At 35.8% G+C, this 122,201-nt stretch overlaps 4 protein-coding genes across 10 annotated transcripts in view; 2 read left to right on the top strand and 2 right to left on the bottom strand.

Annotated features, from left to right (window-relative positions):
- Window positions 1-7,097, bottom strand: part of srsf4 (serine and arginine rich splicing factor 4) — a 10,893-nt gene extending 3,796 nt beyond the window's left edge. The window contains exons 1-5 of the mRNA XM_062029547.1: window positions 6,891-7,097; window positions 4,668-4,861; window positions 1,786-1,895; window positions 365-579; window positions 221-298 (exon numbers count right to left, since the gene is read on the bottom strand). Coding sequence (XP_061885531.1) covers window positions 221-298; window positions 365-579; window positions 1,786-1,895; window positions 4,668-4,861; window positions 6,891-6,997 — 704 coding nt within the window. The 5' untranslated portion in view covers window positions 6,998-7,097. The remainder of the gene's footprint in view (window positions 1-220; window positions 299-364; window positions 580-1,785; window positions 1,896-4,667; window positions 4,862-6,890) is intronic.
- A 4,566-nt stretch (window positions 7,098-11,663) lies between these two features.
- xkr8.3 (XK related 8, tandem duplicate 3) lies at window positions 11,664-25,932 on the top strand. Its single transcript, XM_062028841.1, has 3 exons — window positions 11,664-12,298; window positions 15,850-16,037; window positions 24,431-25,932. The coding sequence occupies exons 1-3, from the start codon at window positions 11,973-11,975 to the stop codon at window positions 25,147-25,149; spliced, it is 1,233 nt and encodes a 410-aa protein (XP_061884825.1). The 5' UTR covers window positions 11,664-11,972; the 3' UTR covers window positions 25,150-25,932.
- A 20,258-nt stretch (window positions 25,933-46,190) lies between these two features.
- On the top strand, window positions 46,191-60,447 carry LOC133635994 (XK-related protein 8-like). The gene is made up of 3 exons (XM_062029548.1): window positions 46,191-46,554; window positions 53,421-53,611; window positions 57,586-60,447. Exons 1-3 carry the CDS (start codon window positions 46,259-46,261, stop codon window positions 58,296-58,298), a joined length of 1,200 nt encoding a protein of 399 aa, XP_061885532.1. The 5' UTR covers window positions 46,191-46,258; the 3' UTR covers window positions 58,299-60,447.
- Window positions 60,448-74,761: 14,314 nt separating this feature from the next.
- eya3 (EYA transcriptional coactivator and phosphatase 3) lies at window positions 74,762-120,660 on the bottom strand. 7 transcript variants are annotated; one of them, XM_062029551.1, is made up of 19 exons: window positions 120,468-120,659; window positions 117,447-117,546; window positions 111,475-111,524; window positions 111,278-111,372; window positions 104,095-104,175; window positions 102,571-102,619; window positions 102,390-102,499; window positions 102,041-102,178; window positions 101,814-101,899; window positions 94,497-94,674; window positions 94,250-94,419; window positions 94,094-94,177; window positions 93,934-94,023; window positions 90,640-90,698; window positions 90,379-90,539; window positions 86,623-86,737; window positions 81,694-81,815; window positions 77,632-77,732; window positions 74,762-75,253 (listed from the first exon to the last, which is right to left on the bottom strand). In XM_062029551.1, the coding sequence occupies exons 2-19, from the start codon at window positions 117,492-117,494 to the stop codon at window positions 75,173-75,175; spliced, it is 1,818 nt and encodes a 605-aa protein (XP_061885535.1). In that variant the 5' UTR covers window positions 117,495-117,546; window positions 120,468-120,659; the 3' UTR covers window positions 74,762-75,172. The 7 variants fall into 7 exon arrangements, with proteins under 7 accessions (XP_061885535.1, XP_061885534.1, XP_061885537.1 ...); XM_062029550.1 differs by having other exon boundaries at window positions 117,447-117,571; XM_062029553.1 differs by having other exon boundaries at window positions 117,447-117,593.
- Window positions 120,661-122,201: the final 1,541 nt, after the last annotated feature.

A 122,201-nucleotide genomic window follows, 5' to 3' on the forward strand; every position in this document is an offset into this window, starting at 1 on the left:
TGGCTTAGTTTATGAAACCCTCAAATGGAAAATGTCAGAAAATGTGGGTTTTCAAAAACCAAGCCTGTGATCATAAAAATGATTAAGGCTTGACATATCTCACGCTGCATGTCATGAGTTGATATCACATAGTTTCACATTTGAAGTTAAATTGCTAAATTGAATGAAGTTTTGCACGATATTCTAAATTTTGGAGTTGACACTGCCAGTTGATTCTCACCTGGAACGGGAGCGACTGCGGCTGCTGCTTTCGCTGCGGCTTCTGCTCTTGCGAGACCTGCGGCTCCTGGAGCGGGACCTGACGGGACAAAGCGGCGTAAATTAATCCAATCCAAAAAAAACCCCGCCTCAAACGCGTTCATACCTGGAACGGCTTCGGCTGCGCGAGTAGGAGCGCCGGCGTTTGGCGCCCGGGCGGTCTTCGATGAGGCGTATCTTTCTGCCGTTGACCTCGGTGCCATCCAGCTTCTCCAGAGCCCTCTTCATGTCCGAGTACAGCCTGAACTCAATCACCCCCTCGTTCTTCCTTCCCTTGTGCGTGTCTGCGTACGTCACCTCGCCCGCTTGCCTCATGTAATCCTGCAGAAAAGCATGCTTAGATGTTGGCAGTTTGCCACGAGAAACAAGAGAAACACCCTCGTGTGGTGTTCGGGTCTGTGGGACCCGTTTTCATTTGGTACTAAAAGAAAAATTATACAATTAATAAATTTTTCTAAACTGAGACTCACTGACTTCGGCTCATTTTCTGTGAAGAAAATATATCAGAATACATATTTAATGACCACACACCATACACCCCCCCTACACATTTCTATTACATATAAGATGTCCGGCTCCACTGGACCCTGGGCTAAAAGGAGTGTGGAAATTGATGTTCTATGTAAAAAACAAACACAAAAACACACACACAAAAAAACAAAAACACAAAAAACTAACAAACACACACAAAAAAACAAACAAAAACACGTACACACAAAAAAACCCACAAAAAACCAAAACAAAAAAAAACCACACACAAAAAAAACAAAAAAACACACACACCCAAAAAACTAACAAAAACACACACCCAAAAAACTAACAAAAACACATGCACACACAAAAAAAACACACACACAAAAAAAAACACACACACACACACACACAAAAAAAAAGACAAAAAACAAAAACACACACCCAAAAAAACTAACAAAAACACATACACACACAAAAAACAAAAACACACCAAAAAAACCCCCACAAAAAACACAAAAACAAACACACGCAAAAAACAAACACACGCAAAACACACACACACACACGCAAAAAACAAACACAAAAAAAAAACACAGCAGGCCTAGACAGGAGGAGGACAGGGTGTAGGTACACAGAACATCAGAGGGTCCAAAGTGCAAGAACATGAGAGCAGACAGTGTTGACAAACAATGTTGCAACCTTGTGTGGGAAGCGCAGGTGTAGAAACACAAAAGAAGAATCCCTGTGGGATGCAGAAACTGGCAGAGAAATTTTCCGTGCAGCGTTCATATTGTTGTTACTCAGCCAGCGTTTGTGGGTCTGATGGACCCCTTGCATTTTGTGGCTTTTAATGCCTCACAATCAAACACTTTTATGTTAAAATACTGAACAGATGTTTACCTTATCCCAATAAACATCTGTTCAGTATTTTAACATAAAAGTGTTTGATTGTGAGGCATTAAAAGCCACAAAATGCAACGGGTCCATCAGACCCACAAACGCTGGCTGAGTAACAACAACATGAACATTACACACGGGTTAAGGGAAACCTACCTTTAAGTCTTGCCAGCTGCAGCGACTGGACAGGTTCTCAACAATAAGCCGATAGTCTGTCCTGATAGGTGGACCGTACCTGTCCTTCCCATAGCGTCCTCCATAGCCACCTTGCAAGGTAATAGAGAGCATACCAAATAAGGACCAGGCACAGACTGGGATGCTGACATCATTCTGAACTACTCTATAAAAATGGCTTATAAATATTTAAAAAATATATATATATATAAATGTATTCATTAAAACTGTCTGCTAACCTATATCTTTACATTAAAATTCAACTATTTAGACTTAAAAAAAAAAAGGATATTTAAAAATGTTATGAGCAAACAAGCTACAACAAATGACTGTTCATTTACAATACATGTTTTTTTTAGGCTGAACCCACATCTGTTCCTAACCCCCATGGCATCCTCACCACCCGGCCTGGGCCTAATGGCAATAGCGGTCTTCATTCACAATGGCTCCCTTTTTTGGTCTGCCCAGGGGCCCAGAATGGTCAAACCACACTCTTGGAAAGGGGGGACACCATGGCCAGCAATAGGGCGGGCATCAGCAAAGGACGCTTTCAATTAAAACATTGAGGTTCTTTGTTAAATCTTTACCTTTAAAATTGACAATCATTTTTAATAGAAATTAAAAAAAATGAATGGAATTACACACATTTATCATTTAGAAATGAATTACAGTGCTCAAACAAAATGATGTTTTCCTTTTTAAACCATTTTACAAATTCATGGTTTACTGCAAGGAAGTCATTGGTGGCTTGTGGGCACTCACGATATACAAGGCTGAAATCATAGTTGTGCGATAGAGACTATATTTGATATCATTTCTATAAATTTGGCCACCGATACAGATTTTAATACTATTGTTGACAGCAACAAGCAAACTTATTTTTATCATCACCAAGTCCTTTTTTGTTTGTTTACACACTTACAAAATATGTCCCTGAAAACAGGACTTTCAAGGCAAAAAGATGTAAATCGGAGCCAATGGTAGTCTCTTCTTTTTAGTTATTATGCACAATTAACTTTTGTTCAAAATAATGTCATGTAATAAGGGACAAAAAAATACTTTATTTTTGACACCGTCAACCTGTCGACAGGTGTGATCAAAAATGTAATTAGTCAATTATCTTCCAACCGAAAGTAAACTATCAACAGTAAAGGATACTGGTAGTGGACATGGCACAAGGTTAGCACATACCGTATTTTTTGGATTATAAATCGCACCGGCCGAAAATGCATAATAAAGAAGGGAAAAAACAAGTTGCACTAGAGTATAAGTCGCATTTTTGGGGGAAATTTAGTTGATCAAATCCAACACCAAGAAGAGACATTTGAAAAGCAATTTTAAATAAATAAAGAATAGTGAAAAACAGGCTGAATAAGTGCACGTTATATGACGCAAAGTAATTTATATTCATCTCCTTGGCAACTACCTGGGCGTAATTTCACACATAAGTCGCTCCTAAATACAAATCGCACCCCCGGCCAAACTATGAAAAAAAAAAGCGATTTATAATCCGAAAAATACGGTGCTGACAAATTAGGAGCCTTTTTAACCCATTTTTAAATGGTTCTATTGTCATTTTTGTGACAAATATATTTTATTGCAGGATACTACAATATATGTGTCGCTGAACACAAGGCATAAAAAAGCATGACTGTGAGCTTTGTGCTTAGTATTTTATGTATTTATTTTTTATCTATTTATCTTAGTACCAATTTTCTCATGTTCTTTATGTGTCACTATGAATTTTCTTGCAATTTCGTTGTACAATGACAAAGATATATTCTATTCTATACAGTACAGGCCAAAAGTTTGGACACACCACATTTCAATGCGTTTTTTTTTTAATTTCATGACTATTTACATTGTAGATTGTCACATCAAAACTATGAATGAACACATGTGGAGTTATGTACTTAACAAAAAAAAGGTGAAATAACTGAAAACATGTTTTGTATTCTAGTTTCTTCACAATAGCCACCCTTTGCTCTGATTACTGCTTTGCACACTCTGGGCATTCTCTCTGTGAGCTTCAAGAGGTAGTCACCTGAAATGGTTTTCACTTCACAGTTTTGATGCCTTCAGTGACAATCTACAATGTAAATAGTCATGAAAATAAAGAAAACGCATTGAAATGAGAAGGTGCGTCCAAACTTTTGGCCTGTACTGTATATTGCAATTAGGAGTGCACAAAAAAAAAATCGATTCACAATTCTTAATTTTCATGAATGATTAAAAAACAAACTTTTTTTATAAATAAGGATCAGTTTTTAAAATGACATTTTGCAACAAGAAGCAGCTTTTCCAAACTGTTTTGAAAAGGTTTCATTATAATCTTCATACAAAATATAGTAACACACTGCAAGAATCGTGTTGAATCGAGATTTGATTCCGAATCAAATCGTCACCCCAATTATCGGATGGAATAGTTAGGTGCCCAAAGAATCACACTCCTAATTGCAATGTAGATTTTAGGCCATATTGCCCTTTAGCTTAAAATATTGACCAATTGTCACTGATTGGATACATTTACAAGACAAAAACCTTGATGTTCTGTAATGCCTGCTTTCAGAAACCCTAAGGGCCATCAGAAAACTGCATGTCTGACACCTAAACTGTTGAACGCAGATTAGAGAATTTGCTTTTACAGGATTCCTTCGCTTTAATAAAAACAAAAAAGGGACAGAGTTTTATATTAATTAGCCTACATCGAACTACATTATTATATCAAGCACGTAGCAGTGGTTACAATACAAATTGAATGCACATAAGCCACCAAGGACAAAAATTTAGCGATCAATATTCACCTAAAAAAATAAATAATAAAATATTGATGTGAACAGAAAAAGGTACGTTTGGGAACTTACTCCTTCCTCCGCCGCCGCCGCCACCCCCACCACCGCCGCCGCCTCCCCCACCACCACCACCACTGTATCCGCCATCACGGCGGGGACCTTTGGTGTGCTCCACAATGACTCGCTCCCCGCACAGCTCTTTGCCGTTCAGGTCGTACACGGCATCGTCCGCGTCGCGCGGGTCATCAAATTCAACGAACCCATACCTAGATGAGAAGAGGGAAAACATGTTCAGAATTGTTTAATATATAAATAACTACAAGAGGCAATTCCTGAAGGAATTGCATGTGAATGCGCCAATGCTGCAGTTGAAGTGAAATACTGACATAATTTAGTATGAATGTAAGAATAGTTTGAATGTTGAAGAGCTGACACTGAACTAAAATGCTAATGGAATGTAGAATCTGTTTGAATATTGGAACGGTTTAAATGTTGAAGAGTTTGAATTTCCAGGAAAACCGGAATTTGGCTTGGTACTTGGGAAAGTGTTAGTTTGAATGTCCAGGATGAGTGGAATGTGTTAAAGGTGGAATGGTTTGAGGAGTGTGGTAATTGTGGAAGTTTGACAAAATAGCCAATTCATTTTGAATGGGGAAAATGCAAAAAAAAAAAAAAAAAGGAATTATGGGAAATCCGGGAGATTTTTTTTTTAGAAGTGTTGAAGTAGAGCACACAATTCCTTAACAGGCTGAATATTTTGAAGTTGGAACAGTTTGAATCAGATGAAAAATGTGGGAATTGCGGAACTTTGAAGAATGTCCCATTGATTTCAGGGAAAAGCTGGATTTTTTTGTTGAAAATGCTAATAAAAAAACTTGAATGGTGTGAATGAGTTGAAATGGTTGGTGTTCAAATCTTTCAAATTGCATTTGTCCTGATTAAAAGGAATGTTTTGACGGTGGAACGGTTGAAATGCGCTGAAAAATGTGGAAGGAGTAGTCGCCGGAAAAAAAGGGTGGAAATAGGGCTTTGGAAAACCAGGAATTCTAGAAAATCCTGGAATTTTTTTTGAACTTGGAAAAGGGGAAGTTTGAATTTCCAGAATGGTGGAATGTGTTAATGGTGGAATGGTTTGAATAGGTTGAAAAATGTGGAAATTTAAGTTTGAAAAATGGCCTAATTCATTTTGAATGGGAAAAATGTCCTGGAAAAGCTGGAATTCTGGGAATTGTGGAACTTTCAAGAATATCCCATTGATTTCAATGGGAATTTCGGGAAAAGTGGATTTTTTTAATAGAAAATTGTTAAAAAAAAACTTGAATGGTCTGAGTGAGTTGAAATGGTTATTTACATTTTTTCAAATCGGTCGAGAAATGGTATTACGGCATTCCTGGAAAACCGGGATTTTTTCCAGTTAAAAAACTTTGTTTTTTGTCCTGATTAAAAGGAATATTTTGACGGTGGAACGGTTGAAATGCATTGAAAAATGTGGAAGGAGTAGTCGCCGGAAAAAAGGGTGGAAATAGGGCTTTGGAAAACCAGGAATTCTGGAAAATCCTGCAATTTTTTTTAACTTGGAAAAAGGGGAAGTTTGAATTTTCAGAATGGTGGAATATATTGAAGGTGGAATGGTTTGAAAAATGTGAAAATGGTGGAAGTTTGAAAAATGGCCAATTCATTTTGAATGGGAAGAATGTCCCGGAAAAGCTGGAATTCTGGGAAATGTGGGGAATTTTTGGAACTTGTCAATGGAAAGCCCGCGATTCCTTTGAAGTTGGAACGGTTTGAATCGGGTGAAAAATGTGGAAAGTAGAGCGCGCCAAAATCTGGAGAAGAAGAATAATAACAATACGAACTTCGAATCATCCACACAATAAGAATAATAATAAACAGATGAATTTAGGTGTAGAAAACCATGTGTGAATGCTTCACATAATTATCTAATACATAACAATGACAATTATAAACGATATAAAAATAAGTTATATAATTTATTGTCAATCACGTACGAGCACGCCGTGACATTGCCACGTCTGGCGTGAGCGAGCCTGGTTTGTGGCTAACTGGCCAAAATAGAACGTTAGTGACAACTTTTCGCATGTAGAAGCATAAAATACAATGTATAAAAAACATTCCTCGACAAATAAGCCGGTGAAGTGAATATATATTACAAGAAGAAGTGAGAGGGTTAGACGAGGCCTACAAGGCCGCGGACAACAAAGTTAGCATCAGGCTAACTCGACATTAGCATCGGCGTGGGGGGGGGGGCATCGACAAAAACCGCTGAAACGTTACCCGTTTTTTAAATCGACTTCGAGTATCTTCCCGTAGCTCTTGAAGAACCGCTCCACGTCCTTTTCCCGGGCCCGGTAGCTCAGCCTTCCGATGTAAACTCTCGACATTTTGTGGAGGAAAAAGCAGCAGATTGAAGAAGAGAAGAGCGCTGCTAGCGAGCAGCTTTATCCGCACAAAGGGGCTACACCGAGAAGGGCGGGGCTTATTTTCTTCTTCTACTACTCAATTGGCGTTGGCATCAGTACGTTAGTTGCACTACCGCTACCCTCTGACTGGATGTCCGATCAACGTACTTTAAAAGAACTCAAAACTCTGTTAGTACAAATCGTTACTCAAATCGTTAATCATTATTTTATTGACTAGAAATCTGAATTAGGTTTGAATTAAAATACATATTGAACACAAACACTCTTTTAGCGGTGGATTTGACTCGGTTAACACCGCTTTTCACCATAACGACTAAAAATGGATTTGCATTTGAATGGAAATAAATATTTTTGAACACAAACGCCCTTTTGGTGGCGGGTCGGTCTATGTTCGGGGAATTTACATTTCGTTTCATAAATTCAAAGTAAAAAAGCATTTTATTTAAAAAAAATATATATATATATATTTTTTGTTTCGAAGAACAATAACTGAATCCAAAAAACGGTTTGATTTTCATTTTATATATTTAATATAACAATTATTTAAATCCTTTGTAAACAGAAACGGAAAAAACTGAGCAAAACAGATGTTTTTTTTCCATCTGTAAGTTTTTCATATCCTGCCACCGGAAATTTAGGATTTCAAAGTAAAAGCAGGGATACTACAGTATCCATGTGCCTGGCTACATAAATTAGTTTAACATGGCACAACGAGGTCTGTATACGCACATATCTCACGAAAGTGGAGGCAATATAAAGGATGTGATCACACACTATATAGTGCAAAAGTATTTTTTTTCTAAAATTCCAGTCTTTTTGATTGATTGATTGACACTTTTATTAGTAGATTAGGGGTCCACTTAAAGGCCTACTGAAATGAATTTTTTTTATTTAAACGGGGATAGCAGATCTATTCTATGTGTCATACTTGATCATTTCGCGATATTGCCATATTTTTGCTGAAAGGATTTAGTATAGAACAACGACGATAAAGATTGCAACTTTTGGTATCTGATAAAAAAAAGGCTTGCACCTACCGGAAGTAGCGTGACGTAGTCAGTTGAACATATACGCAAAGTTCCCTATTGTTTACAATGATGGCCGCATGAAGTGAGAGAGATTCGGACCGAGAAAGCGACAATTTCCCCATTAATTTGAGCGAGGATGAAAGATTTGTGGATGAGTAAAGTGCAAGTGAAGGACTAGTGGGGAGTTGAAGCTATTCAGATAGGGAAGATGCTGTGAGAGCCGGGGGTGACCTGATATTCAGCTGGGAATGACTACAACAGTAAATAAACACAAGACATATATATACTCTATTAGCCACAACACAACCAGGCTTATATTTAATATGCCACAAATTAATCCTGCATAAAAACACCTGCGTGTTTGTTATGCTAGCTCCTAGCTCCTCTGCTAGCTCCTAGCTCCATAGAACACGCCAATACAATTCAAACACCTGATCAACACACACAATCACTCAGCCCAAAAGACCGTTTACCTAACCCAAGGTTCATAAAGCTTATATATTTTTAAAAAGTTACGTACGTGACGCGCACATACGGTCAAGTTATCGAATGTTTAGCAGCCAAGGCTGCATACTCACGGTACCTGATATTCAGCTGGGAATGACTACAACAGTAAATAAACACAAGACATATATATACTCTATTAGCCACAACACAACCAGGCTTATATTTAATATGCCACAAATTAATCCTGCATAATAACACCTGCGTGTTTGTTATGCTAGCTCCTAGCTCCTCTGCTAGCTCCTAGCTCCATAGAACACGCCAATACAATTCAAACACCCGATCAACACACACAATCACTCAGCCCAAAAGACCGTTCACCTAACCCAAGGTTCATAAAGCTTATATATTTTTAAAAAGTTACGTACGTGACGCGCACTTACGGTACGGTACGTGTTATGCTAGCTCCTAGCTCCTCTGCTAGCTCCTAGCTCCATAGAACACGCCAATACAATTCAAACACATGATCAACACACACAATCACTCAGCCCAAAAGACCGTTCACCTAACCCAAGGTTCATAAAGCTTATATATTTTAAAAAAGTTACGTACATACGCAAAAAAAAGCCAAAGCTGCATACTCACAGTAGCACGTCTGCGTCTTTGTCATCCAAATCAAAGTAATCCTGGTAAGAGTCTGTGTTGTCCCAGTTCTCTACAGGCGTCTGTGTATCCAAATCAAAAGTCCTCCTGGTTAGAGTCTCTGTTATCCGAGTTCTTCCATCTTGACTGCATCTTTCGGGAATGTAAACAAAGAAGCGCCGGCTGTGTACTGTTGTGGCTGACTACGTTCGAAAAATACGTCCATTTCGCACCGACAACTTTCTTCTTTGCTTGCTTGGCTTCCTTCTCCATAATGCAATGAACATGATTGAAACAGATTCACGAACACAGATGTCCAGAATACTGTGGAATTATGAAATGAAAACAGAGCTTTTTCGTACCGGCTTCAATGTGGAAGGCATACCCGTGTTCGTCGGGCTACGTCACGCGCATACGTCATCCTCAGAGGCGTTTCGAACCGGAAGTTTAGCGGCAAATTTAAAATGTCACTTTATAAGTTAACCCGGCCGTATTGGCATGTGTTATAATGTTAAGATTTCATCATTGATATATAAACTATCAGACTGCGTGGTCGGTAGTAGTGGGTTTCAGTAGGCCTTTAAATCAATTCAACTGTAGTCCGCTCTCTTGTTTTTCAGTTTCTGTTTATTTGTGCGTAGATATATATATATATATATATATATATATATATATATATATATATATATATATATATATATATATATATATATATATATATATATATATATATATATATATATAGACGGCAGTTCATGTCTAAAAAATTGTTTAATTTACTTTTACTACTCCAAATACATTTTAGCCAGAGTCACAACAGGCACATGGGTACCGTAGTAATTATTCTCGCTTTTACTTTGAAAATAAACTTCTGGTTTTTGTAGCTGGAACAAATATAATTTTTTGTTTTGTTTTTCCGTTTCTGTTTACTAGGGATTTTTTATTTGTGTTATATTAAACATATATATAATGAAAATCAAACAGTTATTGTTCTTCGAGACCAAATAAGAAGAATAACGGTCCGTTCTGTTCCAATTCTTAAATGAAAATCAAAAAAGACATTTCGGACAATTTTTTCTATTTTCATTTCTGAAAGAAAAGTTGGACAACTATTTAATGATACTTTTTTTAAACGGCAATATGACGCCTGCTGAACAAAGGTGTTACCGTTGTGCTAAAAACATACTAAACGCAAAGGAAAAGCTAAAATACTGCTTCCGGTTCAATTTGTCATTACAGATAAACACCTGTTTTTGCATTTTGGATGAAAATTGTTTCGATTTTTGTAAAATCCATAAAAAGAAAAAAGCACAAAATCCAATTTTATGGCAATATTTTAATGAAAATCAATTATGTTTGTTTTAAAATCTGCATATATAACAAAAATCGAAAAACGGCCCTAATTTGATTTTTTGATTTGCGTTTCAGAATTGGAAATAGAATGAATGGAAGGTACACGGACCGTGTATGTTTAGGACATTTACATTTCGTTTCATAAATTGAAAGTAAAAAACGACAGTCTAAAAACAAAAAGTATTTTATTTTTAAAAACAAACAAAGAAAATTCAAAACAAAACGTTTTTTGGGTGTCAAAGAACAATAGCAGACTTTAAAAAACGTTTTGATTTTATTTTTTTACAAACAGAAACGGAAAACAGACCAAATCGATTTTTTTCCCATATAAAGGTTTTTCATATTCTGACACTGGAAGTTTTGAATTTCAAAGTAAAAGCAAAAATGGCTACGGAAATTCTTTAAACATGGCACAAAAAGGAGTGTACACGCACATATCTCACGAAAGCGGAGGCAAAATAAAACAGATTTTATCACGCACTAAATAGTACAACAGTATTTTTTCTAAAATTCCAGTCCGCCTTCCTGTTTTTCAGTTTCTGTTTATTTGTGCGTATAGATGTATATAGGGCAATTGTCGTCGTGCCATGTCTAAACAAATTGTAATTTACTTGTACGACTCCAAATACATTTTAGCCAGAGTCACATGGGTACCGTAGTATTTATTCCCGCTTTTACTTTGAAAATAAAACTTCCGGTGTTATCTGTGTAACGGTGTAACACAAATATCATTTTTGGTCTGTTTTTCCGTTTCTGTTTACCGGGGATTTACATTAAAAATTATATAATGAACATCAAACCATTATAATAATAATAATAATATATTTTATTTGTAAAAAAAAACACTTTCCATTGAGCAAACAACCTCAAAGTGCTACAGTGTATTAAAAAATAAAAATAAAAAGATAATAAAAATAAATAGAAATAAAAACTAGAACAAGCACGCATATATCTAAAAAAAAAAAAAAGGGCATTTTTATTATATTATTATTGCTCTTCGACAGCAAATAAGAAGAATAACGCTTTTTATTGTATTTCTGACATTTTAAAATTAAATTCAAATAAATAAATAAACATTTTCCCTTTAATTTCCACTGCTGGAAAGGAAATTAAAAGGGCAAAACATACACGGACCTTGGCGAATGTGGCGGCTGGTGGTCACGTGACCCTCAATGGGCGGGGCTAACATGAACCCGAACGGCATTTAGGCTTACCAACTACAAGACGGTTGTTTGAAACTTTTACGCCAACAATTTGACTTAATAATGCCATGCCGCCGAACAATTTGACTTAATAATGCCGCCGCGGCGGAAACAGCGGCCGTCGTCCACCTGTAGCACGTAACCAAACTTCCTCCATGGGGGCGAAGAAGCGGCAAGTAACGGTACGCTGTCGTTAGCAAACAAAGGTGTTAGCCGGCTAACTCGGGTGAAGTCGGACTAACTCGGGCGAAGTCGGGCAAAGTCGCAATGGAGCGCGGGGCTTTTTCCAAATACTCCTGGATCGACTTCGCCTTCTCCGTGGTCGGGGTGTGTACTTTCCTGCTGGACTGGGGCTCCGACCTGTGGGTGGCCGCGGAGTTTTACTGCCACGGAGACTTCTTGTGGTTCGGGGCGCTGGTCGCCCTCATGGTGCTGTCGTCCTGCGTGGTCCAAATGTTCAGCTGGTTCTGGTTGAAGTACGACCGACAACTGCCGGGGTTCCGGAGTGACACCGGAGCGGAAGCGGTGCTGTTTGTGGACAAAGTGAAGCTCTCCTGCCTGTTACATGTGCTGCAGCTGGGCTTCCTGTGCAGGTAAACACGTCTCCCGTGGAAGTGTACTGTCGTGGTCAAAAGTTGACATACACTTGTAATAATAATAATAATACATTTTATTTGGAAAAAACACTTTACATTGAGTAAACAACCTCAAAGTGCTACAGTGTATTAAAAAAATAAAATAAGACATAAAAAGATAATTAAAAAAAATAAAAACTAGAACAGCCAAATAGCTAAAACTAGTATGCATATATCTAAAAAAGCCTTTTTTAAAAGCATCCACAGTCTGTGGTGCCCTCAAGTGGTCAGGGAGAGCGTTCCACAGACTGGGAGCGGCGGAGCAGAAAGCCCGGTCTCCCATTAGATTTCAAGTTTCAAGTTTAGTTTATTCACAATACCATATAACAATTACAATAGTAGTGAATATCATCATTTAAAGATGTTGGTACGTGAAAGGGTCCCCCAAATAAGCTAGAAGAAGCTTTTGACAGGGGGTCCAGAGGACAGTATATACATGGGACGATGAAACATGGTAGCAAGCACAACAACAAAAAACAACAACAACACTATATGATAAACACAAGATAATAGTACTAAAGCAAGCATACACATACATACATACATTCATTGTATGACCACAGAACTTTCCTCCAGAAGGTCTTATCTTAGTCCATGTGATGTCAGATGAAACAAAAAATTGAGCTGTTTGGCCACAATACCCAGCAATATGTTTGGAGGAGAAAAGATGAGGCCTTTAATCCCAGGAACACCATGCCTACCGTCAAGCATGGTGGTGGTAGTATTATGCTCTGGGCCTGTTTTGCTGCCAATGGAACTGGTGCTTTACAGAGAGTAAATGGGACAATGAAGAAGGAGGATTACCTCCAAATTCTTCAGGACAAGCTAAAATCATCAGCCCGGAGGTTGGGTCTTGGGCGCAGTTGGGTGTTCCAACAGGACAATGACCCCAAACACACGTCAAAAGTGGTAAAGGAATGGCTAAATCAGGCTAGAATGAAGGTTTTAGAATGGCCTTCCCAAAGACCTGATTTAAACGTGTGGACAATGCTGAAGAAACAAGTCCATGTCGGGAAAATTAACACATGGAGCTGAACTGCACCAATTTTGTCAAGAGGAGTGGTCAAAAATTCAAGCAGAATCTTGTGGATGGCTACCAAAAGTGCCTTATTGCAGTGAAACTTGCCACGTGTAAACAAATATTAACATTGCTGTATGTATACTGTTGACCCAGCACATTTGCTCACATTATCAGTAGACACATAATAAATTCATAAAAGAAGCAAACTTCATGAATGTTTTTTGTGACCAACAAGTGTGTGCTCCAATCACTCTATCACAAAATAATAAGAGTTGTAGAAATAATTGGAAACTCAAGACAGCCATGACGTGATGTTCTTTACAAGTGTATGTCAACACAACCGCATATTTCCCCATAAAGCACTGCTGCCATTGTTTTTCTGCCTGCAACATTGTTGTGACGCCATCACGCTTGCACACTGTAATGATGATTTTACTGCAGTGGAAACATGTGGTGTCCAACATGAGTGTATAATTACATTTGACGAGTGTCAGGACCATAAATGTCAAGGCCGAGCTGTGGAGGAGACACCCAATGTGTGTGTACAGCATCCTTTCACATTCCATATGCCTGCTCACCTTGATTCAGGTGTTTGGTGACGCAATCCACGCTGCTGTCACGCTTGTCCAGAGTTTTTCATATGTTCAGATATTTTAGCAGGGCTCGAACTTAACCACAGCAACTGCGGCAAAAGCCGCGACCGCCCTCGTCATTTCCCGTAATGCCCTACAAATCGACCAACATCGACGGCAAGAACATGCCGTGACCAGCCTTGACTTTTTACTTGTTAATGGACGAGGGATGTAGCGGTAAACGGTATAATGATAATTCGCAATAAAATTCCAGACGGTTAGTAATACCGTCTAATTTTTAATTACCGAAAAAAACTCCATTTATTAATGCATTTTAGGCAACACGAAGTCAGGCGCATGCACACTTGCGGTGTTTGGTTTGATAATCATGGCGGACGAACTACACAGACTTTGCTCTGGAGATTTCCCCCTCGCAGTAAACGGAGCCAAGCTCTTGGTTTAACGACTTTTCCCCTCGCTTCCCGCCGTGCGTTTAAGAGCGCAATGCTGTGTTTAGATGGAGACAGGTGTGGACAATATTGTCCCCACACTAAAAGTATACAGCAAAAGAGAAAACTATTTGATGTTATATACACTAGCTTTGCTATTGACATGCTACTGATTAGCATTAGTTAACCAGTAACAGTTTGAGAAGCACTGTTGTAGCCGAAGTGTGTCCTAAATAGTGTTGTCCCGGTACCAAAATTATTTTGATACTTTTCTAAATAAAGGGGACCACAAAAAATGGCATTATTGGCTTTATTTTAACAAAAAATCTTGGGGTACATTAACATATGTTTATTATTGCAATTTTGTCCTTAAATAAAATAGTGAACATACTAGACAACTTGTCTTTTAGTAGTAAGTAAACAAAAAAAGGCTCCTAATTAGTCTGCTGACATATGCAGTAACATATTGTGTCATTTTCCATTCCATTATTTCGTCAACATTATTAAGGACAAGTGGTAGAAAATGAATTATTAATCTACTTGTTCATTTACTGTTAATATCTGGTTATTTTCTCTTTTAAAATGTTCTATCTACACTTCTGTTAAAATGTAATAATCACTTATTCTTCGGTTGTTTGGATACTTTACATTAGTTTTGGATGATACCACAAATGTAGGTATCAATCCGATACCAAGTAGTTACAGGATCATACATTGGTCATATTCAAAGTCCTCATGTGTCCAGGGACGTATTTCCTGAGTTTATAAACATAAAATGAATTTTTTCAAAACGAAAGAAGCTGTTGTTATGCCTAAAAATATCAACGTAATCATAGTAGTATCGACTAGATATGCTCTTTGTGGATGTTAGGGGTAGAAACACCCATGGGGTTTGTTTACATTGTGACGCCGGTGAGCTATTATATCCTCCTACGGTGTGTAGTGAAGCATGTTTAGCTATTCCTCGTCCTGCAGTGATAATGATACTTGTAAGAAACTCACTTTATTTGTCGCCATGGAGGCGAGGATTAGTGATTTAGAAGTAGCTAAAACACTGCAGCTACCTATCTAGCTAGCCATGTCTTAAAGCACCTCTTCCTGAGGGCGTTTGAGTGTTATAACTTCACCTTTGTCGTCAGTTTTTAGGCCAAAATGCGTCCAATCTCCCTTTTCTATCTACACACTGTGTCTGCTTGTAAGTACTCTGTGATTGTGAGCTGCCGAACATGCTCCTCTGCTCGTAAAACCAGCAATGACACGACGTGACGACGACGGGGGCGCGGACCGGTACTTTTCAGAGGCGGTATAGTACCGAACACGATTCATTAGTATCCCAGTACTATACTAATACCGGTATACCGTACAACCCTAGTCCAAACCCTTTCCGCCACAACTTTGGTAAGCACGCCTGTCGTTTTTTGGCGCATAAACGCAGCTTTCTAATCACAATCCTTCTCCAACACGCAGGCACATCTCGGCCATCAGGCAAGGCTTCCGGGTGTGGTGGCGCAAAGAGGAAGGCTCGGAGTACGCCGTCTACCTGACCCACGACCTCAGCATGCTGCGCCTGATCGAGACCTTCTGCGAGAGCGCTCCGCAGCTGATGCTGATGATCTACGTGGTGCTGCGCAACAACAAGGCCAGGACCGTCCAGTGTGAGTTGCCATCTTTCACTTTTCTACCGAGGAACAGAAAAGGGGATCTTTTCTAAACTGTTGGTAGTAATAGTCGGTGAATTGGTTGAAAATGTATGAATAGGTGTCTAAACTAGTGTTCCAGCCGATACCAATACCAATCACATGTATTAACTATGCATTTTTCAGTGTATTTGTGGTGCGTTCTATTGACAATTTACCACTTTATTTAGTTCCTTATTTTCTTTTATGTTCTATAAGTGTCTGAAGTCAATAGAATACAATAACGAAAGTAAAAACGACTTTCTATTACGTGTTAAAATTATTAGTTTTTTGTCCTCAAAGTCCTCCTGTGTCCAGGGAATTATCCCTGGGTTTGTAAACGTGAACAAAAACAAGAAAATTTTTTTAAGACAAATAAAAATATCAACGTTATCACTTGGGTATTGATCATATATTGATACTTCCCTTGGTATCGACACCACCAATTTACAGACTGCGACAATGCTGACACACCAACAATTGTATTATCCTCTCTTTAGACTCTTATTTTGTTAATTTCCTGTTAATAACTGCTTACTTTCTGCTATAACGCGCACCACCAATTTACGGATCGATCCGCACTCCTCTTTTGTGTCGTGTACTGACTGCGACAATGCTGACACAGCAACAGTTGGTGTATTATCCTCTCTCTAGACTCTTATTTTGTTAATTTCCTGTTAACGGCTTACTTTCTGCTATAACACGCACCACCAATTTACGGATCGATCCGCACTCCTCTTTTGTGTCGTGTAATGACTGTGACAATGCTGACACACCAACAGTTGGTGTATTATCCTCTCTCTAGACTCTTATTTTGTTAATTTCCTGTTAACGGCTTACTTTCTGCTATAACACGCACCACCAATTTACGGATCGATCCGCACTCCTCTTTTGTGTCGTGTAATGACTGCGACAATGCTGACACACCAACAGTTGGTGTATTATCCTCTCTCTAGACTCTTATTTTGTTAATTTCCTGTTAACGGCTTACTTTCTGCTATAACACGCACCACCAATTTACGGATCGATCCGCACTCCTCTTTTGTGTCGTGTAATGACTGCGACAATGCTGACACACCAACAGTTGGTGTATTATCCTCTCTCTAGACTCTTATTTTGTTAATTTCCTGTTAACGGCTTACTTTCTGCTATAACGAGCACCACCAATTTACGGATCGATCCGCACTCCTCTTTTGTGTCGTGTACTGACTGCGACAATGCTGATACACCAACAGTTGGTGTATTATCCTCTCTTTAGACTCTTATTTTGTTAATTTCATGTTAATAACTGCTTACTTTCTGCTGTAACGAGCACCACCAATTTACGGATCGATCCGCACTCCTCTTTTGTGTCGTGTACTGACTGCGACAAGTCTGACACTCCAACAGTTGGTGTATTATCCTCTCTTTAGACTCTTATTTTCTTAATTTCCTGTTAATAACGGCTTACTTTCTGCTATAACGCGCACCACCAATTTATGGATGGATCCGCACTCCTCTTTTGTGTCGTGTACTGACTGCGACAATGCTGACACACCAACAGTTGGTGTATTATCCTCTCTTTAGACTCTTATTTTGTTAATTTCCTGTTAATAACTGCTTACTTTCTGTTAAAACGCGCACCACCAATTTACGGATCGATCCGCACTCCTCTTTTGTGTCGTGTACTGACTGCGACAATGCTGATACTCCAACAGTTGGTGTATTATCCTCTCTTTAGACTCTTATTTTGTTAATTTCCTGTTAATAACTGCTTACTTTCTGCTATAATGCGCACCACCAATTTATGGATCGATCTGCACTCCTCTTTTGTGTTGTGTACTGACTGCGACAATGCTGATACACCAACAGTTGGTGTATTATCCTCTCTTTAGACTCTTATTTTGTTAATTTCCTGTTAATAACTGCTTACTTTCTGCTATAACGCGCACCACCAATTTATGGATCGATCCGCACTCCTCTTTTGTGTCGTGTACTGACTGCGACAATGCTGACACACCAACAGTTGGTGTATTATCCTCTCTTTAGACTCTTATTTTGTTAATTTCCTGTTAATAACAGCTTACTTTCTGCTATAACGCGCACCACCAATTTATGGATGGATCCGCACTCCTCTTTTGTGTCGTGTACTGACTGCGACAATGCTGACGGACCAACAGTTGGTGTATTATCCTCTCTTTAGACTCTTATTTTGTTAATTAATTAAATATTTCCTTTTAATAACTGCTTACTTTCTGCTATAACGCGCACCACCAATTTATGGATCGATCCGCACTCCTCTTTTGTGTCGTGTACTGACTGCAACAATGCTGACACACCAACAGTTGGTGTATTATCCTCTCTTTAGACTCTTATTTTGTTAATTTCCTGTTAATAACTGCTTACTTTCTGCTATAACGCGTACCACCAATTTATGGATCGATCTGCACTCCTCTTTTATGTCGTGTACTGACTGCGACAATGCTGACACACCAACAGTTGGTGTATTATCCTCTCTTTAGACTCTTATTTTGTTAATTTCCTGTTAATAACTGCTTACTTTCTGCTATAACGTGCACCATCAATTTATGGATCGATCCGCACTCCTCTTTTGTGTCGTGTACTGACTGCGACAATGCTGGCACACCAACAGTTGGTGTATTATCCTCTCTTTAGACTCTTATTTTGTTAATTTCCTGTTAATGACTGCTTACTTTCTGCTATAACGTGCACCATCAATTTACGGATCGATCCGCACTCCTCTTTTGTGTCGTGTACTGACTGCGACAATGCTGACACACCAACAGTTGGTGTATTATCCTCTCTTTAGACTCTTATTTTGTTAATTTCCTGTTAATAACGGCTTACTTTCTGCTACAACGCGCACCACCAATTTATGGATGGATCCGCACTCCTCTTTTGTGTCGTGTACTGACTGCGACAATGCTGACACACCAACAGTTGGTGTATTATCCTCCCTTTAGACTCTTATTTTGTTAATTTCCTGTTAATAACTGCTTACTTTCTGCTATAACGCGCACCACCAATTTATGGATGGATCCGCACTCCTCTTTTGTGTCGTGTACTGACTGCCACAATGCTGACACACCAACAGTTGGTGTATTATCCTCTCTTTCGACTCTTATTTTGTTAAATTTCCTGTTAATAACTGCTTACTTTCTGCTATAACGCGCACCACCAATTTATGGATCGATCTGCACTCCTCTTTTGTGTCGTGTACTGACTGCGACAATGCTGACACACCAACAGTTGGTGTATTATCCTCTCTTTTTAGACTCTTATTTTGTTAATTTCCTGTTAATTAAAGCTTACTTTCTGCTATAACGTGCACCACCAATTTATGGATCGATCCGCACTCCTCTTTTGTGTCGTGTACTGACTGCGACAATGCTGACACACCAACAGTTGGTGTATTATCCTCCCTTTAGACTCTTATTTTGTTAATTTCCTGTTAATAACTGCTTACTTTCTGCTATAACGCGCACCACCAATTTATGGATCGATCTGCACTCCTCTTTTGTGTCGTGTACTGACTGCAACAATGCTGACACACCAACAGTTGGTGTATTATCCTCTCTTTAGACTCTTATTTTGTTAATTTCCTGTTAATAATGGCTTACTTTCTGCTACAACGCGCACCACCAATTTATGGATGGATCCGCACTCCTCTTTTGTGTCGTGTACTGACTGCGACAATGCTGACACACCAACAGTTGGTGTATTATCCTCCCTTTAGACTCTTATTTTGTTAATTTCCGGTTAATAACTGCTTACTTTCTGCTATAACGCGCACCACCAATTTACGGATCGATCCGCACTCCTCTTATGTCGTGTACTGACTGCGACAATGCTGACATACCAACAGTCGGTGTATTATCCTCTCTTTAGACTCTTATTTTGTCAATTTCCTGTTAATAACTGCTTACTTTCTGCTATAACGCACACCACCAATTTACGGATCGATCCGCACTCCTCTTGTGTCGTGTACTGACTGCGACAATGCTGACACACCAACAGTTGGTGTATTATCCTCTCTTTAGACTCTTATTTTGTCAATTTCCTGTTAATAACTGCTTACTTTCTGCTATAACGCACACCACCAATTTACGGATCGATCCGCACTCCTCTTATGTCGTGTACTGACTGCGACAATGCTGACATACCAACAGTCGGTGTATTATCCTCTCTTTAGACTCTTATTTTGTCAATTTCCTGTTAATAACTGCTTACTTTCTGCTATAACGCGCACCATCAATTTGCGGATCGATCCGCACTCCTCTTTTGTGTCGTGTGCTGACTGCGACAATGCTGACACACCAACAATTGGTGTATTATCCTCTCTTTAGACTCTTATTTTGTTAATTTCCTGCTTACTTTCTGCTATAACGCGGTTCCATCGACACTTCTTAAACTTTACCAAGCACCTATTTGTGCTTTTGTACCTCTTTGCGTACTGCAAAGCGAGGCTGCCGCCATGTTCTGGTGTTTCCATGACGACACATAAAGAAGTTGGGATGTTTTAACCCACATTTATCGTCAATAACATTGAATCAGGTCGTGGTTTAGATGGATTTGGTATCCATGTTTTTAAGAAGGAAATGAGCCAGGACAAAAAAAAGTAACACTTGATAAACCATCACCCGGAAAATACATTTGATGCCAACGAGGCCAAGCGTCAATTAGTGAGGTAATTACATTGTTAAGCGTTAAATTGTCAGCTAACTTTTCATCACATCAGCATTTTTCACAGTCATATAAGATGTCCACTACAGAGGACACGGTTTCTCCGAAGTTTGAAGTTGAAAGACACAGACGAGAACATTATTGTTAGACACTGGATGTTTATATTGTCACTTTATTAACTGGAAGTGTATTTTAAAATAAATATATGTATATTTAATAAATGTTTGTAGTAGGGTTGTCCCGATACCAATATTTTAGTAGCAGTACCAAAATGTATTTTGATACTTTTCTGTACTTTTCTAAATAAAGGGGACCACAAAAAAAATGGCATTATTGGCTTTATTTTAACAAAAAATCTTCGGGTACATTAAACATATGTTTATTATTGCAAGTTTGTCCTTAAATAAAACAGTGAACATACTAGACAACTTGTCTTTTAGTAGTAAGTAAACAAACAAAGACTCCTAATTAGTCTGCTGACTAAACATAGTGTGTCATTTATCATTCTATTATTTTGTCAACATTATAAGGGACAAACTGTAAAAATTTATTATTAATCCACTTGTTCATTTACTGTTAATATCTGCTTATTTTCTGTTTTAACATGTTGTATCTACACTTCTGTTAAAATGTAATAATCACTTATTCTTCTCTTGTTTGGATACTTTACATTAGTTTTGGATGATACCACAAATATAGGTATCGGTCCGATACCAAGTAGTTACAGGATCACACGTTGCTCATATTCAAAGTCCTCATGTGTCCACGCATTTACTGAGTTTATAAACATAATATGAATTTTTAAAAAAAGGAAAAAAGATTTTGTGATGGTAAAGAATATCAATGTAATCATAGTAGTATCGGCTAAATACACTATTGTACTTGGTGTCATTACAATGGATGTCAGGTGTAGATCCACCCATGGCATTTGTTTACATTGTGACGCCGGTGAGCTATTATATCCTCCTACGGTGTGTAGTGAAGCATGTTTAGCTGTTCCTCGTCCTGCAGTGATAATGATACTTGTAAGAAACTCACTTTACCTCTTCCTGAGGGCGTTTCAGTGTTATAACTTCATTTTTATCGTCAGTTTTTAAGCCAAAATGCGTCCGTTCTCCCTTTTCTGTCTACACACTGTGTCTGCTTGTAAGTAGAGATGTCCGATAATATCGGCCTGCCGATATTATCGGCCGATATATGCGTTAAAATGTAATATCGGAAATTATCGGTATCAGGTTTTTTTATTATCTGTATCGGTTTTTATTTTTTTTATTAAATCAACATAAAAAACACAAGATACACTTACAATTAGTGCACCAACCCAAAAAACTTCCCTCCCCCATTTACACTCATTCACACAAAAGGGTTGTTTCTTTCTGTTATTAATATTCTGGTTCCTACATTATATATCAATATATATCAATACAGTCTGCAAGGGATACAGTCCGTAAGCACACATGATTGTGCGTGCTGCTGGTCCACTAATAGTACTAACCTTTAACAGTTAATTTTACTAATTTTCATTCATTACTAGTTTCTATGTAACTGTTTTTATATTGTTGTACTTTCTTTTTTATTCAAGAAAATGTTTTTAATTTATTTATCTTATTTTATTTTATAATTTTTTAAAAAAAAGTACCTTATCTTCACCATACCTGGTTGTCCAAATTAGACATAATAATGTGTTAATTCCACGACTGCATATATCGGTTGATATCGGTATCGGTTGATATCGGTATCGGTTGATATCGGTATCGGTAATATAAGAGTTGGACAATATCGGATATCGGCAAAAAGCCATTATCGGACATCCCTACTTGTAAGTACTCTGTGATTGTGCACTGCCGAACATGCTCCTCTGCTTGTAAAACCAGCAATGTAACCACATGACGTCATGCCCGGGAACCAGTACTTTCCAAACAGAGTATAGTACCGTTTTTGATTCATTAGTACCGCGATACTATACTAGTACCGGTATACCGTACAACCCTAGTTGGTAGTAATAAATATGATTAGAATATTATGTTTGTGTTCAATTACAGTAAATGTGTCAATCCTAAACATTAATTTTACACACTACAACTTTTTTTTTTGGGACATATAACTAGAGATGTCCAATAATATCGGTCTGCCGATATTATCGGCCGATAAATGCGTTAAAATGTAATATCGGAAATTATCGGTATCGTTTTTTTAATTATCAGTATCATTTTTATTTTTATTTTATTTTTTTATTAAATCCACATAAAAAACACAAGATACATTTACAATTAGTGCACCAACCCAAAAAACCTCCCTCCCCCATTTACACTCATTCACACAAAAGGGTTGTTTCTTTCTGTTATTAATATTCTGGTTCCTACATTATATATCAATATATATCAATACAGTCTGCAAGGGATACAGTCCGTAAGCACACATGATTGTGCGTGCTGCTGCTCCACTAATAATACTAACCTTTAACAGTTAATTTTACAAATTTTCATTAATTACTAGTTTCTATGTAACTGTTTTTATATTGTTTTACTTTCTTTTTTATTCAAGAAAATGTTTTTAATTTATTTATCTTATTTTATTTGATTCATTTTTTTAAAAAGTACCTTATCTTCACCATACCTGGTTGTCCAAATTAGGCATAATAATGTGTTAATTCCACGACTGTATATATCGGTTGATATCGGTATCGGTTGATATCGGTATCGGTAATTAAAGAGTTGGACAATATCGGCATATCGGATATCGGCAAAAAGCCATTATCGGACATCCCTACATATAACACAATAATATTAATACCGTGATAACATCTTACCGTGATATTTTGATACCGTTACATAAGATACTAAGTTTATTTGCCGTAATGGAGGTGATTTATGATTAGCGAATGGGAGCGGCTCCACACTGTGTATGGAGCGAAGGACTACAAGTAAATAGTGTCAACCCGAGGGGATTAAAAGGCACTTTTTCATGAAAAATGGCCGACACTGATTGATCGGCACATCCCTAGTGTGAATATTAGTTTGTATCTCTGTTGTCCTGTGTTTTTTTTATTAATTATTTTATTTTATTTTTTTAAATTTTGATTTCTATTTACTGTTTTAATTGGTTTTACCCTTTAAAATCGTTTTTAATCATATTTATTTTTATATTCTTTCTATATTGGTTTTATATTTATTAATTGTTTGTTTTTATTTATTCAGTCATTGGTGGGGCTAAGGATATTTGAATATTGTTTTTAATATTGTTGTCCAGCACTTTGGAAACATTTTTGTTGTTTAAATGTGCTATATAAATAAAGTGTATTGGATTGGATTGTATCGCTTCTATAGGACCAGTAATTGTGCTCCGGCGCTCCCAGTCTGTGGAACGCTCTCCCCGACCACCTGAGGGCACCACAGACTGTGAATGCTTTTAAAAAAGGCTTAAAAACCCTTATTTTTAAAAAAAAAAAGCCTTTTTTTTTTTTTTTTTAGATATATGCATACTAGTTCTAGTTATTTGGCTGTTGTAGTTTTTATTTTTATTAATTTTTTTAATACACTGTAGCACTTTGAGGTTGTTTACTCAATGTAAAGTGCTTTTTACAAAAAAAATCTATTATTATTGTGGAAGTGGACATAGTCAGCAAACAGGAAGCAGTAACCTTCCTCGTGCTCGCCACACTGATGATGCAACACCTTGTGTTATTGCAGTCGTGAGCATCGCGGCGTCGACCACGTCCATGGCCTGGATGGTGGTGGACTACCACCGCTCCCTGCGCTCCTTCCTGCCGGACAAGGCCAAGCAGGGCTGGGGCTCCTCCCTGGTCTACTTCCTGTGGAACCTCCTCCTCATTTCCCCGCGCGTGGCCGCCCTCGCCCTCTTCGCCTCCGTCCTGCCGGCCGGCTGCGCCGCCGCCCACTTCCTGCTCGTCTGGTCCGGCTTCGTCCTCTGGGTCTGGCGGCAGGGGACGGACTTCATGGACAGCGCCGGCGGCGAGTGGCTGTACCGGGCCACGGTGGGGCTGGTCTGGTACTTCAGCTGGTTCAACGTGGCCGAGGGTCGGACCCGCGGGAGGAGCGTCATCTACCACGGCTTCATGGTGGCGGACGGCGGGATCCTGCTGGCCACCTGGTGGTGCTACAGGGACCATGTGACGTCACAGCCCTACGCCCTGGCGCTGCTTCTCACGCTACCTCTCACCTACTGGCTAGGACTGCTCTTTAAGTGCATCTATTACTGCTGCTTCCACCCCACGCTCTGGAGGCCCCCCGGCAGGCTGCCCGACGACTTGCCCGACGACTTGCCCGATGCACATGTGTCCTTTCGAGACTTTCCCATCCAGGACGGCACCTTGTCCTCCCAGCTGCTCAACAAGAGGATGCAACACAACGCCGCACTCTTTTACTCAGTCCGTAGAGACACCAGATAACTGTTCTTTTAGTCCACCGTTATTCCTGTTGGTGTTACATCACTCAGTCCGTAGTGACACCAGAGAACTGTTCTTTTAGTCCACCATTATTCCTGTTGGTGTTACAACATTACGCAGTCCGTAGAGACACCAGATAACTGTTCTTTTAGGCCACCATTAATGTTACATTACTAAGTCCGTAGAGACATCAGATTACTGTTCTTTTGGGCAACCGTTATTCCTTGCTCAGTCCGTAGAGACACCAGCTAACTGTTCTTTTAGGCAACCATTTTTCCTGTTGGGGGTGCTGGAGCCTATCCCAGCTGCATTCGGGCGGAACCCCAAAAGGGGCAAGCGGTAGAAAATGGATGGATATTCCTGTTGGTGTTACAACAGTACTCAGTCCGTAGAGCAGGGGTCACCAACGCGGTGCCCGCGGGCACCAGGTAGCCCGTAAGGACCAGATGAGTAGCCCGCTGGCTTGTTCTTAAAAATAGCTCAAATAGCAGCACTCACCAGTGAGCTGCCTCTATTTTTTTAATTGTATTTATTTACTAGCAAGCTGGTCTCGCTTTGCCCGACATTTTTAATTCTAAGAGAGACAAAACTCAAATAGAATTTGAAAATCCAAGAAAATATTTTAAAGACTTGGTCTTCACTTGTTTAAATAAATTCATTAATTTTTTTACTTTGCTTCTTATAACTTTCAGAAAGACAATTTTAGAGAAAAAATACAACCTTAAAAATGATTTTAGGATTTTTAAACACATATACCTTTTCACCTTTTAAATTCCTTCCTCTTCTTTCCTGGCAATTTAAATCGATGTTCAAGTGAATTAATTTTTTTTATTGTAAAGAATAATAAATACATTTTAGTTTAATTCTTTATTTTAGCTTCTGTTTTTTCGACGAAGAATATTTGTGAAATATTTCTTCAAACTTATTATGATTAAAATTCAAAAAAATTATTCTGGCAAATCTAGAAAATCTGTAGAATCAAATTTAAATCTTATTTCAAAGTCTTTTGAATTTCTTTTAAAATTTTTGTTCTGGAAACTCTAGAAGAAATAATAATTTGTTATATATTCTAACAAAGTGTAGATTGGATTTTAACCTATTTAAAACATGTCTTCAAAATTCTAAAATGAATCTTAATCAGGAAAAATTACTAATGATGTTCAATAAACTATTTTTTTAATTTTTTCAAAAAGATTCGAATTAGCTAGTTTTTCTCTTCTTTTTTCGGTAGAATTTTGAATTTTAAAGAGTCGAAATTGAAGATAAACTATGTTTCAAAATTTAATTGTCATTTGTTTCGTGTTTTCTCCTCTTTTAAACCGTTCAATTAAGTGTAAATATCATTAATTATTAATAATAACATAGAGTTAAAGGTAAATTGAGCAAATTGGCTATTTCTGGCAATTTATTTAAGTGTGTATCAAACTGGTAGCCCTTCGCATTAATCAGTACCCAAGAAGTAGCTCTTGCTTTCAAAAAGGTTGGTGACCCCTGATGTAGAGACACCAACTAACTGTTCTTTTAGGCCACCATTATTCCTGTTGGTGTTTCAACTTTACTCAGTCCGTAGAGACACCAGATAATAGTTCTCTTAGGCAACCGTTATTCCTGTTGGTGTTACATTACTCAGTCCGTAGACACCAAATAACTGTTCTTTTAGGCAACCGTTATTCCTGTTGGTGTTGTAACACTCAGTCCGTAGAGACACCAGGTAACTGTGCTGTTAGGCAACCGTTATTCCTGTTGGTGTTACAACATTAGGTACACCTGTGCAATCTAATCATATCCACTCATACAGTGTCTTCAGATAATTAAGTGTTGGCTCAAAGTAGGCCAGGGGTCTCAAACTCAGGCTAGGGATGCGCAATATCGACGATAAAAACTAAACATTAGTTTTTAATACTATCGTTATTTGGTGATAATGCATGTTGATCACAGGTGTCAAACTCATTTTATTTGGCCCTGGAAAGCCTGGAAATAATATGTATCAATGAAGTACTGTACATTTTCTTACTAAATGTATTATTTCTTTCTATTTTAGAAGAAAAAAAAATATTTACTCCATAATCGCAAATGATGTTAACTTAAATATTGTCTAATTATGCAAAAGTGTATTGTCAAACATTCAAACCATTTTTTAAATAAAAATAAATACTACTAATAATGATTTCAAAGCAAGTTATCCATCAAATTGTGCAATGTAAAAGTAGCAATAGATTTAATGGTAAAATTGTGAAATTTACTGTGGTTTTTACAGCATTTTTCTCTAAATGGAAAAAAAACAGTACTTTTTTTACTGTAATAAACTGTGGTGTCGTTTTGGCATTTACAGTAATACACCGAAAAAATCTACAGTTGTTGATTTGCGGGGAAAAAACAAACAAACTGGCAGATCAGGTGCCCAAATTTTACTGTAAAATTGCAGTTTTTTTTAAAATTTACAGTAAAAAAAAACAACCTAAATTTTACAGTAAAATTCTAGCAAATGAGCTGCCTTTTTATAAACCATAAAAACAGCAGTACTGTTTTTCCATTTACAGTAATATACACCACATTTTGAGGTGAAATTATTGCAACTTACCATATTTTTTTTACATTTTAGTTTAAAAAAAAATCTACTAATAAAATGCATACAAAAATTGAGTAATAATTGTATTCACTGTTAAAAGCGGCCCTCTGGGGCCAAACATAACTGTGATTTGGCCCTCAGTGAAAACCACTTTGACACCTCTGATGTAGATAATACATTCTAACTCGGCGACGAGTGAACGAAAGTGTCCTCAATGCAACGTAGCATTCTTGCCAGCGGCTAACGTCCCCCCGCAGTGTAAAGCCACTTTGAAGTCAGCAATCCTCGCCTCCACGACGGCAAATAAGCTACCGTATTTTCCGGGCTATAGAGCGCACCGGTATTTAAGTTGCACCCACCAAATAAACTAAATAAATTGTTTTACTTATATTAGCCTTTATGCTAAACCGGACTATGAGGCGGCACAAAATATTTTTTTAATGTTTATTTACATACCTTAATTGCTTCCAAACGGTGTCTGTCGCACGGCAGTAAAACGGCTGATCAGACAAAACAGAAGTCATTGCCGTGGACTCACTAGCTGTGAAAGCTAGCTCTCCAATCAGCTAAACAGACTTAACAACTCCTTGGTGACATTTGAGTGAATTTACAAAACGGAAACAATACAAAAAGAATGCCAATGTAGATTAATAATGCTAACACTGACACTTGTAAAGGTGTTAGCTTTTTACATTATGATAACATGTACAAATATGCATCAAAACACTCCTGCAGACATCACACATGGGACGGTTTAGTAAGTATGAATTGTTTTAGTTATATTGTAAAACTTACAAACGCCGCTTAGAGTGATGAATGAAGGATCCTTCTGAGCGAAAACGCCATGGACGGTTACGCTTCCAGTTCCAGGCACGAAACAGGAAGTACAGTGAGCGAACTCGTCCAAAAGATGGCGCCACAGCACAAACAATAACACACCTTTTCAGTGACTCTGTCGGTGTTATATGAGAACTATTTGTTGAATACACAACATTTTGGCTGAAAAACCCATAAAGTCGCTGCGCCGTTTTATAAGACCGCAGGGATCGAAGCGTGGGGGGGAAAAAATAGCTTGTAGTCTGGAACGTACGATGTGTTTCTTAAAAGTATCATCCAGGGAGGACGAGGAATATCTCACCGTAGCACCATATGCTAACCACAAGCTAGAGCTTTTGAATGTAAACAAAGGCGGGCGGATTGATACAAATAATGACAGCAACGATACCGAGTATAGTATCATTATTTGGTTAGATCGATATTTTGTGGCCCTCTACTTCCTATTTTAGTGTAATTGAGACCCGCACACCACAACACTCATTAGGGGCCCACATAGGCTTTTTGTACAAATTTGAAGCTTTTTTTTTCTTTTGTTAAAATCCGTAAGTTACAGAATTTGAGGTGGTAAAAGTTCAGATAAAATCCATTTTGCTGTCAAAAGTGGACAAATAAGGTTGTGGGAATCAAACCAGGAATGTGTAAAATGCACACTTCTGGTAGCAAACCGGAATAATAAATCCATATGTGGCAGCGTCGCATAGCACATAACTATGGTGCGTTCAAGGACCCTTGGATGAAGTTTGAAACTGAACTAGTTTTTTTTAAAGACATGGGGAAGCTGAACCCCCAGTGGATGCAGTAATAATTATCATATTTTTGATTTATAAATTAAATTAAATTAATTTATAAATCATTATTTGTAATTATCATAATGTACTATTATGATAATTATCCTATCATGAATTTTTTCCCATGAAGACAATGCAAAAAAAAAAAATATTTTTTTTTTACATATTTTAAAAAGCTCGTTTGAACTAAATTAAGTCAATATTTTTTTTAGTGCACATAAACATAATGAGAGTGTGTGGATTTGAGGCGGTGACTTTAATAAATAAATAAAAAATGTGTTCAGGACCCTGCAGTCATGACAACCTCAAATTCCACTACAAAGACTGAATGGAGTAACAGTGCGGAAAAACAAACACACAAAGAGCAACTTACTGTAAGCAAGCAGATTTTTTTTTTTTTTTTACGTTTAATTTGACATTTTTCTGATGGCGGAAGTAGTCAACACGTGGAGTCACGTGGTTTAAATGAGCTTCTGAAGTCAAGTGAGTTTGAGACCCCTCAAGTAGGTCAACTCTTTGTCGTTTACAAAGCCATGCAGTAGCGCACATTTTGGGATAATTAATCTACCAAATGACCTCATCTCTGGGTTTACATAGCGACGTACCATACAGGCCAAAAGTTTGGACACACCTTCTCCTCATTCAATGCGTTTTCTTTATTTTCATTACTATTTACATTGTAGATTGTCACATCAAAACTATGAATGAACACATGTGGAGTTATGTACTTATTTTCTTTCTATATTTTATTATTTTATGTCCCGTAAACAACAACAACTTCTTTCTTTTTATTATTTTATGTCAGGTAAATAATTTGTTTCATTTTATTATTTTATATCATGTAAACAATTTGTTTCATTTTATTATTTTATGTCAGGTAAACAACAACTTATTTCTTTTTATTATTTTATGTCCTGTAAACAAACAATTTGTTTCATTTTATTATTTTATGTCAGATAATCAACAATTTGTTTCATTTTATTATTTTATGTCAGGTAAACAACAATTTGTTTCTTTTTATTATTTTATGTCAGGTAAACAACAATTTGTTTCATTTTATTATTTTATGTCAGGTAAACAATTTGTTTCATTTTATTATTTTATGTCAGGTAAACAACAACTTGTTTCTTTTTATTATTTTGTCAGGTAAACAACAACAATTTGTGTCATTTTATTATTTTATGTCAGGTAAACAACAATTTGTTTCTTTTTATTATTTTATGTCAGGTAAACAACAATTTGTTTCATTTTATTATTTTATGTCAGGTAAACAACAATTTCTGTCATTTTATTATTTTATGTCCTGTAAACAAACAATTTGTTTCATTTTATTATTTTATGTCAGGTAAACAACAATTTGTTTCATTTTATTATTTTATGTCAGGTAAACAACAATTTGTTTCTTTTTATTATTTTATGTCAGGTAAACAACAATTTGTTTCATTTTATTATTTTATGTCAGGTAAACAACAATTTGTTTAATTTTATTATTTTATGTCAGGTAAACAACAATTTGTTTCTTTTTATTATTTTATGTCAGGTAAACAACAATTTGTTTCATTTTATTATTTTATGTCAGGTAAACAACAATTTCTGTCATTTTATTATTTTATGTCCTGTAAACAAACAATTTGTTTCATTTTATTATTTTATGTCAGGTAATCAACAATTTGTTTCATTTTATTATTTTATGTCAGGTAAACAACAATTTGTTTCTTTTTATTATTTTATGTCAGGTAAACAACAATTTGTTTCATTTTATTATTTTATGTCAGGTAAACAATTTGTTTCATTTTATTATTTTATGTCAGGTAAACAACAACTTGTTTCTTTTTATTATTTTGTCAGGTAAACAACAACAATTTGTGTCATTTTATTATTTTATGTCAGGTAAACAACAATTTGTTTCTTTTTATTATTTTATGTCAGGTAAACTACAATTTGTTTCATTTTATTATTTTATGTCAGGTAAACAACAATTTGTTTCTTTTTATTATTTTATGTCAGGTAAACAACAATTTGTTTCTTTTTATTATTTTGTCAGGTAAACAACAACAATTTGTGTCATTTTATTATTTTATGTCAGGTAAACAACAACTTGTTTCTTTTTATTATTTTATGTCAGGTAAACAACAACAATTTGTTTCTTTTTATTATTTTATGTCAGGTAAACAACAACTTGTTACTTTTTATTATTTTATGTCAGGTAAACAACGATTTGTTTCTTTTTATTATTTTCTCAGGTAAACAACAACAATTTGTTTCATTTTATTGTATGTCAGGGTAACAACAACAACGTGTTTCTTTTTATTATTTTATGTCAGGTAAACAACAATTTGTTTCTTTTTATTATATTTTGTCAGGTAAACAACAATTTGTTTGATTTTATTATTTTATGTCAGGTAAACAACAGATTGTTTCTTTTTATTATTTTGTCAGGTAAACAACAACAATTTGTTTCATTTTATTATTTTATGTCACGTAAACAACAACTTGTTTCTTTTTACTATTTTATGTCAGGTAAACAACATATTGTTTCTTTTTATTATTTTATGTCAGGTAAACAACATATTGTTTCTTTTTATTATTTTGTCAGGTAAACAACAACAATTTGTTTAATTTTATTATTGTATGTCAGGTAAACAACAACAACGTGTTTCTTTTTATTATTTTATGTCAGGTAAACAACAACTTGTTTCATTTTATGAAATATTTTATACTTTTATATCACGTAAATAAAACAATAACCTGTTTATTTTCTTTCAAAATGGTATTATTTTGTGTGAGTAAAACAACAAGAACTTATTTAACGAGGATGTTGTTGTGGCTTGTGCAGCCCTTTGAGACACTCGTGATTTAGGGCTATATAAGTAAACTTTGACTGACTGACTGATTGATTGATGTACTTAACAAAAGAAGGTGAAATAACTGAAAACATTCTAGTTTCTTCAAAATAGCCACCCTTTGCTCTGATTACTGCTTTGCACATAACTCCACATGTGTTCATTCATAGTTTTGATGTGACAATCTACAATGTAAATAGTCATGCAAATAAAGAAACCATTGAATGAGGAGAAGGTGTGTCGTGTATTGAAGTGAATAAGAAGGACGTGTTCTCATAAGCTACTTTGTTTATCGTAAACTGAGCCTCTGTCATGTTCACATGAATGGAAAAACGTGAATCGATGCAAACATGATGCATTTATTCATGTTGCAATAACCCTGCTTGTACATGTCGGTGTATAAAGTGTGTTGTTTCATTCCTGTCACAATGAACCAGTTCATTAAAAATTATATTTGTCATAAATCATTTCCTTTTTCTGAATTTAAAATTGTTTAAACATGGCGGTGGGTGCATATAGGGCCGGGGTGTCAGACTCATTTTAGATGGGAGGTTATATTTTCGGTATATTCGATGTAATTTTTAGGTAAAATGTCTGCATTTTCTTGTAATCAGACCATATTTTCGGTATATTAGATGGAATTTTTAGGTACAATTTCCATTTAATTTTTTTCAAATTTTCTTTTAATCAGACCATATTTTCGGTTTATTCAATGGAATTTTTAGGTAAAATATCTACATTTTCTTGTAATCAGACCATATATTTGGTATACTAGATGGAATTTTTAGGTAAAATTTCCATTTAATTTTTATTTAGTTTTTTCAAATGTTCTTGTAATCAGACCATATTTTCGGTATATTAGATGGAATTTTTAGATAAAATGTCTACATTTTCTTGTAATCAGACCATATTTTCGGTGTATTAGATGGAATTTTTAGGTAAAATTAGGTAACATTTCCATATTTAATTTTTTTCAAATTTTATTGTAATCAGACCATATTTTCAGTATATTAGATGGAATTTTTAGGTAAAATTAGGTAAAATTTCCATTAAATTTTTATTTAGTTTTTTCAAATGTTCTTGTAATCAGACCATATTTTCGGTATATTAGATGGAATTTTTAGGTAAAATGTCTACATTTTCTTGTAATCAGACCATATTTTTGGTGTATTAGATGTAATTTTTAGGTAAAATTAGGTAACATTTCCATATTTAATTTTTTTCAAATTTTCTTGTAATCAGACCATATTTTCAGTATATTAGATGGAATTTTTAGGTAAAATTAGGAAAATTTCCATTCAATTTTTATTTAGTTTTTTCAAATGTTCTTGTAATCAGACCATATTTTCGGTATATTACATGGAATTTTTAGGTAAAATTAGGAAAATTTCCATTCAATTTTTATTTAGTTTTTTCAAATGTTCTTGTAATCAGACCATATTTTCGGTATATTAGATGGAATTTTTAGGTAAAATGTCTACATTTTCTTGTAATCAGACCATATTTTTGGTGTATTAGATGGAATTTTTAGGTAAAATTAGGTAAAATTTCCATTAAATTTTTTTTCAAATGTTCTTGTAATCAGACCATATTTTCGGTATATTAGATGGAATTTTTAGGTCAAATTAGGTAAAATTTCCATTTAATTTGTATTTATTTTTTCCAAATGTTCTTGTAATCAGACCATATTTTCGGTATATTAGATGGAATTTTTAGGTAAAATGTCTACATTTTCTTGTAATCAGACCATATTTTCGGTATATTAGATGGAATTTTTAGGTCAAATTAGGTAAAATTTCCATTTAATTTGTATTTATTTTTTTCAAATGTTCTTGTAATCAGACCATATTTTCGCTATATTAGATGGAATTTTTAGGTAAAATTAGGTAAAATTTCCATTAAATCTTTTTTTTTTTTTCCAAATGTTCTTGTAATCAGACCATATTTTCGGTATATTAGATGGAATTTTTAGGTAAAATGTCTAAAAAATTTTGTAATCAGACCATATTTTCGGTATATTAGATGGAATTTTTAGGTCAAATTAGGTAACATTTCCATTACATTTGTATTTATTTTTTTCAAATGTTCTTGTAATCACACCATATTTTCTGTATATTCGATGGAATTTTTTGGTAAAATGTCTACATTTTCTTGTAATCAGACCATATTTTCGGTGTATTAGATGGAATTTTTAGGTAAAATTAGGTAAAATTTCCATTAAATTTTTTTTTCAAATGTTCTTGTAATCAGACCATATTTTCGGTATATTAGATGGAATTTTTTAGGTCAAATTAGGTAAAATTTCCATTTAATTTGTATTTATTTTTTCCAAATGTTCTTGTAATCAGACCATATTTTCGGTATATTAGATGAAATTTTTAGGTAAAATGTCTACATTTTCTTGTAATCAGACCATATTTTCGGTATATTAGATGGAATTTTTAGCTCAAATTAGGTAAAATTTCCATTTAATTTGTATTTATTTTTTTCAAATGTTCTTGTAATCAGACCATATTTTCGCTATATTAGATGGAATTTTTAGGTAAAATTAGGTAAAATTTCCATTAAATCTTTTTTTTTTTTTTTCAAATGTTCTTGTAATCAGACCATATTTTCGGTATATTAGATGGAATTTTTAGGTAAAATGTCTAAAATTTTTTGTAATCAGACCATATTTTCGTTATATTAGATGGAATTTTTAGGTCAAATTAGGTAAAATTTCCGTTACATTTGTATTTATTTTTTTCAAATGTTCTTGTAATCCGACCATATTTTCTGTATATTCGATGGAATTTTTTGGTAAAATGTCTACATTTTCTTGTAATCAGACCATATTTTTGGTGTATTAGATGGAATTTTTAGGTAAAATTAGGTAAAAATTTCCATTAAATTTTTTTTCAAATGTTCTTGTAATCAGACCATATTTTCGGTATATTAGATGGAATTTTTAGGTCAAATTAGGTAAAATTTCCATTTAATTTGTATTTATTTTTTCCAAATGTTCTTGTAATCAGACCATATTTTCGGTATATTAGATGGAATTTTTAAGTAAAATGTCTACATTTTCTTGTAATCAGACCATATTTTCGGTATATTAGATGGAATTTTTAGGTCAAATTAGGTAAAATTTCCATTTAATTTGTATTTATTTTTTTCCAAATGTTCTTGTAATCAGACCATATTTTCGCTATATTAGATGGAATTTTTAGGTAAAATTAGGTAAAATTTCCATTAAATCTTTTTTTTTTTTTTCAAATGTTCTTGTAATCAGACCATATTTTCGGTATATTAGATGAGATTTTTAGGTAAAATGTCTAAAAAATTTTGTAATCAGACCATATTTTCGGTATATTAGATGGAATTTTTAGGTCAAATTAGGTAAAATTTCCATTACATTTGTATTTATTTTTTTCAAATGTTCTTGTAATCAGACCATATTTTCTGTATATTCGATGGAATTTTTTGGTAAAATGTCTACATTTTCTTGTAATCAGACCATATTTTTGGTGTATTAGATGGAATTTTTAGGTAAAATTAGGTAAAAATTTCCATTAAATTTTTTTTCAAATGTTCTTGTAATCAGACCATATTTTCGGTATATTAGATGGAATTTTTAGGTCAAATTAGGTAAAATTTCCATTTAATTTGTATTTATTTTTTCCAAATGTTCTTGTAATCAGACCATATTTTCGGTATATTAGATGGAATTTTTAAGTAAAATGTCTACATTTTCTTGTAATCAGACCATATTTTCGGTATATTAGATGGAATTTTTAGGTCAAATTAGGTAAAATTTCCATTTAATTTGTATTTATTTTTTTCCAAATGTTCTTGTAATCAGACCATATTTTCGCTATATTAGATGGAATTTTTAGGTAAAATTAGGTAAAATTTCCATTAAATCTTTTTTTTTTTTTTTCAAATGTTCTTGTAATCAGACCATATTTTCGGTATATTAGATGGAATTTTTAGGTAAAATGTCTAAAAAATTTTGTAATCAGACCATATTTTCGGTATATTAGATGGAATTTTTAGGTCAAATTAGGTAAAATTTCCATTACATTTGTATTTATTTTTTTCAAATGTTCTTGTAATCAGACCATATTTTCGGTATATTAGATGGAATTTTTAGGTAAAATTAGGTAAAATTTCCATTTAATTTTTTTTCAAATTTTCTTTTAATCAGACCATATTTTCGGTATATTAGATGGAATTTTTAGGTCAAATTAGGTAAAATTTCCATTTAATTATTTTTTTTTTTTTTCAAATGTTTTTGTAATCAGACCATATTTTCGCTATATTAGATGGAAGTTTTAGGTAAAATGTCTAAAAAATTTTGTAATCAGACCATATTTTCGGTATATTAGATGGAATTTTTAGGTCAAATTAGGTAAAATTTCCATTACATTTGTATTTATTTTTTTCAAATGTTCTTGTAATCAGACCATATTTTCGGTATATTAGATGGAATTTTTAGGTAAAATTAGGTAAAATTTCCATTTAATTTTTTTTCAAATTTTCTTTTAATCAGACCATATTTTCGGTATATTAGATGGAATTTTTAGGTAAAATTAGGTAAAATTTCCATTTAATTTTTTTTCAAATTTTCTTTTAATCAGACCATATTTTCGGTATATTAGATGGAATTTTTAGGTCAAATTAGGTAAAATTTCCATTTAATTTTTTTTTTTTTTTTTCAAATGTTCTTGTAATCAGACCATATTTTCGGTGTATTAGATGGAATTTTTAGGTAAAATTAGGTAAAATTTCCATTAAATTTTTTTTTTCAAATGTTCTTGTAATCAGACCATATTTTCGGTATATTAGATGGAATTTTTTAGGTCAAATTAGGTAAAATTTCCATTTAATTTGTATTTATTTTTTCCAAATGTTCTTGTAATCAGACCATATTTTCGGTATATTAGATGGAATTTTTAGGTAAAATGTCTACATTTTCTTGTAATCAGACCATATTTTCGGTATATTAGATGGAATTTTTAGGTCAAATTAGGTAAAATTTCCATTTAATTTGTATTTATTTTTTTCCAAATGTTCTTGTAATCAGACCATATTTTCGCTATATTAGATGGAATTTTTAGGTAAAATTAGGTAAAATTTCCATTAAATCTTTTTTTTTTTTTTCAAATGTTCTTGTAATCAGACCATATTTTCGGTATATTAGATGGAATTTTTAGGTAAAATGTCTAAAAATTTTTGTAATCAGACCATATTTTCGGTATATTAGATGGAATTTTTAGGTCAAATTAGGTAAAATTTCCATTACATTTGTATTTATTTTTTTCAAATGTTCTTGTAATCAGACCATATTTTCTGTATATTCGATGGAATTTTTTGGTAAAATGTCTACATTTTCTTGTAATCAGACCATATTTTTGGTGTATTAGATGGAATTTTTAGGTAAAAATTTCCATTAAATTTTTTTTCAAATGTTCTTGTAATCAGACCATATTTTCGGTATATTAGATGGAATTTTTAGGTCAAATTAGGTAAAATTTCCATTTAATTTGTATTTATTTTTTCCAAATGTTCTTGTAATCAGACCATATTTTCGGTATATTAGATGGAATTTTTAAGTAAAATGTCTACATTTTCTTGTAATCAGACCATATTTTCGGTATATTAGATGGAATTTTTAGGTCAAATTAGGTAAAATTTCCATTTAATTTGTATTTATTTTTTTCCAAATGTTCTTGTAATCAGACCATATTTTCGCTATATTAGATGGAATTTTTAGGTAAAATTAGGTAAAATTTCCATTAAATCTTTTTTTTTTTTTTTCAAATGTTCTTGTAATCAGACCATATTTTCGGTATATTAGATGGAATTTTTAGGTAAAATGTCTAAAAAATTTTGTAATCAGACCATATTTTCGGTATATTAGATGGAATTTTTAGGTCAAATTAGGTAAAATTTCCATTACATTTGTATTTATTTTTTTCAAATGTTCTTGTAATCAGACCATATTTTCGGTATATTAGATGGAATTTTTAGGTAAAATTAGGTAAAATTTCCATTTAATTTTTTTTCAAATTTTCTTTTAATCAGACCATATTTTCGGTATATTAGATGGAATTTTTAGGTCAAATTAGGTAAAATTTCCATTTAATTTGTATTTATTTTTTCCAAATGTTCTTGTAATCAGACCATATTTTCGGTATATTAGATGGAATTTTTAGGTAAAATGTCTACATTTTCTTGTAATCAGACCATATTTTCGGTATATTAGATGGAATTTTTAGGTCAAATTAGGTAAAATTTCCATTTAATTTGTATTTATTTTTTTCAAATGTTCTTGTAATCAGACCATATTTTCGCTATATTAGATGGAATTTTTAGGTAAAATTAGGTAAAATTTCCATTAAATCTTTTTTTTTTTTTTTCAAATGTTCTTGTAATCAGACCATATTTTCGGTATATTAGATGGAATTTTTAGGTAAAATGTCCAAAAATTTTTGTAATCAGACCATATTTTCGTTTTATTAGATGGAATTTTTAGGTCAAATTAGGTAAAATTTCTATTACATTTGTATTTATTTTTTTCAAATGTTCTTGTAATCAGACCATATTTTCTGTATATTCGATGGAATTTTTTGGTAAAATGTTTACATTTTCTTGTAATCAGACCATATTTTTGGTGTATTCGATGGAATTTTTAGGTAAAATTAGGTAAAAATTTCCATTACATTTTTTTTCAAATGTTCTTGTAATCAGACCATATTTTCGGTATATTAGATGGAATTTTTAGGTCAAATTAGGTAAAATTTCCATTTAATTTGTATTTATTTTTTTCCAAATGTTCTTGTAATCAGACCATATTTTCGCTATATTAGATGGAATTTTTAGGTAAAATTAGGTAAAATTTCCATTAAATCTTTTTTTTTTTTTCCAAATGTTCTTGTAATCAGACCATATTTTCGGTATATTAGATGGAATTTTTAGGTAAAATGTCTAAAAAATTTTGTAATCAGACCATATTTTCGGTATATTAGATGGAATTTTTAGGTCAAATTAGGTAACATTTCCATTACATTTGTATTTATTTTTTTCAAATGTTCTTGTAATCACACCATATTTTCTGTATATTCGATGGAATTTTTTGGTAAAATGTCTACATTTTCTTGTAATCAGACCATATTTTCGGTGTATTAGATGGAATTTTTAGGTAAAATTAGGTAAAATTTCCATTAAATTTTTTTTTCAAATGTTCTTGTAATCAGACCATATTTTCGGTATATTAGATGGAATTTTTTAGGTCAAATTAGGTAAAATTTCCATTTAATTTGTATTTATTTTTTCCAAATGTTCTTGTAATCAGACCATATTTTCGGTATATTAGATGAAATTTTTAGGTAAAATGTCTACATTTTCTTGTAATCAGACCATATTTTCGGTATATTAGATGGAATTTTTAGCTCAAATTAGGTAAAATTTCCATTTAATTTGTATTTATTTTTTTCAAATGTTCTTGTAATCAGACCATATTTTCGCTATATTAGATGGAATTTTTAGGTAAAATTAGGTAAAATTTCCATTAAATCTTTTTTTTTTTTTTTCAAATGTTCTTGTAATCAGACCATATTTTCGGTATATTAGATGGAATTTTTAGGTAAAATGTCTAAAATTTTTTGTAATCAGACCATATTTTCGTTATATTAGATGGAATTTTTAGGTCAAATTAGGTAAAATTTCCGTTACATTTGTATTTATTTTTTTCAAATGTTCTTGTAATCCGACCATATTTTCTGTATATTCGATGGAATTTTTTGGTAAAATGTCTACATTTTCTTGTAATCAGACCATATTTTTGGTGTATTAGATGGAATTTTTAGGTAAAATTAGGTAAAAATTTCCATTAAATTTTTTTTCAAATGTTCTTGTAATCAGACCATATTTTCGGTATATTCGATGGAATTTTTTGGTAAAATGTCTACATTTTCTTGTAATCAGACCATATTTTTGGTGTATTAGATGGAATTTTTAGGTAAAATTAGGTAAAAATTTCCATTAAATTTTTTTTCAAATGTTCTTGTAATCAGACCATATTTTCGGTATATTAGATGGAATTTTTAGGTAAAATTAGGTAAAATTTCCATTAAATCTTTTTTTTTTTTTTTCAAATGTTCTTGTAATCAGACCATATTTTCGGTATATTAGATGGAATTTTTAGGTAAAATGTCCAAAAATTTTTGTAATCAGACCATATTTTCGTTTTATTAGATGGAATTTTTAGGTCAAATTAGGTAAAATTTCTATTACATTTGTATTTATTTTTTCCAAATGTTCTTGTAATCAGACCATATTTTCGGTATATTAGATGGAATTTTTAAGTAAAATGTCTACATTTTCTTGTAATCAGACCATATTTTCGGTATATTAGATGGAATTTTTAGGTCAAATTAGGTAAAATTTCCATTTAATTTGTATTTATTTTTTTCCAAATGTTCTTGTAATCAGACCATATTTTCGCTATATTAGATGGAATTTTTAGGTAAAATTAGGTAAAATTTCCATTAAATCTTTTTTTTTTTTTTTCAAATGTTCTTGTAATCAGACCATATTTTCGGTATATTAGATGGAATTTTTAGGTAAAATGTCCAAAAATTTTTGTAATCAGACCATATTTTCGTTTTATTAGATGGAATTTTTAGGTCAAATTAGGTAAAATTTCTATTACATTTGTATTTATTTTTTCCAAATGTTCTTGTAATCAGACCATATTTTCGGTATATTAGATGGAATTTTTAAGTAAAATGTCTACATTTTCTTGTAATCAGACCATATTTTCGGTATATTAGATGGAATTTTTAGGTCAAATTAGGTAAAATTTCCATTTAATTTGTATTTATTTTTTTCCAAATGTTCTTGTAATCAGACCATATTTTCGCTATATTAGATGGAATTTTTAGGTAAAATTAGGTAAAATTTCCATTAAATCTTTTTTTTTTTTTTCAAATGTTCTTGTAATCAGACCATATTTTCGGTATATTAGATGAGATTTTTAGGTAAAATGTCTAAAAAATTTTGTAATCAGACCATATTTTCGGTATATTAGATGGAATTTTTAGGTCAAATTAGGTAAAATTTCCATTACATTTGTATTTATTTTTTTCAAATGTTCTTGTAATCAGACCATATTTTCTGTATATTCGATGGAATTTTTTGGTAAAATGTCTACATTTTCTTGTAATCAGACCATATTTTTGGTGTATTAGATGGAATTTTTAGGTAAAATTAGGTAAAAATTTCCATTAAATTTTTTTTCAAATGTTCTTGTAATCAGACCATATTTTCGGTATATTAGATGGAATTTTTAGGTCAAATTAGGTAAAATTTCCATTTAATTTGTATTTATTTTTTCCAAATGTTCTTGTAATCAGACCATATTTTCGGTATATTAGATGGAATTTTTAAGTAAAATGTCTACATTTTCTTGTAATCAGACCATATTTTCGGTATATTAGATGGAATTTTTAGGTCAAATTAGGTAAAATTTCCATTTAATTTGTATTTATTTTTTTCCAAATGTTCTTGTAATCAGACCATATTTTCGCTATATTAGATGGAATTTTTAGGTAAAATTAGGTAAAATTTCCATTAAATCTTTTTTTTTTTTTTTCAAATGTTCTTGTAATCAGACCATATTTTCGGTATATTAGATGGAATTTTTAGGTAAAATGTCTAAAAAATTTTGTAATCAGACCATATTTTCGGTATATTAGATGGAATTTTTAGGTCAAATTAGGTAAAATTTCCATTACATTTGTATTTATTTTTTTCAAATGTTCTTGTAATCAGACCATATTTTCGGTATATTAGATGGAATTTTTAGGTAAAATTAGGTAAAATTTCCATTTAATTTTTTTTCAAATTTTCTTTTAATCAGACCATATTTTCGGTATATTAGATGGAATTTTTAGGTCAAATTAGGTAAAATTTCCATTTAATTATTTTTTTTTTTTTTCAAATGTTTTTGTAATCAGACCATATTTTCGCTATATTAGATGGAAGTTTTAGGTAAAATGTCTAAAAAATTTTGTAATCAGACCATATTTTCGGTATATTAGATGGAATTTTTAGGTCAAATTAGGTAAAATTTCCATTACATTTGTATTTATTTTTTTCAAATGTTCTTGTAATCAGACCATATTTTCGGTATATTAGATGGAATTTTTAGGTAAAATTAGGTAAAATTTCCATTTAATTTTTTTTCAAATTTTCTTTTAATCAGACCATATTTTCGGTATATTAGATGGAATTTTTAGGTAAAATTAGGTAAAATTTCCATTTAATTTTTTTTCAAATTTTCTTTTAATCAGACCATATTTTCGGTATATTAGATGGAATTTTTAGGTCAAATTAGGTAAAATTTCCATTTAATTTTTTTTTTTTTTTTTCAAATGTTCTTGTAATCAGACCATATTTTCGGTGTATTAGATGGAATTTTTAGGTAAAATTAGGTAAAATTTCCATTAAATTTTTTTTTTCAAATGTTCTTGTAATCAGACCATATTTTCGGTATATTAGATGGAATTTTTTAGGTCAAATTAGGTAAAATTTCCATTTAATTTGTATTTATTTTTTCCAAATGTTCTTGTAATCAGACCATATTTTCGGTATATTAGATGGAATTTTTAGGTAAAATGTCTACATTTTCTTGTAATCAGACCATATTTTCGGTATATTAGATGGAATTTTTAGGTCAAATTAGGTAAAATTTCCATTTAATTTGTATTTATTTTTTTCCAAATGTTCTTGTAATCAGACCATATTTTCGCTATATTAGATGGAATTTTTAGGTAAAATTAGGTAAAATTTCCATTAAATCTTTTTTTTTTTTTTCAAATGTTCTTGTAATCAGACCATATTTTCGGTATATTAGATGGAATTTTTAGGTAAAATGTCTAAAAATTTTTGTAATCAGACCATATTTTCGGTATATTAGATGGAATTTTTAGGTCAAATTAGGTAAAATTTCCATTACATTTGTATTTATTTTTTTCAAATGTTCTTGTAATCAGACCATATTTTCTGTATATTCGATGGAATTTTTTGGTAAAATGTCTACATTTTCTTGTAATCAGACCATATTTTTGGTGTATTAGATGGAATTTTTAGGTAAAAATTTCCATTAAATTTTTTTTCAAATGTTCTTGTAATCAGACCATATTTTCGGTATATTAGATGGAATTTTTAGGTCAAATTAGGTAAAATTTCCATTTAATTTGTATTTATTTTTTCCAAATGTTCTTGTAATCAGACCATATTTTCGGTATATTAGATGGAATTTTTAAGTAAAATGTCTACATTTTCTTGTAATCAGACCATATTTTCGGTATATTAAATGGAATTTTTAGGTCAAATTAGGTAAAATTTCCATTTAATTTGTATTTATTTTTTTCCAAATGTTCTTGTAATCAGACCATATTTTCGCTATATTAGATGGAATTTTTAGGTAAAATTAGGTAAAATTTCCATTAAATCTTTTTTTTTTTTTTTCAAATGTTCTTGTAATCAGACCATATTTTCGGTATATTAGATGGAATTTTTAGGTAAAATGTCTAAAAAATTTTGTAATCAGACCATATTTTCGGTATATTAGATGGAATTTTTAGGTCAAATTAGGTAAAATTTCCATTACATTTGTATTTATTTTTTTCAAATGTTCTTGTAATCAGACCATATTTTCGGTATATTAGATGGAATTTTTAGGTAAAATTAGGTAAAATTTCCATTTAATTTTTTTTCAAATTTTCTTTTAATCAGACCATATTTTCGGTATATTAGATGGAATTTTTAGGTCAAATTAGGTAAAATTTCCATTTAATTTGTATTTATTTTTTCCAAATGTTCTTGTAATCAGACCATATTTTCGGTATATTAGATGGAATTTTTAGGTAAAATGTCTACATTTTCTTGTAATCAGACCATATTTTCGGTATATTAGATGGAATTTTTAGGTCAAATTAGGTAAAATTTCCATTTAATTTGTATTTATTTTTTTCAAATGTTCTTGTAATCAGACCATATTTTCGCTATATTAGATGGAATTTTTAGGTAAAATTAGGTAAAATTTCCATTAAATCTTTTTTTTTTTTTTTCAAATGTTCTTGTAATCAGACCATATTTTCGGTATATTAGATGGAATTTTTAGGTAAAATGTCCAAAAATTTTTGTAATCAGACCATATTTTCGTTTTATTAGATGGAATTTTTAGGTCAAATTAGGTAAAATTTCTATTACATTTGTATTTATTTTTTTCAAATGTTCTTGTAATCAGACCATATTTTCTGTATATTCGATGGAATTTTTTGGTAAAATGTTTACATTTTCTTGTAATCAGACCATATTTTTGGTGTATTCGATGGAATTTTTAGGTAAAATTAGGTAAAAATTTCCATTACATTTTTTTTCAAATGTTCTTGTAATCAGACCATATTTTCGGTATATTAGATGGAATTTTTAGGTCAAATTAGGTAAAATTTCCATTTAATTTGTATTTATTTTTTTCCAAATGTTCTTGTAATCAGACCATATTTTCGCTATATTAGATGGAATTTTTAGGTAAAATTAGGTAAAATTTCCATTAAATCTTTTTTTTTTTTTTTCAAATGTTCTTGTAATCAGACCATATTTTCGGTATATTAGATGGAATTTTTAGGTAAAATGTCCAAAAATTTTTGTAATCAGACCATATTTTCGTTTTATTAGATGGAATTTTTAGGTCAAATTAGGTAAAATTTCCATTACATTTGTATTTATTTTTTTCAAATGTTCTTGTAATCAGACCATATTTTCTGTATATTCGATGGAATTTTTTGGTAAAATGTCTACATTTTCTTGTAATCAGACCATATTTTTGGTGTATTAGATGGAATTTTTAGGTAAAATTAGGTAAAAATTTCCATTAAATTTTTTTTCAAATGTTCTTGTAATCAGACCATATTTTCGGTATATTAGATGGAATTTTTAGGTCAAATTAGGTAAAATTTCCATTTAATTTGTATTTATTTTTTCCAAATGTTCTTGTAATCAGACCATATTTTCGCTATATTAGATGGAATTTTTAGGTAAAATTAGGTAAAATTTCCATTAAATCTTTTTTTTTTTTTTCAAATGTTCTTGTAATCAGACCATATTTTCGGTATATTAGATGGAATTTTTAGGTAAAATGTCGAAAAAAATTTGTAATCAGACCATATTTCCGGTATATTAGATGGAATTTTTAGGTCAAATTAGGTAAAATTTCCATTACATTTGTATTTATTTTTTTCAAATGTTCTTGTAATCAGACCATATTTTCTGTATATTCGATGGAATTTTTAGGTAAAATGTCTAAATTTTTTTGTAATCAGACCATATTTTCGGTATATTAGATGGAATTTTTAAACGTAAAAAATTCCATCTAATATACCGAAAATATGGTCTGATTACAATACATTTTAATTGGTCCATATCCCCGCCCCCTTAGTCGCTGGTGTTTCCCCTGCGTTGAGGGCAAAAGTTTTTATTTGTATTTTTTATAAAACTTTATTTATAAATTGCAACATTTACAAACAATCGAGAAATAATAACAATCAAAATAAGTACAGAAACATTACAAAAACAGTACAAATCAGCGCCAGGGGGTTGTAAACTCAATAAAGTATTATATATATATATATATATATATATATATATATATATATATATATATATATATATATATATATATATATATATATATATATATATATATATATATATATATATATATATATATACGTATATTTTTATTTTTTATTTTATTTTATTTTTTCCTTTTTTTTTTTCTTGACAAATCCTTCCTTTGGTTGACATTTTGTGGTAATAAAAGTGTCCGCATGGAAGGATTGCAGTTAGTGGTTATGTTGAAGTGGTGTGCCTTTAAGAAGAAGACGAAGTAGGCAGCTTCTTGTAGGAGGAGGAGGAGGAGGAGGAGGAGGAGGAGGAGGAGGAGTTCTACTAGATGTGGTTTGAAAAGTGTCCAAAGTTGTTCTTGGAGAGGTTTTACAAGAATGTAGCAGTCCAGAGCGACCATGGCCCAGTTCCAACACTCCAGGGTGGATTGTATCCTCACTTATTTGGGTCTGGTCTTCCTGGTGTCGGACATTTGCTTGGACGTTGGAACCGCCGTGACTTTCTACCAGGAAGAGGACTATGTGTGCCTGGGACTGCTGCTTGTTTTCCTCCTGGGCTCGTCCGTGCTGGTGCAGGTCTTCAGCTGGCTGTGGTACACCTACGAGCCCCTGGAGAGGGCCACTATGGTGGAGAGTCGGATCAGTCCCTCGCAACTCAAGATCCTGCACGTGTTCCAGCTGGGGACTTACTTCAGGTTTGGAAAAGACCGAGTGGACTTTGAAATATGAGATTGTGGTTCCTGGACGCCGGGCGGGTGCTTTACAGGAAAAGACAACTTAAACACAGCAGAATGTCACACACGGAAGAGCTTGAATGGGGTCCAGAGCAGGGTTGCTTTTCAAGCCGCACCCCCACACACACATTACATAACAAAGTCTCACACACACACACACACACTAGTGGGGAAGGATTATACACCAGAAAGTTTATATGGCTCTTTAAAGGGAAACCTTTATGACGTCAGAACCGTCGCAGGATTCTCACGCGCTAAAAGCACACACCCTTATTTTGCACGCACCAAACCAAAGATAAAACAACTTAAAATTACACAAGCATAATAAAAAATAAATAAAAAAACTTCCAATTATACAAACCGAATCAACAAAAGACACGACAACTTACAATTACACAAACCTAAATAACAAGTGACAACAACTACACAAACCTACTTAACAAAAAAGCAAAACAACATACAATCACACAAACGTGATCACCTAAAAAAAAAACTCAACATAATACAACTACACAAATCGGATCAACAAAAGGTAAAACAACTTACAAGTACAAAACACAAATCAACAAAAGACAAAATAACTCACAATCACACAAACCAAATTAACAAAAAGCAAAACCAATTACAATTACACAAACCGAATCAATGAAAGATAACACAAATTACCAGTACAAAACACACATCAACAAAAGACAAAATAACTCACAATTACACAAAACTAATTACAATTACACAAACCTAATTAAAAAAAGACAAAACTTACAATTACACAAACCTAATCAACAAAAGATAGAAAAAATTTACAATTAGACAAACCTAATCCACAAAAGATAAAACAACTTACAAATACAAAAAACAAATCAACAAAAGACAAAATAACTCACAATTACACAAACCTAATTAAAAAACAGACAAACTTCCAATTACACAAACTGAATCAACAAAGGACACAACAACTTACATTTCCACAAGCCTACTTAACAAAAAGCAAAACAAATCACAATTACACAAACGTATTTACCCAAAAAACAAACATATTACAACTACACAAACCGAATCAATAAAAGATAACACAAATTACCAGTACAAAACACACATCAACAAAAGACAAAATAACTCACAATTACACAAAACAAATTACAATTACACAAACCTAATTAAAAAAAGACAAAACTTACAATTACACAAACCTAAACAACAAAAGACAAAACAACTTACAATTACACAAACCTAATCAACAAAAGATAGAAAAAACTTACAATTACACAAACCGAATCAACAAAAGACAAAACAACTTACAAATACAAAAACCAAATCAACAAAAGACAAAATAACTCACAATTACACAAACCAAATTTCCAAAAGACAAAACAACTTACAATCACACAAACCTAATTAACAAAAAGCAAAACAAATTACAATTACACAAACGTAATTACCCAAAAAACAAAACATAATACAACTACACAAACCGAATCAATAAAAGATAACACAAATTACCAGTACAAAACACACATCAACAAAAGACAAAATAACTCACAATTACACAAAACAAATTACAATTACACAAACCTAATTAAAAAAAGACAAAACTTACAATTACACAAACCTAATCAACAAAAGATAGAAAAAACTTACAATTAAACAAAACCAAATCAACAAAAGATAATACAACTTACAAAAACAAAAAACAAATCAACAAAAGACAAAATAACTCACAATTACACAAACCAAATTACCAAAAGACAAAACCACTTACAATTACACAAACCAAATTAAAAAACAAACTAACTTCCAATTACACAAACTGAATCAACAAAGGACACAACAACTTACATTTCCACAAGCCTACTTAACAAAAAGCAAAACAAATCACAATTACACAAACGTAATTACCCAAAAAACTAAACATATTACAACTACACAAATCAAATCAACAAAAGATAAAACAACTTACAAGCACAAAACACAAATCAACAAAAGACAAAATAACTCACAAATACACAAACCAAATTTCCAAAAGACAAAACAACTTACAATTACACAAACCTAAATAACAAGTGACAAAACAACTTATGATTACACAAACCTAATTTAAAAAAAGACAAAACCTCCAGTTACACAAACCGAATCAACAAAAGACAAAACAACTTACAACTACACAAACCGAATCAAAAAAAGACAAAACAACTTGCAATTACACAAAACTAATTACCAAAAGACAAATCAACATTCAATTACACAAGCCTACTTAACAAAAAGCAAAACAACTCACAGTTACACAAACATAATTACCCAAAAAACTAAACATATTACAACTACACAAACAGAATCAATAAAAGATAACACAAATTACCAGTACAAAAAACAAATCAACAAAACACAAAATAACTTACAATTACACAAACGTAGTTAACATAAGGCACAACAACTTTCAATTACACAAACCTAATTAAAAAAAGACAAAACTTACAATTACACAAACTTAAATAACAAAAGACAAAACAACTTACAATTACACAAACTGAATCAACAAAAGATAAAACAACTTACAATTACACAAACTGAATCAACAAAAGATAAAACAACTTACAATTACACAAACCTAAATAACAAAAAAACAAAACAATTTAAAATCTAATCAAGAAAAAAACACACAACTTCCACACAAAGGCAGACATGCCACTTATTTGAATGCTTTGCCAGCAGTTCAGACTAGAAGGTACTTGCTAGTGATGATGATAGTTGAGACTAGAAGGTACTTGCTAGTGATGATGATAGTTGAGACTAGAAGGTACTTGCTAGTGATGATGATAGTTCAGACTAGAAGGTACTTGCTAGTGATGATGATAGTTCAGACTAGAAGGTACTTGCTAGTGATGATGATAGTTGAGACTAGAAGGTACTTGCTAGTGATGATGATAGTTGAGACTAGAAGGTACGTGCTAGTGATGATGATAGTTGAGACTAGAAGGTACTTGCTAGTGATGATGATAGTTGAGACTAGAAGGTACTTGCTAGTGATGATGATAGTTCAGACTAGAAGGTACTTGCTAGTGATGATGATAGTTCAGACTAGAAGGTACGTGCTAGTGATGATGATAGTTCAGACTAGAAGGTACTTGCTAGTGATGATGATAGTTGAGACTAGAAGGTACTTGCTAGTGATGATGATAGTTGAGACTAGAAGGTACTTGCAAGTGATGATGATAGTTCAGACTAGAAGGTACTTGCTAGTGATGATGATAGTTGAGACTAGAAGGTACTTGCTAGTGATGATGATAGTTGAGACTAGAAGGTACTTGCTAGTGATGATGATAGTTGAGACTAGAAGGTACTTGCTAGTGATGATGATAGTTCATACTAGAAGGTACTTGCTAGTGATGATGATAGTTGAGACTAGAAGGTACTTGCTAGTGATGATGATAGTTGAGACTAGAAGGTACTTGCTAGTGATGATGATAGTTCATACTAGAAGGTACTTGCTAGTGATGATGATAGTTCAGACTAGAAGGTACTTGCTAGTGATGATGATAGTTGAGACTAGAAGGTACTTGCTAGTGATGATGATAGTTGAGACTAGAAGGTACTTGCAAGTGATGATGATAGTTCAGACTAGAAGGTACTTGCTAGTGATGATGATAGTTGAGACTAGAAGGTACTTGCTAGTGATGATGATAGTTGAGACTAGAAGGTACTTGCTAGTGATGATGATAGTTGAGACTAGAAGGTACTTGCTAGTGATGATGATAGTTGAGACTAGAAGGTACTTGCTAGTGATGATGATAGTTCAGACTAGAAGGTACTTGCTAGTGATGATGATAGTTCAGACTAGAAGGTACTTGCTAGTGATGATGATAGTTCATACTAGAAGGTACTTGCTAGTGATGATGATAGTTCAGACTAGAAGGTACTTGCTAGTGATGATGATACTTCAGACTAGAAGGTACTTGCTAGTGATGATGATAGTTCATACTAGAAGGTACTTGCTAGCGATGATGATAGTTGAGACTAGAAGGTACTTGCTAGTGATGATGATAGTTGAGACTAGATGGTACTTGCTAGCGATGATGATAGTTCAGACTAGAAGGTACGTGCTAGTGATGATGATAGTTGAGACTAGAAGGTACTTGCTAGTGATGATGATAGTTCAGACTAGAAGGTACTTGCTAGTGATGATGATAGTTGATACTAGAAGGTACTTGCTAGTGATGATGATAGTTCAGACTAGAAGGTACGTGCTAGTGATGATGATAGTTGAGACTAGAAGGTACTTGCTAGTGATGATGATAGTTCAGACTAGAAGGTACTTGCTAGTGATGATGATAGTTGATACTAGAAGGTACTTGCTAGTGATTATGATAGTTCAGACTAGAAGGTACTTGCTAGTGATGATGATAGTTGAGACTAGAAGGTACTTGCTAGTGATGATGATAGTTGAGACTAGTAGGTACTTGCTAGTGATGATGATAGTTGAGACTAGAAGGTACTTGCTAGTGATGATGATAGTTGAGACTAGAAGGTACTTGCTAGTGATGATGATAGTTGAGACTAGAAGGTACTTGCTAGTGATGATGATAGTTGAGACTAGAAGGTACTTGCTAGTGATGATGATAGTTCAGACTAGAAGGTACTTGCTAGTGATGATGATAGTTGACATTAGAAGGTACTTGCTAGTGATGATGATAGTTGAGACTAGAAGGTACTTGCTAGTGATGATGATAGTTGATACTAGAAGGTACTTGCTAGTGATGATGATAGTTGAGACTAGAAGGTACTTGCTAGTGATGATGATAGTTGAGACTAGAAGGTACTTGCTAGTGATGATGATAGTTGAGACTAGAAGGTACTTGCTAGTGATGATGATAGTTGAGACTAGAAGGTACTTGCTAGTGATGATGATAGTTCAGACTAGAAGGTACTTGCTAGTGATGATGATAGTTGATACTAGAAGGTACTTGCTAGTGATGATGATAGTTGAGACTAGAAGGTACTTGCTAGTGATGACGATAGTTCAGACTAGAAGGTACTTGCTAGTGATGATGATAGTTGATACTAGAAGGTACTTGCTAGCGATGATGATAGTTCAGACTAGAAGGTACTTGCTAGCGATGATGATAGTTCAGACTAGAAGGTACTTGCTAGCGATGATGATAGTTCATACTAGAAGGTACTTGCTAGTGATGATGATAGTTGAGACTAGAAGGTACTTGCTAGTGATTATGATAGTTGAGACTAGAAGGTACTTGCTAGTGATGATGATAGTTGAGACTAGAAGGTACTTGCTAGTGATGATGATAGTTGAGACTAGTAGGTACTTGCTAGTGATGATGATAGTTGAGACTAGAAGGTACTTGCTAGTGATGATGATAGTTGAGACTAGAAGGTACTTGCTAGTGATGATGATAGTTGAGACTAGAAGGTACTTGCTAGTGATGATGATAGTTGAGACTAGAAGGTACTTGCTAGTGATGATGATAGTTCAGACTAGAAGGTACTTGCTAGTGATGATGATAGTTGAGACTAGAAGGTACTTGCTAGTGATGATGATAGTTCAGACTAGAAGGTACTTGCTAGTGATGATGATAGTTGATACTAGAAGGTACTTGCTAGTGATGACGATAGTTCAGACTAGAAGGTACTTGCTAGTGATGATGATAGTTCAGACTAGAAGGTACTTGCTAGTGATGATGATAGTTCAGACTAGAAGGTACTTGCTAGTGATGATGATAGTTGAGACTAGAAGGTACCTGCTAGTGATGATGGTAGTTCAGACTAGAAGGTACTTGCTAGTGATGATGATAGTTGAGACTAGTAGGTACTTGCTAGTGATGATGATAGTTGAGACTAGAAGGTACTTGCTAGTGATGATGATAGTTGAGACTAGTAGGTACTTGCTAGTGATGATGATAGTTGAGACTAGAAGGTACTTGCTAGTGATGATGATAGTTGAGACTAGTAGGTACTTGCTAGTGATGATGATAGTTGAGACTAGTAGGTACTTGCTAGTGATGATGATAGTTGAGACTAGTAGGTACTTGCTAGTGATGATGATAGTTCATACTAGAAGGTACTTGCTAGTGATGATGATAGTTGAGACTAGTAGGTACTTGCTAGTGATGATGATAGTTGAGACTAGAAGGTACTTGCTAGTGATGATGATAGTTGAGACTAGAAGGTACTTGCTAGTGATGATGATAGTTGAGACTAGAAGGTACTTGCTAGTGATGATGATAGTTGAGACTAGAAGGTACTTGCTAGTGATGATGATAGTTGAGACTAGAAGGTACTTGCTAATGATGATGATAGTTGAGACTAGAAGGTACTTGCTAGTGATGATGATAGTTGAGACTAGAAGGTACTTGCTAGTGATGATAGTTGATACTAGAAGGTACTTGCTAGTGATGATGATAGTTGAGACTAGAAGGTACTTGCTAGTGATGATGGTAGTTGAGACTAGAAGGTACTTGCTAGTGATGATGATAGTTGAGACTAGAAGGTACTTGCTAGTGATGATGATAGTTGAGACTAGAAGGTACTTGCTAGTGATGATGATAGTTGAGACTAGAAGGTACTTGCTAGTGATGATGATAGTTGAGACTAGAAGGTACTTGCTAGTGATGATGATAGTTGAGACTAGAAGGTACTTGCTAGTGATGATGATAGTTGAGACTAGAAGGTACTTGCTAGTGATGATGGTAGTTGAGACTAGAAGGTACTTGCTAGTGATGATGATAGTTGAGACTAGAAGGTACTTGCTAGTGATGATGATAGTTGAGACTAGTAGGTACGTGCTAGTGATGATGCTGCTGTTGTCTCCCATGCAGACATGCAAGTGTGATGGAGGTGACCTCCTGCAGCTGCATCAACAACATCCAGGAAGCTGAAGGTCACGCGGTCTACTTAACTCACGACCTCAGCATGCTGCGTCTCATCGAGACTTTCTCCGAGAGCGCCCCCCAACTCACCCTCATGCTCACCATCATGCTGAGGCGGGGGCAGCTGGACCCCCTCACAGGTAGCAACACATTTGCCTGCATATAAAAAAGAAAGCTGCTCTTCCCAAGACCAAGGATGGCTTAGTGGTTAAGACCGCTGACTTGGAATGAGAGGTACTGGGTTCGAATCCCGCTCTAGTTGACAGCATTTTGTCCTACCTCGTCATACTTTACAGAGCCAGGAGTCCTCGATAACATTTGTGTATGAGAAAAAAATGTATCTCTGCAAGAGTCAGGATAGTCCAGTGGTGAGGACTGTTGGCTCCTGTTGAAGGGTACTGAGTTTGAATCCAGGTTGGGTTGACATGTAATTTACAAAGTGACATATATTGTCACCTCTCCCTTGTAATGTTAAAATAATTATTAAAATAAACTTTTTTTTTTTTTTTCCAATTGCAATTAACCTATTTTATTTTAATCGTACCCAGGAGAGGTCATTGGTCAACGCTCTTTATTATTAACTTTATACTCCTATTCCCACCCACCTCAGGAGTTACACTCACTCGCACACACTCATTCATTCTCACACACACACTCACACGCACACACACGCACTCACACGCACTCACAGGTAACCCCTGAGGTGTCATCAATTTATTTTTGATTATTATTATCTTTAGTGTTTACTTAATTTTTCAACTATATGTTACTCAAACAACGAGCACATAACATTACTCTCTCTCAATGTATGTCGTTTTGACACCATACAGCCAAATTACTGATTCCATGTCTGGGATTTGAACTCAGTATCCCTGTTTGGGAGACAGCAGTCTTAAACATTGAGCTATCCTGGGTCCCGCTAAGATTTGGTTTTCGCTCATATACAAATGTAATCAGTGAACTATGGTCGAGGCGAGACAAAAAACAAGATCTTCCAAGTTATGGATTTGAACCCAGTAGTACAGAGTGGGAGACAGCAGTCTTAACCATTGAGGTATTCTGGGTCCCGCTAAGATTTGTTTTTCGCTCATATACAAATGTAATCAGTGAACTATGATCGAGGCGAGACAAAAAACAAGAGCTTCCAAGCTATGGATTTGAACCCAGTAGTACAGAGTGTGAGACAGCAGTCTTAACCATTGAGCTATTCTGGGCACGGTTAACATGTGGTTTTCGCTCATATACAAATGTAGTCAGTGAACTATGATCGAGGCGAGACAAAAAACAAGATCTTCCAAGCTATGGATTTGAACCCAGTAGTAGAGAGTGGGAGGCAACAGTCTTAACCATTGCACTATCCTGGGTGCCGTCTATCTTTGGTTTTCGCTCATATACAAATGTAGTCAGTGAACTATGATTGAGGCGAAACAAAAAACAAGATCTTCAAAGTTGTGGATTTGAACCCAGTAGTACTGCATGGGAGGCAGCAGTCTTAACCATTGAGCTATCCTGGGTCCCGTTAAAGGCCTACTGAAATGAATTTTTTTTATTTAAACGGGGATAGCAGATCTATTCTATGTGTCATACTTGATCATTTCGCGATATTGCCATATTTTTGCTGAAAGGATTTAGTATAGAACAACGACGATAAAGATTGCAACTTTTGGTATCTGATAAAAAAAAGGCTTGCCCCTACCGGAAGTAGCGTGACGTAGTCAGTTGAACATATACGCAAAGTTCCCTATTGTTTACAATGATGGCCGCATGAAGTGAGAGAGATTCGGACCGAGAAAGCGACAATTTCCCCATTAATTTGAGCGAGGATGAAAGATTTGTGGATGAGTAAAGTGCAAGTGAAGGACTAGTGGGGAGTTGAAGCTATTCAGATAGGGAAGATGCTGTGAGAGCCGGGGGTGACCTGATATTCAGCTGGGAATGACTACAACAGTAAATAAACACAAGACATATATATACTCTATTAGCCACAACACAACCAGGCTTATATTTAATATGCCACAAATTAATCCTGCATAAAAACACCTGCGTGTTTGTTATGCTAGCTCCTAGCTCCTCTGCTAGCTCCTAGCTCCATAGAACACGCCAATACAATTCAAACACCTGATCAACACACACAATCACTCAGCCCAAAAGACCGTTTACCTAACCCAAGGTTCATAAAGCTTATATATTTTTAAAAAGTTACGTACGTGACGCGCACATACGGTCAAGTTATCGAATGTTTAGCAGCCAAGGCTGCATACTCACGGTACCTGATATTCAGCTGGGAATGACTACAACAGTAAATAAACACAAGACATATATATACTCTATTAGCCACAACACAACCTGGCTTATATTTAATATGCCACAAATTAATCCTGCATAATAACACCTGCGTGTTTGTTATGCTAGCTCCTAGCTCCTCTGCTAGCTCCTAGCTCCATAGAACACGCCAATACAATTCAAACACCTGATCAACACACACAATCACTCAGCCCAAAAGACCGTTCACCTAACCCAAGGTTCATAAAGCTTATATATTTTTAAAAAGTTACGTACGTGACGCGCACGTACGGTACGGTACGTGTTATGCTAGCTCCTAGCTCCTCTGCTAGCTCCTAGCTCCATAGAACACGCCAATACAATTCAAACACCTGATCAACACACACAATCACTCAGCCCAAAAGACCGTTCACCTAACCCAAGGTTCATAAAGCTTATATATTTTAAAAAAGTTACGTACATACGCAAAAAAAAGCCAAAGCTGCATACTCACAGTAGCACGTCTGCGTCTTTGTCATCCAAATCAAAGTAATCCTGGTAAGAGTCTGTGTTGTCCCAGTTCTCTACAGGCGTCTGTGTATCCAAATCAAAAGTCCTCCTGGTTAGAGTCTCTGTTATCCGAGTTCTTCCATCTTGACTGCATCTTTCGGGAATGTAAACAAAGACGCGCCGGCTGTGTACTGTTGTGGCTGACTACGTTCGAAAAATACGTCCATTTCGCACCGACAACTTTCTTCTTTGCTTGCTCGGTTTCCTTCTCCATAATGCAATGAACATGATTGAAACAGATTCACGAACACAGATGTCCAGAATACTGTGGAATTATGAAATGAAAACAGAGCTTTTTCGTATCTGCTTCAATGTGGAAGGCATACCCGTGTTCGCCGGGCTACGTCACACGCATACGTCATCCTCAGAGGCGTTTCGAACCGGAAGTTTAGCGGCAAATTTAAAATGTCACTTTATAAGTTAACCCGGCCGTATTGGCATGTGTTATAATGTTAAGATTTCATCATTGATATATAAACTATCAGACTGCGTGGTCGGTAGTAGTGGGTTTCAGTAGGCCTTTAAGGTTTGTTTTTCGCTCATAAACAAATGTAATCAGTGAACTAGGGTCGAGGCGAAACAAAAAACAAGATCTTCCAAGCAGTCTTAACCATTGAGCTATCCTGGGTCCCGTTAAGGTTTGTTTTTCGCTCATAAACAAATGTAATCAGTGAACTAGGGTCGAGGCGAAACAAAAAACAAGATCTTCCAAGCAGTCTTAACCATTGAGCTATCCTGGGTCCCGTTAAGGTTTGGTTTTCACTCATATACAAATGTAATCAGTGAACTATGATCGAGGCGAAAGAAAAAACAAGATCTTCCAAGTTATGGATTTGAACCCAGTAGTACTGCGTGGGAGGCAGCAGTCTTAAACATTGAGCTATCCTGAGTCTTTTTGTAAGTGTAGTCCGGCTCATTCACTAATGGAATCGTGACATCTGTCGCAGTAAACTACGAATGAGGTGGAGCTAAATTTTGAACCTAAGTTACATTTCAAACCAATTGGGATTCAAACCCAGTACCCCTGTATTTGGAGACACAGTGTTGACCATTGAGGTATCCTGGGTTCCACCAAGACATGATTTTCGCTCATATACAAATGCAATCATTTAACAATGATAGAGGTGAAACAAAAAACAAGATCTTCCAAGTTAGGGATTTGAACCCAGTAGTACTGCATGTGAGGCAGCAGTCTTAACCATTGAGCCAACTATTTCAATATTTAACCATTGCACAATTTAATGTGTACTTGACTACTATTTGTGTGTGACGTCCTCCTCAGTGACGAAGGCGCTGGGCTCGGCGTCCGCCATGGCCCTGAGCGTGACCATGTACCACCGCTGTCTGCGCTCCTTCCTGTGCGACAAACACAAGCAGCGCCCGCTCTCCTCGCTGGTCTTCTTCCTCTGGAACCTGGTCCTCATCTCCTCGCGGCTGGCCGCCCTCGCCCTCTTCGCCTCCGCCCTCCCTTGCTTCATCTTCGCCCACTTCCTGTGCTCCTGGCTGCTCATGTTCTTCTGCGCCTGGCGCTGCCAGACGGACTTCATGGACAGCCCGGGCGGGGAGTGGCTCTACCGGGCCACCGTGGGCCTCATCTGGTACTTCGACTGGTTCAGTGTGGCGGACGGGAGGACGAGGAACAAGACTCTGCTCTACCACAGCTTCATCCTGGTAGACATGCTCGTCCTGTGCGGCAGCTGGTGCTGGAGGGCCCGAGCACACATGTCCTTCCTGCACGCCGGCCTGCTTGCTGTCGCCGTCGTTGCACTTTATATACTCGGCCTGGTCCTCAAAGTCCTCTACTACAAGTTCTTCCACCCCAACCTCAACAAGGAGGAACTGAAAGGAGGCGACAAAGAGGTAGAGCTGGACGGCGGCGTTGTTTTAGTCATGGATCGTAGCGCGGCGGAGGACGTGACTGACGGCGGGAGGACGCCACATGTGCAACTTTACAACAAAAGGATGAGGAAGCTGGCGGGGAATTTCTACTCCTGACGAGATCACTTGACGCGCACGCGGAGGACGAGTCGCGCATGTCGTGACCATGAACAGGAACTACCTAATACAGGGGTCGGCAACCCAAAATGTTGAAAGAGCCATATTGGAGCAAAAATACAAAAACAAATCTGTCTGGAGCCGCAACAAATTAGAAGCCATATTACATACAGATAGTGTGTCATGAGATATAAATTGAATTAAGATGACTTAAAGGAAACTAAATGAGCTCAAATATAGCTACAAATGAGGCATAATGATGCAATATGTACATATAGCTAGCCTAAATAGCATGTTAGCATCGATTAGCTTGCAGTCATGCAGTGACCAAATATGTCTGGTTAGCACTCCACACAAGTCAATAACATCAACAAAACTCACCTTTGTGCATTCACGCACAGCGTTAAAAGTGTGGTGGACAAAATGAGACAGAAAAAAAAGTGGCATAAAACACGTCCTAGAACAGGGGTCGGCAACCCAAAATGTTGAAAGAGCCATATTGGAGCAAAAATACAAAAACAAATCTGTCTGGAGCCGCAACAAATTAGAAGCCATATTACATACAGATAGTGTGTCATGAGATATAAATTGAATTAAGATGACTTAAAGGAAACTAAATGACCTCAAATATAGCTACAAATGAGGCATAATGATGCAATATGTACATATAGCTAGCCTAAATAGCATGTTAGCATTGATTAGCTTGCGGTCATGCAGTGACCAAATATGTCTGGTTAGCACTCCACACAAGTCAATAACATCAACAAAACTCACCTTTGTGCATTCACGCACAGCGTTAAAAGTGTGGTGGACAAAATGAGACAGAAAAAAAAGTGGCATAAAACACGTCCTAGAAAGTCGGAGAAAGTTATACATGGAAACAAACTAAGGTGAGTTCAAGGACCGCCAAAATTAGTAGGACAAAACGGCGCTTGCCAAATACTCGAATCAGTGAAGCATGTTTAATATAAACAGTGTCATTTATAACAATTAGGGAGGTTTGTGTCATGTTTGTCCTCATACAGAAACCATATTAAAACAAAAAAAAAAATGTTTTTTTTCCCCTCATCTTTTTCCATTTTTCATACATTTTTGAAAAAGCTTCAGAGAGCCACTAGGGCGGCTCTAGAGCCGCATGCGGCTCTAGAGCCGCGGGTTGCCGACCCCTGACCTAATACAAACCCCGTTTCCATATGAGTTGGGAAATTGTGTTGGATGTAAATATAAACGGAATACAATGATTTGCAAATCCTTTTCAAGCCATATTCAATTGAATGCACTACAAAGACAACATATTTGATGTTCAAACTCATAAACTTTATTACTGGTATGTTACGTTAACATACCAGGCACGTTCTCACTTGGTTATTTATGCCTCATATAACGTACACTTATTCAGCCTGTTGTTCACTATTCTTTATTTATTTTAAATTGCCTTTCAAATGTCTATTCTTGGTGTTGGCTTTTATCAAATACATTTCCCCCAAAAAATGCGACTTATACTCCAGTGCGACTTATATATGTTTTTTCCCCTTCTTTATTATGCATTTATACTCCGAAAAATACGGTAGTTGCAAATCGTGGCTTTATTGAGTTCTTGCACACAGCCAATCCAACAAAACCGTTCCCTCACCTCGCTCGCCCACACACTCACCTCACATGCTGTCACATATTAAAGGGCCACACACACACATACGCTACTCTCATAACACATGCTAACTAGGGATGTCCGATAATGGCTTTTTTGCCGATATCAGATATTCCGATATTGTCCAACTCTTAATTACCGATACCGATATCAACCGATACCGATATATACAGTCGTGGAATTAACACATTATTATGCCTAATTTGGACAACCAGGTATGGTAAAGATAAGGTCCTTTTTAAAAAAATTAATTAAATAAAATAAGATAAATAAATTAAAAACAATTTCTTGAATAAAAAAGAAAGTAAAACAATATAAAAACAGTTACATAGAAACTAGTAATTCATGAAAATTAGTGAAATTAAGTGTTAAATAGGGATGTCCGATAATGGCTTTTTGCCGATATTCCGATATAGTCCAACTCTTTAATTACCGATACCGATATCAACCGATACCGATATATGCAGTCGTGGAATTAACACATTATTATGGCTAATTTGGACAACCAGGTATGGTGAAGATAAGGTACTTTTTAAAAAAATTAGTAAAATAAGATAAATAAATTAAAAACATTTTCTTGAATAAAAAAGAAAGTACAACAATATAAAAACAGTTACATAGAAACTAGTAATTCATGAAAATGAGTAAAATTAGCTGTTAAAGGTTAGTATTATTAGTGGAGCAGCAGCACGCACAATCATGTGTGCTTACGGACTGTATCCCTTGCAGACTGTATTGATATATATTGATATATAATGTAGGAACCAGAATATGAAACAACCCTTTTGTGTGAATGAGTGTAAATGGGGGAGGGAGGTTTTTTGGGTTGGTGCACTAATTGTAAGGGTATCTTGTGTTTTTTATGTTGATTTAATTAAAAAACACCTATACCGATAATTTAAAAAACGATACCGATAATTTCCGATATTACATTTTAAAGCATTTATCGGCAGGCCGATATTATCGGACATCTCTAAGAAAATGTAATGTTTGTTCTTCATTAATAATCATATCAGGGCTGTAAAATCTTACATTTTAATCTTGAGTAACGAGGAAGTGGAGGAAAGAAAGAAGCAGATGAAATAAAATGATTTTATTATATCCGATATTGTCCAACTCTTAATTACCGATACCGATATCAACCGATACCGATATATACAGTCGTGGAATTAACACATTATTATGCCTAATTTGGACAACCAGGTATGATGAAGATAAGGTCCTTTTTAAAAAAATTAATTAAATAAAATAAGATAAATAAATTTAAAACAATTTCTTGAATAAAAAAGAAAGTAAAACAATATAAAAACAGTTACATAGAAACTAGTAATTCATGAAAATTAGTAAAATTAAGTGTTAAATAGGGATGTCCGATAATGGCTTTTTGCCGATATCCGATATTGTCCAACTCTTTAATTACCGATACCGATATCAACCGATATATGCAGTCGTGGAATTAACACATTATTATGCCTAATTTGGACAACCAGGTATGGTGAAGATAAGGTACTTTTTAAAAAAATTAGTCAAATAAGACAAATAAATTAAAAACATTTTCTTGAATAAAAAAGAAAGTACAACAATATAAAAACAGTTACATAGAAACTAGTAATGAATGAAAATTAGTAAAATTAACTGTTAAAGGTTAGTACTATTAGTGGACCAGCAGCACGCACAATCATGTGTGCTTACGGACTGTATCCCTTGCAGACTCTGTTGATATATATTGATATATAATGTAGGAACCAGAATATGAAACAACCCTTTTGTGTGAATGAGTGTAAATGGGGGAGGGAGGTTTTTTGGGTTGGTGCACTAATTGTAAGTGTATCTTGTGATTTTTTATGTTGATTTAATAAAAAAACACCTATACCGATAAAAAAAAGAACGATACCGATAATTTCCATTATTACATTTTAAAGCATTTATCAGCATGCAGATATTATCGGACATCTCTAATAAAATGTAATGTTTGTTCTTCATTAATAATCATATCAGGGCTGTAAAATCTTACATTTTAATCTTGAGTAACGAGGAAGTGGAGGAAAGAAAGAAGCAGATGAAATAAAATGATTTTATTATATCCGATATTGTCCAACTCTTAATTACCGATACCGATATCAACCGATACCGATATATACAGTCGTGGAATTAGCACATTATTATGGCTAATTTGGACAACCAGGTATGGTGAAGATAAGGTACTTTTTAAAAAAATTAGTAAAATAAGATAAATAAATTAAAAACATTTTCTTGAATAAAAAAGAAAGTACAACAATATAAAAACAGTTACATAGAAACTAGTAATTCATGAAAATGAGTAAAATTAACTGTTAAAGGTTAGTACTATTAGTGGACCAGCAGCACGCACAATCATGTGTGCTTACGGACTGTATCCCTTGCAGACTGTATTGATATATATTGATATATAATGTAGGAACCAGAATATTAATAACAGAAAGAAACAACCCTTTTGTGTGAATGAGTGTAAATGGGGGAGGGAGGTTTTTTGGGTTGGTGCACTAATTGTAAGTGTATCTTGTGATTTTTTATGTTGATTTAATAAAAAAACACCTATACCGATAAAAAAAAAAAAACGATACCGATAATTTCCATTATTACATTTTAAAGCATTTATCAGCATGCAGATATTATCGGACATCTCTAATAAAATGTAATGTTTGTTCTTCATTAATAATCCTATCAGGGCTGTAAAATCTTACATTTTAATCTTGAGTAACGAGGAAGTGGAGGAAAGAAAGAAGCAGATGAAATAAAATGATTTTATTATATCCGATATTGTCCAACTCTTAATTACCGATACCGATATCAACCGATACCGATATATACAGTCGTGGAATTAACACATTATTATGGCTAATTTGGACAACAAGGTATGGTGAAGATAAGGTCCTTTTTTAAAAAAATTAATTAAATAAAATAAGATAAATAAATTAAAAACAATTTCTTGAATAAAAAAGAAAGTAAAACAATATAAAAACAGTTACATAGAAACTAGTAATTCATGAAAATTAGTGAAATTAAGTGTTAAATAGGGATGTCCGATAATGGCTTTTTGCCGATATCCGATATTCCGATATTGTCCAACTCTTTAATTACCGATACCGATATCAACCGATACCGATATATGCAGTCGTGGAATTAACACATTATTATGCCTAATTTGGACAACCAGGTATGGTGAAGATAAGGTACTTTTTTTAAAAATTAGTAAAATAAGATAAATAAATTAAAAACATTTTCTTGAATAAAAAAGAAAGTACAACAATATAAAAACAGTTACATAGAAACTAGTAATTAATGAAAATGAGTAAAATTAACTGTTAAAGGTTAGTATTATTAGTGGACCAGCAGCACGCACAATCATGTGTGCTTACGGACTGTATCCCTTGCAGACTGTATTGATATATATTGATATATAATGTAGGAACCAGAATATGAAACAACCCTTTTGTGTGAATGAGTGTAAATGGGGGAGGGAGGTTTTTTGGGTTGGTGCACTAATTGTAAGTGTATCTTGTGTTTTTTATGTTGATTTAATAAAAAAACACCTATACCGATAAAAAAACAAAACGATACCGATAATTTCCATTATTACATTTTAAAGCATTTATCAGCATGCAGATATTATCGGACATCTCTAATAAAATGTAATGTTTGTTCTTCATTAATAATCATATCAGGGCTGTAAAATCTTACATTTTAATCTTGAGTAACGAGGAAGTGGAGGAAAGAAAGAAGCAGATGAAATAAAATGATTTTATTATATCCGATATTGTCCAACTCTTAATTACCGATACCGATATCAACCGATACCGATATATACAGTCGTGGAATTAACACATTATTATGGCTAATTTGGACAACCAGGTATGGTGAAGATAAGGTCCTTTTTAAAAAAATTAATTAAATAAAATAAGATAAATAAATTAAAAACAATTTCTTGAATAAAAAAGAAAGTAAAACAATATAAAAACAGTTACATAGAAACTAGTAATTCATGAAAACTAGTCAAATTAAGTGTTGAATAGGGATGTCTGATAATGGCTTTTTGCCGATATCCGACATTCCGATATTGTCCAACTCTTTAATTACCGATACCGATATCAACCGATACCGATATATGCAGTCGTGGAATTAACACATTATTATGCCTAATTTGGACAACCAGGTATGGTGAAGATAAGGTACTTTTTAAAAAAATTTGTAAAATAAGATAAATAAATTAAAAACAATTTCTTGAATAAAAAAGAAAGTACAACAATATAAAAACAGTTACATAGAAACTAGTAATTAATGAAAATGAGTAAAATTAAGTGTTAAATAGGGATGTCCGATAATGGCTTTTTGCCGATATCCGATATTCCCCAACTCTTTAATTACCGATACCGATATCAACCGATACCGATATCAACCGATATATGCAGTCGTGGAATTAACACATTATTATGCCTAATTTGGACAACCAAGTATGGTGTAGATAAGGTACTTTTTTAAAAAAATTGTAAAATAAGATAAATAAATTAAAAACATTTTCTTGAATAAAAAAGAAAGTAAAACAATATAAAAACAGTTACATAGAAACTAGTAATTAATGAAAATGAGTAAAATTAGCTGTTAAAGGTTAGTATTATTAGTGGACCAGCAGCACGCACAATCATGTGTGCTTACGGACTGTATCCCTTGCAGACTGTATTGATATATATTGATATATAATGTAGGAACCAGAATATTAATAACAGAAAGAAACAACCCTTTTGTGTGAATGAGTGTAAATGGGGGAGGGAGGTTTTTTGAGTTGGTGCACTAATTGTAAGTGTATCTTGTGTTTTTGATGTTGATTTAATTAAAAAACACCTATACCGATGATAATAAAAACCGATACCGATAATTTCCGATATTACATTTTAAAGCATTTATCGGCAGGCCGATATTATCGGACATCTCTAATAAAATGTAATGTTTGTTCTTCATTAATAATCCTATCAGGGCTGTAAAATCTTACATTTTAATCTTGAGTAACGAGGAAGTGGAGGAAAGAAAGAAGCAGATGAAATAAAATGATTTTATTATATCCGATATTGTCCAACTCTTAATTACCGATACCGATATCAACCGATACCGATATATACAGTCGTGGAATTAACACATTATTATGCCTAATTTGGACAACCAGGTATGGTGAAGATAAGGTCCTTTTTAAAAAAAATAATTAAATAAAATAAGATAAATAAATTAAAAACAATTTCTTGAATAAAAAAGAAAGTAAAACAATATAAAAACAGTTACATAGAAACTAGTAATAAATGAAAATTTGTCAAATTAACTGTTAAAGGTTAGTACTATTAGTGGAGCAGCAGCACGCACAATCATGTGTGCTTACGGACTGTATCCCTTGCAGACTGTATTGATATATATTGACATATATCAATATATATATCGGTCTAGCTCCTGCCTATCTTGCCGATTGTATTGTACCATATGTCCCGGCAAGAAATCTGCGTTCAAAGAACTCCGGCTTATTAGTGATTCCCAGAGCCCCAAAAAAGTCTGCGGGCTATAGAGCGTTTTCTATTGGGGCTCCAGTACTCTGGAATGCCCTCCCGGTAAAAGTTAGAGATGCTACCTCAGTAGAAGCATTTAAGTCCCATCTTAAAACTCATTTGTATACTCTAGCCTTTAAATAGACTCCCTTTTTAGACCAGTTGATCTGCCGTTTCTTAGGTCCGGTGGCCACGGATGAAGTGCTGGCTGTCCAGAGTCGAGACCCGGGGTGGACCGCTAGCCTGTGCATGGGTTGGGGACATCTCTGTGCTGCTGACCCGTCTCCGCTCGGGATGGTCTCCTGCTGGCCCCACTATGGACTGGACTTTCGCTGATGTGTTGGATCCACTGTGGACTGGACTTTCACAATATTATGTCAGACCCACTCGACATCTATTGCTTTCGGTCTCCCCTAGAGGGGTGGGGGGGTTACCCACATATGCGGTCCTCTCCAAGGCTTCTCATAGTCATTCACATTGACGTCCCACTGGGGTGAGTTTTTCCTTGCCCGTATGTGGGCTCTGTACCGAGGATGTCGTTGTGGCTTGTGCAGCCCTTTGAGACACTTGGGATTTAGGGCTATATAAATAAACATTGATTGATTGATTTATAATGTAGGAACCAGAATATTAATAACAGAAAGAAACAACCCTTTTGTGTGAATGAGTATAAATGGGGGAGGGAGGTTTTTTGGGTTGGTGCACTAATTGTAAGTGTATCTTGTGTTTTTTATGTTGATTTAATAAAAAAATAAAAATAAAAAACACCTCCAAAAAAAAACTATAGCGATAATAAAAAAAAGTATACCGATAATTTCCGATATTACATTTTTTAAAGCATTTATTGGCCGATAATATCGGCATTCCGATATTACAGTCATAGCATTAACACATTATTATGCCTAATTTGGACAACCAGGTATGGTGAAGATAAGGTCCTTTTTTTTAAAATGTATAAAATAAAATAAGATAAATAAACTAAAAAAAAGAAAGTAAAACAATACAAAAACAGTTACATAAAAACTAGTAATTCATGAAAATGAGTAAGATTAACTGTTAAAGGTTAGTATTATTAGTGGACCAGCAGCACGCACAATCATGTGTGCTTACGGACTGTATCCCTTGCAGACTGTATTGATATATATTGATATATAATGTAGGAAACAGAATATGAAACCCTTTTGTGTGAATGAGTGTAAATGGGGGAGGGAGGTTTTTTGGGTTGGTGCACTAATTGTAAGTGTATCTTGTGTTTTTTATGTTGATTTAATTTAAAAAACAAAAACAAAAAAAACCCGATACCGACAATAAAAAAAACGATACCGATAATTTCCGATATTACATTTTAAAGCATTTATCGGCCGATATAATCGGACATCTCTAATGCTAACCCATTTGAAACGTCACCACCGCATTCAAGCAGCCTCTCCTCGGCGAGTCAGGCAGGGCTAAAGCAATAACAAATGTTTTTATAGCAGCAGATTTAAGACCATATTGCATTAAAACTAGATTTTGACCCCCTTCTATGGTGGAAGAACAATGAGCCCATATATCCTCTTACTGCCAAGTTAGCCAGGCTGGTGGGGGGGGGAAAAGAAAAGTTAATCTGAGGCTGAGTTGACTTGAAACTGTTTAATGTTGCACTTTTTATATGTAGAAGAAAAGTTTTGTCATTTTATTTAATCTGAGCAACAACTTGAGGCAGTTTAATGTTGATTAACGTGGACCCCGACTTTAACAAGTTGAAAACCGTATTGGGGTGTTACCATTTAGTGGTCAATTGTACGGAATATGTACTGTACTGTGCAATCTAATAATAAAAGTCTCAATCAATCAATCAATCAAAAAAAGCACTTTATATGTAGAAAGGTGTTGTTAAGAAACCATTCTGAGTAGAGATGTCCGATAATATCGGTCTGCCGATATTATCGGCCGATAAATGCGTTAAAATGTAATATCGGAAATTATCGGTATCGTTTTTTTTATTATCAGTATCGGTTTTTATTTTATTTTTTATTATTAAATCCACATAAAAAACACAAGATACACTTACAATTAGTGCACCAACCCACCCCATTTACACTCATTCACACAAAAGGGTTGTTTCATATTCTGGTTCCTACATGATATATCAATATATATCAATAGAGTCTGCAAGGGATACAGTCCGTAAGCACACATGATTGTGCGTGCTGCTGGTCCACTAATAATACTAACCTTTAACAGTTAATTTTACAAATTTTCATTAATTACTAGTTTCTATGTAACTGTTTTTATATTGTTTTACTTTCTTTTTTATTCAAGAAAATGTTTTTAATTTATTTATCTTATTTTATTTGATTAATTTTTTTAAGAAGTACCTTATCTTCACCATACCTGGTTGTCCAAATTAGGCATAATAATGTGTTAATTCCACGACTGTATATATCGGTTGATATCGGTATCGGTAATTAAAGAGTTGGACAATATCGGCATATCGGATATCGGCAAAAAGCCATTATCGGACATCCCTAATTCTGAGCCTTATCTTAGTTTTTATTTTATATATGTTGACCACATGAACCCTGGCAATGGGCCCTGTGTGTATATGTATGTTATGCCATTGTTTACTAATTTGGTAAATAAATAATCCAAAAATTTATATTTTGTTGTTTTCTTACTGTACCGAACCGTGACCTCTAAACTGAGGTACGTACCGAACCGAAATGTTTGTGTACCGTTACACCCCTAGTGTCAAGTCATTCATAAAAAGACACAATTACAACACAAATATCGACCTTGCATTTTGACATTATCACACATTCCGTATCGCAGCACTGTAGTAGTTGTCCTCCATAATTAATACGCCAACTGCCCACATTAGATATCGTGAGCATAGTCCACGCCGCACTTATCTCTCCAGGCCATAAACTAGTGCAACGCTGTAATATGACGTGGAAAAAAACAAACTTGTCCTACGCCACAACAAACAAACAAAAAAGGACCTGAGCAGTTTCAGTAAGAAATATAAAAATGATTAAAACATCTTTCATTGTTGATACTGCTCTTGTTGTGCAGGTCTACCTAATATTTGGATTGTCTTGTTCTGGAGGGCTGGAGTGAACCCTCCTCCATTCCTTGGTCATGAGAATCAATTGTAATGTATTAGTATATTTATCAACTGTATTTTATTGTTAACTTTTTATTTTATTAGTCAAGATGAACAAATTATAAGTCGAATACATAATGTGTGTTATGTTTCTAATGTATTGTAGGTTTCATGAAAATATATATATTCAAAACAAACCTTTACGCTTGCAGTTAATGTGTATTGTTGTTATTGAAATATAACACGTGGCTTGGCATTGTCTTGTTGAAATAAGCAGGGGCGTCCATGAAAAAGACGTTGCTTGGATGGCAACATATGTCGCTCCAAACCTGTATGTACCTTTCAGCATTAATGGTGTGTAAGTTACCCATGTCTTGGGCACTAATACACCCCCATACCATCACACATGCTGGCTTTTACACTTTTGCGCCTAGAACAGTCCGGATGGTTCTTTTCCTCTTTGGTCCGGAGGACACCACGTCCACAATTTCCAAAAACAATTTGAAATTTGGACTCGTCAGACCACAGAACACTTTTCCACTTTGCATCAGTCCATCTTAGATGAGCTCGGGCACAGCGAAGACGGCGGACTTTCTGGGTGTTGTTGATAATTGGCTTTGGCATTGCATAGTAGAGTGTTAACTTGCACTTACAGATGTAGCGGCCAACTGTAGTTACTGGCAGTGGTTTTCTGAAGTGTTCCTGAGCCCATGTGGTGATATCCTTTACACACTCATGTCGCTTTTTGATGCAGTACCGCCTGATGGATCGAAGGTCCGTAATATCTCCAGATTCCCTGAACTTTTTGATGATATTACGGACCGTAGATGGTGAAATCCCTAAATTCCTCGCAATAGCTGGTTGAGAAATGTTGTTCTTAAACAAATTTGCTCAGGCATTTGTTGACAAAGTGGTGACCCTCGCCCCATCCTTGTTTGTGAATGACTGAGCATTTCATGGAAGCTGCTTTTACACCCAATCATGGCACCCACCTGTTCCCAATTAGCCTGTTCAAAATAGGAGTACAGCCCAGGCGCTCTTCTCAATTGAGCCAAATTGAATTCTGTCGGTTTAATTTCTTGCTTCTTGTCTTGTTTAATAGATGTCATCAGTGTTTGAACCGGACATCACTCCTAGTAATCTGAGCCAGTAATAACACGTATTAACTACTGATTGTCCCCAAGCAGCGGCTAATTGAAGGCTTTCAACAGTAACACAGAGCACACCAGATCATTTCTTGAGTATATTTGAAAACAAAAAGGGATCGCCACTCCGAGGTTGCCGACATCTTAGCACAACAAAAAGTTCGGTCAAATACACCATTTTGAGAATGAAAAAAGGAACAGGATAACATAATACACGACAAAAAAGAAAGGTACACATTTCCCTTTGAGATTACGCATACAGATGGGGGGGTTAAAGGCACAATATAAATATGCAAACGTCACACAAAAACAAACAAATAGAACATTCTGAACGGTCCAAAAAGCTGCGAGTGTGTACGGACGACATCTTCAGGCTCAGCGTTGTTCAGTCATCATGAGAAGGTTCACCCTTTCTTCTCCAACCACAGCTAACTATTGCACGCGTTAAGTACCGCTTCAATCCTTAAAAGCAGGGAGGGGGGTGGGGGGGGGGGGGGGGGGGGGTCCAAAACTGTATTTGGAAAAATCCTAAAAGTTGCAAGGACATACAGTACAGGCTTAAAAGTTTGGACACGCCATCTCGTTTAATGCATTTTCTATATTTTCATGACTATTTACATTGTAGATTGTCACTGAAGGCATCACAACTATGAATGAACTCATGTGGAGTTATGTACTTAAAACTCTTGGCATTCTCTCCGTGAGCTTCAAGGGGTAAGTCACCTGAAATGGTTTTCACTCCACAGGTGTGCTTGAAGCTCATGGAGAGAATGCCAAGAGTGTGCAAAGCAGAAATCCAAGCAAAGGGTGGCTATTTTGAAGAAACTAGAATGTTTTCAGTTATTTCACCTTCTTTTGTGAAGTACATAACTCCAAATGTGTTCATTCCTAGTTTTGATGTGACAATCTACAACAGACCTGGGCAAATTAAGGCCCGGGGGCCACATGCGGCCCAATGAGCTTTTCAATCTGGCCCGCCGGACATTGACAAATAATTTTTTTCGATTTTTAAGATGGAAACTGTAGCTGCCATTATGATGTGCAGTCATGTTTTCAAATGACCGTAAGTCTTCATTTTAACAAAGTATTTCAATGGTTGGAATCTGCGCTTATGGATGATTTACCAGTTACTATGGCCATCTAATTAGTTACTATGGTAATCTACGTCACAACAGCTCAGACGAGGCACCAAGCAGTGTGGGCGGGAAGCGTTTCCACAGACGCGGAAGGAGATTTTCACAACAAAGTTCTAAAGCTTAGTAAAATATAGAATAGAATACACTGTAAAAAAAAAATCTGTAAAAAAACGGTCATCTACTGGCAGCTGCCAAACGAAAACCATAAAATTTAAGTAAAACATTGTAAACCAAATAATGATCAAAAATATTATATTTACAGAAATTTTCATGAAACGTTTTGCGGAAAAATATCGCCATTTTACATGAGTAATTTAAGAAAACAGAAAATGCTATGTATAATTTGGCATTTTTCTGTAAAAAAAAATAGAAATATACATAGTTTGTCTTAACTGGTATATTACTTAAAATAACAGGCGGATTGTTTATTTACAGATAATGTCTTCAATTCTACAGTTTTATAAACTATTTTAAAAAAATTGAAAAATTACAGTAGAAATTTAGAGTAAATTAACCATAAAAATAGGAATTTTTTTTTACAGTGTACAAACTTTGTAGAATAGAAAGTAGTTTATTGATTCTGGGGGGAAATTCAGCAAATATCAGATACAGTGGGGCAAAAAAGTATTTAGTCAGCCACCCATTGACAATCAATGAGTGGCTGACTAAATACTTTTTTGCCCCACTGTATATCAGATTGTAGGTGGCTTTATTTTGTTCATATTTCACTGTTTTGTTGCGTTTCACTTGTTTGTAAAATATGTCGATCGAAAGGGGGTGTGACATTCATATTTTGTCAATATTCAGTGTTTTATCGTTCATAGAAAAATGAAAAAATTCCATTACGTTTCTTAAGGCGGTCTGTCATAACGTTTTTAGCATTCAATCAAGACGTTATTGTGAGGTTTTGTATTAGTGTTCCTAAAAATAGATATACCGGCCCCCAGACACATTTTTTTCTCTAAATGTGGCCCCCCGAGTCAAAATAATTGCCCAGGCCTGATCTACAATGTAAATAGTCATGAACATAAAGAAAAGGCATTGAATGACAAGTCCTGTACTGTATTTAGTCCGCCTTTTGTGACAAAAAACAATGTTATATAACCTCCTGAGAACTGACGTTGTTTTTGCTCTTTTTCTCCTGTTAGCAGTTTATATTTCGGGGTGGGAAAAAAAATCCATGTTCTAGAAAATTAGGCCCGTCAGAGATAACGCATACGACTAATCACAAAAATGATTGCATTGATAATGTATGAACACAGAATAATCACACCATTAATGCGCCTTTACCTTAAACGTAATAAGTGAAGCAAGGCAGACTTATTTATCCTTTTAGGAAATTTTTGTTCTACTTTTGGCCTAATTTTGTTTGTATTTTTTCCATGTTAAAAAAAACCCCCATTGAATGTCCAATTCTTTCAAATGTGTACGATTCACTGGCAGTTAATCCAAAACACCAAAGCCAAACAGGACATAAGTCCTTCTTTTTTCAAATTTTGGGTACATTTTTTTATTGCTAACATCTTTCAATCAACTTCAGTCCTAAACATCCATCCATTTTCTACCGCTTGTCCCTCTCGGCGTCGCAAGGGGTGCTGAAACCCTATCAACAAAAATACCAAATATACTTATTTATTTTTTGCCATTTTAACCCTTTGATCAAATGATATCACAGTTTTTAAAATTAGTATACATTTGCATAACAAGAGTTATTTTACTAATTTAACAAAAGGGTCAAAATAATCATATTAAAAAACATTACATGTTTGATATTTATGTTTAGAACTGAAGTTTTATTTGGAAATTTGATCAAAAAAGTAAAAAAAAAACCTTTTCCCGCCCTTCAAAAACAAGGATTTTAACGTAAAGTTTGGCTTAGAAGATAATTAGATGGTTACGTAAAAACGGCTCAGGTTGCTATGCAGTCAGTATGAAAGGTGTGATTATTCAACGTTTACACATAATTACGGCAGCCAATTTTTTGCAATCGGGTCAATGCATATATCAGTGCAAAGATGAATGAGGAGACAAGACTTCAGATAAAACAAAGTTAGGAGCAAATAAATTCCTGTATTGTATTTGTGTCAAAATATTGGAGTCTTTAAAAAATAAAAAAATAAAAAAAATAAAGTTTTAAAGTAAATTTACCTTAATATAGTTTCCGGACTCTACATGCTTTATACGACGCTGCTGCTAATTTAAGCATTTTCCGGGTTCACGAGCTTCAAATGGCACCAATTAATTTAGAAATTTTGACATTGCCGAAGCGGTCACAGTGGACCGTTAAAATCAAACGCGCTCACACAATCATTCAGTCGGCCATTTAGCACGTTATGGACTCACCCTCATCGTGGAGAAGAAATGCACAAAGCACAGTCCGAAGACGATTGACTCGACTTTTCCGGGAGGCTACTGTACGTGTTACGGGCATTGTATTTTGTAAATGTGTAAATAAACACAAGCACGTAATGTAAATATTTCATGTTTCAATGACGACTTATAGACCTGTGTGGCCAATATACAGTACAGGCCCAAAGTTTGGAAACATCCTCATTTCAATGGGTTTTCTTTATTTTCATGACTATTTACATTGTAGATTGTCACTGAAGGCAGCACAACTATGAATGAACACATGTGGAGTTATGTACTTAACAAAAAAAGGTGAAATAACTAAAAACATGTTTTATATTTTATTTTCTTCAAAATAGCCACCCTTTACTCCAATTACTGCTTTGCACATTCTTGGCATTCTCTCCATGAGCTTCAAGAGGTAGTCACCTGAAATGGTTTTCACTTCACAGGTGTCATAGTTTTGATGCCTTCAGTGACAATATACAAGGTAAATAGTCTTGAAAATAAAGAAAACGCATTGAAATGAGGATGTTTCCAAACTTTGGGCCTGTACTGTATATTGGCCACACAGGTCTATAAGTCGTCATTGAAACATGAAATATTTACATTACGCGCTTGTGTTTATTTACACATATACAAAATACAATGCCTGTAACACGACGTACAGTAGCCTCCCGGAAAAGTCGAGCCAATCGTCTTCGGACTGTGATTTGTGCATTTCTTCTCCACGATGAGGGTGAGTCCATAATGTGCTAAATGGCTGACTGAATGATTGTGTGAGCGCGTTTGATTTTAACGGTAAATAGTCTTGAAAATAAAGAAAACGCATTGAAATGAGAAGGTGTGTCCAAACTTCCGGCCTGTACTGTATGGACAAACTCGGTGGGTACATACGGTGCACTCTAGACCCCTTCTATAAATAATCACGATTAATCGGAATATAATCAAAATTCAAAAGTGTGATGAATCCGATTCTTAAAAATAATAGTAATCGCTTGACAGCTCTATGCAAAATACATATGTCCACTGCAGAGGACACTGGCTCTCAGGAGGGTATATTTGAAGAAAACTTATAATTTTTGTTGGTGACTGTGAATAAAAAAAAAACTAGTCTTAGGACACCCCCGTTTTAAGTCATGTATCAAAATACGATGATCCAAGCACATTTATTTTTGCATTTTTTTTGTTTGTTTTGACATTCCTTTGTTTTGGAGGTATAAATAGTCATGTGACTCGCTAAGGATCGAGTTCCAGTTCAGGCGATTTTGTCCGTTGTGACGAGAGAAAAGAGAGAACGATGACGCCAACTAAGTGTCTACTTGTATGTGAATGGAGTCAGGCTGGGGGGGGCTTATTAAAAAAAAAAAGAAAATACAAAATGAATATTTACAAGGGTCTCATTCGTCCCTACGCAACACCAACAATTCAACTGAATACACACGGAAACACTCTTGAAGGACACTTGGGCTTGTGCTATATGGAAGCCAAAGGGCCAACAGGTGAGTATTTGAGGATTCCCAGGACGCCATGTCTGTTACTCTGAAAACCTTTTAATGACTAACACTATCCATTAGAAGAACTACTTCCTCATTTCAAACCAAAGCTCCTTTATGAATGACAAGGCAAAATGAGTGCAAACAGAACGAGTGCAAATTTTTTTGGGGGGATGAAAAACAAAAACCTGCACACTTTTTTTAGTAAAGGCCCTTTGGTAATTGCAATTTTACGAGATGTTCCTTTACGCATTCTTCTCGAGGAGGACCAGGTTTATCTGTGGCGAGATTAGCTGCCAAAGAATAGAGAGCGCTCCCTCCGTACGTTTTGTCATCACATGGTACGTCACAATGCGTGTGCGCAGCGTTGATCGGTGTCCCTCCACAAACAATGACTGGTAATTTACATCCCCGCCCACCCGCATTTTAATGTGCCGCCCCTCCTCCTTTACAAGAAGTCCAGTTCCAGAGCTTGGTGCAGGGACACAAGGTCGCCGTGAGTGGAGATCCGCCAGAAAGGCATGTTGTGCTACACAAGAAGACAAACATTTAGTCACACTTGCTCTTTTTCTCAGCAATCATTTGACTCATTATTGTGCAGCCCTTTGAGACACTCATCATTGAGGGCTATATAATTAAACTTTGGTTGATTGATTGATTATAAAATGTAGACACTTGATTAGCAGCACATCATTTTTTTAATACTCTTGAAGTCATATGTACTTCACTTTTTATTCTCATTAGTTATGCTATAAGATTTTTTATTATCCGCATAATATGTTTTACCCGTATATTATCCTTTATTCTCTACTCATGGTTTTTACAATCTTACATATTTTATTATTTTTACTTTCCAGCATTCCTCAAAGGTCTAATGACCTTGTGGTGCTGACGGCTCCTGTGATAGTGCTTTTTCACCTGGCTCCTCTGTACTCAGCCATGCATTCATCTGTATGCGTGATTGGGCATTATTTTTAAGCCTGTAAAGCAGCTCCGAGGACAAAGCTACGTACAATGGGAGACTGGGCTTTCTGCTCCGCCGCTCCCAGCTTGTGGAACGCTCTCCCTGACCACCTGAGGGCACCACAGACTGTGGATGCTTTTAAAAAAAGGCTTAAAAACCCTTCTTTTTAAAAAAGCCTCTTTTTTTTTTTTTTTAGATATATGCATACTAGTTCTAGCTATTTGGCTGTTCTAGTTTTTATTTATTTTTTATTATCTTTTTAATACACTGTAGCACTTTGAGGTTGTTTACTCAATGTAAAGTGCTTTTTACAAATAAAATCTATTATTATAATTATTATTATTTGTGTTGCATTTTTTTATTTTTTTTGTTTATTGATCAAATTATGACCAAGGTGAAATTTAAGTTGAGTATGTGATTGCCATTGCCGATTATGCCGATCACAAAGACGCCGATTGCCTTCTGGCTGACATTGTATTTATGTTTAGTCTGCTGACAGCTAATTATAAGTCTCCATACACAGTGTGGAGCCGCTCCCCTAAGGCAGTGGTTCTCAACCTCTTTTCAGTGATGTACCCCCTCTGAACATTTTTTTAATTCAAGTACCCCCTAATCAGAGCAAAGCATTTTTGTTTGAAAAAAAGAGATAAAGAAGTAAAATACAGCACTATGTCATCAGTTTCTGACTGATTAAATTGTATAACAGTGCAAAATATTGCTCATTTGTTGTGGTCTTTCTTGAACTATTTGGAAAAAAAGATATAAAAATAACTAAAAACTTGTTGAAAAATAAACAAGTGATTCAATTATAAATAAAGATTTCTACACATTGAAGTAATAATCAACTTAAAGTGCCTTCTTTGGGGATTGTAATAGAGATCCATCTGGATTCATGAACTTAATTCTATGCATTTCTTCACAAAAAAAGAAATCTTTAACATCAATATTTATGGAACATGTCCACAAAAAAAATCTAGCTGTCAACACTGAATATTGCATTGTTGCATTTCTTTTCACAGTTCTTTTTGACAGACATTTTAGTGAGAAACCTGAGCTTGTGCTTCACTGAGTTTATGAACTTACATTCATATTTTGTTGAAGTATTATTGAATAAATATATTTATAAAGGATTTTTGAATTGTTGCTATTTTTAGAATATTTTTAAAAAATCTCACGTACACCCAGGGGTACGCATACCCCCATTTGAGAACCACTGCCCTAAGGTATCGATAATCACCTCCATAGTGGCAGACAAACTGCATTTCTTAGTGTATTTAGGAAGTGTCATTATCACTGGAGGACGAGGCTAAAAATGTTGCTCTCCGAGAGCAAGCCAGAAGCAGGCATGCTAATAGCTAAACTAACTGCTAAGCTAGCTTAAAACAGCACAAATAAATAAGTGCTTTATAAAGTTTAAGAAGTGTAGATGAAAGCGTGTTGCAGCAGAAAGTAAGCAGCTATTAACAGGAAATTAACAAGTAGATTATAAGAGTCTGTAGCACAGGGAATCCGCAGAGATACTGCACGGGAGGCAAATCTTTTTTTTTAAATGTATTTTTTTCATATTTCCAATTGCAATTTCTCCGCTAATATAAATGTTTTGAAATACAGATGAACATTGAGCCAACACACTGTCATGCATTTGAATGTGAATACATAACATATAGCATGAATAAATTATTATATGCATGTTAGCATTTAAGATAGATAACAATTAGTGCGCTAGTTGCCAGCTAGCTAGCTATTAAAAAGTGATTAATCAACAATGTTGACACGTACAAAAGTCTGATATTTCATTGATCCCGGAGGAAATTTGTGAAAAAAACAAAAATAAAATGCTGTGTTTTTCATTTAAGTTAAAGAGTTTTGTTTGACTTCGGGACTAAACTGTACCATTTTTTTAAAAGGTTGAATTCCAAGTGCAAATGTCATTAGGCGTCTACCTGTTTCGCCGCAAACTCCTCATCGCGTCCGTCACCGATGACAACATACGTCACTTTCTTCCCGAAGCGAGAGACGATCCTCTCGAAGCAACTTTCTTTACCTGCAAGACAAAACAGAGCACCAATAATCACACTGGACACGAGCCGCCGTGCACACGTTCATGTTGCAAACCATGTCGCTTTTGGGATGGGTATGGTCATGCTGTTGGCTTATTTCGAACATGCATACAATTACAATATCATACTTCATATATAAGGATGTCCGATAATATCGGACTGCCGATATTATCGGCCGATAAATGCTTTAAAATGTAATATCAGAAATTATAGGTATCGGTTTCAAAAAGTAAAATGTATGACTTTTTAAAACGCCGCTGTGTACACGGACGTAGGGAGAAGTACAAAGCTCCAATAAACCTTAAAGGCACTGCCTTTGCGTGCCGGCCCAATCACATGATATCTCCGGCTTTTCACACACACAAGTGACTGCAAGGCATACTTCGTCAACAGCCATACAGGTCACACTGAGGGTGGCCGTATAAACAACTTTAGCACTGTTACAAATATGCGCTACACTGTGAACCCACACCAAACAAGAATGACAAACACATTTCGGGAGAACATCCACACTGTAACACAACATAAACAACAGAACAAATACCCAGAACCCTTGCAGCACTAACTCTTCCGGGACGCTACAATATACACCCCCCGCTACCCCCCTCCACCTCAACCCCGACCCCCCTCAACCCCACCCACCTCAACCTCCTCATGCTCTCTCAGGGAGAGCATGTCCCAAATTCCAAGCTGCTGTTTTGAGTAGGGATGTCCGATAATGGCTTTTCGCCGATATCCGATATTGTCCAACTCTTTAATTACCGATACCGATATCAACCGATACCGATATCAACCGATATACATACAGTCGTGGAATTAACACATTATTATGCCTAATTTGGACAACCAGGTATGGTGAAGATAAGGTACTTTTTAAAAAAATGAATAAAATAAAATAAGATAAATAAATTAAAAAAAATTTCTTGAATAAAAAAGAAAGTAAAACAATATAAAAACAGTTACATAGAAACTAGTAATTAATGAAAATTTGTAAAATTAACTGTTAAAGGTTAGTATTATTAGTGGACCAGCAGCACGCACAATCATGTGTGCTTACGGACTGTATCCCTTGCAGACTGTATTGATATATATTGATATATAATGTAGGAACCAGAATATTAATAACAGAAAGAAACAACCCTTTTGTGTGAATGAGTGTAAATGGGGGAGGGAGGTTTTTTGGGTTGGTGCACTAATTGTAAGTGTATCTTGTGTTTTTTATGTGGATAAAAAAAATAAAAAAAAACCCCGATACTGATAATAAAAAAAACGATACCGATCATTTCCGATATTACATTTTAACGCATTTATCGGCCGATAATATCGGCAGACCGATATTATCGGACATCTCGAGTTTTGAGGCATGTTAAAAAAAAATAATGCACTTTGTGACTTCAATAATAAATATGGCAGTGCCATGTTGGCATTTTTTTTCCATAACTTGAGTTGATTTATTTTGGAAAACCTTGTTACATTGTTTAATGCATCCAGCGGGGCATCACAACAAAATTAAGCATAATAATGTGTTAATTCCACGACTGTATATATCGGTATCGGTTGATATCGGAATCGGTAATAAAGAGTTGGACAATATCGGAATATCGGCAAAAAAGCAATTATCGGACATCTCTAATCATATAGTTGGGAAGAAGCAGAGCTTTTTTAATCCTACCCCTTTTTGTTTCATAACAATTTCTAATACATTTGTTTATACTCAATATGTAGTGAATAAATGAGTAAGTATATAAATATTAAATACATAAAAAAACAATAATATAGTTCTCACAAATGAATCAATGAATAAGACCAGGGGTGCTCATTACGTGTGTCAGTCCATCCCCAGCCAGGCATTAAAAAAAATAGACGTCACTTTCGTCACTTGATTGACATTGGCGGCACCCGAGGGTCTTGTGAGATGACGCTGGCTGCTGCCAGATCATTATTAAGAAAAAAATGACCGACAGGAAGGCGAGAAACACTTTTTATTTCAACAGACTCTCGCGGCGTACCTGCCGTCAAAACTCTGCACAGTTCCTATCGTCACAATAAAAGTGCTGCTTCATCCTGCCTGCGCTAACAAAATAAGAGTCTCAGAAAGCTAGCGTGCACAAGCTAGCAAGCTACGGAGTTTTCCGGCAATGTATTTCTTGTAAAGTGTATAAAAAGGAGTATGGAAGCTGGACAAATAAGATGGCAAAAAGCAAGCAATTCATGTGGTATTGGACAGAAAGGAGGACTTTTTTTCTCCTCCATTTGAAAATGTGGACGTTATCATCACTACTGTCTGATTCCAATCAATGCAAGTCATCAGAATCAGGTAATACACCAACTTATATTCTTGTCTTCATGAAAGAAAGGAATCTATATGTGTTAAACATGCTTGTATTATCTTTAAACACCTTTAACTTGTTGACAAAAATGTCTTTCATAAATAAATAAATATAAATGATGTACATGAATGAGGTAGATCACCTCCACTTGGCCAATTGAAAAGTAGCTCACCTGCAGAAAAAGTGTGGGCACCACTGAATAAGAGTATCTGATTTTTCAATAAGGTTCAAGGTGTTTATCAGAATTATTCCTTGTACTTTGTGAACACTAATTTTTAACAGTTTTTAAACCGCATTATATTAGAACTTTATTTTCTTTGCTTAGTCCAGGGGTCGGCAACCTTTACCACTCAAAGAGCCATTTTGGAAAGTTTCACAAATTAAAGAAAACAATGGGAGCCACAAAAAAATTTTGAAAATTTAAAATGAAAAACACCGCATACAAAGCTTAAATTGCTTTGCGCTATGTTAACCAGGGGTCTCTGACACACGCACAGGCACGCATCTTAATAAGGAAATGTAATGTTAGTGCGGCCCGCGACTTTTAATTGAATGGCGCTTGATAGCGTCTTTCTTACCAACCCTCTCAATTTTCCGGGAGACTCCCAAATTTCAGGACGTGCTGCTTTTAGTGCCCTCTACAGCCTGCCTAAACAGCGTACCTGCTTGGCCACATGTTGAATGCAGCTTTTGCTTGCTCACGTAAGTGCCAGCAAGGCATACTTGTTCAACAGCCACACAGCTTACACTGACGGTAGTCGTACAAAAACAACTTTAACACTGTTACGTTACAAATATGCGCCACACTTTGAACCCACACCAAAAAAGAATGACAAACACATTTCTGGAGAACATCTGCACTGTAACACAGCATAAACACAACACAACAAATACCCAGAATCCCATGCAGCCCTAACTCTTCCGCTCATCCGACGCACGGAGGGGGGGGGGGGGTGTAATGCAGACCGGAAGAGTTAGGGCTGCATGGGATTCTGGGTATTTGTTGTGTTGTGTTACGGTGCGGATGTTCTCCAGAAATGTTTTTGTTATTCTTTTTTGGTGTGGGTTCACAGTGTGGCGCATATTTGTAACGTAACAGTGTTAAAGTTGTTTTATACGGTCACCGTCAGTGTAAGCTGTGTGGCTGTTGAACAAGTATGCCTTGCTGTCGCCTACGTGTGCAAGTAAAAGCAACATATAACATGTGGCCGGGCTGGCACGCTGTTTGTAAAAGCTATAGAGGACAATTAATGCAGTGCCATTAGGGCACGCCCTTGATTAAGTAATTAGAGTGAAAATAGGATAATATTTGCCCTGGGAGATTCCTAGGAGAGGCAGTCTCCTGGGAAAATCGGGGAGGTCGTTAAGTATACTGGGAAAACCGGGAGGGTCGGCAAGTATGCAGCTGAGCCGCATCAGAGTGGTCAAAGAGCCGCATGTGGCTCCGGAGCCGCGGGTTGCCGACCCCTGGCTTAGTCCATTCCATAATTTAATTCCATTGAGATGTAGCAGGATTCCACACTAACATTATCTTGGTTGGGGGGAAAAAAAACAAAATAAACAGTGATCAGCTTTTTCTACAAGGTCATTAAGGAGGAACCTTTCATTTGTGTACCTATTTTTGTGGCGCTGTAGATGTTCTCTATAGGGAAGACATCTCCCAGACCGTAGAGCAGCACTTTAGCCAGAGCTGGAACGAGCTGAGTGGTGGTGACCAAGACATTAATACACTTTCCCCTGTAAGTGAAACAAACCATTTCATAGATTAGTAAAGTGTGAAGTAAATTATATTTATATAGTGCTTTTTCTCTATTGACTCAAAGCACTTTACATAGAGAAGACCATTCATCCACATCCAAGCTACTAAGCTCTGGCACTGGGAGAAAGGTGGATGAAGTGTCTTGCCCATGGACACAACGGCAGTGGCTCGGCTAGCGGAAGCTGGATTCGAACCAGGAACACTCAATTTTCTGGCCAGTCGCTCTACCATCTGTGCCACGCCACCCCAATTAGCTTAGAAATAACTTTATTGATCCTTTGGGGCGTGTGCCCTCAGGTAAATTAAGGTCCCAATAGCAACAAAATACAGTATAGAGCAGGGGTGTCACACTTGTTTTCGTCAAGGGCCACATTGCAGTTAGGGCTTCAAGGGGTGGTCATCTGAAATGGTTTTCACTTCACAGGCTTGAAGCTCATTCAGAGAATGCCATGAGTGTGCAAAGCAGTAATCGGTAAGCGCTCGGTGTGTGTGTGCGTACACACAGTACAGGCCAAAAGTTTGGACAAACCTTCTCATTTCAATGCGTTTTCTTTATTTTCATGACTATTTACATTGTAGATTGTCACTGAAGGCATCAAAACTAGTGTAAACCATTTCAGGTGTCTACCTCTTGAAGCTCATGGAGAGAATGCCAAGAGTGTGCAAAGCAGTAATCTGAGCAAAGGGTGGCTATTTTGAAGAAACTAGAATATAAAACATTTTTTCAGTTATTTCACCTTTTGTTGTTAAGTACATAACTCCACATGTGTTCATTCATAGTTTTGATGTGACAATCTACAATGTAAATAGTCATGAAAATAAAGAAATCTATTGAATGAGGTGTGTCCAAACCTTTGGCTTGTACTGTACGTTGTTTTAAAAATGAGAAAATACTTTTATAGAATGTGGGTTTTTTTTTAATTTGAAGATGAATGTGCTTATACACTACCGTTCAAAAGTTTGGGGTCACCCAAACAATTTAGTGGAATAGCCTTCATTTCTAAGAACAAGAATAGACTGTCGAGTTTGAGATGAAAGTTCTCTTTTTCTGGCCATTTTGAGCGTTTAATTGACCCCACAAATGTGATGCTCCAGAAACTCAATCTGCTCAAAGGAAGGTCAGTTTTGTAGTTTCTGTAACGAGCTAAACTGTCTTCAGATGTGTGAACATGATTGCACAAGGGTTTTCTAATCATCAATTAGCCTTCTGAGCCACTGAGCAAACACATTGTACCATTAGAACACTGGAGTGATAGTTTCTGGAAATGGGCCTCTATACACCTATGTAGATATTGCACCAAAAACCAGACATTTGCAGCTAGAATAGTCATTTACCACATTAGCAATGTATAGAGTGTATTTCTTTAAAGTTAAGACTAGTTTAAAGTTATCTTCATTGAAAAGTACAGTGCTTTTCCTTCAAAAATAAGCACATTTCAATGTGACCCCAAACTTTTGAACGGTAGTGTAGGTGTTCTCATTTATCATGTTATTGTTATTCTCATGGCATTCAACTGATCAGTTGTCTTAAACATTCAGCCTCTCATCCGAGTAGTTTTCATCAGTTCATGCTCAGACTTGGCGTGGACAGATCTCATTTGAGCGCTTTGTGCCAAGGTCTTAACTATTTATCCTCTAACACAGTGGTTCTTAACCTGGGTTCGATCGAACCCTAGGGGTTCGGTGAGTCGGCCTCAGGGGTTCGGCGGAGCCTCCGCCACGGAGGTAAAGACACATCCGACTTATCGTGTAAATAAAAACTTCTCCTTATCGGAGTATTATGGATACCCCCAAACAATGTTCCCTCTAATTTTCCATCTGATTTGCAGGTTTTTTGATTGATCGATTTAAACTTTTACTAGTAGATTGCAAAGGAAGAGAATACATTATATGAAACAGTACAGTTTACACAGTACAGTACATATTCCGTACAAAATGACCACTAAATGGTAACACCCCAATAAGTTTTTCAACTTGTTTAAGTCGGGGTCCACGTTAATCAATTCATGGTAATGTGTGTAAGGTGTTGTGAGTTCATGCACTGTGTTGGTTTTGTTCTTTGAACAAGGTGATGTTCATGCACGGTTCATTTTGTGCACCAGTAAAAAAACATGATTTTTTCTTGAATTTGAAAAAAACAAACATTTTATTTTTCACTAAAGACGGGTTCGGTGATTGCGCATATGAAACTGGTGGGGTTCGGTACCTCCAACAAGGTTAAGAACCACTGCTCTAACATAACACGAGGAGGAGCATATGTACAGAAGGAATGCTTATGTTCATCAACAAATGTTGTTCATACATCATATCAAATTGCTCTTACGCTAAACTGAATGGTAGCGTTCTGTTTTATATATTAATTGTTTTTGAATCGCATCGAATGTCATTTGAATGTGTCAACTTGCGAATTGAATCCTCCATCACAAAGAGGTTTACATCCCTAATAGTGGTGTTCCTCATTGTTCCATTTTAAGTTGTCTCTTTTTCATCATTTGGGCTATTCAACTGCTGTTGGGGAGTTCGGATTAGTATAAAAAATAATTAAAAAAAACCTTGTGCGAGACTCGCATCTTTACAGTAGAGCAAGAGTGACCATTATGTCGATCGCAAGCTACCAGTCGATCGCAGAGTGTGTGTCAGTCGATCGCCAGCCAGGCATTAAAAAAATAGACCAAAAAAATTAGCGATCATCAATCTTCACCAGGACGTCACTTTCGTCACTTGATTGACATTCACAGCACCCGAGGGTCTTGTGAGATGACGCTGGCTGGTGCCAGATCATTATTTAAGAAAAAATGACCGACAGGAAGGCGAGAAACACTTTTTATTTCAAGAGACCCTCGCGCCGTACCTGCCGTCAAATCTCTAAAGCACAGTTCCTCTCTTCACAATAAAAGCGCTGCTTCATCCTAACTGCGCTAACAAAATAAAAGTCTCAGAAAGCTGGCGGAGTTTGCCGCCAATGTATTTCTTGTAAAGTGTATAAAAAGGAGTATGTAAGCTGGACAAAGAAGATGTCAAAAAACAACCACTTTCTGTGGTATTTGACAGAAAGGAGGACTTTTTTGTCCTCCGTTCGAAAATGCGGACGTTATCATTAGGACTGTGAATCTTCGGGTGTCCCACGATTTGATTCAATATCGATTCTTGGGGTCATGATTCGATTCAAAATTGATTTTTTTTCAATTCAACACGATTCTTGATTCAAAAACGATTTTTTCCCGATTGAAAAGGATTCTCTATTCATTCAATACATAGGATTTCAGCGGGATCTACCCCAGTCTGCTGACATGCAAGCAGAGTAGTAGATTTTTGTAAAAAGCTTTTATAATTGTAACGGACAATGTTTTTATAAACTGATTGCAATAATGTAAATTTGTTAAATGAAACTATTAAATGAACCAAAAATATGACTTATTTTATCTTTGTGAAAATATTGGACACAGTGTGTTGTCAAGCTTATGAGATGTGATGCAAGTGTAAGCCACTGTGACACTATTGTTCTTTTTTTTTATTTTTATAAATGTCTAATGATAATGTCAATGAGGGATTTTTAATCACTGCTATGTTGAAATTGTAACTAATATTGATACTGTTGTTGATAATATTCATTTTTGTTTCACTACTTTTGGTTTGTTACGTGTCGTGTTTGTGTCTCCTCTCAATTGCTCTGTTTATTGCAGTTCTGAGTGTTGCTGGGTCGGGTTTGCTGTTGGAATTGGATTGCATTGTTATGGTATTGCTGTGTATTGTTTTGTTGGATTGATTAATTTAAAAAAAATAAAAAATAAATGAATAAATAAATAAATTAATTAATTTAAAAAAATAGATTTAAAAAAAATGATAATCGATTCTGAATCGCACAACGTGAGAATCGCGATTCGAATTCGAATCGATTTTTTCCCACACCCCTAGACTACTGTCTGATTCCAATCAATGCTAGTCATCAGAATCAGGTAATACACCAACTTATATTCTTGTCTTCATGAAAGAAGTATAACAAGTATAACCCATTTATCATTATCATTTATATGTGTTAAACATGCTTGTATTATCATTAAACACCTTTAACTTGTTAACAAAAATGTCTCTTTCATAAATAAATAAATATAAATGATATATATGAATGAGGTAGATCCCCTTCACTTGGTCAATTGGAAAGTAGCTCGCCTGCAGAAAAAAGTGTGGGCACCCTTGCAGTAGATTCCTAAACACACTACAGTGCTCTCATGAGGTGATCTTTGACTAGCACAAGTTTCTTAAAAACAGCAACATCCTCCTGTAAGTCTGACAAAATAGAAAAACCAAAATCCAATGTCTATTGTACAGGACACTGGTTCTCCGAAGACCTTAGCTTTCTGGGAATGTGGCCTCCAAAACATTTTAGTGAAATACCCCTGGTACAAAGGCCAGTGGCAGTAGCAGCGCAGCACGCAGAGTAAACAGGTAATCGATAAAGTAAAATAAGAGTTTGATGGCACGGGGCACAAAGGAGTTTTTAAGTCTGCCCGTCACATACTCCTGCTGGCCTTACCTGCGACGGCCAGCAGTTTGTACACAAAACTTCTCACTGCACCCGTCACCAGGAAGTCTAGTAGCTTTCATTACTAGCTCATCCAGACTCTTACAAAACTATTAACCCTCTCTGCTGTAAAAATGAACATATTTGACCAATATTGTCATGAACTATCTATTCCTATCACAGCGAGGTATATGGTTTGGTGTGCATGAGTGAGGGACCTTAAGTAGCTTTAATGAAAAACAATGAGTGTGCAAGCCCCAGACCTGGACTGGATGAGCAGCAGGGACTTGAGCGCAGTGTTGAGCCACGAGTCTGTGACGTTGTTGATGTCAGACTGCAGTCGCAAAAGCAGCTCCCTCTTCATGGGACTCAACAGGCCTGCAAGAGACCAAAGCAACATTATTTATTCAACAACCCACAAATCAAACAGACATACTTCGTTTATCTTGGCCCCAGTCGTGATGCCGATGTTGACCAAAGTCTAATTCACTTGGCTGCTGGCTCTTTTTAATAGTCAAGTAGCCCAACAAATGCACTGGCCACAACATTAGGTACACGGGGATGTACGGTCATAGTTGTTTTTGTTGTAGTTTGCAGTGGTGAAGAACAGGGGTGTAAATCCATAAAGCAGATTCAGGGTTTTCAGTACAAAAGAGAGGTACAACAAACTACCACAGTAACTTACTCTGAACCTAACTTGTTGAGTTTTTTCATGACTCTTCCAGCTTGATAAACATGACCAAAGCGGTCAGACCTGATGTGTCTGTTTATTTGTATTACAAGTAGATGCTAAAACAGAATTAATTCCTGAAGATTTATGAGGATTTTGAGGCCATGGTTAGTGTTATCAGTGGTTCTTAACCTGGGTTCGATCAAACCCTAGGGGTTCGGTGAGTCGGCCTCAGGAGTTTGGCGGAGGTCAAAACACACCCGACTCATCGTGTAAATACAAACTTCACCCTATCGGCGTATTACGGATACGGCAACAGCTGACTGGTTTGCAGGTGTGTAATTTGTCGTGAGTTTATGCACTGTGTTGGTTTTGTTGTTTGAACAAAGTGATGTTCATGCACGGTTCATTTTGTGCACCAGTAATAAAACATGGTAACACTTTAGTATGGGGAACATATTCACCATTAATTAGTTGCTTATTAACATGCAAATTAGTAACATATTGGCTCTTAACTAGTCATTATTAAGTACTTATTAATGCCTTATTCGGCATGGCCTTATTATAACCCTAACCCTCTAACCCTGACCCTAACCAAATAACTCTAAATTAAGTCCTTATTACTTAGAATATGTTCCCCTAGTGTCCAAATAACTCTAAATTAAGTCTTTGTTACTTAGAATATGTTCCCCATACTAAAGTGTTACCAAAAACATATAACTTTGTCTTGAATTTGAAAAAAACCCAACATTTTATTTTTCACTAAAGAAGGGTTCGGTGAATGCGCATATGAAACTGGTGGGGTTCGGTACCTCCAACAAGGTTAAGAACCACTGGTTTAGATGTACTAGTATTACTGTACAAAAATATTTTTGTTTGTCAAAAAAACAACCTTTATTTTGGATATTTTATTTTTTAAATAGACTTATTTGAATTAAAAAAAACCTAGCAAAAAATTTACATAATTTTTTTTTTCTTCAAAAATCTATGCTATATCCTGTTAGCAAAAAAAATAAAATATTTTCAGGTATTTATTCTGTCATACTTAAATTTCTAATAAGTTTTTCAAATAAAAAAAAAAAGAGACTTTTTGGTATTTCATATTTGTAAATATAACTACTATGTGAGCTATAATAACTACAATAAGCAAAATGATCCTGTAACAAGAGCTGAAAATTTTGATTGTTCCCATTTCAAGACTCTCCCATTTTCATACATCATATTTATGGTAAGCCAATTGGAATAACAGAGAGTGCATGGTTACAAAATATATATATATATATATATATATATATATATATATATATATATATATATATATATATATATATATATATATATATATATATATATATATATATATATATATATATATATATATATATATATATATACACATATATATTTATACATTAGGGCTGGGCGATATGGCCTTTTTTCAATATCTCGATATTTTTAGGCCATGTCACGATACACGATATATATCTCGATATTTTGCCTTAGCCTTGAATGAACACTTGATGCATATAATCACAGCAGTAAGATGATTCTATGTGTCTACATTAAAACATTCTTCTTCATACTGCATTAATATATGCTCATTTTAAACTTTCATGCGGAGAGGGAAATCAAAACTAAGTCAATTTAGCAAAACTGTATTCATTAAACAGTTATTAAGCAGTGGCACAAACATTCATGTCATTTCAAAACAGAAAGTGCAAGATTGTCAGAGACATTTTAAAACAAGCTATGAGTGCACTTTTGTGCATGATGTCACTAAGATGACATATCAAAACAACACTAAATTAGAGTGCACTTTTTGTACAGAACGCCACACAAGATATTTCAACAACTGTCAAATAAAAATGAGCTGCATAATAGGAAATCAAATAGTGTATGTCCTTCGTTATGTGGTAGGTTCCGGCGGACGTTATCTCCTTATGTTGTGGACTATTTTTTTCATACGGTGTTGATGTGGAAATGGTTGCCTCTGCATTTTGTTGGTGTGGCACCGAATGGAGATGTTGACATGCGGAGTTTCAAACACTCTTCATTCTCTCGCGGGTGACTTTTCAAATGATGCTACATATTAGCAGTAATGCTACTTTTTGTAGCAACGCTTTTTCAGCATACTTGACATATTACGGTTGTCTGTTCGACATCTTACCGCTTGAAGCCAAACCACCACCAGACGATGGACCCCCTGCTGTTTTTCTTGGGAATTAATTCTTCCTTCATTTGTTATCAGATTCGCACCTTCTTTCTCTCGTATTACCACTCGCAGCACAGCTAACGTTACCCATGCCGCTACCTCTGCTCCGCAAGGGCGTATACGTATGTGACGTATGTAAGAAGGTGCGCTTGTTTATGTCTCTGTGAGAAGGAGAGACTAGAAAGAGTGAGAAGAGCCTGTAGTGTAATGCCTGCAGCTAAAAGCAACTGCGTGAGAACGTATACTCGAATATCACGATATAGTCATTTTCTTTATCGCACAGAGACAAACCCGCGATATATCGATATATCGCCCAGCCTTAATATATATATACCTGTATATATATAGTCATAATTTATACATATTTTTGGAGAGGTGCTGCAAAGAGGATTGGACAAAACTGCCCAAAGATAGGTCTGCCAAGCTTGTGGCATCATATTCAAAAGTACTTGTTTGCTGCCAAAGGTAGATCAACAAAGGATTAAACAAAGGGTCTGAATACTTACGTACATGTGACTATTTTTAATGTTTGTTAAAAATGTTTTTGTTTTCAGTTTTTTTCTGTCAAGATGGGATGCTTTGTACATAATGAGAAATAAAATAAACTTTATATATATATATATATATATATATATATATATATATATATATATATATATATATATATATATATATATATATATATATATATATATATATACACAAATACATACATATATTTGTGTGTACGTGTAACCACTCAATTATATTTACTTTCCATTTGCATTGAACAAGGGATAACTTATGCATGCATAAAACTTGTGCATTGACTATGGCAGTCATCGTCTGTCACTTCAGTCCAATTTAGTTTTACCTTTTTACTTCTTTTTCTAAAAAAACACTGTTCATATTGATCATAAACAGACATTAACACTTTCAGTTGCAGCGGGGTAAAGAAAGATGACTTTTTCGGGAACAGTTATGGTGAATCGTAGAATCAGCGATCATTACTTTTTATTGTGCTCTTAACTTGGAGTGTACATAGTCAGGATTGATGGAACTAACTTCTCATCTTAGGGAAAATCAACTCAGACTAAAACCATTTCACCCATAATGGATATTAATATTCTTTTTCAAGTATAATAAAAACAAACTCACCTCCCACATTTGCCTTGTAGCCGTTGTAAATCTCTTTTAGGCGGCGGTAGCGAAAAGCCAGTTTGCGCATCCACTCCACGCCTCCCTGGACGCCTGTGGCGGCTCCTGCTGTCCCTCCACCACTGGGGCCATTAAATCCATCCGCCAAGAAATTGTAATTACTAGTAATAACAAATAAGGGACAAGTACAAGTCATTAGTTGGGATGACAGCATTTCCATAATTTATGTTATGGTTGAAGGTCATCTGCCAAAAAATGCACCTTAGATCTTGTCCATTGTCATCAGAAGCCACATCTTCAACATGGACTTGGTCACATTCCTTTGAGAGGAAAGGGGACAGTTAAAATAAACAAAATTATTACAGCAACCTGTTTACAAATAAACATCACATTTCAAGCATGAACTTATAGCTAGTGATAGACATAACCTTATTTTTCCGTTACAATAATATCTGAATGGCGGACATTTATCTATAAAAATATGGGAAAAGCTGCTGATGGTGTGTTTGACTGGGAAGCAGCTGGAAGGAGATACGGTAGAAGTCCACTCTCCAAAGTAAATGCTGTACATTATTATTATATTTTATTGTCTTGTTTTTATACACCTTTTCGTATGTAAAAGGTATCTTCAAATGACATAACTGGGGGGCGAAGCAAATTTATTTCAATGTGAGACGTTGATTTGAGTTAAGAGTTTGTCACAGAACCACTTGAGCTTAAAATTTAAGCTACTACTGTATACCGAACTAATAGTTTCCATGTGGGAGAAAGTTCAGCTGCTATGAAATGGTAGTAACAATAACAAAAACATTAGAAATATGTGTATAATATGTTCATTCATTTTTAAAATCAAATCTAAAAAAAAACAAACAACCCAAATAACTTGTTTTTCAATATTTCTTTACAGCCCCAAAGCAATGAGTGTGTTTAGGTAAGAGGCGGGGCTTATCAGCAAATGACCACTCATGGATTTACTGCTTACAGTTTGTCACTTAAAAAGAACAATATTCTTATGTAGACTTTAAAGTTATGACATGGTTACAGTTAGAAAGTACAAGACAGAGGGTTAATACCTAAACTTCACATCATCAATAAACACATGTGCACGTACATACTGTATGAACTACAATACTTCTTTATTTTAAAGGTGTAGTTGACCATTTTACTTTTATTCTTTCAATTTGATAGATATTAACGAAGGGAATTTACACTTCAACGACTGCCGTTGGCTTTGACAGTTAGGAATGCTCGTTTGCATCTAAACAGTAATTTTTTCTCACTACGGTAGTGCGAAACCATCCTTGCCCAGGCACACCCCCCTGGTTTTTGGAGTATAAATATTTGGGGTTTTGCCACCAACCGTTGGACTAGCTCTGACCAATCTAAGTCTATGAGCACGAACTGATGAAGCCTACTCGGATGAGCGGCGAAACGTCTTCCAAGACAAACAAGCAGTCCAGTTGCGATCGACTGAACGCTCTGAGATGTAAACCAATGTTGAAAACACAAGTTACCGTATTTTTGGACTATAAGGCGCACTTAAAATCCTTTCATTTATTAAAAAATCGACAGTGCGCCTTATAAACTGGTGCGCCTAATGTATGGAATAATTCTGGTTGTGCTCAAAGCTATTTTATTTGGTACATGGTGTAATGATAAGTGTGACCAGTAGACGGCAGTCACACATAAGAGATACGTGTAGACTGTAATATGACTCAAGTAAACACCAAAACTTTATATGTTCCATTGAGAATGCAGAACATTACACACGGCGCTCAAAAATCTGTCAAAATGTTTTAGTACGACTTTGGTAAGCTATGAAGCCACAGCGCTTGATGGATTGAGGAAGCATTACGGCTACAGTAGACAGACGAATTGTGCTTCAACATACGAGTATTATTATGGTGTGTGTATAAGGACCGCAAAATGGCACCTATTAGCAGACATTATCTGGCGTTTTGTCTTGCAATATTATACAAAAACAACTTTTCCTACCTTCTGGTGCCTGCTGATCTGTATTTGGGATTTGTATAAATCCTGAAAAATTTGCGCGCGTCCGCCATTGTAATCCGTGCCAACCCCGTAGTCGATAAGCTTCTTCTTTTTCTCTATCTTCTTGTTATGGGACATTCATCCTCCGCTGTTGCCATTTCTAATATAAAGTAGTGTAAAGTTCTTACTTACATCTGTCAGTAAACTCCCTATGGAAGAGCTAAAAACTGTAGTGAGTTTACATTATTCACCCAAGGAACTTTAGTTATTAGAGTTCCGATCGGACGGTTTTTCACGGATGTTGTGGGTTGCACTAGTGAGCCACGGATGAGAAATGTGGCTCTGTTATTGATTTGAAGTAAAGTCTGAATGTCATTAAAACAGTTAGCTCCATCTTTTGAAACTCCTTCTATTTGTTTTTAAATGTCTAAACAACCTCGCTCCAACATATCTCTCCGACCTCCTTCAGCCTTACTGCCCCACCCGATCCCTAAGATCAGCCCATCAGCTGCTACTGACGGTCCCTGACACAAGGCTGAAGCTTAGAGGTGACAGAGCTTTCGCCGCTGCTGCTCCCAAGCTCTGGAACGACCTACCTCTGAATGTTAGACAGGCCTCCTCTCTTCCTGGTTTTAAATTTCTCTTAAAACATACTTTTATTCCATGGCTTTTAACACTGAGTGATATCCACCCTGCTATGGTGCCCCATAATACACCTGCTGTGAACCTGTTTTTATGTTCTATTTATTTTATTTATTTATCTTTTATCGTGCTCTGTTTGTGTTGTGTTTGCTCGGTTCTCATATTATCTTTTAACCTGCCCATTGTACAGCACTTTGGCTACCCCTGTGGTAAATTTTAAATGTGCTTTATAAATAAAGTTGATTTGATTTGATCTTTTGACACTTCTTCCACTCCCGTCCTTGCACGCTACAACAAAGATGACGGGGAGAAGACGCTGTCGAAGGTGAGCCACGTAAATAAAACCGCCCACAAAGCGGCGCATCTTGAAGCGACTGTCAGAAAGTGACTTGAAGATGATCTGTAAAACATCATCTTTGCAACATTTTGACCAAAGAACCACCATTTCATGTCTTTCTAGTGGTTAGAGTGTCCGCCCTGAGATCGGTAGGTTGTGAGTTGAAACCCCGGCCGAGTCATACCAAAGACTATAAAAGTGGGACCCATTACCTCCCTGCTTGGCACTCAGCATCAAGGGTTGGAATTGGGGGTTAAATCACCAAAAATGATTCCCGGGCGTGGCACCGCTGCCCACTGCTCCCCTCACCTCCCAGGGGGTGATCAAGGGGATGGGTCAAATGCAGAGGAAAAATGTCACCACATCTAGTGTGTGTGTGACAATCATTGGTACTTTAACTTCATGCGCTTTATAATCCGGTGCGCCTTTTGTATGGAAATAGACCTGAATAGACCCACTCATGGGCAGTGCGCCATATGGCCCGGAAAATACAGTTTTTTGTTTTTTTTATTCAGAATTTTTTTTTTTTAAACGAATGGACGAGTGACATTAGATTATTATGGTTAGAACATATTCTACTGTACCTCTAAATCGTTGAAGAAAAGGTGGTTGTCGGCCAGCTCAAAGATGAACTCTTCCATCTGCAAGCCCAGGTTCAGCATGGTTGCTGGCTCCTGAATCCACACAATAACAAAGCTCATTACAATATTTTTTAAAAGTTATATTCAATCATTAACAACAAACCTTGCCGAATTTTTGCGCAAAGGAGCCTGTGAGCAGTGAGTGGAATATAATAATGGTCTCGTCCAGATCCCATAAGAAGATGCGCTTCAAAAAAAAAAAAAAAAAAGGAATATTTAGAAAAATGAAAGTAAATCACGTACTGAAGGCAGTGGTTACCTCCAGGTCAGTGTCAGCAGGTGGGGAGCTATCACACTTTTTGCCCTTTCCTTTCGCTTTTCCCACCGAGTTCCTGCGTCCGACGTCATCTTGGTCTCTAGCGCCGGCAGGATGAGCTACGCTGGTGGGCAGAGCCGCGCCTGCAGGGAGGTTCTCTGGTGGGGACGCATCTTTGAGAGAGACAGCGAAGAAAACAATTTAAGCGTCAACTGAGAAGAGATTTGAAACCTCAAGAAGTCAAAGTCACCTCTCGGGGGCAGTCCGGCTGAGGCGGCCTCCTCGGACTTGACCGCCGAGTACACAGCGCCTCCCACAGTGGCGCCGTGGTCGTCGGTGCTGGGCAGGCCGGCGGGCACGAAACTCGGAGGCAGGCTGTAGTACTGCGAGAACTGGTTTTGACCCAGAGAGTTGTAGCCGCTGAATTCCTGGGGGAAGGCGTCAACACATCAATAAACGTCAATTATGTTGGGATCTTTCTGTGTGGAGTTTGCATGTTCTCCTCGGGACTGCGTGGGTTCTTTCCTGGTACTCCGGCTTCCTCCCACCTCCAAAGACATGCACCTGGGGATAGGTTGATTGGCAACACTAAATGGTCCCTAGTGTGTGAATGTGAGTGTGAATGTTGTCTGTCTATCTGTGTTGGCCCTGTGATGAGGTGGTGAATTGTCCAGGGTGAATGCAGCTGGGATAGGCTCCAGCATCCCCCACGACCCCGAAAGGAACAAGCGGTAGAAAATGGATGGATGGATGTTTGAGTTAAACCAAAAAGAGACAACTCTTTGTGCTGTTTAGTTCAAAATACTAAAGCTTTACCTGTTTTAATAGAGTGTAGCTCTAAATTTTGCTTGGCAGAAATAGATTTGTACTGTACATATTCAAATACATTATTGAAATTGTCATATATAAACCACAGCGTATTTTATTTGACTACCGTATTTTCCGCACCATAAGCCGCACCTAAAAACCACAATTTTTCTCAAAAGCTGACGGTGCGGCTAATAACCCGGTGCGCCTTATATATGGATTAATATTAATATTTTCATAAAGTTTAGGTCTCGCAACTACGGTAAACAGCCGCCATCTTTTTTCCCCGTAGAAGAGGAAGCGCTTCTTCTTCTACGGTAAGCAACCGCCCCCATAGAAGAGGAAGCGCTTCTTCTTCTACTGTAAGCAACCGCCAAGGTGAGCACCCGCCCCCGTAGAAGAAGAAGTGCGCAGATATTACGTTTCATTTCATTTGTGTTTCTGTAAAGACCACAAAATGTCTCCTACCAAGAGACACGCGTACAAGGTTCCACTGACTTTTAAAATTCATTTGAACCGCACTGTGGATACAACGGGAGCGCGTACGGTGAATATTCGCACCACAGGGAATGAGAAATCGTCCTTCACTGTGGTTCTAGCTTGCCATGCTAACGGCCAGAAACTTCCACCCACGGTGATATTCAAAAGGAAGACCTTGCCAAAAGAGAACTTTCCAGCCGGCGTCATCATAAAAGCTAACTCGAAGGGATGGATGGATGAAGAAAAAATGAGCGAAGAGACCGGGTGACTTTTTTCACGCAGCTCCGTCCCTGTTGATCTACGAGTCCATGCGCGTCCACATCACAGATGGTGTCAAAAAACAAGTGAAGCACACCGAAGAAGAAGAATTCGAGGGATTTGTGGATGAGTAATAACTTCAGAAAGTGAGCTTTAAATGTTTATTTTGTGTGCTGTGTGACATTAACGTATGAGCAACGTTGAGTTATTGATGTTGCTATTGCTCTGCACTATTTTGAGTGTTACTATTTTTGTGATTGCAATTTTGCACATTACATTTTGGGAGTGAACAGAGTTGTTAGAACGCTGGTTTGTAATATATTATTAAAGTTTGACTGACCTGTTTTTTTGACATTCCCTTTAGCGTAGCGTAGGTGCGGCTAATAACACGGGGCGGCTAATAGGTAAACAAAGTTTTGAAATATGCCATTCATTGAAGGTGCGGCTTATAACACAGGGCGGCTTATGGTGCGGAAAATACGGTAAGTCTGTTTTTCTAATAAGGAAATTTTCACATCGTCGGCTAAATACTTGACCAATTTTAGCAAAAACGTGTAGAGTAACATACTCAGTAAATAATGCAAGCATCTTAATGACAAAACGATGACATAACTTCCACATTTAGTACTTCCAATTATTACAATCTTTTAATCTTGGTGTCCGAATGCATTTTTAAAGTGAATTTGTTTGTTTTTTTGTTTCTTACCCTGTCTTTAGAGTTTTTTTGAAAATGTGCTAAATAGATCAAATGTAATAATAGAATTATTACACGCAGAAATACAGTGTCTGTGATGGCGCAAAATTGGTATCCAATAAAATTATATGTGGCGGGTACTTTTGGAAATGTCAAAAGATAGCACACCCAAATTACAGTAGATCCCTGCATACATCTGCTATTTAGCATTTACGACCTCGCAAATGTGTTGATTTTTGGTGACTTTTTTTTATTGTTTGGATTTTTTTTCTTTCCTAAAAAAAGAGGCATTTTCCCCCACACCCTTAATTGATACATTTATATTATATCATCATAAATCGTAACAATAATAAAAATCAAATGTGTATATCCGGCCTCAAAACCTAAAATAGGCAAACTTTGTGGATAGTATCAACCTTGCTCAAAGCACTGCTGTGATCAGAATGTGTACAAAAAAAAGAAATAAAAAAAAAGGAATAATGCGTGTGATTCGAATGTATACAAATGAAAATAACTTGGTTTAATAAAGTAAAGAAAAAAAGTGGTGACTTGAACATGTATATAAATAAGACAAAATAGGGATGATTCAAATGTATACAAATAAAAGCAACTTAAGTTAAAGAAAAAAAGGAGGTGATTCCTAAAGTACAAAAATAAATCTACATGTTGGAAGAAAAAAAAAAAGAAATAAAAGGGGAAATTCAAATTTATACGAATAACTTGATGTTTAACAAAAAGAAAATAAAGGGAGATTTAAAGGTGTAAAAATTAAAAATAACTTGAGGCTTTAAAGAAAGTTTAAAAAAAAGTGTGATTTGAAGGTGGAGAAAAATAACATGAGGTTTGAAAAAAATTCAATAAAAATAAAGTCAGTAGACAAATCTAATGTAACTATTACAACACTTCTACTAAAATGACAACACACTCTTCCTCCTGTTGGAGCTGTGTCAAAAATACACATTTCAATGGCCATATTAATAACATGTGAAATTTCCCTGGCCAGAGAACGTAACGCTGTGAAGGATGGACGGGGATCTACTTCAAATGATTTGTCCCATTGACTTGTCGCAAATCCGCCCAGTAGATGGCGGTGTACCACACATAGTATTAGGAAGCCTGTAGAATGGAAAAACAAGTTGCCTCTATAGTGAAGCGATTATCATGTATAATCGATTTATAACTCCAAAGTTAGTGAATAAATAGATATGATCAAAATAGCATCAATCTCACTGAGATTTCTGAGCCATTTTGGGAGTTAATAAGCAACGTGATCTGTAACGTAGAGTTAGGAACCAGGGATCCCTTCCTCATCAACAACAATGCTAATCAAGCAGACTTTGTGAAAGCCAACAACGATTACTTTTGGACAAAAGATTATCAAGAACGTTATATTTTTAAACCCGAACACAAAAAGGATGAGCAATACTTTTTAAAAGCCGTGTGCTAAACGGATGCAGCTTTATTGAAACACTATAGCATTAGCGGGATTGCTAGGTGCTAAATATAAACCATGATAAAACAAACACATCTCACTGGGATATTGACTGATGAGACACTCATATAATCTTATTTAGGAGGAAGATTCAATCGCAATTAAAAGGTTAAAAAAAATTTGGGGGCCATCTCAGGGGATGTCAATGTCTACCAGCCTTTTGGTCCATTGCCAAATGTGTCTACTACCAGGTGAGAGATGCATGAATTATAATCTAGAATGTACTTTTAGCAAGTTTGAGACGAAGCAGAATCAGCCACCGGTTCAGTGTGTCAACAATAGCAGCGAAAGCTAAAACAGGCCGTCTGCGTTGGCGCTTATAATAATATCATAAATATTTGGTTAATTTTCAGGTCATGACATGTAAAGGGAATATCAACAACATCTGTTGACTCAATTGATGGCTATCTATTTACGATTTGGAATACATACAAAAAGCCAAGCATGTGTTCTTGTCCTACATCAGGATTGTGAATGATAAACAGCACATCTCTTTACAATTTTTGCGTATTTCCAGTATGACTGATCTGATAACATGGTCAGAGTGCAGAAGCGTTACTACAGTGACGTAGAATCTACAGAAATAGCCGAAGATATTCGGAGCGCGATATTCAAAATGTCCGACTGAATTTGTGGCATTTTGTAATGTTTAGACCAGATTAGGGCTGCAACAACATCTAATCGATTAAATCGATTAAAATCGATTATTAAAATAGTTGCCGATTAATTTAGTCATCGATTCGTTGGATCTATGCTATGCGCAGGTTTTTTATTTTTAATACATTTTTTATTTTATTTTAATAAACCTTTATTTATAAACTGCAACATGTACAAACAGCTGAGAAACAATAATCAAAATACGTATGGTGCCAGTATGCTGTTTTTTTCCCAATAAAATACTGGATAGGATAGAAATGTAGTTTGTCTCTTTTATCCGATTATTAATCGATGTAATAATCGACAGATTAATCGATTATCAAATTAATCGTTAGTTGCAGCCCTAGACCAGATGTGTCAAAGTGGTTTTCACCGAGGGCCACATCGCAGTTATGTTTGGCCCCAGAGGGCCGCTTCTAACAGTGACTACTATTATTACTCAATGTTTAAATGCATTTTATTAGTAGATTTGTTTTAAACTGAAATGTAAAAAAAATACGGTAAGTTGCAATAATTTTACCTCAAAATGTAGTGTATATTACTGTAAATGGAAAAACAGTACCGCTGTTTTTATAGTAAAAAAGGCAGCTCAGTTGCCAGAATTTTGCTGTAAAATGTACATTTGTTTTTTTTACTGTAAATAAAAAAAACTGCAAATTTACAGTAACATTTTGGCACCTTAGCTGCCAGTTTGTTTTTGTTTTTTTACCGCAAATCAACAACTGTAGATTTTTCAGTGTATTACTGTTAATGCCAAAACGACACCCCGGTTTATTACAGTAAAAAAAGGACAGTTTTTTTTTTTATTTACAGAAAAATGCTGTAAAAACCACAGTAAATTTCAAAATTTTACCATGAAATATATGTTGCTATTTTTACATTGCACAATTTGATGGATAACTTGCTTTGAAATCATTATTAGTATTTATTTCTATTTAAAAAATTGTTTGAATGTTTGATAATTTTTGCATGATTACACAATATTTAAGTTAACATAATTTGCGATTACATGGAGTACATATATTTTTTATCTCCCAAAATTGAAATAAATAATACATTTAGCAAGAAAAGTTACAGTACTTTATTGATACATATTATTTCTATCAACAAACTACTGATCAATAAAGTACCACATCTGGCCTCCTGTGGTTTAGACGGTATTTCCACATACTTTGCGGACTCTAAATACAGTTGGATATGGTTTAATGCAGGGGTCCCCAAACTTTTTGACTCGGAGGCCGCATTATATATATATATACTGTATATACGTATATATACAGTATATATATATATATATATGCGTGCGCACACACACGCGCCAAAAAATGTGGACACCTTATTCAATGCATTTTCTTTATTTTCATGACTATTTACATTGTAGATTGTCACTGAATGCATCAAAACTATGAATGAACACATGTGGAGTTATGTACTTAATAAAAAAAGGTGAAATAACTGAAAACATGTTTTATATATTATATTATATATATTAGTGATTCTCATAGCCCAAAAAAAGTCTGCGGGCTATTCAGGCTCCGGTACTCTGGAATGCTTAACAAAAGGTAAAATAACTGAAAACATGCTTTATATTCTAGATTCTTCAAAATAGCCACCCTTTGCTCTGATTACTGCTTTGCACACTCTTGGCATTCTCTCGATGAGTTTAAAGAGGGAGTCACCTGAAATGGTTTTCACTTCACAGGTGTCATAGTTTTGATGCCTTCAGTGACAATCTACAATGTAAATAGACATGAAAATAAAGAAAACGCATTGAGAGTAACTAGCGGTAGAAAATGGATTAGAAAGGACAGATTTTGGACGCTGGCGGGCCGTAGTTTGGGGACCCCTGCGTTAATGGATACAATGAAACACAATTAAGCATACAACGTCTACTGGTGCTTTAAGTTCAAAGCTAGAAATAAAGTTCTTCCAAAGGACTTACAAAAGTTATTTGTGTTCACGTCTGAAGATGAGAACCACAGAAGGCCGTATGATTTTAAACATCCAAGAGTGAGAACAAATTTGAAGCAAATGTGCTCGTCTGTTGCTGGTGTGAAAGCATGGAATTCTCTAGACAAAGACTTAAAAAGTTGCAAGAATATCTTTGAATTTATAAAGAGTTACAAAAAGAGACAACTGGGATTATATCAAACTGCTTTTTGATTTGGATTGGAACGTGTCATTTTGAAAATGCTTAAACGAAAATTAAAAGTATGTTGGAGTTCGGGTGTTGGTGGAGGGAACAGTGATAAAGTCATCTAAATAATTTGTGTTAAAAAGGGGGCAGATCAATATAAGAATTAGGGATGTCCGATAATATCGGCAGGCCGATATTATCGGCAGGCCGATATTATCGGCCGATAAATGCGTTAAAATGTAATATCGGAAATTATCGGTATCGTTTTTTTTATTATCTGTATCGTTTTTTTTTGTGGTTTTTTTTATTAAATCAACATAAAAAACACAAGATACACTTACAATTAGTGCACCAACCCAAAAAACCTCCCTCCCCCCATTTCTTTCTGTTATCAATATTCTGGTTCCTACATTATATATCAATATATATCAATCCAGTCTGCAAGGGATACAGTCCGTAAGCACACATGATTGTGCGTGCTGCTGCTCCACTAATAATACTAACCTTTAACAGTTCATTTTACTCATTTTCATTAATTACTAGTTTCTATGTAACTGTTTTTATATTGTTTTACTTTCTTTTTTATTCAAGAAAATGTTTTTAATTTAGTTATCTTATTTTATATTATTAAAAAGTACCTTATCTTCACCATACATGGTTGTCCAAATTAGGCATGATAATGTGTTAATTCCACGACTGCATATATCGGTTGATATCGGTATCGGTAATTAAAGAGTAGGACAATATCGGATATCGGCAAAAAGCCATTATCGGACATCCCTAATAAGAATAGTATTCTTACATCTGCTCCTTTCTGATCATGGAAATGTATAAGAAACAAAAAAACAATGAAAGTGTCAACTGTACATGGCTTGTATATATGCATTTTCATGAAAGGAATAAAAAGAAATGATGATGAAGTTCAAACAGAAAAACCGAAGTCCAACCAAACAAAAATAAAACAGCACAACACCCGCTATTGGCGTCGTAACCACCTTCTTAACAATGGTCAAAAAAGCGTATAAATAAGTTCACTACTAACCTGGAGGGCCACTGTGGTGGATGCGGTTGTTGCAGCTGGAGCTGAGGGGATGTTGGAGTACACACTGGATGTTGTGAAACTTGAGCCTGCAAGAACACACATTCTCATCAGAGGGCCAGAGAAGACACAGCAACATTGACAGTGATGTCACCATAGGAGGACGCTGGAAAGTCACACTCTCCTACAGAACATTTGCTGTGTGACAGCATTGTCCTGAGCAAGCTTGCCTTGGCTGGGGTATGAGTAGTGCAGCTGACTTGGCTGGCTTGAGGTATATGTGGTGCTGAAGCTGAGAAACCCAGGCTGGCCACCAGAGGGCGCCTCTGGCGGACCTGTCTCTGTTTTTATGCCTGGCCACATAGCACCTACAGACGACAGACAGCAATGAAAGCAGAGATGGAAAGAGGCGGCAAGAGGGTTATTAGAAGGGCTTCGTGTTTTGGAGCAAGAAAACCGAAAAGGAAATCCACTCCACGGGGCGAGAAGCAGAGTGATGTCGCTAAAGCGAAGTGGCGAAGTTGCAACGCTGTGTTTTAGTGGGCGAGGACAAAGATGGGACAAATAAGAAGAACTAACCAAAGGGAGGGAGGCCGTAGGTTTGTCCTGTCTGGGGGAAAGCGGAGTATCCAGTGGACTGGGCCAGCGGAGGGAAGGCCACCTGGCTGGGGTATGCCGTCACCACGGGGCTACATTACAAAAGAGTCCAGCAATGAGCACCAAAGTACATGAAGATTTTTATTTCATACTGCGTACGCACTTGCTTCCTTCATAGACTTGCTGGGTGTATCCAGGCGCTGCCGTTGTGTCTGTAGCAATTAAAAATGGCACGTTAGTTCCACCTGCGTTCTCGAAATAAGCAATAATTTAGGACATGGGTGTCACTCATTTTCACAGAGGGCCGCTTGTAACAGCGAGTGATAAATGAATATTAAGGATTTACCTCACAATTACATATGCATTTGATCATTAAATGTTATTAAGCATATTGCTATGAATGGAAAATGGTGCGACTGAACAGTTGTCACTACACGACGAATCTATGGTTGTTATTTTTATGGTTAATTACTGTAAATTTGTGTTGTCCCGGTACCACCAAAATGTATTTAGATACTTTTCTAAATAAAAGGGACCACATAAAATTGCATTATTGGCTTTATTTTAACAAAAAATCTTAAGGTACATTAAACATATGTTTATTATTGCAAGTTTATCCTTAAATAAAATAGTGAACATACTAGACAACTTGTCTTTTAGTAGCAAGTAAACAAAGACTCCTAATTTAGCTGCTGACGTATGCAGTAACATATTGTGTCATTTATCATTCTATTATTGTCAATATTATGAGGGACAAACTGCAAAAATGGATTATCAATCTACTTGTTAATTTACTGTTAATATCTGCTTATTTTCTGTTTCAACATGTTCTATGTACTCTTCTGTTAAAATGTAATAATCACTTATTCTTCTGTTGTTTGGATATTTTACATTAGTTTTGGATTATACCACAAATTTAGGTAACGATCCGATACCAAGTAGTTACAGGATCATACATTGGTCATATTCAAAGTCCTCATGTGTCCAGGGACGTATTTCCTGAGTTTATAAACATAATATATTTTTTAAAAACAAAAAAAGATTTTGTGATGATAAAAAATATGGATGTTATCTTAGTAGAATCGACTCGATACGCTATTGTACTTGGTATCATTACAGTGGATGTCAGGTGTAGATCCACCAATGGCATTTGGTATGTTTTGTTGTTGTTTTTTTACCGTAAAATGTATTGTAATTTTTACACACTACAATTTCATGGATAACTGGCTTAGATATTTATTTTTAATTTATATAAAATGTTTTTTAATGAATAATATAATATTTGTTGCATTATCTGGAAACACAAAACTAATAGTTCATTATTATTACAACTACTTTCCAAGCTAAATTCACACAAATGTAACTAATGTTCCTTTATTAACATTAACAACATTACTATTACAGATTCATGCAGAAGTACTTTCCAAACTAAATTCATACACATTTAATTATTTAATAAAATACATTTGTTACATTATATGGTACTAAAGATGAAATTATAATTTAATGCAGTACACGTTCTATTTTCTGCCAAAATGGAAATAATTAATACATTTAGTACTTTATTGACACATACAAATTCCAGGCCTTGGCGGGCCATGTAAAACGATGCGGAGGGACCAGGTCTGGCCCCCGGGCTTTGAGTTTGACACCTGTGCTTTAGGATGTCAAGTGCAATTATTCGTACCAGGATGCGCGTACGAGTTCAAGGAGTTGCCGCACGTTTGAGGCGCCGCCACTCTCTCCGCTTCAGACTGTTCCCGATCCCCTGCAATCAAAGACGCAAAAATTCCATAATGAGCAGCTCTCCTCGGTGATTAAAGAGAACCTGCACTTTTTGTGGTGGAATTTTGCCTATCATTCACAATCCCATGTAAGACAAGAACACGTCTTTCTTTTATCATGCATTCTAATTTGTAATATACAACAAGTACGAGGTGGCTAACAATTAATGGTGTAACTTAAAGTTCCCTGACTTGGCCATACTGATGAAGGACAGCGTCATTTTTTTGAAGCGGTGTAGCGTGCAAGGACGGGAGTGGAAGAAGTTTCAAAAGATGGAGCTAACTGTTTTAATGGCATTCAGACTTTACTTCAATCAATAACGGAGCAGGATCTCCTCATCCGTGGCTCGCTAGTGCAACAACAATGTGTCCCGTGAAAAACCGTCCGACCGGAACTCTCTAATAACTAAAGTTCCTTTGGTGAATAATGTCAACTCACTACACCGGTATGTTTTAGTGCTTTCATGGAGAGTTTACTGACAGATATAAGTAAGATCTTTACACTACTTTATATTAGAAATGGCAACAGCGGAGGATGAATGTCCCATAACAAGATAAAGAAAAAGAAGAAGCCCATCGCCTACGGGGTCGTCACGAACTACAAAGGCGGATGCGTGCAAATTTTCAGGACTTATGCAGATCCCAAATACAGATTAGCAGGTACCAGAAGGTAAGAAAAGTTGCTTTTGTATACTATTGCGAAACAAAACGCCAGATTATATGTCTTACCTTATACACACACTATGATAATACAACGGCGTCCAAGGTGTGCGGACGCATATACAATACAGGCCAAAAGTTTGGACGCACCTTCTTCTCATTCAATGCGTTTTCTTTTTTTCATGACTATTTACATTGTAGATTGTCACTGAAGGCATCAAAACTATGAATTAACACATGTGGAGTTATGTACTTAACAAAAAAAGGTGCAATAACTGAAAACATGTTTTATATTATAATATATTATATATATTAGTGATTCCCAGAGCCCAAAAAAAGTCTGCAGGCTATAGAGCGTTTTCTATTCGGGCTCCAGTACTCTGGCATGCCCTCCCGGTACCAGGGTGGACCACTCATCTGTGCATCAGTTGGGGAAGTCTCTGCGCTGCTGACCTGTCTCCACTCAAGATGATCTCCTGCTGGCCCCACTATGGACTGGACTCTCACACTATTATGTTAGATCCACTATGGACTGGACTCTCACAATATTATGCTAGATCCACTCCACTATGGACTGGACTCTCACACTATTATGTTAGATCCACTATGGACTGGACTCTCACACTATTATGTTAGATCCACTATGGACTGTACTCTCACTATTATGTTAGACCCACTATGGACTGGACTCTCACACTATTATGTTAGATCCACTATGGACTGGACTCTCACAATATTATGCTAGATCCACTCCACTATGGACTGGACTCTCACACTATTATGTTAGATCCACTATGGACTGGACTCTCACACTATTATGTTAGATCAGGGGTCACCAACGCGGTGCCCGCGGGCACCAGGTCGCCCGTAAGGACCAGATGAGTCGCCCGCGGGCCTGTTCTTAAAAAAAAAAAAAAAAAAAAAAAAAAAAATGTAAAAAAAAAAAAAAAATTTTTTATTTTTTATTTTTTTTTTTTTAAATTAAATCTACATAGAAAAAACACAAGATACACTTTCAATCAGTGCATAAACCCAAACAACCTCCCCCATGCACACTCATCCACACCCACTCACACAAAAGGGGTTATTTCTTTCTGCTACCAATATTCTGGTTCCCACAACATAGACAACACATCTGCAAGGGACACAGTCCCTGAAGCACACATGATTGTATAGGCTGCTGGTCCACTAACATTCTTATTAATTACTATTTTTTTATGTAATTATTTTTATATTGTTTTACTTTCTTTTTTATCCAAGAAAATGTTTTTTATTTATTTGTCTTATTTTATTTTATTTTAAAAAAAAGGGCCTTATCTTCAACAGACCAGGTTGTCAATGAAATTAGATTTGTTTAAAGGGTTTTTTAAACCAGGCCCAGTCCAGATAATGTCCAAGTCGGACTCAGCAACACACACCTTCATTCATGTACACAGAAAAAAATTAGGGAACACAACAGATTGCATATAATTTATAAACAAAATTACATTTTCAAAATAAGCATTTATGTACAGTCCAGATTATGTCCAGGTCACTCAAATTAGGGAACACAACAACAGATATCATATAATCTATAAACATAATTATACTTTCAAAATAAGCCTTTGAGGACTTCTCATCTTTTCTTTAATGTTTTTTGGCATCATTATCGTTTTCAACCATGTAACTTTCTAAAATTAGAAAATACTGAATAAATGTTTTAAAGAAAGTAATACTAAGTGAATATCTGTTTTTGGCCTTAAAAATAAACATTTTACCGAGTACTATAATTAAAGGCCTACTGAAATGAATTTTTTTTATTTAAACGGGGATAGCAGATCTATTCTATGTGTCATACTTGATCATTTCGCGATATTGCCATATTTTTGCTGAAAGGATTTAGTATAGAACAACGACGATAAAGATTGCAACTTTTGGTATCTGATAAAAAAAAGGCTTGCCCCTACCGGAAGTAGCGTGACGTAGTCAGTTGAACATATACGCAAAGTTCCCTATTGTTTACAATGATGGCCGCATGAAGTGAGAGAGATTCGGACCGAGAAAGCGACAATTTCCCCATTAATTTGAGCGAGGATGAAAGATTTGTGGATGAGTAAAGTGCAAGTGAAGGACTAGTGGGGAGTTGAAGCTATTCAGATAGGGAAGATGCTGTGAGAGCCGGGGGTGACCTGATATTCAGCTGGGAATGACTACAACAGTAAATAAACACAAGACATATATATACTCTATTAGCCACAACACAACCAGGCTTATATTTAATATGCCACAAATTAATCCTGCATAATAACACCTGCGTGTTTGTTATGCTAGCTCCTAGCTCCTCTGCTAGCTCCTAGCTCCATAGAACACGCCAATACAATTCAAACACCTGATCAACACACACAATCACTCAGCCCAAAAGACCGTTCACCTAACCCAAGGTTCATAAAGCTTATATATTTTTAAAAAGTTACGTACGTGACGCGCACGTAGGTACGGTATGTGTTATGCTAGCTCCTCTGCTAGCTCCTAGCTCCATAGAACACGCCAATACAATTCAAACACATGATCAACACACACAATCACTCAGCCCAAAAGACCGTTCACCTAACCCAAGGTTCATAAAGCTTATATATTTTTAAAAAGTTACGTACGTGACGCGCACGTAGGTACGGTATGTGTTATGCTAGCTCCTCTGCTAGCTCCTAGCTCCATAGAACACGCCAATACAATTCAAACACATGATCAACACACACAATCACTCAGCCCAAAAGACCGTTCGCCTAACCCAAGGTTCATAAAGCTTATATATTTTAAAAAAGTTACGTACATACGCAAAAAAAAGCCAAAGCTGCATACTCACAGTAGCACGTCTGCGTCTTTGTCATCCAAATCAAAGTAATCCTGGTAAGAGTCTGTGTTGTCCCAGTTCTCTACAGGCGTCTGTGTATCCAAATCAAAAGTCCTCCTGGTTAGAGTCTCTGTTATCCGAGTTCTTCCATCTTGACTGCATCTTTCGGGAATGTAAACAAAGAAGCGCCGGCTGTGTACTGTTGTGGCTGACTACGTTCGAAAAATACGTCCATTTCGCACCGACAACTTTCTTCTTTGCTTGCTTGGCTTCCTTCTCCATAATGCAATGAACATGATTGAAACAGATTCACGAACACAGATGTCCAGAATACTGTGGAATTATGAAATGAAAACAGAGCTTTTTCTTATCGGCTTCAATGTGGAAGGCATACCCGTGTTCGCCGGGCTACGTCACGCGCATACGTCATCCTCAGAGGCGTTTCGAACCGGAAGTTTAGCGGCAAATTTAAAATGTCACTTTATAAGTTAACCCGGCCGTATTGGCATGTGTTATAATGTTAAGATTTCATCATTGATATATAAACTATCAGACTGCGTGGTCGGTAGTAGTGGCTTTCAGTAGGCCTTTAAATTGACTAAATCATGATTGTCAATGAACTCTCCTAAAATAACAGAAACCACATTAAGCTTCATAAACAAACCAATCCTTAAACACATTTTTTCAACTTCCACCCAAAACAAAGACACAATATGACAATACCAAAACAAATGCAGGGTGGATTCAGGCTCCTGACAACAAAATCGGCAATCATCTGACTCTGTCATATTCCATAATTTTAACATTTTCCCTGTGGGTAAGAAGTTATAAATAATTTTAATTTGAAAATAACGATTTTGCACATCGATAGTGGTTTTATAGATTAGTTTGAATATGGCATCCCATGGCAACGGGCAGTCAAAAAAGTCCTCCCATTTTCCATTTGTGTTGTATGAGGCAGCCTTCAAAGATTTCTTTATTAAATAAAAATTATATCTTTTTCTATTTATTTTAGTTCCTTTTTGCCAACTAGAATTTCTTATTAGAGGTTTACAAACTAATAATTTAGTAGTTCCATAATTATTTATTTGTTTCCATCTTTTCCCAATTACTCCAGTTAGTTGATAAAATGAAAAGCTTGAGCAAGCATCACCATACATAGCTCTAAATTCATCATACTTCATAATTTTACCATTCTCATTGATAATATCATTGACAAAAATGATTCCTCTTTCAAACATATTTTTCCAAAAGAAAGGCTTTCCATCTATTACAATATTAGAGTTCATCCATATTAACTGCTGCAAAATATTGTCTCTTTTTTCTGGCACATAAAATTGAAAACACCACTATGAGTGGATTGTTTCCTTTATGAACCCTGCCATGTTTCCCAGCAGACTCTCTGGGAGGGGATCACTTGTAAAAAAGGATACAATTTCTTTTGATACAGTACATGTTTTTTGTCCAACAGGACATTTGTGTACCACTCAATGTTTAAATACATCTTTGGAACAATTGATGCTTTTAAAGACAGACACATAGCTTCAAGGTTGAGAAGTTTCAGGCCCCCATATTCACACTCTTTGTACAAAACCTTTCTTTTAATCTTTTCTGGTTTGCCGTTCCAGACAAAATCGAAGACCCTCCGCTCATAAATCTTGAAAAAGTTTTGTGATGGAGCTGGTAATGACAAAAACAAATAAATAAATTGAGGAATAATTAACGAGTTGGCAATAGACATTTTACCATACAAGGTTAGGGATTTCCCTTTCCATAATTGCATAATTTTGTCCAGCTTTCTTAGTCGATTATCATAATTTACTGAGCCTAGATCTTCCAGATTTTCTGGGACAACAACACCAAGTATGTTAACTGGTCCATCTGTCCACAAAACAGGCACTTTGCATTCCATTCGAAAGGACGTTCCCTTTAGATTTCCGATCCTTAACATTTTACATTTATCATAATTAAGCTTAAGGCCAGATTGCTGTGAAAATATGTCCAAAAGATTAAGAAGGTTCCGCAAACAATGAGGAAAAATCTTATCTTTGTGAATCAGCCTTTTCTGACATGAACTTCATCAAGAACAAACACAGAACACGCCTCACTGATGCACATCTGCAAGACTCACTCAGAGTTGCAGTGTCAAGTTACACACCAGAGTACAACACACTAGTTAACAGCATGCAATGCCAGGCTTCCCACTAACTGACAAAGAAACAGATAACAGATTTGGTGTCCAGTTCAAAGTGTGACATGATTTAAAAATTTGAGAGTTTACTTTTGTATTTTACATGAGTTATTATTTGTACAAACATGGTGCAAAGTAATTCATGATTTGTTAAAAAATGTTAGTGGCTAGCTAGTTAAAATGGGATATTGTGATTTCACAAGACTGTCTTAGAAGTGATCATTTGAAAATGTTCAATTTGAAAAATGTGCATTTAGAGAAAATATAAAAATAAAGTGTTGCATATTGATATTTATCTGTTTCTATATATATTTATTGTGAGAAATCATTAAGATGATCAGTGTTTCCACAAGGATAAATATAATTAATTATTAATAATAACAGAGTTAAAGGTAAATTGAGCAAATTGGCTACTTCTGGCAATTTATTTAAGTGTGTATCAAACTGGTAGCCCTTCGCATTAATCAGTACCCAAGAAGTAGCCCTTGGTTTCAAAAAGGTTGGTGACCCCTGTGTTAGATCCACTATGGACTGGACTCTCACTATTATGTTAGATCCACTATGGACTGGACTCTCACACTATTATGTTAGATCCACTATGGACTGGACTCTCACAATATTATGTTAGATCCACTATGGACTGGACTCTCACACTATTATGTTAGATCCACTACGGACTGGACTCTCACAATATTATGTTAGATTTACTATGGACTGGACTCTCACACTATTATGCTAGATCCACTCGACGTCCATTGCACCTGTCGCCCAGGGAGGGGGTCCCCACATCTGCGGTCCCCTCCAAGGTTTCTCATTGTCATCCCATTGGGTTGAGTTTTTTCTTGCCCTGATGTGGGATATGAGCCGAGGATGTCGTTGTGGCTTGTGCAGCCCTTTGAGACACTCGTGATTTAGGGCTATATAAGTAAACTTTGATTGATATTCTAGTTTCTTCAAATTAGTTTTGCACACTCTTGGTATTCTCTCATTGAGCTTCAAGCACACCTGTGAAGTGAAAACCATTTCAGGTGACTACCTCTTCAAGTTGTTGTTGAAGGGAATAATGAACGTTGAGATGCTTCTGTGAAATTAATGCACTGCCGCTGTATGCTTAAAATGACCAAAACATGTAAATATTACACTTTATTATGGATCTGCCTGTTACTACATTACATATATACTTACAACATGTATATAAAATGCAGATGGAGGTTTTAGGATGTTTTTAAGAGCGCTTTATATGCAGGATTGAGTGAATTCTATTACCCCTATTGTTAGCTGACTTTTGCTAACGTTTATTTATGAGTTAGAATGCAAAAAACCCAATAAAAAAACATACCGTAAAATCCCACAAAAAGTGCAGTTCCCCTTTAAGTCTCAGTTTTCTCCAAATTTTTTAACTCACCTGTGTCAAGTTGGGAGATGGACAGGGTGGAGTAAGAGCTAGCCTGCTCGGATGGAGCTAACACAGCACTCGGACTTCTATCATTCCTCAAATGACTGCAATGTGGAGAAACTTGGTTTTAGCCATTGTGTTATGTTTTGACCGAGCAACAATTATTTCATACGACAATGTTAAAATTAGAATTAGTAATGACAAACCTTTGGTCTTTTTCCAGTCCACGGTCTAATTCAAGCTTTGCTTTCTTTGCCTGAGCAAAAACAAATAATGTAAAAAAGGAGAATAACAGCATACGAAAAACTAAGTGACCAGGTTAGGTTACACCCGCTTAAATAAGTACCCAGTCTTTCTGAATGTAGGTAAACATTTTGTCATCGACAACTAGATGAAGCAATTCCTGAAGGAATGGCGTGTGAATGCGCCAATGCTGAAGTTGAACTGAAATGCCTTGAAAAATGTCCCATTCATTTCAATGGGAATTTCATGAACATTTTAGAATTTCGGGAAAAGCGGGAATTTTTTGGAAAATGCGAAATAAATTGAATGTTCTTAATGGTTGGTGTTGGAATTTTTCAAATCGGTCGAGAAATGTTGAAGTCGTAACATTTTTAATTGAAAAATGGAATTGTGGAATTTTTGGAATTTTGGGAAAACCGGAAATGTTTCCAGTTTAAAAAACAACTTACTTTTTTGTCCTGACTAGGGAGGAATGTTTTGACAGCGGAACGGTTGAAGTGGGTTAAAAAATGTGGAAGGGGTAGTCGACAGTAAAAAAAGAGTGAAAAAGGGGTTAGAAAAAAACAGGAATTCCTGGAAATTTTTGGAACTTGGAAAATTTTTAGTTTGAATGTCTAGGATGAGTGGAATATGTTAAATGGTGGAATTGTTTGAATCGGTTGAAAAATGTGGAAATGGTGGAAGGTTGAAAAATGGCCATTCTTCCTGCACAAAATAAATATTATAAAGTGTTTGGATGTATTCATTTATGTAAAATTTTCATTAAATGTAATATTGCCTGACAAAATGTGATCCAACGTAATATTTTGATATTTACACATCGCATATTTTACTAGAATACCCTTATGAGCATTACATATATCTAAATCAAGTACCTACTGTACTGTTTACTTGTTGAAATACCCTTTTTAGAGCTTTGCTGCTGCCAAAAATTGATTTCAAGTAATGTTTTGATACTGACACATCTTATCTCTGCATATTTTATTAGAATACCATTACCGGCATTAACATATATCAAAATCCAGTACCTACTGTACCGTTTACTTGTTGAAATACCCTTCAAATCAATTTTTGGCAGCAGCAAAGTGGTCGTTTGGGGAGATATTAGCTCTAAGGTCGGTAGGTTGTGAGTTCAAACACCGGCCGAGTCATACCAAAGACTATAACAATGGGAGCCATTACCTCCCTGCTTGGCACTCAGCATCAAGGGTTGGAATTGGGGGTTAAATCACCAAAATGATTCCCGGGCGCGGCCACCGCTTCTGCCCACTGCTCCCCTCACTTCCAAGGGGGTGATCAAGGGTGATGGGTCAAATGCAGAGAATCATTTCGCCACACCTAGTGTGTGTGTGACAATCACTGGCACTTTTAACTTTAACTTAAATATGGTATTACGGAATTCCTGGAATTTTGGGAAAACCGGGAATTTTTCCAGTTCAAAGAACAACTTGGTTTTTTGTCCTGAATAAGAGGAATGTTTTGACAGTGGAACGGTTGAAGTGGGTTAAAAAATGTGGAAGTAGTCGACAGAAAAAAGGGTGAAAAAAAGGGTTAGAAAAAACAGGAATTCCTGGAAGTTTTTTGAACTTGGAAAAATGTTAGTTTGAATGTCCAGGATGAGTGGAATATGTTGAAGGTGGAATGGTTTGAATCGGTTGAAAAATGTGGAAATGGTGGAAGGTTTAAAAATGGCCAATTCATTTTGAATGGGAAAAATGTCCCGGAAAACCTGGAATTCTGGAAAATCTGGGAATTTTTTTGAATTTGTCAAGGTAAAGCCCGCGATTCCTGAATAGGCTGAACAGTTTGAAGTTTAAACTATTCTACAAACATGGGGTCTGGTTCAAATATAGAGCTGAGGGTCTTTAATTTGACCTGCTGCTGTACTCTGTCTCAAAGTGTTAACATGTGCTCAATGTTTCCTTACCATTATTGCTATGTTGTCTATTACCATTATTGCTATATTCATTATTCCTACATTGTTGATACAAATGATTGTTACAGTGTAATAATTATTGTTACCTGTGGTAAAGCCACTATGATACAACATTTGTATTATAATCCTTGAACAAAGTAAGAGTGAAACTCATGAGAATAATCACTGAATGGAGAACTGGGGGTGGGATTAAATAAGTTATCTTCTTCCCACTCCCTTTCAGGCAAAACTGGACAATCATGCATTATATTGCAGTATATTAATTCATATTATTATGTGTTGTCAACTTTGTACTTTTTTATGTCATTGCCTGAAATAAATAAATAAATAAAATGAAGTTGGAACGGCTTAAATCGGATGAAAAATGTGGAAGGGAGAGCGCATGTAGAAAACCTTTGGAGCATTCACACAATTGATGCCTTTCATTGTATTTATATTTGGTCCAGCGACAGACCAGCAGCTAAATATGTGTCTTCCTACACAGTGTGAAGCCGCACCACTAAGCTAATAACAATCCCTTTCATTGCGGCAAATAAAATGCATTTCCTAGTATCTTAAGTGTCATTATTAAGTAGCATTATCACTGGACGATGAGGCGGAACATGTTACACACCGACAGCAGGCCAGGAGCTGGCATGCTAATCGCTAAGCTAGCTTGCAAAAACACTAAGAAATAAGTGCTTAGATGGAACCGTGTTGCAGTAGAAAGTAGAGGTGGGGGAAATAATTGATTTGGACATGGGTGATTGGAAAATCGTTTCGTAAACGTCAATTATTTACAAAAACGATAGAGGGTTGGAGTCTCTCGTCGGTCCGATGAATGAGCAGACGGGCAGGTTTTTTTTTACTTCTGGCATAGAGCCTCATGTGGGAGCGCGGACATGCAAAAAAATACGAGTAATCGGCCACTTGATGAACCGTCACTCGGAAAATATCCTGGATGTGAAACCAAAAAGTCGGCAAGGACAAACATCAATTTGTGAGGTATTTATATTGTTAAAAGTTAAATTGTTTTTTTTCCCACTGACCCTGGCTTCTCCGGGTCAAAACTCCGTTTGCTTGTTTGTTTTTTTATCGACTATGACTTTGTCGGTGTTTTGTTTTGTTTATATTTGCCGGTGATGTGCCAAAATGTGATTGCCTGCCAAAAATTGATTTCCTTCCTTCGCTAAACCTGCATTGCTTGGCTTGGTCTGTCCAGAGCGGATTACTAGGTGTGAGACAAACACTTTATCTTTGTGGTTATTGTAACGCTACGTGTTTGGCATTATTTAAGCCTTTATCGTGTCCGTAAAATGACAAGTTTGTCTTTTCTGTGGCATTAATGAGATTTAAAGGACTGTTATTAGTCCCATGTTGATGTGGTAAAACCTCTTTCTTGTTTGGAAGATACATACAATTGTAACTGTTATTTCTTCCTGCACATAATAAATATTTATATAGTGTTTGGATGTATTCATTTATGTAACATTTTCATTAAAAGGTACTATTGCCTGACAATGTGATTCAACGTAATATTTTGATATTTACACATCGCATATTTTACTAGAATACCCTTATGAGCATTACATATATCTAAATCAAGCACCTACTGTACTGCGTACTTGTTGAAATACCCTTTTTAGAGCTAAGATCTACCCAAACGACCACTTTGCTGCTGCCAAAAATGTATTATAAGTAATAGTTTGATACTGACACATCTTATCTCTGTATATTTTACTAGAATACCATTACAGGCATTAACATATACCAAAATCAAGTACCTACTGTGCCGTTTACTTGTTGAAATACCCTTCAAATACATTTTTGGTAGCAGCAGAGTGGTCATTTGGGTAGATATTAGCTCTAAGATCGGTAGGTTGTGAGTTCAAATCATACAAAGACTATAAAAATGGGAACCATTACCTCCCTGCTTGGCACTCAGAATCGATGGTTGGAATTGGGGGTTAAATCAGCAAAAATGATTCCCAGGCGCGGCCACCGCTGCTGCCCACTGCTCCCATCACCTCCCAGGGGGTGATCAAGGGTGATGGGTCAAATGCAGAGAATAATTTCGCCACACCTAGTGTGTGTGTGTGACAATCATTGGTACTTTAAATTAACTTAAAAAGGGTATTTTGACAAACAAACAGTACAGTAGATAGTTGATTTTGTTATATGTAATGCCCATAAGGGCATTTGAGATGTGTCAGCAGCCAGAGAACTTTGAATTTGGGGCGGCAGCGGTGAAAGTTTAGATCCATGAAGGAAAGAAGAAAGTGAATGAGTGTTTATAACTGAACACATTTACATATGCATAAACATTTTTCTTTTGTATAATTTTTTTTAATGAATTAAATAACGTTTATGACAACCTTTTTCCAAAACACAATATAGAATGTGAGATATAACAGGATTAGGGCTGCAACTAACGATTAATTTCATAATCGATTAATCTGTCGATTATTGCTTCGATTAATAATCGGATAAAAGAGACAAACTACATTTCTATCCTTTCCAGTATTTTATTGAAAAAATCCAGCATACTGGCACCATGTTCTGGACATTGGGGGTGCAGCATACACCAATAATAACACAGAAATTTAACTCATCAGAACTGAATCAGATATTGTACACGTTTCTGTTGTGAATAATAAAGGATTCATTTTAGGCTGCCTCTGAATAATAGCATGAAATATTCCAGCACCTTCATAACGTTTAGTTATACTAAAGCGTCACTCAAATCTAAATATATTTATATAGCTTTATCGGCCCGGCTACATTGATCCATTATGAAACCAACCTGAGATATTTCTGTCCGTTACGTTTATTTCCAAATTGGTAACCGTGCGTTTTCTCTCTCAAAACGGAGTCAAATGTGCCGGAGAAACACTATTATCAGCCCCGCGTTGCAACAAAGGCATAACGTTAAAGTTACTTACAAAAAAGCTGAAATCATGAATGCTTGTTGCCACTATGGACTTAAAAAGTTACGTACTGTGAGTTCCTCCCTATATCCGTGGCTCCAACCATGTTTCTTCTTCAGGTGCTCCTGAAAAAATGTTGTACTTCCGTGCCATTTTGCAGGAAACGGTCTTCTTTGAAGTCTTTAAAGTGAAGTGTTCCCACACTTTTGACGACTTAGGTCGTACACTTTTCTCCATTGAAGCAATAACCTCAAGATGTTTCCCCGCTAAACTATCGGTAGTGTTTTCCTGCGACATTTTTCGAATTTTTCCAGCAAAGGAGACGCCGTCGTCACGTGAGCTGCACATGACACATCATTTGCTAGTTTACGCCACCTCATGAGACGTACGCTGTTTTGTACTGTTTTTGTACTTATTTTGATTATTGTTTCTCAGCTGTTTGTAAATGCTGCAGTTTATAAATAAAGGTTTATAAAACAAAAAAAAACAACCCCCCCAAAAAAAAAAAATAATAATATTTTTAAAAAAGCCTCCGCGCATGCGCATAGCATAGTTCCAACGAATCGATGACTAAATTAATCGCCAACTATTTTGGTAATCGATTTTCATCGATTTAATCGATTAGTTGTTGCAGCCCTAAACAGGATAATGCATACATTTATCATTTGTTTACAAAACGGTTACAAAAAAGTGGGACCCCAAAAATGTACTGTGGGACCCCATTTTTATGACTTGATGGGGTCCCTGGGACCCAATTTTCAAGTAACCAACACTGATGGGTATATCTCTGATCTAAACATCCCTATTCTTTTGCCAGAGTTACACATTTTGGGAAAACAACAAAATGTCCAATGCAGGATGCTCATGTGACCTGAGATTATTGTTAGTCTTTAAATGTAACACATAACAAAAAACATGGAATAGATATAACAATAAATTATTTGTAGTATTCATTGGAAAGAAAAAAAGAAAAGTGCTGTTTGGCATTTCTGTGCAGGAGCTTTTTGAGCAATGATGGGAAATATTGAGAGAAACCTGCTCAATTTGGAATCATTAGCCATTAATGTAAAATCCCTCTTGCGGGCACACTTACCGGCAGCTCCTGCGAGTCATCCATCTCTGCGGCGGAGCGACCCGACATGACGGCACGCTGTCACAGCCTACTCTCTGGACCTGGGGAGTCTGTCCGGACCCTTCTTCGCACGGTCCCAAGGGCCACAGCGGAGAAATGAAAAGCGGACTGTGAAGCGATGCCTTATGTAGTTTCTCAATGCAAGGCTCTCCCCTCCTCACATAAACACACATGGACGCATCCCTCCCCTGCTGCCACGGAGGGGGCGGGGGGTTTAAAGGAAGTGGGGCGTCCTGGTCACATCTCCTGCACGAGACCTACAGGTGGAGGCAGGTGTGACTGACGTCCCCCCCCACCGCCCGCCGGCCCACCACTTAACGTGCTTAGCGTGGGATTAGGGAAGCGTGCCGCCTTACATGTGACCCAACTCGCAGCGAAAGAAAACATTCTCGCTCAGGTGCAAGCTGCCGATTCAAAAGATGCCGCGAGGGATAAGATCACGATGTGGACAGAGACGGCGAAAATAGGTCAGATGGCAAATTCAACACCGCGCCGACGCGTGAGGCAAACAACACGGCACGTTCTGAGGCAAAAGTGTGCCACCGGAGTGGCTGGGACCAATGGGAAGCATATGTCATCTTATACAATATTTATGTACAGTAAGTGAACTCATAACACCTGGAGGGAAACAAGGTCACCGAAAAGATTGACACACTTTTGAAATGTTCATTAGCAGCCACTAACCAAAAAGCATATTATTTTGGTTTATACTCCATTAATGCAGTCAAGATCTATAGGGAGCATCGGTATGAAAAATGTGTACCGTATTTTTCGGATTAAAAGTCGCAGTTTTTTTCATAGTTTGGCCGGGGGTGCGATTTATACTCTGGAGCGACTTATGTGTGAAATTATTAACACATTACCGTAAAATATCAAATAATATTGTTTATCTCATTCACGTAAGAGACTAGGCGTATATCAGCAATCGTCACACACACACGTCAACCAATAAAAATTTGGCGGGGGCGGGTCATGGCAGAAGTGCATTGTGGAAAAAAAAGATGCTACCCGCTACTACTTCCGTACCGGGAGAATACGCCATGCAACTTTTCTGGATGTCATTGGATGGATGGACAAAGCATGGGCTTCAGTGACAACCGAAACCATCCTGTCCGGATTCAGAAAGGCTGGAATTAGGGCTGTGAATCTTCGGGTGTCCCACGATTCGATTCAATATCGATTCTTGGGGTCACGATTCGATTCAAAATCGATTTTTTTTTTTCAATTCAACACGATTCTCTATTCAAAAACCATTTGTTCCCGATTCAAAAGGATTCTCTATTCCTTCAATACATAGGATTTCAGCAGGATCTACCCCAGTCTGCTGACATGCAAGCAGAGCAGTAGATTTTTGTAAAAAGCTTTTGTAATTGTAAAGGACAATGTTTTATCAACTGATTGCAATAATGTAAATTTGTTTTAACTATTATATGAACCAAAAATATGACTTATTTTATCTTTGTGAAAATATTGGACACAGTGTGTTGTCAAGCTTATGAGATGCGATGCAAGTGTAAGCCACTGTGACACTATTGTTCCATTTTAATTTTTTTTATAAATGTCTAATGATAATGTCAATGAGGGATGTTTAATCACTGCTATGTTGAAATTGTAACTAATATTGATACTGTTGTTGATAATATTCATTTTTGTTTCACTACTTTTGGATTGTTCTGTGTCGTGTTTGTGTCTCCTCTCAATTGCTCTGTTTATTGCAGTTCTGAGTGTTGCTGGGTCGGGTGTGGTTTTGGAATTGGATTGCATTGTTATGGTATTGCTGTGTATTGTTGTGTTGGCTTGATTAATTAAAAAAATTAAAAAATAATAATAAATAAATAAAAATCGATTTTTTAAAAATGAGCATCGATTCTGATTCGCACAACGTGAGAATCACGATTCGAATTCGAATCGATTATTTCCCACACCCCTTGCTGGAATAATTGGGACTGCAACTGACGATGACTCTGACGTAAGCGACGTACCGATAGAGGAGGAAGCGGCGCATTGTCTACCTTTGGAGTTGGCAGAGTTGTTTAGAAGCGACACCGAGGAAGATTTCATGGGATTTAGCGATTAGGAGTGACAGATTGTTTGGTAAACGTATAGCATGTTCTATATGTTATAGTTATTTGAATGACTCTTACCATAATATGTTACGTTAACATACCAGGCACGTTCTCAGTTGGTTATTTATGCCTCATATAACGTACAAGTATATTAAAAAAAGGCCATATCGCCCAGCACTACCTGCAATTTTGGAGGCCACTGCAAACTGCACCTTTAGCTGGACACAACTAATGCCAAGTGTGAACACACCTTGAAGTATTAACTTGGTTCTGCAGGAACCATACCACCAAAGTGTGTAACTCTACCATATGCTAGTTTTGACTTTTATTTTATTAATGCCATGAGTAGGTAAATGTTAATCTAGGCTATGCCTACCGTGTTATTTTGCCATGTTGCATTCCAAGAGACCTCCAGCCGACCACCGTTAGACTAGCAGGCACCAGCAAATAACCCCGGCCGAAATGAGCACTATGAAGGTGACGCTTGAGTACGGCTATTTCCTGAAAACGGGTAGCGTTCTTGGCGTTGACTTAACAGTAAAAACCGACATGTTGAACGTATTTGCCGTGACTAAACATCTTCTTTTGTCATCAGTCTGCAACGCAAACGATGAAAGCGCGTCGTGCTATGCGCAACTGCGACGACGTTAGCTTAAATGTCAACAACACCCTCGGAAAAGTTCAACTAGCAGGCATTCGCTTGACATTTCCCACTAATCACACTTTAAAGTATATTAATTAATGAGTAATGGCGCATTGTAGGCGATTAATTTGGCGTAAAAGTTGTGTGTTCCAGACATTAGCCGGGACCGGCCGCCATAGCAGCGTGCGAGAAAAATGCTAAGCTAATTGCAAAAAAACCAAAACAACAATCAAAACGCATTTGTGACGTACTATAATAGCAAACCCGTCTTACCATTGAGGGAGTGAAGTCACAACGCTTACAATTTAAGCGTGGCCGATTGAATCCAATGTGTAAAAGCTTTGTCTGGTTGATAGGGAGCACTATTTTGGCATGTGTAAAAAGCTTTGGTCTGGTTGATAGGGAGCACTATTTTGCAGGAAGTTTTCGTTGCTGGGCCCGCCGCGCATGCGCGCAAGCTTTCCTGTGTCCCTCGCCAAGTGAGTGTGTTTGTTTAGTGCAGTGTTTTTCAACCACTGTGCCGCGGCACACTAGTGTGCGGTGAGATACAGTCTGGTGTGTTTCACCTATTTGGGTTAAAAAATTTTTTTTGCAAACCAGTAATTATAGTCTGCAATTTACCATGAATCATTGGCGTTGTTAGGCCTTTTTTTTAGGGGGGCTAAATAATTTGGTGTTAAAAAGAAAAAAAAGTTTTTAATTTTTAATTTTTTTTACAAATACATGCCGACATATTCATTATAAAGTGGCCCGAATATGAGTTTAAATAAATAATCATATAACCTGTCATTATTCACTCAGTTTCCCCTCACTTCATAGTGTAAGGTAGAGAGCCCCTTTAGTGCGTCGGTATCCAATCCATTCCACTTGTTTATATAGAAAATGCCCACATCACTCAAATACCAGTCCGCATTTTCTATGCGACCTTGCTTGCGGTCCTGCAGGTGTACGAAGCACATTAGCACACAGCACTGCAGAACAATAACCTTGTGTCTGCAATTGTAAATAATTTAGTTTTTAAGTTTTGTGTTTCTTGTAGAATCTATATAAAGTAATATACATTAGCCTATTGTTAAAATAATGAAAAAAACATCATTAAATATATTTGTTTTATTGTATTGTTACATTAATAGCTGTTGTATTATTATAGGATGGCTTGTTAAACATTTCATAGGATTTTCAGAGGGTGGAAAAACCAAGACATTTATTATAAAATGTAAAATTAATAAATACATAAAAAGAAAAAGAAAAAAAATGGTTAAAAGCCATCGTCCCTGGGAGCATTTTATTGTTTGCATTATTTGTTTCAGCATTGCACTTTGAAGATGGTCCCTTAGCTCTTTGACAGCTTTGGCTCTTTTTCAGATCAGCAGACAAGACTAAGTCTTTCTTATTTACAGTATACATAAACCTTTCTCATTTCTATTCAGACTTCCATATATATTTAATTTCCTTAACGGCTTGCCATAATATATATATATATATAAATATATTATATACAAGCCAAATTATCCCGATCCAGATATTAATTTAATTTAAGTAATATTTCCAGGGCTTGAATTTACAACCATTTTAGTCACATATGTGCCCAAAATGTAATCTGTGCAACTTCAAAATATTTGTGAACAAACAATTATTGTATTGTGAGCTAAAGTGGTGGCATTAGCCTCTATGTTGTGAATGAATAACATAGAGGCTAATGCCATGACTTTCATTGTGTTTCAGTGTATCTTGGAGGATCATGCAAGTAATTGTTTCTTGTTGATGCTGTAAACAAAATGTCACTGTGCAAACCCATGTGTGTTGTTGTACTGAACACAGATTGAAAATAAACCCACTGAAATAATAATAATAACCTTTGCCCCCGGTGCCGCTCACACTGGTGAATGAATGATGATAGGTGGTGGTCGGAGGGGCCGTAGGTAGGCGCAAACTGGCAGCCTCGCTTCCGTCAGTCTACCCCAGGGCAGCTGTGGCTACAAATGTAGCTTACCACCACCAGGTGTG

This window comes from Entelurus aequoreus, linkage group LG20 (genome assembly GCF_033978785.1).
Source record: "Entelurus aequoreus isolate RoL-2023_Sb linkage group LG20, RoL_Eaeq_v1.1, whole genome shotgun sequence".
NCBI lineage: Eukaryota > Metazoa > Chordata > Actinopteri > Syngnathiformes > Syngnathidae > Entelurus > Entelurus aequoreus.

Excerpts from the sequence above, each read along its gene's own strand:
- xkr8.3 (XM_062028841.1), top strand. The coding sequence starts at position 11,973 with ATGGAGCGCGGGGCTTTTTCCAAATACTCCTGGATCGACTTCGCCTTC. Across the intron at positions 12,299-15,849 it reads CAGCTGGGCTTCCTGTGCAG|GCACATCTCGGCCATCAGGC; the intron begins GTAAACACGTCT and ends TCCAACACGCAG. Across the intron at positions 16,038-24,430 it reads CAAGGCCAGGACCGTCCAGT|TCGTGAGCATCGCGGCGTCG; the intron begins GTGAGTTGCCAT and ends GTGTTATTGCAG.
- LOC133635994 (XM_062029548.1), top strand. The coding sequence starts at position 46,259 with ATGGCCCAGTTCCAACACTCCAGGGTGGATTGTATCCTCACTTATTTG. Across the intron at positions 46,555-53,420 it reads CAGCTGGGGACTTACTTCAG|ACATGCAAGTGTGATGGAGG; the intron begins GTTTGGAAAAGA and ends TCTCCCATGCAG. Across the intron at positions 53,612-57,585 it reads GCAGCTGGACCCCCTCACAG|TGACGAAGGCGCTGGGCTCG; the intron begins GTAGCAACACAT and ends CGTCCTCCTCAG.
- eya3 (XM_062029551.1), bottom strand. The coding sequence starts at position 117,494 with ATGTCGGGTCGCTCCGCCGCAGAGATGGATGACTCGCAGGAGCTGCCG. Across the intron at positions 102,500-102,570 it reads CAAGTCTATGAAGGAAGCAA|CCCCGTGGTGACGGCATACC; the intron begins GTGCGTACGCAG and ends TTTGTAATGTAG. Across the intron at positions 90,699-93,933 it reads TTTTCTTCAACGATTTAGAG|GAATGTGACCAAGTCCATGT; the intron begins GTACAGTAGAAT and ends TTCCTCTCAAAG.